We start from the raw sequence: 113,027 nt of genomic DNA, 5'->3' as shown, positions 1-113,027 counted from the left end.
CATCCACCAACGGCACGTTGCACCACAGACTCTGTAGGAGTTGGCGGATGCTTTAGTCCAGGTCTTGGTGGAGATGCCTCAGGAGATCATCCGCCACCTCAGGGCAGTGGTGGCCTAGTGGTTAAGGAAGCGGCCCCGTAATCAGAAGGTTGTCTGATTACGGGGCCGCAAATGGTCACAGAAATAACTTTAATCTGACAAAAGTAATAATAAATAAAAATTCTATGAAATTTAACCAATGAAAGTCAGACATTGATTTTCAACCATGCTTCAACAGAATTATTAAAAAAAATAAACTCATGAAACAGGCCTGGACAAAAATGATGGTACCCCTAACTTAATATTTTGTTGCACAACCTTTTGAGGCAATCACTGCAATCAAATGATTCCTGTAACGGTCAATGAGACTTCTGAACTTCTCAGCAGGTATTTTGTCCCACTCTTCATGAGCAAACTGCTCCAGTTGTCTCAGGTTTGAAGGGTGCCTTTTCCAGACGGCATGTTTCAGCTCTTTCCAAAGATGCTCAATAGGATTGAGGTCAGGGCTCATAGAAGACCACTTTAGAAGAGTCCAATGTTTTCCTCTTAGCCATTCTTGGGGGTTTTTAGCTCTGTGTTTTGGGTCATTGTCCTGTTGCAAGACCCATGACCTGCGACTGAGACCAAGCTTTCTGACACTGGCCAGCACATTTCTCTCTAGAATCCCTTGATAGTCTTGAGATTTCATTCCCTGCACAGATTCAAGACACCCTGTGCCAGATGCAGCAAAGCAGCCCAAGAACATAACAGAGCCTCCTCCATGTTTCACAGAAGGGACGGTGTTCTTTTCTTGATATGCTTCATTTTTCCGTCTGTGAACATAGAGCTGATGTTTCTTGGCAAAAAGTTCAGTTTTTGTCTCATCTGTCCATAGGACATTCTCCCAGAATCTTTGTGGCTTGTCCACATGTAGTTTTTTATGATTTGTTTTCAACAATGGTGTCCTCCTTGGTTGTCTCCCATGAAGTCCACATTGCTCAAACAACAACGAATGGTGCAATCTGACACTGATGTTCCTTGAGCTTGAAGTTCACCTTGGATCTCTTTAGAAGTTTTTCTGGGCTCTTTTGTTACCATTCGTATTATCCGTCTCTTTGATTTGTCATCAATTTTCCTCCTGCGGCCACGTCCAGGGAGGTGGGCTACAGTCCCATGGATCTTAAATTTCTGAATAATACGTGCAACTGTAGTCACAGGAACATCAAGCTGCTTCGAGATGGTCTTATAGCCTTTACCTTTGACATGCTTGTATATAATTGTCTTTCTAATCTCCTGAGACAACTCTTTCCTTCGCTTCCTCTGGTCCATGTTGAGTGTGGTACACACCATGTCACCAAACAACACAGTGACTACCTGGAGCCCTATATATAGGTCCACTGACTGATTACAAGATTGTAGACACCTGTGATGCGAATTAGTGGACACACCTTGGATTAACATGTCCCTTTGGTCACATTATTTTCAGTCTTTTCTAGGGGTACCATCATTTTTGTCCAGGCCTGTTTCATGAGTTTATTTTTTTAAATAATTCTGTTGAAGCATGATTGAAAAGCAATGTCTGACTTTTATTAGTTACATTTCATAGATTTTTTATTTATTATTACTTTTGTCAGATTCAAGTTATTTTTGTGACCATTTTGAGTTTTTCTTTCATTGACTGAAAGGGTACCAACAATTTCGTCCACGTGTGTATATGGCTAGACAATACATACATGCAATATGAATTTACCTCTTTCATGCTATAGTTTAAGTTTTGTTTCTTGTTGTGAAGTTCTTCACCATGCAAGAGGTAATTTCTTTCAGGATTCAATGATGCTTGCAGCTATTTGAGTTCTTGGGTGATAAGGTCACCATATTTTGTGCATTTATTGCCATTTAGGAGAGTTACACTACACTTTGTTCAGAGGTAGCATTAATACTTTCTATGAGGATGTGCATCACAAAGCTGAAGCCACCCAAAACCTTGTCAACATTTGGCAAAAAATACCAGATGCTTCCGGCTGCAGAGGCAAAATCAACATGAAATGAGATACTGATGTGCAGAGCAGTGAAAGCTGGTGAATGGCACTGCAATGTAATGCAAAATAGTAAAAGCTAGGTGGTGGTAGAGAGTTAACTGAAAGTTGATGGTCAATACATAAAAATATTTAGAAATATAGAAATAATTACAATAATTACACTGAGTCTGCATTATGGGTAGTTCTGAATGTTGATGAGCCCAACGCTATGTTCAGTCAGGAAATAGGAGGAATTCACTAAACAGGAATCAACAACAACAACAACAACAACAACAACATTTATTTCTTATATAGCCCAAAATCACATACAGTATGTCTCAATGGGCTTTGACAGGCCCTACAGTTGACACCCCCCACACTTGACCCTTCTGCACACAAGTTAAAACTCCACACAAAAAAACTCTAGGAGAGAGAAAAAAAGAAAGGAAGAAACCTTGGGAAGGAGTGATACAGAGAGGGACCCCCTTCCAGGGTAGAGTGAGCCTGCAAATGGTGTCAGTGCAGGGTTGGATATGATATAATGAGTCCTACAGTTGTAGGGTTGGAGAAGTCCAGGATGTTTTCAGTGTCATGGTCTAGATTACGTGTCCGTAATGATGTTACTGGTCCATTTGAAGATCCCTGAAGCTGTAGTTGTAGTGGTGGTGGTGGCTGTGGTTTGTTTTATGTTTTGTCCTTGTAAAGCAGTTGTCAGGAACCAGGATGTATCTGCTTGTCTCTTCACTGGGGTCTGCCAGTAGTCTGGGTGCTTGATTCCGTGTCTCGGAGAAAAACAAACAGAAGCAGCGGCAGACGGTTGCACTGTACGACCGATACTGAAATCTGTGGTTATAATGGTATATTGGTGCTACAGTGGCCCGGTACCCTAACTAGGACAGCCTAACTGGTGAATTTAACTTTGTCTGTGTCTAACAGGGGGACTCTGTGATAAACTGGACTTTATAATTGACACTGCGTCAAAATCAAGTGAAATGAGGGTCTAGGACTTTAGCAAAAAGCCAGAGAAAACAGATAGGTTTTGAGATTGGATTTAAACACTGAGACTGTGTCTGAATCCCGGACACTGACAGGCAAGCTGTTCCACAACTGCGGAGCTCTATAGGAGAAGAATGCTATTCTAGTGACATTATCTACGTGCGAACTGAATGCGAACTCAATGATGACACCTAGATCCTTCACTTCAATACTCGGTGAGATACAAAGGCTATCCAGGGTTATTGTGTAGTCAGCCAGTTTATGCCTGGCTGCTTGAGGCCCGATTATGAGCGCTTCTGTCTTGTCAGGGTTTAGCAGGAGAAAGTTGGTGAGCATCCACTGTCTAATGTCCTTCAGACAATTCTCTATTTTGTTCAGCTGCTGCCTCTGATCTGGCATTGCTGACAGATACAGCTGTGTGTCGTCAGCGTAGCAATGAAAGCTAATACCGTGTTTGCGGATGACGTTGCCTAAAGGTAACATGTATAGAGAAAAAAGTAACTGACCTAGGACAGAGCCTTGTGGAACACCAAACTCTACTTTACTATGTGAAGACGAAACACCATTGATGTCCACAAACTGATATCGGTTGGTCAAATATGATCGGAACCATTCAAGGGCTGTTCCCTTAATCCCGATAACATTCTCTAACCTGGCAAGGAGAATAGCGTGATCAATAGTGTCAAACGCTGCACTCAGATCAAGCAGGACAAGCAGCGAGATGCGTCCCTGATCAGAGGCTAACAGCAGGTCATTAACCACTTTAACCAGCGCTGTCTCAGTGCTATAATGAGGTCTAAATCCTGATTGATATACTTCGTGGATATTGTTACAGTCTAGATATGTGCTCAGCTGCTGGGCTACAACTTTTTCTAAGATTTTTGATATGAACGGAAGGTTGGATATCGGTCTATAATTTGAAAGCTGACTGCTAATGACTGCTACCTTGAACGAACTTGGTACGTGGCCGGTGCTAAGCGACGAGTTAACAATTTTGAGGATAGAATTTAAAACATTGGGTGCTATTTGCTTAAGGAGCCTTGTTGGAATCGGATCCACAGCGCAAGTACATTGATTTGATGATGAGATTAATTTGATTAATTCATGCTCTTTAATAGGGTTGAATCGTTCTAATCGGTGTTCTATTAGAAGATTATTTTCCATGGAAATATCGGCGGAGCTATTTGTTGTGCTTTTAATCTTCTCTCTATTTGCGACAATTTTCGTATTAAAGAAATTCATAAAATCATCGCTACTATGATTATATTGAGTGGTCGCATCCATTTCTGTCTTATTCCTGGTTAGTTTGGCTATAGTTTTAAACAGGAATCCGGGATTATTTTTGTTTTTGTCTATTAACGAGGACAGATACGTTGATCGAGTGCCTTCTTATAGTTAAGTAGACTCTCCTTCCAAGCTATTCGGAATATGTTTAATTTACTTTGACGCCATTTGCGTTCTAATTTCCGGGCGGTCTTCTTAAGCGAGCGCGTGTGATCATTATACCAAGGAATTAAGTTTTTATCTCTTACTAGCTTCCTTTTGAGGGGAGCGACTATATCTAACGTACTACGCAGTGTTAATTCTAGACATTTGGTCGCTTGGTCAAGTTCAGCGGGGTCTGACGGTGAGTTTATCAGCGTTGATAAATCTGGTAAGGTATTAATAAACCTCTGTGCCGTACTTGATGTAATTGTCCGTTTGTCTCTATAACGAGGGGGATTGAGTTTGTTGTGTCTGAGACATATTTTAAAAGCGATGAGGACATGATCCGAGACCATTTCAGATTGCGGAAGAGTAACTATATCTTCTATATTTAAACCGAAGGTCAACACAAGATCGAGCGTGTGACCACCTTCGTGAGTAGGTCCTGTTATATGTTGGTTAACTCCAACTGAGTCTAATAAAGACAGGAATGCGGTTCTTAGTGAGTCTTCTAATTTATCACAGTGGATGTTAAAGTCGCCAACAATTAGGGCTTTATCCACAGATACAACTAAGTTGGAGACAAAATCTGTAAATTCACTAAGAAACTCAGAATAAGGTCCAGGGGGTCTATAAATAATAATCAATGGAATGAATTTAGGATTTTTATTTTGTGAGACTACATGAGTTATATTGGTATATAGAATCTCAAAAGAGTTAAATCCTTGTCCGGGTTTATGAGTAATACCGAGGTTATCCTTATAAATTACTGCGACGCCACCTCCTCTTCCAGTTAAGCGAGGTTGGTGTACATACCTGTATCCAGGAGGACTAGACTCGTTTAATGCTACAAATTCATTTTGTTTTAACCAAGTTTCGGTCAGGCACAGTACATCAAACCCCTGATCTGTAATCATTTCATTGACAATGAGCGTTTTAGGTGTAAGGGATCTAACATTTAATAATCCTATTCTTATGTGATAGTAACGGGTAGTAAGTTGCTGAAACAGACACCCCGCCCAGTCCGTGGAACAGACACAGTGTCAGCATATTTATGAGTTTTATTATTAACGTTTCTTGTAGAATCTCTTGTTTTAATAGAGCGAGGTAAAGACACAGTGTCAATATAATACACGCTGGGTGGCTGCTCTACGCAAATGGCAGATGCTCGGTTTAGCCGGTCTGTCTGCTGCCTGGTCTCGGCTCTGGCGAGTCAGTTTTGTTTTTTGGTTCTAAGGAATCATATTGTCTTTTTTTTAGGCCCCACAGCCCAAACCTGAAGAAAGTGAAATGATTGTCATTGTGATACACTGCAGCACAGCAAACGTGCACACAGCAAAATGTATCCTCAGTTTTTAACCACCACCCTTGGTGAGCAGTGGGCACTTCCCCAGCAAGAATGGTAAAAAAAATTTAGTTGGATTTAGTTGGGTTAGATGTTTCTGCTTCTGTCCTTTTCTCCCTTTAGTTGACCCCTGGCCTTTCATTGGCTTGGTTGTATGTGTGATGTGTGATGTGTGTTTCGTGGTTGCTAGTATCTCTCACTGAAAATAAAGACAGTGTTCAAACTTAATTTAATTAACCCTTGCGTGTCTCAGCCCTTTCTTCTCTACAAAATATTGTCACGTTACGCACTTCCCCCAATCGAGGACGTGACTATTGGAAACATAAAGATACTTTTCAGAAGTCAAACATTTTTTATTCTAGGAGACTAGGGTGAATCCCGGACCATGCAGAAGAAGGCTGGATGGAAAGTCCGCCATATTCATTCAGGGTTTGCAGTTGGACAGGAATCTAAATTACAGTCAGAAACCACAAAATATAAAAAACTACTACAAATAACCATAGAATATACATTGAAAATACACATCATAAAGATTATTACAAATGATTAAATGTGCTGTTGGCATTTTCTAAAATTCAGACTTTGGTTTCAAAATTGTAAATAACAAAGAATTAAATAAAGAGAAAGAGACCTAAAAGAACATAGAATAATAAAGAATTTAATTAAGAAACTCTTTAATAAAGAAATCAATTCTTTATTAATTCTTTTTCTGCTCAGGGAAAGTTAAAAAAACGTCCATGCCGGACAGATTACACTTTTTTAAATAGCTAAGTCATATGGCCGGAGGAATCAAGTATTTTTGGATTGAAGTCTCATGCACATTTATTTAAACAACAACAAAAAAACTTAAATAAATAAATTATGAAATTTTATGAAGCTTTGAAAAACAAAGAGTCTGTTGAGAAAGTTCAACTTATATTACTAGAAAACCCTTTATTTTGTACTTCTGGACTTCTTCCAGCAATTATTTATGGGCACAATGAATTCTGTAAACATGTTATGAATATGCAAATATACGAACCCCTCATTGACATACTGGCAGTCATGAAAAAGGTAGAAGAGTTTTAGTTATTGACGCACAATGATAATGTTAAAGAAGCCATGATCTACACATATCAACTGAGCAAGTTGTATCGTTTTTTATACTTTGAGATTAAAGAGGACTTGGTTGATGTTATGTTTTATGGTTGTGACCGGTCCTGGTTTTAAAAATTTGTCCTGGGATATATGTGGCACTGTGGTTATATGTTTCATAATTACAGTGAGGAGGATCCATGCTGGCAGGCATTTCCCCAATTAGACATGTTGTTAATGTTCAGTGAACAGTCTGATTTATCATGTATCAAGCAGCTGGAAGAGCATCAGGACACCTGGATACAGATACTGGGAAAGGACAGATTCCTGTACCTCACTGGGAAAAGTACAGGGCCGCAGAAGCTCCGCACCATGCAGAAGCTCCTTTAGTGCCCTCATTACAGGGAATTTATCAATAGCATGAATAAACGCCCAATCATTTACGGATTCCAAGAAGAACTCATCATTTTCCAGGACAGTCTTTAGTTAGATTCCAATGAATTAAATTACACAGAGGAGGACGTACGGCACAAACGAGAATACTTAAAACATGTCTGTAATTACTGCGGTTGGTACAGGGCATATGTACAGACATTCTTGTAGCATTGAATGGAGCGGTGGATTTAAAGTCCGTGTCAATTTAGTGAAAGTGAAATGATTGTAATCAGCTTTGTGGCATTTACATCACAGGTAAGAACCTGTGATGTAAATGCCACAAATCTGATTACAATCACCTTACCTTACCTTACCCAAGTCACGTCATTAATATGTAATCTTACATATTAATGACGTGACTTGGGTATTTTTTGGCTGTGGTACAAAAATTCTTGTTAAAAAGTACATTTACATTTAAACCATTAGACGACGCCCTTATCCAGAGTGACTTACAACGTGCTTCAATGTTACCATTAATGAAGTGATCTATTCTGGTTCACTATGATCCCCAACTATGGATCTTTTATTCACTCTGTTGTAGCTTCTATACATAAATGAGACAATAAGAAGGTTACAAGTTAATCTAAATATTCCCTAAAGAGGAAAAACTTGAGCTGCCGTTTGAAAGTGCTCAGTGACTGCTGTTCTGACCTCAAGGAGAAGTTCATTCCAGGACCGAGGGGCAGAGAAGAGTCTAGATAGACCAGGCGAGCAGTACTGGAGGCTCGGAGTATATGAGGTGCAGTGCGATGTATAACTAGAAGCCAAAATTCCAGGGGAAATTTTGATGGGTCTGTCCGGGCATTGGTCACAGCTGCGGGCATGGGATTTGTAAAATGGGGCTTCTTTACTGTGGTACTGCAGTATCACTTCAAAGAAGTTTTGTTTTACAAATCCGTTGTTTCTTTACGTTTGACGGTCTTCGCGTGGCGGTCTTTAACGTAAGACATGTTCTTTTTTGCCATTCATAGCACAATAATAAATGGTCTGTCTTCCTGACAGACCCAATAAGGGCTGTGAGGTAGGATGGTGCTACCTTATGTTTGGCTTTGTAGACAGACCAGCATCAGTATTTTGAATTTGATGAGTGCAGCTACTGAGAGCCAGTGGAGGGAACGTAGCAGAAGGGTGGTGTAGGAAAATTTGGGAAGGTTGAAGATCAGTCGTGCTGATGCATTTTGTATTAGTTGTAGAGGTCGGATGGTACATAGTGGTAGACCAGCTAGAAGGGAGTTACAGTAATCCAGTCGTGAGATTACTAAGGACTGAAGCAGTATCTGGGTGGCCTGTGTTGACAGATAAGGATGGTTTTGTCTGATATTGTAGAGAAGGAATCTACATAAGCATGAAAGATTGCTGATTTGAGTCGAGAAGGAGAGTTGATTGTCTATTGTTACTCCAAGGTTGCGGGCTGTTGTAGAAGGAGAGAGCTGTGCGTTGTCCAGATAAATAGCAAGATCCTGATGTGGTGAAGAATCTGCTGGAATGAATATTAGATCAGTTTTGGTGGGATGGGTTTGAGGTGATGGGCTGCCATCCAAGAGATGTCAGTTAGACATGCAGAGATTTTAGAAGCAGCGATCTGTAGATCTGAGGGAGGAAAAGAGAAGATGAGTTGTGTATCGTCGACATAGCAGTGGTAGGATAATCCATGTGAGGAAATGACCTCACCAAGTGATCTCGAGTAGAGGGAGAAAAGGAGAGGACCTAGTACTGAGCCTTGAGGGACACCAGTGGAAAGTCTACGTGAGGCACAGGTGGATCCAAGTCACTTCATAAGTTCGCTCATCAAGGTAGAAAGTGAACCACTGCCATGCTGAGCCCTGAATTCCAAGCCTCTTTAGGATAGACAAGAGAGTCTTGTGGTTAACTGTGTCGAATGATGCAGAGAGGTCAAGGAGAATAAGTAGAGATGACAGTTTTGGCTACTTGGCCACATGTTGGTTCTCAGAAACATCCAGAAGGGCAGTCTCCGTAGGAGGAGCTGTTCTGAAGCCAGACTGGTTAGGATTCAAGAAGTTTTTCTGGTGAAGTGATAGCTGATTGTAGACACAGTGCTCAAGGATTTTAGAAAGAAATGATAGGAGAGAAATTGGTCTGTAATTGTTGATATCTGTAGGATCAGCGGTGGGTTTCCTTAGGATTGGAAGAACCCTGGCTGTTTTAAAGGCAGATGGTACATGGTCGGATGTGATTAAGCTGTTTATGATCTAAGAAACGAGAGGGATGAGGTCAGGAGAGATGGTTTGGAGCATTGCGGAAGGGATTGGATCTAAAGGGATTGGATTGGAGATAGAAATGAGCAATGTTAATAGAAAGGTATTAGACATTAAAATGATTGTTGTATAATTACATCAAATTGTTGAAAATTACAAATGTTATTTAATTTAATCTTGACAATAGAGGTCTTGAATGTAATCTTTGTGTTGTTCTCTTTCAAAGTGATTGCCTGTAACCTTTTTCAAAAGAAAACGTCATTTCCATGCTGTGACTGAATTTGTATTACAGTAGAACAATAATGTCAGTTCAATTTTCCTTTTGTCGCTGCAGTGAAATTAGACATTTTGTTTTGTAAAGTACCCAGTGGTTCCAGGCCACATTCTTGGAAGAGAACAATACCAACATTTTTCTGCTCATTGTACCAAATCAAAGCGACCTTGACTCTCGTATTTGAAAACATCATGTGACCATGTAGAAAATGTATACGATGCATCGTGATGATAATTGCAATCGAATTGAATCGTGAGACCAGTGAAGGCTCACACCATTATACAGAACTGGGATCCCCTGTGAGATTCGCAGCTCGGCTGGAGCATGGCGTATGGGACATTCAGTTCCCGCAATCGCTGCTGCTTCACTTCATCTCGGGCTCTCCGTTTTTTAATCGCGGTAGTATGAATGCGTTGGTCCCTTGTATGTTGGTCCCGCGTCTTGACTGCCAGATGCTGATTGAAACGAATCCCTTTTTTTCTTTCATAATAGCATGGGCTGCAGAGACTTGCGTACGGAGGTCATGTCCTGCTGTTGCTGTTAGAAAATAAAAGCCGGTTCACGGTGCCTGTCACGTCTACGGACTTACGGGGGAAGGAAGCGCAGAAGCAGGACATGCAGGGAAGGGGTTTTATTATAAAAAAGGGGAGAACTAAAACTAACCCGCAGGCGTGTGGCGATTGCCAGAACTCAAAAACACACATTCACATACGTGCGCTAGGCCCACTAAAATGTCGTCCCTTCCGAAGGGGTGGAAATGTCTGGCTTTTAAGCGCTGTCAGGATTGGCCACCGGTGATGAGCCCAGCTGCAGTCAATCCTGACAGGGCCATTCGCCTCTGTATTACATTTAGACTGGTAATTCTCATCTGGCACATTTCCTGAAAAGTTTTACACCAGGATTACGCAGTGTAATATTTAACAACAAGCACATACTGAATGCAATGCTAATCCTTGTCCTTACTCGCAGGGTCTGAAGCAGTTCCATCTCCTTCTTTATGGGGCAGTGGCGGCCTATTGGGTATGGAAGCAGACCCATAATCGGAAGGTTGCCAGTTCGAATCCATAACCGCCAAGGTGCCCCACACACTGCTCCCCGGGCGCCTGTCATGGCTGCCCACTGCTGGTCAATGACCTTTAAAAAACTTGCCGGGGATCTTAATCGGTTTGTTCAAACCTAACTCCTATTTATTTAGCCATATTTTTTCTCTCTTTGTTTCATCATGCTCATTTCAGATTTTTGTTATCTCTAAGTGAATAATTATTTGTGCTGTACAGATAACGGAACTTGCATGTGTAACAAACCCTCTGGTTTGCAGAGTCTGACTCCTTTCAAGCACGTACGGACGCAAGCGGTTTCCTTCACTGGTTTTATTAGGTCTCCAAAATCTTTAACTTGCTGGACCACCAAGAACTGTGAAAACTCGTTGGCTGCACACTACAAAAAAGAAATCTCTAAGGTCTTGTCTTCATCTTTGAACTTGAACTCGCCAACTTACTTAACGGCCAACTTACCAGCGTGTTATTACTTTGTCGCCTTTTGCTTATGTCACAAGCACCACATCTTAACATAGGTTTCAGAATAAAAGTACCTTGCCTGTACACTAAAATTGTACAAAATACAAACAGAATAAAACAGAACACATTCTTAACTTGAACAAAAAATTTGCAACAGTTACACCCCCAGCAAATCTCAACAACCTATATATGAGATTTCTTTAAACCATCTGAGCACAGTCAACTCAAACATTTCAAAGAGTATAACAATTAACATACAACATGAAATCACATTTGTTGCCTTAATTTGCTACAAGCAAAGTAACAAGTTTATGTACAAGTCTTCCCGGAAACACTGATTTAGCAGCTTTAACCTTTTCATCAAATGTGGTGTCACTGACTAACAGTCAGAAAACCTTTTCTGACCCGATTACCTGACTCCTGATACACTTCCACTTTCCTTCCCAGCCGACATTCATTGCGTGGAGCCTGATCATCTTGCAAAAGCTCACTGTTTCTATGTGCTCACACCGAAGCCACTCTTCAAAACTTGAGTCCATTGCAGAACTGTGTAACTATATGCAACTCTATGTGAACAGTAATGCCCCTGTTGTTCTCAAACCCATAGACTCCAAGAAGCTTGTTTGCTTGTCGTGATCTGAAATCAAGGCCTTGCTTAAAATAAGACTACAGTGGAATCTTTTTTTTGCATATTCAAATACCACAGTCAGTCAAAGTAAAGACCTATTATGTTTTTGTCTAACATTTTCACAAACATACAAAGTTTATTTTAAAAAGTGGAATTCATTTAAAGCTGCAAATTTCATAAACACATCAAACTTGTCTCTAAATTTCAAAAGCTATCAAAAGCTCAACACCAAAGCCACTGTGAGCATACAATTCCTCACAAACATATAAATTAATGTACATAATAACATATAAAAATTGTATAACATTATAGAGCAAAATAAAAAAAATATATATATTAAAATCTTCATTCTCTCCAACAATGACTTTTACATTAATGGAAATACATTCATGTTTGTATATGGTGAATGTAATACAACATATACAGTCATGTGAGAAAATTAGGACACCATATGAAAGCCTGTATATTTTAAAATATATTTGGACATATGGATATTTAATATCAATTTTAATGATATCGAGGGATCCAAATAATATAACTAAACAATGAAAAATTAAGAAAAGCCTTTTTAACACTTTCTGTGAAATGTAATTTAAAAATAAGGAATAAATTAGGGTGTCCTAAATGTTTACTCCATTAAAATACACATTTTTGTTCATATCTTTTTTTAATGTGTGATTTAATTGTAATTGTGTTGTTATTTAATTGTAATTAAGTCACTTTCTTTTCCAGACATACATAAAACATGATTGGACATTGAAATGTGAACATTTCCTAATAAAAGAGCTGATTATTTGATGGGGTGTCCTAATTTTCTCACATGACTGTATACACAAATATCCTTGGTCCCTGACCTGAGCACATTGCAGAGACAGCCAATAAAATGGAATTATTGGAACACTGCAGATCAAAATTTTGTATAAATGATACAAAATATATACAATACAGACAGTAATTGGAGACAGTAACTGCTGGTCCTGTGTAGCACCTTAATACTAAACAAACAATACATTATTCTCAATACATATTCTCATACGCTATTCTCAGCCATCCTTAAATCGTCTAATCACCTGCAGTCAAAGTAGACATCACTCATATACTTAAATATCACAACAGGATGGCTATTGTTTATGAATCAGATATACATAAATGTCAAATGTCTAAAATGGTTTTGTCAAAACTGTTGGAATAGTGCTAATTACAATGTTCTGTGGGAATTAAAGCTGTATTTTATGTGCTACTACAAGCAATTCTTCTAAAAAGAGATCAAGTATAAAATTAAAAAACATGTCAAATGTCCTAATATTTCTTTATTATAACAATAGCGCAAACCCCCTACACACCAATGGTATTGCACTTTATACATTCAAGAGTGCACATGACAGCAAAAAGCTGAACCACTCCTACAAACAGCATGTTTTATAAAAGTAAAGTACCTACCGTCTAGACATATAAATATAATTTTGACCTGAGGTCTCTATAATTCTACAGAGTACAGCACTGAAAACCATAAAATCTCTTGCAAATGTCAAATGAAATAACCTAGAATCTTTGGGATTAACAGTGAGGTCCTTTTCCAATATTCAATTTACAGTTCAGCACTGCAAAAACAAAACCTCAAACTCTGTAAGCCTCATCTTACATGTCTGTCTAAATAACAACACTTGGAAAGGTCAATCCAGAATGTTGTCTTCCTTCTGTTTCATTCAGACATTACACACCGACTGACCTTTAAAATCACCGTCTAACTCAGGTTATCATGCCACAATCAATTCATGTATCCAGCAGTCACTTTTCACCTTTAAGGTGTTTAGATACAGAAGGCACCCTTGCTTTTTTCCCAAGAAGGAAAAAAATTTAACATCCATCAAATGACAGTCGTTTCAATCAAGCCAGCAACCACGTGGCTTCACATTCACAAAGAGGATGTCAAGGCCGTGTGCATTTTGAAGTTGTCAATTTCAGGGCGCCTTTGTAATGCAAAGCTTTCAATGTTTTGAACTCCAGTGGCATCCTATGAGGAGCCGCATTGGAAAGGTATCGGTACTTGAGCATGTCATAGTAGTGGTACTTCACTGGATTCCCTTGTGTGTCTCTGGGAAACGGCCAAAATCCATAGAGGTGAATCTCATCACAGAAGCGTGTGGCCAAAGTATACATCAGTAATCCAGTGCTAGGCCGCTTGATGTTTACCTTGTTAGTCAGCCAGTATCTAGGAGAGAAAAAAATCAAGAAGACTATAAGCAGACAATTAAGACAAAGCCCTAATTAATCAAACAGTTTGTATTGGTTTATCATGATTAATTCTGTAGAGTAAAATGTACCGCACATAACTATAGTATTATGAATTCAGATGATCTGCCCACATGTCCAGATACAGGTGCATTGCAGACACATTTTGATACAGTCTGGTGAAAATACTACTATACTAGACTGTCATGCAGAAACCCCTCCTGGCCCACAAAACATTTCCTCACAAATATATTAAATTATGTCAAATGACATCAAACCTAAAAATCTACTGCAGAATTAGACTTGACTGTTGAAGTCACTCCTCTGAAATCTATATTTAGATTTTTAGAAGGACCTTACAACAAAACCAGAAACTGATAACACTGTTGATACCCTGGGTGCACCTACATTAAAAAAATTAATTAATCATATTCATAAATTAATATGTGGAATTGGAAAGAAATGGCTATATTATTTTGCAGATTTTCTATTTCTGAATTGAAGAATATTGTTCATTTAGTCGGTATACAGACACAGTGCATTATGCATTCAAAACAGGAGTGCTGCCATCTTGGTGAGCGCACAGCAGGAATCCCAGTTGGATGTGCCGAGACACACAGCAACCCAAGGGCTTCTTTCAGCCATGCTGTGAGCACACACTCGCACGGACTCGCCACAGGTGTTTCCCCCTCTGGCAGCTTTGATTTTAATGTGGTGACACAATGGGCCAGTGTGCCTTGGTCACTGTCTGGCAGGTCAGCCAGCCATGTGTGTAATGCATGGCGCTAGGAGAGTGAGTCTGTTAACAAGCCTTTGTGTCCCTACCGGCAAATTTGCCCACGATGCACTGATTTGAAACAAGATATGGGCAGGCAGAATGTCACCCAAGGACATTCTATGAATACATAAATAAATTAAGCAATATCATATGTACCATTACAGTAATATTAGACTTAGCATGTTATTGTGTTAATAGTTTTCATACATTACATTTACAAATCTATGATTTTTGCACAAAAAGCCCAGATTAAATGCAAAATGCAAATATTGCATATTGCAATTAACAATGCATCAGTTGACATTTTGCATGAATGCTGCACTTAGGTTGCAACCATTTTCTCTGTTGTGAGTAAATATTATTCTGTACTGGTGTTATTCTCCAATACTCAGGCCAGCACTCCGGGCTAAAAAACAACATTTGGCTCTACTTGTTTTGATCACTGCAAACATGGTGTTATGCATAATGCATGGCAATTTTATTCTGTCCTTGAATGCACAAAGGCGTGATACAAAGGCTGACTTGCCTGCACTTATCCCTTATTTCTTACACAGATTTGCCAAAATCCTTTGAAGGCAAATTTGAATATTTTTGTTGCATCATCATGTCGAAGTGAAGTCATGGCTGCTCCTGCCTCATTTCACACAAATGCATCACACTGTTTGCACAGATCCAAAGTGTGAGGAATTATTAAAAATTGTATGAAAGCTTAAATGGTCATAGACTGCATCAATCTGCTGTTGAGATTAACTCCTTTTGGAATGTGAGCAAAACTGAGATGACTTTTTGGTGGAAAAAGTTGAATATTTTCTTTTCATAATTTCGCATTTGTGTGGTCACATATTTCTGCAATGTCACCATATTTCACAATCAATCAGATTGCAAGTTTAGGTCTGTTAATAAAATTTGACATTAAATGAAAATTACGTTTAAAATTAAATCAAATAATGCTAAATTGAGTCATCTTTTACAGATTTTGATACCAGCTAATTTGATACCGGCAAACTGTCCCAAAGACTGGGAGCACACACACTAAATGCTGCCACCCTGCATTTAATTGTCTGTACCCTAGGAGTAATTAGGAGGCAGAAGAGTGACAGAGGAGAGACCTAGACTGTACATATTCTACAAGCATGTCTGCTTTTTAAAAACCATTAAAAAAACTATTCCTGAGCTAACTAGGAGAACGCGAATGGGCCTTCAGAAATATGATGATGATGAAAGCCCTTATTACTGTTGCAATACACCATATCACTAGTCACATGTACCAGTGAAAAAACTGGCTATCAACCCTACCATACAGGTCAAGATATGAGATATATGGGTCCTCATGGCCTTGACCAGTACATGTGTTGCAGCGTTTTTGAATGTATTTCAATTATTGCAGGAACCAACCTGACCTAGTTGCTCAAAATGAAGGTCTCTGCGGAAGAAAACAGGGTAGTGTTGTTCAGACTCACCCTCTGACGGCGTGGAAGAGCCGCAGTGAGGGATATGCCATTCGCAGATGCAGCCCTTGCTTCAGGATGAAATTGTTAACTACCTCCACGTGCTTCTCCCCCCCCTTCACCATGAAAGCTGGTATCCACAGCACGCTGTCGTTCAGCGCAATCAACCGATGCACAAACTTCTCGCGGTCTGACTCCTTCTGCAGGCCTCCATACACGCGGTGAATGACCGATGGGTTCATGGTGGTGAAGTCGGACCGGAGCCCCACGTCCTCAGCAAACTCCTTCAGTGGTGCCAGGTTGCACCTGTGTGTCAGTGCCGGAGGAAGCGCAGGAGCAGGGCGCAGACATAAAAGGAAAACAGTGCAAGGAAAAGAGCATCAGCCGCACAGCAGTATGCCACTGAACACACAGCTGCTGCTATGAGCAGAGATTCAGAAAAACACACACCAGCCTGTGCTTGGGGGCAGTAGGCACACATGTCTGCAATCACCGGATAACAAAAATCATATTTCCCTCTACCAGTTACAAAGAAGGGCGTGACGTAACGGAACTATGCCATTTTAAATTTGCTCAAATGAAAACTGCATTTCACACTAATTTAAAAAATGGAATACACAGAATCTGTACTCCAGAGTGAGAGGGGGAATGTGATCAGGTGGATAAGCTCCCAAATTGAATGAGAATTGTTGTCAAGAAGCATCTGATTGAATTCTGCCAACCATGAGATGCAGTTTGTCTAATTGTGACAGAGTGAAAATGAGCTTCATACTTCTATCAAAATCTCAATGAGGATTTTAATGGGATTTTAATTTGAACCACTTTTCTGAAGTGATTGGCAGTGTTCTGCATCAGCACCTCCTATGACTCTACTGATTAGGTACATTAGGCAGTGTAATTGATCATCGCTTACATATTAATTATTGCCAAAACATACTTTTTTTTTTTCAATTGAGCGTAGATGGCTCTTCAAAATTCAGAAACAATACTTGTTTGCATCTTCATGTAATTTAGTTTTTCAGTAATGGATTAGAGTTTATTACTAAATCATTTTCAATTATTTTACATCAGCGACGGGTATTTTTAATTCTCTCATCCTGACTGTGGTGACCTTGTGTGTTCATATAAATCAGATCGTTCAGATTAGTTTTTTTTCGAGAGAAACCATATATCTTCTCCATTTATCTGCTATAAGATTCATAGGCAGCAAAGAACAAGCCGAATGTATGACACCAAATGTCATATTCCAACTGGTCTGTCTTATGTGAGAAAATCATTCTACCATGGACAGCTCAAAGTGTAGTGCTGGGTATATATTTTTAGATTAGATTATTTATAAGATTAATATTTTAATCTTTTGCCAAGTGATAAAATAAAAGAGCTACGCTATGCATCAGTCACTGCAATCAACAAATTCTGGTTTTCTGCTTGAATTGAGTATTTCTTGTGTTGACTTCCATGACACCTGCTTCCTCTAACAAAGATCCTGGCAAACACGCGATATAATTATTGACAATTGCTGTCAGGACAAAAAGACTTATTTCCCTAATCTTGGGATAACATACACACCCCAGTTGGCCCTCACACTATAAATGAAGCCTTATTTCGCAAGAACCTTCTAGACTTGTCTGCCTGATTAAAGCCAGTGCTATGCAACTCTCTGCTTGCACAACAAAAGAGATGTGACGCCGGAAAAAGAGATTTGAGAAGAAGAAAAAAAAAAAAAAAGAAGACTGTGTGTACCGTATGATGAAGTCATGGCTGTCTATCTCTCGACCACATCCGCTGTTGAGCAGTATGCCTGAGTTGCCCACTACAGCACAGGTCTTGAACCTCCGATTCTTCAGCGGGGAGACTTCAGGAAGAAGGTTGTGCAGAGTGCGGGAGATATTGAGTGTCCGGTGCCGGTCCAGCACGTAGTGAATGGTGTCACCGGGTTTCAGGCTGCTTTTCACCACGGACACGTCTCTTTCAGCATCAAGGAACCGCAAAATGTCCTTCCTGTTAATGTCACGAGAGACTAGAGATTTAACTACGCACCATGAACCCAGTGGTTTTTGCTTGAATCACTGAAATGCTATTTAAAATGCTATAAAATGCATACGCTTAGGTTAGGTGACTCTCCCTCCTGGTTGCACAGCCTGGAGGTGCATTTTGGGTCAATGGATAAAAGCCAAATAATGACCCAGCAAAGTGCAACACAGATGGGATGGTGTGTCCCTCCCAACCAAACCATGCTGATTAAAGGAACACTCTGGAATAAATGAATACATTAGCCACGGCTTTGTCTGTCTATGTGACGCTCTGAGATGGACCTCTGTAGCTTTTCATCAGCTAGTATCAATGATGGGATCTGCACATTTTTGCCCAATGCATGCTGGGTGTTTTAACAAGTGTAGTCTGTTGACTAAACGCAAATAATACCCTATACTTTCTGCATGCCACGCCCTCATTTCACATATATTTATGCCATGTATTTACTTTGTACAGGTGAATACATGTGTAAACAAAGCAAATTCGTACATTTCTATAGCAGATCTCATATATTGCTACACCTGCAATTATTTCCCTGTGATTGGTGACATGACAACCGGTAATTTAATTTCTATTCTAACATCAAACTGTAATTCAGTTCCGATGTCCAAGCCTTAAGCCACAGTAACAGCGATTAATTGGACACTCAAAATAGAAAAATGTTAAGAGTGTGATAATGCTTTTATACAACTGTGGCGATTTCAGTATTGTTAAATACACTAATATGCTACGCGGTTCAAACAACAATTGTTAAGTAGTTTAATTGTTTATGGCCGCTTTATAGAATAAAGGGCCATATGGTGTCACAACAGTACACTTCAGTATTTTACTGAGCATCTTTTAATTTAGAAATGTTACTACTGATTTTATATCTTAAGTCATTCAGTCACATATACCCAAACATTTAACTGTATGTGCTGCACATTTCTCTCCTCTCAAGACACACACCAAGTATTAAAGGCAGCAAAGTGCTAAAAATACAGCCGAACACACCCCATTCCCCTTATAAAGAAAGGCTGAGGCAAAAAAAAAAGGAAAAGTAGGGCTCAGGGCTGCCAGCAACTGTCAAAACAGGCTTATGGGAATCTGCCTGTGTTACCAATTGGCAGCGAATGAGCCATCAACAAATCTGTCCCTTCCTTCACAATAACAACAAATTCGCCCTGCGCCGGCTCACGCCGTGCACGCTGCTCCTGCTCCTTCAAGTTATCATCATCAAGACCACTTAGTACTGCTGCTACTAAAAATAAGAACAATAGCGGAATAAAAAAATGCATCCCCGAGATTCAGATGAATTTGTGCCATGGAAATGGAGCATCTGCTCAAGTACAAAGTGCCACCTCAGAGGGATTGATTTGCCCATGTGCTGCACACGGTCCACTATGCTGCAAATTCTGTAAAAAAATATGAGTTTAGAACTGACCAGCGGCTTTTGCTATTGTTACTGCTCCATAATAAAGAGCGACGCCTTAAACAGGCTGCCAACAAACAAAGGCTGGCAACAGTTATGGTTGAACATCAGGACAGCCATGTCATTTTTTGGGACTGGTGTGGTCCATGAACACATGGATTTTTATGACTAATCAACAGATCACAGTCGAAAAGCAGCTTTTGGAAGAACGCAGCGCTACGCCAGGAACAGTGACCTTGATTTCTCTCCATGGCGCCACGGTGCTGCTTCACGCAGGGTCTAGAGAAGTGCTGGCAACGCTCAAAAATACCCGGGCCTCCACTCACCTTATCATGAGAACTAGTGCCGGGTTGACTCTCCATCCTTCTGTGGATGGCGGGGGGACGGAACTTTTCTCTGTGCCGTTGACTGACAGTCTGGAAGCCAGGACCTCTCTGTCACTGCAATGAAAATAAAGAGGCATGAAGTCAAGATGAGGTCAAACAGCAAACATATTTATCGCTGCCTCTACCGAACATTGACAGAAAGAAAAAAAAGCTTTATTTCTACCAGTCTGGCAACTAGTCACGCATCTGGTCCCATCTACTGATATTCTGCTTTAGTCTAGAACCCGAATGTAAGATGACAGGCTTTTCAGATATATTTCTGAGAAAGAAAAACGACTGTGTCTGGGCCTTTAAGGTCCATTTTAATAATAATAAAAGATGAGCAGAAATGCAGTAAAGTGAATTCAGATGTAAAAAGGTATTAGAACATGCTTAACAGTGGCAAGTGGGACACTACCTGACCACATGTCAAAATGCACTTTTCGCACTGTTGACATTTTACAGCTTTCTTTTCTGTTTTTTACTGCCAGAAAACAGGAAGGACATGACACGAACAGTCGAGAAGCATGTGTGAATTGTCCCCTAATGTACTGCACACACACACACACGCACACACACACACACAAAAGCACCTCCATGTCGAACACCAACGGTCAAGTGAAACAGCCAGGCTTCAACACGAACCAAAATCCTGTTCCAAGAAATAATTCAAACAAGTATGAGCACGACTCCATTTCACTTCCAGTAAAAATGTGCAAACACATGCCTCAAATATGCTGCAGACATTTACTCAACAAGGCAGGACCATGATGTCCACAACCTTTTTACCACGTGTGTGCTACTTTGTTCCATTGTCTTTTTTTTTTTTTTTGAGACATTGTTTCTTGTGACATTTGATTTGTTTCAAACCCACGGCGCGCTCTGCATTTCCCCTCCGGCATGTGCGACACGTTTAGAGCCGTCTGGCTAAGAGACCCGAGGCTGGTTCGCTGAAAATCTCCGTATCAGCCTCCCAAGGCGAGGTGGAAACAGGTTCCCCGGCACAGAACTGGGTCAGACTTCAGGAGCGTGGCCGGGGGCTCCGTGCGCCGCGGTCCCTCGCACTCCAGCCCAAACAAAGGGACGGTCGCGTCCGCGTCCGCGGCCACCCCAACTTCCAACTCCGAGCACAAACGCGTGACCTTTCCGCGTCTCACGGCGGGCGAGCGATTCCGGCCGGCGCGACCGACGGCGAGTGTGTGTCGTCGTGCGTGAGCTGCGTGAGCTGCGTGTCGTGCGTACCCCGCGAGTTTGGCTTCCTGGTGTTCGTCACTTCTTGTTATTTCTTTCGTCTTGTAGACAATCAGCAGGATGCTTATGGTACAGATGGTCCAGCGTTTTCGGGTTAGGCGCATTTCGCACAGAGACCCTCAGCCCGTTCCTTTGTTACACCGGCCCTGCCAACAGTCCTGAGATGACCTGGTCCTTCTCCTTCGGTACAGACTATCCTCTCTCCGTTACAAAAAAAAAAAATCACCTATTAGTTACTCTGCAGTTGCACACTCTGCTGCCGGCCGCCGCCCACTCGGAGATGGGCACGGGCGCCGTCCAATGGCGTTGCCGCGTTTCCCTGAATGCAAATGAGCTCTCCGCCAGGAGCCAATGGGCTTTGCGAAAGGCGTGGCCATCTTTTCGAAGTTGCGCTTGATGGAGGGCAGCACGCCAGGCGAGGGGTGAAAGCGAGATCGCGATTCACGCCTTCATCCGTGGCGGTGATTGAGACGGAGTCAGTACAATATGGCTCATATCAAGGAAGCATCTTAACCAAGGATATAAACGTAGATATTTTCCTTCTGACAATTAACCTTACTGTTGACAAACCGTTGCCTCATTATGTGATGCGTAAATAAGGTGTTATTAACTGTTGGCTGTAGACTGAAAGTGTGTGAATATTTCAGTGATTTGTCGCTGTTTTATTACAAACCACGTTGGCTGATATTTGACATTCTGGTGCATTGTGATCTCTGTAATACAAAGATGGACGTTGGTAAACTATGGCGACCCCTGACAGGAGTGGTTGAATAATAATAATAATAACAACAACAGCAATAATTATAACAAGAACACATTTCGTTGTTTCACTGTGTGCTGTGCTGCAGTGTATCACTTTCACTAAAATAAGAATATAAAACAAGGCTATAAATAATGTGGTGTCCTTGGATCATCTGGATCACCAGTGGTGTCATCTGCCTAACTAGGCATGTATTAAATAAGAACATATTGTTGTGAAACGCTAATTATATATCTATTTCTGAACAGCATGTAAAGTTCGGTTCTTCCCAAGCATCAAAGAAGCAAATCAGGGACTCTTCTCCAGGACCATGGGACCTGGTGCCACGTTCACCCTCTGCTGGTGTTATTTGATTTTAAACAGGTCTTTGAAGCTAATGCAGTTTTACTATAGTTTTACTATAGCTCTGAATAATCTGTCTTCATTCAAACAAAATTGTGAGATTAGATATGAACTTTCAAAGAATAAATCTGCTGGGTCGATATTTGGCACGCTCTTTCTAGTGACAGTTGGTGAAATAAACATTCCCCCTCGAAACCTCAGTGACAGATAGCAACCAGCGAGTGAGAAAATAAATCAACAAACTCAGAGGCACTTTGTATTAAGCATTATATAGGCAACATGTAGCCAGTCTAACAAGTTCTTTCAATGTCCTACTTATTCCAAACACATTTTCCCCAATTTCTGCCATCGACACATCCACCGTGCCTTCCTCAAGTTCAGCTTGGTGTGCACAATGACTCTCAGATAAAGAGGAGGCTCAGATTCCAGTGGTTTCTACAGTACATTGTAATCCATCAGTGTCTTTATCCAAAATGCATTTTTTTTTTGCTTGCAAGGGTGTGGAAAATACAAAAGCTACATTGTGAACAAACAGCTGTTCACCCACACTGAGCTCCTCTGCATGACAATCAAAGAGCATGTTGGACATCTGGTTGAATGTATGAAGACTTCAGCCAGTTGTCGCGTTGCTCAACAGTGCAGCTTGGGCCCGACGGGAGGAAGCACTGATGGAGACACCAGAGGTTCAGAATCTGCTGGTTACCATCCCACTGGGCTCTGGACGTGGAGTAATTCAAACGGAGACAGACAGATGTTCGAAAAAACAGACACAAGATAATAGCAATGATAAAAACAGTTGCTCAAAGAAACAGGAAAGGCAGGATATGAATAGACACAGTGATGAGCTGACAGTGAGAGACACATTGGAAAATATTAACACTGAAGACTGGGTCTATACTAGGAAAGAAACAGAGCACATGAGAAAAGGCTGGGGGGAAGGTGACCGCGGGGATATGGAGGGATATTGATACATTGATGTGGCCCAAGGAGTAGCACTGACATTTGACCCTGACCAAGGTTAAATGGCATTTTCAATAAATTAAGTTTCATCAGGCTCAGTTTTGAAGTTTGGATTTGAAAATTTTTCTTCTGATTGTGTGTCAAGATTATGTGTTTACAATACAGGATGTTGATTTAGTTTGAACGCATTTCCTTGTCTATCACCGCTGAGCTGTTGCTTACAACCACAAAGCTGTCTGTGTCTTTGTCTGTTAGACTTGCATACTTCTTACTTCCCTTTTCTTCCAGCTATGTATATTTCTGGCAGAAGAACCCTGATTAGACCGTAGGGATGTTGAAGAAATGCTGTTTGTGCATGCTTCCTAACTAAGCCAGTATATAACTGCAGCATCACAAATTGATAGCACAGACAAGAAATGGAATATTCCTCCCTTTCAGTGTTGTAGATGTTGACAGTAAATGATCTCTTTTTGAATATGCACACTAAAAGATGACTCATCAAATGTGAAAGGGGGGACTTGTCAGACAGAGCTGAAAACTGGGAAGAGTCAGATGGCACAGACAAAAATAACTAGAACTGAAAGTGACATAAATGAAAGTGAGATTTCAGGTGAAAAGTGTGGCAAAGAGTGCATGAATCATGTTTGTCTCTGAACGGAAAACCACAAAGATGTGCATGGGGGAACAGTTCCAAAAAGCATCAGCTGATGAGTGTAGGTCCATCAACAAAATGGAGATAGAAGAAGAGAGAGACTGTGTCTTGATCCGAACATTACCTGGCACTCTGGGACAGGTTTTCCTGAGTATCCTTGATTGCTATCACATGTTTTGTTAGTTATAAATGTTCCTGAGGGGCAGTGGTGGCCTAACAGTTGAGGAAGCGGCCCCGTAATCAGAAGGTTGCCGGTTCGAATCCCACTGAGGTGCCACTGAGCAAAGTACCGTCCCCACACACTGCTCCCCAGCCTCTCATGGCTGCCTACTGCTCACCAAGTGTGAGGGTTAAAAGCAGAGGACATATCTCGTTGTATCACCGCTTGCTATGACCCATCCTTCCTTCTTGCGCCATTGTAACAGACTGATAATAGATATTGATATTGACTTTCGTCACATTCTGGGAATTTGAACTAAAGACAGAACGAGAGGGGGAAATCTTCAGAAATCTTTAAAAGATAATAATCATTCCATAACAGTTAAACCCACATACACTATGACAATCATTTTACCAAGGCTATCTTAGACAGACCACTGGGGCCATTGTTGCATCAACATGTACCCATGTTACCATAACTCGGTCCCAACCACCCGAGTTTAATCTGTCTCTCTATGAGCAACTCTAGTTCCTGAAATTGAGCTGCTGCCGAGACGAACCAGCATGATATGTACTGCTGAGGGAACATAATTGGACTGGCTGATGTTGTGTGTGGAAAAAAAAGAATTTAATCCATTTTGAAACAAGGCTGTAACATAATAAAATGTGGAAAAAGTGATGTGCTGTGAATGTGAGTTTGGTCTAAATAAGAAATCAATGTTGTTGTTGTTGACTAATGTTTGAATAAGCCATGTAAGCCATTGTTTTTTTTTGTTTTTTTTTATCAAATTACTGAGACAAACCATAATCCATGTTCACAGTTTACTAGGACATGAACGACCCAGGTTGATCCAGCACTGACCAGAGGAGGATGGGTTACCCATTCTAAGCCCTCTGTTCCTCTCTAGGTTTTTGTCCTATTTCACTTGCCACAGTCGCCCACTATTCTACTGTGAGACGCTTTTGTGCCACTATGCGGTGCTTTAAAAATTGATTAATTGATTGGCATATCACTCAGCCACATAGACAGGTGAAGTGAAGAACACCTGCAGTGTGTTATTGAAGATTATGTATTGGAAGCATCTCAGAGAACCAATCAGAGAAATGACAGAAGTACAAAAAGCAGGTGTCACAAGCCATTGGACTACATAGCTCTAGACGCCTATCATCTGCACCCAAACTGGACCATCGATGGGTGGTAGTGGGTAACACTCGTAAATGAAACAGAAGACCCATTTTCAAACTTCACTTACTACCATCTCTGTCCCTGTAAATACTGATTAAGTTGCTCTGGATAAAGGTGTCTGATTGCCATAAATGTACCATAGAACAAAATATAAAAGGTGGTATAATCTGATTAATCATGTTTTTATTATCAAAAACACATCCTATTCAGATGTCTTGTGTAATTCTTATAATAAATGTGGAATAAATGTGCTATTTCCTATCATATCAGATAAGAGATTGAATATACCCATTTGTGATGGATATATGTGAATTTTATTTGAATTAAACATATATGAAATATGATAAGATAAAAAATTTTCAAGATCAATACCATGCATTTTTGGTCCATCTGTCTCAATATCATAAATGTCTCCTGTGGTACTCACTGGTGTTTTTCAAGTCCAAGCCTTATGTACGCTCAAATGTAAACCCCTCAGCATCTGTTCACTTCCTTGGATGGGAACTGATTATCTGCAGTAATCGTACACCATTGTACATTCAGGCCCCAGCTGTTGGATGACACTTAGTTTCATAAACACCACCTGCACGTACAGCATGAAAGCACTGTGAGCTGCAGCATCTCCTATCTGCTTTCTGAGGACTAAAGTAAAATGTTACTCCTTTTATGGATCCTCTATGAGGCACTAAATCGAAAGTGTACCGGGTGTAAAATTCTATACTGGTGCAATCAGCTGATTTTCATACTGAAAAACTAGAAGCGGTTCATGGATTTATTTTTTACATGCAGAGGCCTGCACGTTCATTAATATATAAATGGGACATTTAACACTTCACCTTGTTAACCTGACCTCTGCTACATTCTAGGCCTAGTGTGCTTAAATAGCTTGACAGAAAGCTGAGGTGAGAGCAGAGCAGCTGTCCTTGACATTTCATCCCCTCCAACTAATGTCATTGTGGTTGGAAAAGGATGAGTTAGACAATAGCGTGATTGAATACCTACTGTACTTCAGCAGAGCTCACGCAGTATTCAGGAGGCAATCGCCGCAAAAATGAAGCTTTTATCTCTGCAGATTACAGTACTGAAAGCATATAGATGTTTTTATTGTAAAAAGAGCCAAAATTCTGATGCAGCTTCCTGTTCTCAAATACCCTTCAAGGGCAAGAAGAATCTGCTGAACATTCAGTTTAAGGTATGGAATAATTAACTGGTTAAATAAAAAACAAGAGTGGAGTAATGCCCTTGGGCCATGGGGTCGTCACCGCAGGTGCCCATACACCTGACTATGGAGTTCTGATCCATCCCAGCTAACACCAATTAGGCTTGATGGATCAGGACTCCGTAAAGCCCTAGAAGCAGCACTCAGATGGGGACACTAGCACTTACCGTTGTGTTTTTGTTAGTTCCTGTGATCTCAGACACACACCTTTGGGTTTGAATTTGTTCTACGCTTGTTTTCCCTGCTTTTGGCCCTCATGTCATCCCTTCCTTGAAAGATGTCCAAAAGATGTCCATGTTTTCTTCACCCCTCAGCCCTCGGGTGTGACAAGTGCTTGCTGTTCTTTTAGTTGAATTGGGAACAAAACTAAAATCAACAGCGTCACGCCAGCAACATTTTCATATTATTGCATAGATTTATAGATTTCACTACACAATTTTTATTAACATTTTTATTAATCACCAGTCTCTTCAGGGACACAAAGGACAATTAATGAAATGGCATCTATCTTATGCATCAAAATTGTGCAATTTTTCCAGCATTGCTGCATTGGATCCCTCTATTCAGCTTAAGCAACTGTAATTTTATTCACTTCAAGCAAGGCCAACAAAATCTTTTGTCAGTATTTGCAAGGAAATGTATTTTCATTTGATCAACCTTTTCAGCAGAGCTAAAGGTTGAGGTACAATGGGTTAATATGTGTGTAGGCAACTGTAATGAATGGGTGGGACCTGACTGCTGATGACTCTTTGTATCAATTCGCTGCAGCCACCACTCATGTCTTTAAAGGCTTTTGCTCTTCTCACCGTCAGCCTCCCATGGTTGCTGTTAGAGTGCTGAAGTAAATGCCCCACACGGGCAAAAGCCATCTTACTTCCATTGCCGTCACCTTTTAAGTGTTTAATGATGTTTTGGTACGATACTCATTATCGTCTCCTCTTTCTCCTGACCTTAAAGGAAATCTGGTCAAATTAAATGCCTCTCATGCTTATTAAAGCAAAAATAGTTTTAAATGCGATCTTTAAATAGACACTGGCAGTAATGAATGGGCTTAAGTAGAGAAGGCAATTACATTTACGCCTGTTCTGGCTAGAAGCTTATACTACCAAGTAGACATGCGTCTTGGGAAAAATTTCTTCAGAATATCAATATCAGTATTAGTATCAACAGAATATTATGATTCAGAAACTGTGAGTCACTGACCACATAAGTTCAGTGCATGAAATATGTTAGAATGTTCTATACATGTTCTGATTTAAAACAATAACTACTTGTAATTACATGTCTACATTCGGATGAAGCTCAGCATTACGAGTGCATGCTTTGCATGTATGAGGTCCTTGGTTTAATCCCAGCATCTCCATGGTTACTACTATTTAGTATAATAGCCTGGTGGCCACCAGGTAAGGAAACAGTTGCGGTTTCAATGTGGGATCCATGCTACCAGAGGACAACAGCAACATAGCAACACATGTATAAACAATCCGGAAATCAGGAACACACATGGTCAACACCAAACTCTGGACCGGAACACAGATCCTGAGTACCCCGCAAAGTCAGCTCATGACATCTTCATATGATTTTAAAATGCTCAACTGCTCTCAATTGTTGTCCTGGCCAAATGAAGTCAATCTGTCAACCAGAACAGTTTGTCAGATTCTGTCTCAAAATGGCCTCCATGGCCGAATCAGTGCCCAGAAGCCAGCACTAAACCAAAGACAATTGAAAAACCGTGTGGCATTTGCCAAGGCCCACAGCCTTCTAAAAGGATGGATGCTGGAAAAGTGGCAGAAGTTGGATTTTTCAGATGCATCTTCTGTTGAATTACACCACAGTTGCCGCAAATATTGCAGGAGACCTATTGGAGCCCGCATGGATCAGAGATTCAACCAGAAAACAGAGGTGGCGGAAAAATCATGGTCCAGTATGGGAGTGTGCGAGAGATCTGCAGGGTGAAAGGCAAAATCAGAAGTCTGAAATGCCAAGAAATCTTAGCTACCTTTTATATTCCCAACCAAAAAAGAGGCCAAATTCTGCAGCAGGATGGTGCTCCATCACATAATTCCATCTCCACATAAAAATTCCTCAAGACAAAGAAGATCAAGATGCTCCAGGATTAGCCAGCCCAGTCACCAGACATGAACATCATTGAGCATGTGTGCATGGTAGCATGGGTAGAATGAAAGAGGAAGCATGGAAGACAAAACCAAAGAATATTGTTGAACTCTGGGAGGCCTGCAAGACTACTTTCTTTTCTATTCCTGATTACTTCATCAATAAATGGCATGAATCCTTGCCAAACCACATGATTGCAGTCCTTCAAGCTCATGAAAGTCATACAAGATATTAAATTTGGATCTCACAGCACCACAACTTAATTTGTTGACATATTTTTGTATTTGCAGTAAATTTGTTCCAATTTTTGTATAGGCGACAAAACTTATGTCTTGCCAAAATTTGACCTTTCAGTCTTGATTAAATTATCAATCTTTAATTTCAATGCATTAAACCATTTGCTTTAGCTTTTCATATGAGCTATTTCTAACACCAATCCATAAATTAAAAGTCAGGTTAATAGCAGGTGTTTCTACTAAATAGATAAGCAACAAGACTTTTGTCAGGGACTGTATACAAAAATCCATATTCATACTGACCATGTTCCTAACATGCTGTCACGCCTACGGATTTACGGGGAAGGAAGCGCAGAGGTGTGACATGCTGGGAACGGGTTTTTATTATAAGACAAACAATAAAAAAATAAACAATGGCTCGGTGGCCGAAAACAGTTTAACTTAAATAAAGAACATAAACGAACGATTGCCAGAACTCAAAACATAAATACATTCACTCACGGAGGTCAAGTTCATGCCGGAGATTCCGAAGGGGCAGAAATCTCTGGCTTTTAAGCATTGTCAGGATTGTGAACAGGTGATGAGCCCAGCTGCAGTCAATCCTGACACATGCATCATTTTAAATACACTCAGCATTCCTGGTCAATATAAGCCCCAAATTATTGGCTGAATTAGCCTGATTAAAAAGATGCAAAATATGCCAGGATCAGGGAACTGCAAGAATATATAAAGGAATTGATAACACACTTCATCCTATTTACTAAGAAAGCCTTTTATATAACAACAATAATATATTTATATAACGATGCATGCAAAAGACATGATTTTAAGAAAAGATTTTAATATAATGCACCATTCATAACAATAAATAACATTAGTTTACGTTTAGGCTGAATTATTTGGCAATATCCTGTTTATTCACAATATAGAAATTCTGCCATAATAAAATATTCAGTGAAAAATATAAAAGAGAATTTTTTTTTTGCTGTGTGACCATTTCCGACATAATATTAGACAAAGATATCCACTGAGTAAATAAAGCAGTGTAGTGCTCTAACTGCATTTGGTGCGTTCTTCCAGGACTTGGGCAGTACCAGAGCCGCCTGTGGCAACACAAAGCTCAGCGGTGTCTAGAGTTGAGTCTTGGGAGTAAGATCTGCCTCAGCTCCAAATTGGATCAGTTAGATGGTTTAGGCTCATGTCACGTCTGGAGGCAGAGAGCTTAATTTTGAATCAGTGGTGTTTAGACATTGTATGGACTAGAGACAGTTGGTGGCCGACAGCATTTCATCAATTTTCACCATAAACCTACTTGTTGCAGCCATATGGGGGACCTGGAATAATACTATCTGCAGGACTTATCACACACTGCATGCTGCATGCTGAATGGAACACATGACAGCCGCATTACTGGCTACAGGCAAGCTGAATTAATAAACTTGCAGACACCTTGCAGTTGTGCTGGGAGAACTGGAAGCTTTAATGGTGCAGTCACTTGGGTTGAGGGTCATTTAAGTACTTTGACTTTAAAAGTCAAAAATTTGAATTGTGACAATGCATGTAGCTGTACTTTATGGAAATCAGTCTTGCTACAAGTATTCAAATCTTATATGTGATACTTAAAATATGAAAATATTTTTAAAAATTAACAATTTATCAGACACACTACAAGTTCACACACCTTGACAGCTGAGCAATGATTAACATAATCATTTTAAAAACCCAATGAATTAATTTTAAAAAATAGTATCACATATCACACAAAACAAACCCAAGTCTGTTCAAAATGAAGGCGCAGCACCAGCTGGTTCCATGGCTGGTTGCAGCAAGGCTACAATAATGTCCTGAGTAACAAGTGGTCCAGAGGGCATCCTAGAACAGAGCTCGCCCTCCGGATCAGCCTGTTCAGTCTCTTCCTGTCCCCAGCAGAGATGCTACCTCCCAGGCAGACCACACCATAAAAGTCATAAAAGTGTGGGCCCTTCACCCCAGGGTCCATACCCTGGATGTTCACTGGTTGTGGTGGAGGATGTTTGTGCCTGCTGAAGTCTACCACCAGCTCCCTTTCCAGCGTTGATCTGGAGGAAGTTCTGCTGGCACCAGTCCACAACGTACTGAGTCAGTTCTCTGTACTCCTTGTCGTCCCAATTTGTGATGAGGCCAACTATTGCAGAGTCTTCAGAGAACCTCTGTAGGAAGCAGTTGGTGGATGGTGCTGTAGGAAGCAGTGTAGATGGTGAAGAGGAACAGTGCCAGAACTGTTCCCTGTGGGGGCCCTGTAATGCAGATCACCCTCTCCGACACACAGTCCTGAGTTCATATATACTGTGCTAGGTTGGTGAGGTAGTCCAGGATCCAAGATGTGAGGTGATGATTCAAAGTGAAGTGATTATCACATGTGATACACAGCATCACAGCACATGGTGCACACAGTGAAATTTGTCCTCTGCATTTAACCCATCACCCTGAGTGAGCAGTGGGCAGCCATGACAGGCACCCGGGGAGCAGTGTGTGGGGATGGTGCTTTGCTGAGTGGCACCTCAGTGTCACCTTGGCAGATCGGGATTTGAACCGGCAACCTTCTGATTATGTGGCCACTTCCTTAACTAAGCTAAGCCACCACTGCCCCCACTTCACTCCTGTGTGCACCAGCTTGTCCCTCAGGATTGTGGGGAGGATGGTGTAAGGATGATTCTCAGTCTCAGGTTCAGGTTGAAAATGTGCTCCATCAGCACACATTTGATTTGTGAAGGACCTGATGACCCTTGATCTGATTTAATCTCACAAAGACAGAAAAGTGAAATTAGTGCATTTTTTTTCAAGAAAATGTTGCTCGGTGTAAAGTGATTGCGACACAATGTTTCCTCTGCTTTTAACCATCACCCTTGGTGAGCAGTGGGCAGCCATGAACGGCACCCTGGGGGGGTGCTTTACTCAGTGGCACCTTGGCGGCACCTGATTACGGGTTTGTTTCCTTACCCGCTAGGCCGACCACTTCCCCGATGTGTAACCAGCTCAGTGTCACTCACTAAAATGTCCTTCACTTACTTGCCAATTTGGACCATGATGACATTTGGGCTTATAACAATATAGCACTTTTTTGTCTTGTCTGACCACAAAACCTAATTAGTCGCAACTGAATTCCTGCAGTCAAGCATGGTGGTGTGAACATTCTGTGTTTCAGCAGGAAACCTTGAATGAGAAGTGGATGGAGCAAAATTCAGAGCGGTGCTGCAAGAGAACCTGCTTCTGTCTGCTAAATGTTCTCTGTTCTCTTTCTCGTTTCAACAAGAAAATATGTTTGAATGGTGAAATAAGAAAACAGTTATCAAATGAACGTCATGGGAATATTCAAAACATTTTTACATTTATGGCATTTAGCAAAGGCCTTATCCAGAGCGACTTACAATAAGCAGTTACAGGGACAGTTTCCTGCTCAGGGACACGATGGAAGTAATTGAGGTTTGAACCTGTGACTTTGTGGTCTTCTGGCCAACAGGCGAGTATCTAACCCACTAGGATACAACCACTCTTTTCACCCTTTACTTTATTTAGGGGTGGTAGTAGCCTAGTGGGTAACACACTCGCCTATGAACCAGAAGACCCAGGTTCAAATCCCACTTACTACCATTGTGTCCCTGAGCAAGACACTTAACCCTAAGTTGCTCCAGGGAGACTGTCCCTGTGACTACTGATTGTAAGTCGCTCTGGATAAGGGCGTCTGATAAATGCTGTAAATATAAATGTTAATATTGAATACCAGAACAGTCCGGTCCTGCTAAAAACCGACCACAAGGTGGTGCTATTGTCCCATCACGCGTGTGCTTGGACCCTCGCCGTGCCTTGTGCCCAAACAATGCATTTGTTTGCACGGCTGAGGGTGCTTTGGAGGTCTGATATCTGGGTATTTGGCCGGCAAAGGTCCCGCTAATGTGCACGCAGGGCAAACGTGGTAGTAGCCTAGTGGGTAACACACTCGCCTATGAACCAGAAGACCCGGGTTCGAATCCCACTTACTACCATTGTGTCCCTGAGCAAGACACTTAACCCTAAATTGCTCCAGGGAGACTGTCCCTGTAACTACTGATTGTAAGTCGCTCTGGATAAGGGCGTCTGATAAATGCTGTAAATGTAAATGTCTCATCAGGCCGGTTCGACGAGCGCCGCCTGCGGCGGGATCGATTTCTCCGCAACGATTAGCTCGGTCTACAGAAACGAGCCCCGGGTCCGGGGTGGTGGGGGCCGAGAGGAGACGAAGGCGTCCGGGCGTACGAGCGAAAGTAAGCGCCGAGGCTCTCCCGAAACTTTGCCCGTTTAGCAAAAGAAAAAAAAAAACTTTATTATCACGGCGAGCGTCGAGCCGCGAGTCCAGAAAAGCAGCCGAACGGCCGCCGTCCCGTGTGAAATGTATCGCGGATGCGCGGAACTGTAATACTGTTTTAATAACAGTAATAACGCCGATATTAAACCCGCCAGCCGCGTTATTCCGCCTCTCCTGTAGATTCTCTGCGAGGTAAAGTCGTCGCGTCCTCTTGGGCATTTTTTTTTATGTCGTCCGGTTTCTGAGGTAAAGTCGTCACGATACGATACACGTCGCCATACGTCGCCATTCGACAGCTGTAAGTTTGATCTGAAATTAACTTTAACCTTATTTAATTCTCATTTTTTGGGGGTAAAAGCAACATTTCTGATTATAAGCACCAAGTTCTGGACGGCTCGTGACGTCAAGTGACGCTTAGAATGACAAATGCTGTCGACAGTGCTGTCGTCATATATTCAAGAAATTCGAGTAAAACTATATTAAATGTAGAGGCAAATGGGGCATTTGGGCATTGTACAGGTATGACGTGTAGTGTGTTATGTGGTGTTAATTTAATTCTGTTTATATTCTGTTGGAGTCTCATGCTGTGCAATCTATATAATGACACTCGGAAACTGTCACCTTTTCATGCCTTATCCAATGGATCTTACCACATCTGATTGTTTTCAAGTCGCATTTAGAAAATGTCATTACCTAGCTTGCATTTATTTACGTCATCCTTCTTTAAGATTTATACGTGTGTGTGTTTAAATACATGAGTTTTTTTTTGCATATCATCATTTATTGTTTTTTTATACAGATGGTTCATGGTCCATTGTTGCACGGGGACAATTAGAAGCCCTGTGCTGCAGTTGCGCACGTTGGTTACCATAGTTTCCTTTGCGTCAGGTCCTGAGAGCGATGATGTCAGTGAACACGCTGAGTTGACTCCGGGCGAACCTTCTGCCCTCCGCCCCCACGGTCCTTACTCGCTCTCAGCTCGTCCTTCCCGCACCTCTCCTTCACCCCTCCTTTTGCTCCGCGCTCATTCACGTTGTGTAGTGCAGGTAGGAAGCGCTTAACTTGGACGTTCACCTGTCTGTAGGCTGCGTACGGTTCGATTTCAGCCTGCTTGTTACCGAGGTTGGGGAAGTAGAAGTAGATGCTGTATGGGGGCACCCTGGGCAGACGCTGTGGCAGACCTGATAGATTTTCACGGTTACAAGGTGTGTGCGTGTGTGTGTGTGAGAGCATAGATCAATAGGAATCGCTATTATTATTCTCAGAATGGCCTACTGTGTGTTTTTGCCAGTTCTGTTAAAATGTCAAGTTGATGAGGGCCCACGGATGTACTCCTCCGTACTCCTTCCTCTCAATCCTCTACCATCTCTATTCTATTCTATTCTATTCTATTCATGAGAACGTAATGTGAATATGGAGTGGCTGTGGAATGCATATTTCTAACAACGCTGCCATAGTGTTGATATTTTCCTGTTTTTGTGTTTCTCTGACATTTGAGCTTTTCTTTAATATTTAAAACCTTTGTTGAACACCGGTCTCGGTTCTTAGCTGGAGGCTCTTTTTATCAATACAAAGGAAGTGTGTTGTGAAACTGTGGATTGGGCTGCCTGGGAAAATGAGATGGCCTCTGTGATTACATGTTGTTATGCAGTTATTGTATTAGCCAGATTCTAAGCATTTCTGTTGCTGCCATTAGTCTGATGGCTGACTTGATTCAAATTCCTTTTCCAGGTTGCTCTGTCTTTAGAAATCAGTAGGTTGAAATGGGGTAACAGCAGCTATGTTAAAGTGGCTTGTCCTGATTTATTTAGATGATAAAACTGCAGCCCTTACAGTGTCAGGACATTGGCTGGAAGGATGGAACTATGCATGCTTCTCCAGTAATAGCTGTAATGTTGTTAATACCATATAATCCTTTTAAAACATTGTAACGTGTAAAGTTTTAAGTGTACTGATTGTCACATGTGATACACAGCAGCACAGCACACGGTGCACACAGTGAAATTTGTCCTCTGCATTTATCCCATCACCCTGAGTGAGCAGTGGGCAGCCATGACAGGCTGCCCGGGGAGCAGTGTGTGGGGACGGTGCTTTGCTCAGTGGCACCTCAGTGGGACCTTGGCAGATCGGGATTTGAATCGGCAACCTTCTGATTACGGGGGCTCTTCCTTAACCGCTAGGCCACCACTGCCCCGGTGGCAGTGGGTATTGTGGGTATTTGTAGGGGTCCATTGTATTGTAATTGTGTAATTATTGTAATGTAATTATTTGTGAGATTCACAATCTTAGCACCGTAATATTGCTGGATGTCTATTGTTCAATGTCATGTAGGAGAATACTGCAGTATTATAACCTGTGGTTATGTATGTATAAAACAAAGTTGAATGGTGCCCTTTGTGGATGTCCTGTGTTGTGTTGATTTATTGGAGCATTGATCGCAGTTTACTCTATTACCTCCATCTTCTTCCCTACTCCCCATTCTAGGCATGGTCCATGGTCCAACATGTAAATGCAGCTGTACTTTTATGAGGATTTCAGAGACATTCCCAATAATAACCCATTTAAGATGCATGGTAAATATAACGAATAGCAATATATTTATTACTAAGTGGTATACAGTTTTGCTAGTGTATTCATCAATATTGGACCTCCATTTAATGGTGCATCAGGGAGCTTAGATTAGATTAGAATGTGAAGAATATATTGGTTGGTTTACATCATATGCAAATGAAATTAATATGCTAATTATTAAATTACTAGGATTTGGTACTGTAACTGCATATGATAGTGCAGTAATATTTGGAATATTATATATATTTTTATATATTATTATATACAATATTATATTTGATAGGAAAAAGAAAATTGTTACCAGTGCATTGGTACAAGTATGAGTATGCTTTGGCAGCTATGCTGATTCTGGATCAAAATTAGAGAAAGCTTCATGAGGAAAAAAGCGTGGTGTCAGTCTCCATTAGAGTCGTGCAGGAATGTTCTTGCAGTTTGTAAACTATGCCTTGTGACTGGGGTTTACTTAACTCCTTAACTCTGAACTTCCTGTTTCTAGTTATCACACTGTCAGAGTTATGAAATGTATGGAATTGTGTAACATGTCCAAGTGACCCTGCCTCTGCTTGAAGGGATGACTTTGTATTTTTATGGGGTCACGGTTTTTGTTTGGTCTGTTTAGCATTTCATGGTATTTTCACAGTATTTCTCTTTTAAGAATAGCAATGTCTGACATCTTGAGATTTTGTCCGTAAATAGCCAGCAAAGCTCCCTTTACTCCCTTATACATGAATTGTTGAACCTCTCAGTTCCTTCCAGTACATGACACATCATTGATGTGAAGAAAATTCATTGGTCACAAACAGGTTATATATGCTTGTGTATAAAATGGGTTTAAAAAATCCTATGATTTCCACAACGCAGAAAATGCGTCCGGAATCGCGGAATCAAACAAATATAACTGAATATGCTATAAAACGTGGAATTGTTTCTGCCGGCTGCAGCCCACTATCTCTTTGTCAGGCAAACAAATCAGCTGATTCAACATGGTTCCAGTTCATTTTGCAAGTTGGTTTATTTATTTGAAACTTTTTTTATGTTGAGGTCAAAAGTGAAGCACTTTTATTTTACAAAAGGAAGAATGTGTAATATCGTGAAATGGTTCTTTGCATGAAATGCACATATTATTTACATGTAAATGTAGCAAAGGGTAAATGCCCAAGCACTTTGTTGAACAGTGATTATATTGCAGCTTGTTTTTTCCCACCCACTTCATAATCAGTTTTTAGGAATAAATTTATAATGGAAAACATGCATTTAAGAAGTATTAAAATGGAAAAAAAATTGAATTTAGGAAAAAAAATGAGTTTGAGTTTGATTTTGGAGAATGCCAGGAGGATTACTTGTATGATCAGTGTTGTCAGAAGCAGGGTAATCCAGGGTGCACTGGCCCCTGAACTCCAGATTGCCTTCTCTGCTGATCTTACTTTTTGCGGGTGGTCCAATCTGGTCTCTGCTCATGCTTTTGCATACAGTGCATCTGGAAAGTATTGACAGCGCATCACTTTTTCTCAGAATTCTACACACAACACCCCATAATGACAACTTGTAAAAAAGTTAACTTTTACTAATTTATAAAAACAAAAAATCACATGTACAGTACTGGCCAGTACAGGCCTTCTCATTCTCATGTGTTTTCTTTATTTTCATGACCATTTACATTGGTAGGGTTCATTTTCAATGAAGGCATCAAAACTATGAATGAACACATGTGGATTTCATCCAGGATGCCTCTGTTCATTGCTGCAGTCATCTTTCTCTCTATCCTGATTAGTCTCCCAGTTCCTGCAGCTGAAAATGCTTCACCATGCTTCACTGTTGGGATGGTATTGGCCTGGTGATGAGCGGTTCCTCCCTGGTCACCTCCCTGAATAAGGCCCTTCTCCCCTGATCGCACAGTTTAGGTGGCTGGCCAACACTAGGAAGAGTCCTGGTGGTTTTGAACTTTATGGATCCACTTATGGATGATGGAAGCAACTGTGCTCATTGGGACCTTCAAAGCAGCAGCAGATTTGTGCTGCGAGACAATCCTGTCTCGGAGAACTACAGACAATTCCTTTGACTTCATGCTTGGTTTGTGCTCTGACATGGACTGTAAACTGTGGGACTGTATACAGACTGGTGTGTGTCTTTCCAAATCATGTCCAATACACAGTTTCTTCCACAGGGGCGATCAGGGGAAACAGGAGGCACCTGAACTCAATTTTGAGCTTCATAGCAAAAGCTGTGGATTTTTACAGTTTTTTTTTTTTTATTTTAAGTAAATTTGCGAAGTCATTAAGTACATTTTTTATGTGGTCATTAAGGAGTGTTCTATAGAATTGTGAGGAAAAAAATGAATTGAATCCATTTTGGAATAAGGCTGTAACATAACAATATTTTTAAAAAAGCGATGCCCTGTGAATACTTTCCAGATGCACTGTATATGACTGGTGAAATGAAGATAAATGGTGGGTGGTGGCAGGCGTGCTGAAAGCTAATTGTTTTAGGATTGGAGATTGACTGGACAAGTACAGGATTTCACAATGCAGCGAATCTTAGCGAACAGGTATTCTGCTATTCTCTCTCGGAATAATGAACAATACACATTCCTGGATGTGCTTTGGTTATTTATCAGGAATTTCCCCTTCCGGAAATAAATGTTTTTTAAATTTTGTGCAGTGATGTTAAAGCCGTTAAATTAGAACCTACAGCATTAAGATAAATGGCTGTTATCTGATTCTGGAAACAACCCAGTGATCCCGGCCTCTGGTTGAGGTCAATAACACAGCAGACCTGTGCTATTGACATAGAGTATACCTCGGCGTCGGCTAATTACTACACTGCAGCACTGATAGAGAAAATAAAGACCTTCCACAAACGAGCTGGGCAGCATCTAATAATGTAATGTGAATAATTGTATAGTTCTAAAAATTTTATAATTATATATAATTATTATAGGTTTTCAAAAAATGAAGAAAATCATTTGCATGTTTGCCAGGCTGATAAAAAAACATCATTATTATATTGATTTATTATGAATTAAAACATTTAATTAGTCATTATGTTTTCTTGTGTATGCTTACAAATTGGTCCTTAATTTGATCTGATCTGGATTAAAATGCGAGAACCTCCTCACAAAATAGGAAAAATATTCCTGCTAAACATGATTCACTAACTTTCTCTTTATTGACCTGTGTTGTTTGTTCTCGCATATTTTGCATAACCTTATTGTTTCCCAGAGGGCACACGCACACACACAGAGAAACACCATCTCGCTTCTGCGCTCTACCGGCTCTTCTGCGGAGCTGCTGCTCTCCCCTTTCCCTCTCGCTCTGCATGTGTACGTGTTGACTTTTACTTCCTGCCTGTTCCCGTTGGCGAACACCTGGAGTCCGTAGCGGCGGCAGCTGCGGCGGGAATCCTCTTTGCACATAGACACTCTGATTGGATTACCGCACGACGAGGTCACAGGCTACTATTCTCCATTTCTGCGTCCCTATCTTTCCTCTTTCTTCGTTCTCGGCTCCATCTCTCGTCCGCAGTGTGTGCTCGTTTAAGCTAATGAAAGTGGAACGAACAGAAAATACCTGGAGATGAATCATATCACGCACATGCTGTCATTGGCAGGGCCGGGCTCGCAGCCGCCGCCTGCGATAATGGGAGTGCATTAAGCAGGCTTTGCCCGTAAGGCGGGCGGAGGGTGTGCGTGTGTGAGGGCGTGTGTGCATGTTAGCTGTTACTCATCCCCAGCGTCTGTTTCTATTTTTACAGGTTGTGACTGAAGCCTCATGCCGCCACTCTGATATGTGGCGCCCAGCGCATCCGAAAGCCTGAGAAGCCGCGGCGGAACACCCCCCTCCCTCCCCTCTCCCGATCTGCTTCCTCTCGAGCCCTCAGCGGAGGGGGGGGGCGGAACAAGCTGTGGCCAGCGCTGTCAGTGTGCATCTGGACGGCCCCTCGCACGCCCGCCCGTATCAGGGAGACAGGAGCGGTAGGAAGGGAGGGAGGGAGGGAGGGAGGGAGGGGGGAAGGTCGCTGGCTTTCTCTCGCTCCCAGACACTTCTTTAGGGAATAGGCATAGGAGAAGAAAAGAAGAGCAGGAGGAGGAGGAGGTGTAAAAGGGGGTGGTGCCGCTTCTGTTAGCATCTGAAAGGGAAAAGAGAGAGAGAGAGAGAGAAACAAAGAAGAAAAAAAAAGAGAGGGAAGCATTGGCGAGTGTAGCAGCACCTGCATGGTGTGTCGGATGGAGCGCAGGAGGGATTAATGCGGTGAGCGCCGGCACCGCTGCTGCTGCCGCTGCTGGTAATTGTCAGACCCACAGCTGATCTCAGAGCTGCTCCGCTGCCCCGTCATCGCTCTTCATCGCTAATCAGCCACGGTGAAGCCACAGATCCGGAGACATGGGGCTCCTTGTTGCTGGGGTGCTGCTGCTCGCCCTCATCTGTCAAAGCCATAGCCACGGTGTCAGGAGCCCGCTGAGCAGGTTTAAGAGGTAAGTCCGTGGTGGGCAATTGTTGACGTGCATGTGAGAGGGGGGGCTCCTCGTCTGGGGTTCGGGACGTCACGTCGACAGTCTTCTATGCTTTCTGGTTTTTATTATGTCTTCATCTTCATTGAAGATCTATAATGAAAACACTTCGTAGCAAGTTAACTTTTGCGTGCAGTAATTACAAAATTCAGTTGTGAGATTTTATGCCTGGATAACCTGTTAAAAAATAAGGAACACGAGGAACAAGAAAGCTCCTAAAGCCCATTTGGTGATGTTGCTGGCTTATCGGCGATGCACTTTTGCTACTTCACGATCGTACAGAGAGCTTCCTCTTCGTTGTGTACCAGGTATCAGGAAACTGCTTGGTCCGACCCCAATGACTGTTCCCGACAGAGACAACCTGTTATCCAGACCAGCTCTCACAACCTGTCATTGGACATCCGAATGCCCGGGGTCATTCCTGCTGCAGTGAGTGTCACGTTTAATGTCACATCACACACCGTACATCACAATTGAATTTGGCCATAGAGTAGAAATGTACGTTTTATTTTTTTGTATGAAGCCCTGACAAGGATGTAGACGGGGTCGTGAGGTAGCGGCAGAGGGGGTGGATTTCCTGTTTGTGTGTGTATTGATCCTGCTGTAATGTAGTCATTAAAGCCTGGCTTGCTGTCGCAGACGTAGCTTAATTGGCCTTGCGCTCTCCTCAGCGCCGCAGAGATAAAAAGCTCAGCCTTCACGTCACGACTCTTCTAGAACGTTGCTGATGTTCGTGAAGGCCAGTGGTTCTGAGTGAAACCATTTTAAAAAGCATGCAGGAAAGGCTTCTCCGGGGAAGTTGAGCGAGCCCCTCTGGGAAGTATGGCGGGATGATGGAAAGGAGGAGCGACCGTGTTGGTGGTGAGGCGGGGAGGGCGGGTGAGGCTATTATTATTCTCAGTGCAGGTCTATGACTCATCAGCGAGTGATTCATCGCAGACTCTCGTTGATAACTCTGCCGGGAGGATTATATGGCGCGTAACATTCCTGGCAAAACAATAAAAAAGAAACGAGGCTGAAAATCGGTCGCCTTCAGCAATATCTTCTCTATTGATCGATAGCAGTTAACCTTTCCCGGGAAGATGTCACTGACCTGGCCCGCTGAGTGTTTAGCTCTCTCCGAGGATGTGGCTCTTGAAAGAAATGAAAAAAAAATAAAAAAAGATGGTTGGATTGGGGCAATACATTATTTACAAATTGGAGATCTCAGATCTGTCAAGTCCATTATTCATCGAATCAGCAGTCCCGTTGCTAATAATGCGCCAAACCAAAGCTGTTATGTAAACGAATAGAAAAGGCCCCGCTTTTTGTCTCCGTACTTTACATACGCTTGTGTTCATTTTTCCCCCCAAACTGAACCTGCCAGATCAAGTGGCGGCAGCACTGTCAGAATGCTCTCGATTTCGGGACGTGAGGGATATAAACGACAGCCAAAAGCCATCGGCCATAACTAAGCAATTACAACATTTGGCTGCCATCGACGTCCTGTCATGTATTACAGATGCGACACTTAATATTTTTTTCCTTTCTTGGGAAAGTACATTTTCAGCTGCCATTCCTCCCTGCTAGGGTTATCACGTTAAACAACAACATGAGACGTGCCTCGCTGCGTGCTGAGGGCCGGCTGCCTATTCTGAGTGACGGCGCGTACGTGTCAGGACTGACTGCGCACGGGTGCGCTGGTGAGGTGAAGGCACGGAGGCGGTGAAAACGAGCTTTTTATTCGAGTCTCGCCACAGAGACGCCGCGCGCAAGGCCTGATCTTGCGGGACGGCGTGTGATTTTAACACGGTGTTTAACTGGGAGGCTGGCGGATTTGCTGCCTACCTGAACTGCGTCAGGAGGTGCTGCATTGATACCCGCCGGTTAGCATGTGAGGAGCTGCCAGGGGGTGTTGCTGCGTTGCCTCAGAGCTGCATTAGCGGCCGGGTGGGAGCTGCAGTGAGTCATGATGTGAGATCCCGTCCAAGGCGCAGGCAGTGTTTTTGTTTGTGCAGCGCTAACCTGGGAAATAATAGCTGGTTGAGGTCAAAATTATTAACTGTGTGTCACGCTACTCTGTCATTATTTCTCACACAGCGCTGTCGTATTTTTAACAATATTGCAATTTTTTTATTGTCAGTGACAGTGACTGCTATATTTTTCCTACTATTTTTTCTGTTGCAGTCTGACTCCTACTTGTGTGTGGCTGTTCCCATGCCCGTTCAGAGAGAGGCCTACATAGGTGAGACAAAAAGTTTAAATGTACTTTCACAGATCATTTATCTCTCCTTTTTGCTTGAATCCCTTTATGCATTCATGACATCTCAGGCATAAATAAAAACGGCCCTGGTCAGCATGACTTCCCATGTGCTTTGTTTGTTTTCAAACTGAATAGTTATTTCCAGCCTTGAGCAGTCGCTGCTGATCAAAGCTGACCGATTGGACATTAGACCTCTGTTGCTATGGGCTACGGCTGTCATAAAAGCACACAACATATATTTGCGGTGGTGTTGAGATCACCAAAATCCCCATAACTTCATCCTGACCCTTTGCCCTCTATGGTCATTGATCAATGGCGCTCATCGTACACGAAGACAGGCTTCTCTAGATGCTGTTTGTTCAGCCCAAGTAGACTAGATTATTCTCCTGGCAACAGCACCTCTTTCCCACGGCTTCCATACGTCCGCTTCTGTCTGGCCCTGCTAAACCATTGTGCTCTGTGACTGCCGACAAATGGATAAAGACGACTTTTACTGTTTATCTGACCTTCAATTTTGGGTATTTAACTTGTTTGGCTGTTTAGTTCATTTTACTTCTTGCCTGAGTGACAAAATTGGTGGATCCTAGTAGGATAACTACATATAATGAGTACATCAATCTCAGTGTTGCTTGTAGTTAAACCATGTAGTAATTCAGTCTGCTTATCACTCTTGATGCCCCGTAATCCTTGTGCCATATTTTAGCATCTTATTGCATTATTCGCATTGTATGTATTTTGTTATTAAGCCTTTATGATTATTTACTTGCAAGTAAGTTAATTACTGGAAATGTACAGGGCAGGTTCCAACTTAGCCTAGTAATTTCATTGCCTCATCCAGGTGGTGCTGCTGTAATGCTTTCTTTTTTTTTTATCAACATAAAACCCTCTATTGCGTGGATAAGTGCATGATGTGGAATGTTGGGTAATGACAGCCTGTTGTTCTTCATGCTTAGCTTCCTAATCTTAAGTGCTGAATTGTATTTACACACGTAGCTGGGTTGGTCAGAAGATAATCAGAGCAGCTTTGTGTTTTTATGCTTAGCACTGATTGAGCTTCCGGCTCCGTCCGTTCAGTTGTGATTTGGGGTGTGAATTCTGCCATGAAGCCATGAAATGGGATTATGGGTATTTGCGGTTGGCTCTCCGGATTGCAGTTTTCAGCAGTGTAGTGGCACGTCCATCTTAATGACATTGTTTAACCATTATTTTTAATTTTTTTTTATCAAATGAATGCTTAGTGAAAGAGTGTGTTCAAGGCACTGGCTAATTTCTGCATACTACTTACAAGGTGAGGCCACTGGTCTCATGGATGTGCTGCAGAATGATTATGGATTAAGATCATTTATGTTCCATTGAAAATGCAGTAAGATGCTGGTACCCTGTCCCTTTTTGAGAGTGTTTAATAATACATGAATATGATTGCAAGATGTGGTCAAGTGGACTTACACAACACCCTGTATTGCTTTGTATTTTACAGATCAGCTCCTTGCAGTGTCTGTCTTTTATCATTCACGCTCAACCAGTTTGTGTTATTGATCTCCGGCTGCATTATCATTGAGTTGCAATTTCGATCACCGCACGGTGACAGTAGCCCAATTAGAATCCGAAGAACCATGCGGGGACATAAAGCGCGTGTAAAAGTGTTCAGTGAGGCGCATAAAGGAAGTATTGATGTTAGCTGATGGTAGAAGCCAGAGCCATTCTGATGTGCTGGGGTATTTACTTGGCTGTCGGCTCTATGGGTGATGTCTTCATCTGACTCCTTTGCTTGTCTTTGTGGGACCTGCTGTCAGAGCAAAGAAACGTCTGTGCTGCAGTGAACGCTTCCTTTTAAGATCTCAGTTTACGTTATTAGGAAAGGGTTTGATGCTCATTCACGGCCTGAAGATAATGGGTCAGAATTTGTATTCTTTTTAAACCCAAGCGCTCTGAAAGTGTAGAGATTTTATCTGGCCTGGTGGGCTCACACTTCGTAATCAGAGCAATGGAAACCGCCCACTTCCCCAGCAATTCCCCTTATTGATTATTCATCTCCGTCTCCCCTTTCAGGAACTGAGAGCCAGTCTAGTAAGTGTCAATCACATTCATATCACTGTCAATGATGATGGCCGCCCGGTGCTTAGCACACAGCCTGCTGACCAAGGGAACATACTGAATTATTTCATCAGACCCTCTTCACCCCCCTTTATAAGATTTGCATTAGTTGAGGATCTCATTTATCAAGCCGTATCTCTTTTTGAATTTTTTACAATGTGAGTCCCCTGTGGTGTAATTTGAAACAGATATCAACATAGAGAGTGCATTAGGCATTATTTTTAACTTCTGCAGAATGCTCCACTGATTGATGTGGATTGTGTATGTCCCGCCCCCCCCCCTCCTTTGTTTGTGCCGCTGCAGTGGACTTTGTGCCACATGCCAGTATGGACACAGCTCATCACATGCTTCTGTATGGATGCAGGACCCCAGTTTCCACCAAAGGTTATTGGTAAGTCACACTGCGGATGGAATTTTCATTAAATAGAAAAAATAATATTTTAAAGACCCCCTCTGTTCATTTATCCAAAATCTATTCCCTTAAACTGAGACAATTTCAGGGTTCAGTGGCTCCTGAGTAATAGAGGTGTCGTTTCAGGCAGTGTAAAATGGATTCACTCAAGTATGAGACCTCAGTTGTATTGAAACTGTGTTTTTGCTGTCGTTAACAAAGATGTAGTGTGTACTCTACAAACAAAGTGACCATTTGTCATTTTGTGGTTGGCCCGGTAAATGGCAATCATGCAGTGCAGCGAACCTTTAGTGTACTAATCACTGGTGGTGCTCCAGTGATGAAAGCAGCATGGATACTCCACCCTCACTCACAATCTATATCACCAAGGCGGTTTTTGCTCTGGATTTTCGCCCCTGAGCTCTGTAGAGACGCTCACAAATAAACTCTCCTGTTACCATAGCAACTACTGCCACCTTAACAAAGGGGATTCTCTAAACCAGCCCATAGGGAGAAACTCCCGTCTCCAGACTCGTTAGTCCTCTGCTCTACGTCGGTGTGACGGTAGCATAAATGGAACATTAGCGGGATTAAAATGGAAATCTACATCCAGTGTGCATCTAGTGTGCATCTGTGAGAATTACTGCAACAGGGTTAAAAATTCTCTCACACAATGTTACTGACACAGAAACAACAAAGCTGGGAAGAATGTTGTGTGTCAGGGTGTGTGTATGTGAGAAGGTCATTTGATACCATAATTAAGGTGCTCCATTTCATTTTTTTATAGAAGTCAAAGGCACCTTAAACCAGGTCATGGTAATGAAGATGGATATGATAATGAATTATACAAAGATGTTTTAATGAACACTATTATAATTTTAAAAACTTTTAGGATTTAAAAATTGCAACAATTATGTTTTATAGAATAACAGATACTTCTCACAGACATTTGTGAAAATTGGGTCTGGATGGGTTGAATTTATTTGGGATCAGTTTCTCCTCCAGATAATTTCCAGAAAATTTAAAGTTATAATAAAATTATTCATATACGCCACCATACCTCAGCTACTCTAGTTTGTTTTTTGCATGTTTTTTTTCTCATGTATACTACCAGCTGTGGCGAAACTATACTGACTCATATAGTGTGGGGGGTTGGGCCACAGTCTGATTATTCTTTAATTTTTTAATTTTTCATCAAAATTTAATCTCTATGGATCCTACAGGGATGGGGTTTCTTCAAGCCCCCAAAAAATGCATTATGCATTCTGACTATGAAAGTGGTTCAGAAATTCAGAAGTGCCTGTGAAGCTGTGGATATCAAAGAGACTCTGGAGACTCAGTGGGGGGTGTGAAAATAGGCCATGCCATGTGACTACCAATCAGACTCTAAAACCACAGAATTCACAGCAAGCTGAAAGGAGCTCAGAAATGTCATTTTTTCCAGCCCTCTAATAATCTGATGTAAAAAGTAAAAAATAAAGACCATTACAGTGTAAGAAATGGTCAAAGCTGAAATTTGAACAGTCAAGGAACAATACTAAGTATCACTGTGAGCTCATGAAATATATGATAATATCACTGTAGCACAATCAGAAGACATATTTCTTATAAATAGTCTTTGTGTTGCTTATTTTTATCACAATGTTTAAAATATCAGAAGAGTGCTAGATCTGCAGCAATTCTGCTTTTGTAATGGTGAAAGAGTGTGCAAAATTAGATATATATATATATATACACACACATATACCAGAATTGAAGAGATACTTTCTTCTTGCTTGCACAGTGCAGGATGTTATTTGTTCCTTGTTTGTATATCGATGGCCTGACTCAGTGGTGAATTAATAATGAGCTTGAGGAGTGGGCTGCTATATTGACTGGGTTGTTGTTTTTTCATTTTTTTCAGGGATTGCGGAGGTGAGCAGGGAACCTGTGCCGATGAGGCCAAAATCATGTATGCCTGGGCCAGAAATGCCCCTCCCACCAAATTACCCAGAGGTATCCTGCATCTATCCTTCCCACCGTCACTACCCTGAATTAAGGGGATCTCCCTTAATCCCCAGTATTATCCTGCTGCAGAGTAATTGCTCTCCAGCGAACTTCTCATCAGTGTGTCTAATAAAGTGTATCTTATAATGATATTAGCTCCTCACATCTTACTTTTCCCCCTTTGTGCTGTGCAGATGTTGGATTCAAAGTTGGAGGTGATACAGGAATTACCCACTTTGTGCTGCAAATTCACTATGGGGATGTTCATGCTTTCAGAGGTACGTCATGACATCCAATACCCCATCATTGGAACAGTGATTTTAGTGACAATGATATTTTCCTACTCGGCTTTGCCCCCATTGTGGAACTGTCCTGCATTGCTTGTTAGCTCGTTGAGGTGTGCTTGTCTTCATGACCAGACTGTATTACTGAATGAAATATCCATGACGCAATAGACTTGGCAGCCTGAACAGAGGCTCTTAATTTACCTTCTTGGAAATGTGTCTTCTCTACTGAAGTGCTTATTATGAGTTTCCTGTGATCTAACAGCCACTGGCATGTGCTATAAAGTGCTGCCACCGGATCTGACGTAAATTAGGCTGTCTTTTTGTGTGATTGTTTTGTCTGGACAGCATGCAAATGCATTCTAACTCGAATCGGAAGATTATAACCTTGCTTTTATTAGCAATTTGGAGAGTTGCATTACAGTTTTTATTGTCTGCTGTCAGCTTCTTACACGGTATGGTCGAGCAAGGTCCTGCGAGCCTTGTCCTTTCAGCATGCAGAAAGCCTCTGTTTACTATTCTAATGCATATATTGTATATATTTGTATATTAATATTCCCACCTGTTTGGGAATTGCATTGTTGTAGATAAAGAGGTTGTGCTTTCTTTTCAGATCACCATAGAGACTGCTCAGGACTTACTCTAAGAATGACTTCCATACCGTGAGTAGTTATAAGACTAAGATTTTCCCACAAAATATTTGGATTTTTCACAGCAGGAGATAATACAGGCATGAAAAGAGAACAATCTATGAAAAAATTATCCTAATTGATCTTGGACAGATGGACAAACGTTTTTGTATTTGGCCTCATTTTTTCTTATTCTTGTAATATTTGAGTTCATTGTATTTATATTTGTCTCTTATTGTACTCCCATTATAACATAGCGTAGGCCTTTTTAACAAATTTGCCTAATTTACACAGGAGGCCATTTTGTTCCTAATATGAATATTATTAATTAGTGGACTTATTGACTATCAGTATTGACATGTTATTACACTCCACATATGCTGTGAATGTTTACAAGTACCACAGTTTGCAAACAAAGGTTCTAGTTGCAAGTTGCTGAATTTGTGAATTTTGCCATTAGCCTTGATAAGATGAGTGTTAATTGTCAGGTTTTGTGTTTTGTATGCCAACGTTGCGCAAAGCCACATAATAATTTGACAAGGAGTTTGACAGTGAATGTCGATTAATTCAGTATGACGTATTATACAATCATGTAAGAACTTTGTGACTAAAGTCATGCTTTAGGGACTAAATGGTCACCCCATCTCATAATAAATTAATGGAATAAGTGAAAAGGCCTGCTCAGATGTAATGAGATTAAGCTTTAGGGGGTGAATAAAAAAATCTTCAAAATAAAGGCCAGACCATGAAAAGGTGCATTAAATAAGGGTGTGTTCCCAATGATAGATGTTGATGTGGCAAGAGGAATGACATTATTGAAACGCGCCATTGATCTGGAGTGCGTTGTCTCTGAGCTCTAGTTTCATTGTGTGTGTCAGTGATGTAGGGGGAGGCAGTTGATAGATGAGGCTTCCGCTGGGGGTGAATGCAGTACTAATTCACACACTGTATGAGTCTTACATACAGACCCAGCATAAAGATGGAGAGACTGCAAAGGCTAAAAAATACATAGAGTCATAGATCATAGATTAGCTATGATGCAAGTATTAAAAGTAGCTATATTGCTACTTATTTTTTAGTTCCGTTGCTGTAGTTCTTGCTGACGAAATTTCATTGCATTTTAGGTACATATTACATAATCTCTGTACCATATATGCTTTAATGCAGTCTCATAGCCAGTGTCTCACCTTTTTATGTTTGTCCTGTGCAGACAGCCCTTTATTGCTGGCATGTACCTGATGATGTCTGTGGATACAGTTATCCCACCAGGGAAAAGAGGTGAGTGTGCCACACCCAGAATCTTATTCTGTTTCAGAAATGCTCCTATTTGTCCACCATCATCTTCGAAAATTGACAATTTATGTTACTTGTTTATTGTAAGAAGGAATAAATGCTCACCTGAGGATTAGACATTTTTTACCTGTGGCCCTCAATATGTATGCATTTTATCTCACTGTCATAAACGGAATTTTGTTTATTTATATTCCACTAGTTAACAATTCCGTTTTACTGATTGGATTTTGTCTTGTCCACAGTTACCAATGCAGACATTGCCTGTTCTTATTCTTCATACCCAATGCACCCTTTTGCCTTCAGAACCCACACCCATCGCCTGGGTAAGATAAAAAAATGTCATTCAGAATGTTCTTATTTGGTCTTATTGTCTGGTGGGAGTCTGGTTTCTTCACTAGGTTTATGTTATGTAATTTTCACAGGTCAAGTTGTTAGTGGATACAGAGTTCGCAACGGGAAGTGGACTCTTATTGGACGACAGTCACCACAGTTACCTCAGGTACATGTTTATGCTTGATTTTACCTAATTACATAATAAAGAAAGGCTGTTTTTGTGTTTTGTCTAAAACCCACAAAAGCATTGTGACCTTATTCTAACTCGGTTTTTATTCAAATATTTTATTATAGTAGTAGTGGTCAGAATGTGTTTATCAGTATCTAATGCTACTGATGCTATGATACAATACAGCACAACAGTAGAGCATTAATTAACTTCATTGAGCATTAATTGTACATTATATGTAACAATAAACACTGAACATTTAAATGCCCAAAGATAATATAACATAAAGGATTTCTAAATGTATTTTGTTGTGGACAAAATTTGTACATTTGTAATTGCCATCTTTAGTGCATAATTTATTAGACTGATTAATCAGTAGACCAGTATTTGTAAGTGCTATGTAACTCAGTGGCATTTTTAAATGACAGCTGTTTTGCATAGTGTTCACCCAAAAGGTGTTTGCAAAGGATCCGGTGGTCACTGTCATTAATAGTTCCATTTTAGGTCGATCTGCAGAATCGATACAGACAGTAACGTGGGTGGGACTTGGTAATGACTTAAAGGTCATCAGTAAATCTTGAGTGTCTAGAAGGAGGGAGGGCTGGACATGTCTTTTTCAGTCATTTGCAGATTGAGATTCCATAGGACGTTTGTGGATAACAAACATGTTAAGTGGTGCATGTAGTCCTGTAAAAGCATCCGACAGATTATCAACGTGAACAGCCTGCCCCTTCCCCAACGTGGTTGTCCGAGCCACGAACAACACTGTCACTACCGCAGCAGCGGTGCTCCCAGCCCTGGCATCATCGTGCACGCGCATCTCTCTGCTCTGCTTGGCTTGGCACTTATCAGCATGTATCGGCGTCTCCGGAGAAATGGCACTATGACGGCATGAGCAAGTGCATCAGCCTGACGGGGTTCAGGGGACCTGAGAGACTCCTCTAAAATCAGACTGCATGAAGATTGGCACTGATATTTCGAATGACAGGCAACCCCAGTACATTGCCACAGATGAAATTCAGATGAAATGCATTAGATGAAATTCGATTGGCAATTTGTGTGCTTTATTGACCTTTTGGAGTTGATTGTTGAAGCTTGGTTTTCTTTTGCTCATCAGCTATGTGAAAATGTGTTGTAGCTTAGCATTGATGCAATTAAGCCACAACCAATGTCCAATGAACTGGAATTAAACGGAGCTCCGGAGATTTGTCTTTTTTTTTTTTTTTTCAATTATTTTTACACGTCCAGTTTCATAATCAGATTTTTACGAAGACCTGTTGGAGAGTAGAGATGAATGCGTCGGAATGAAAAAAACAAAACCGTGTCATTTCCATACGCTAGAGCAGATTCTCAGCCTCCAGTGACAGTTGCTCTGGCCTGTTCTGATCCTTCCTGTCAGGCCTCTGTGTTGGCCGCTGCTACTGTCTTATGTGTGCATCTCTGGGGCTTTTACTTCAACCCTTTCATCTCACAGTCACAATTCCTTTTGAATATGTGCTGAAAAGGCTGGTGTCCTGTAAAATACAAACGGATGCATTTGTGTATAATAGTACATTTTATAGTGAAAGTGAAGTGATTATCGTTGTGAAACACAGCACAGCACAACAACGAAATGTGTCCTCTGCTTTTAACCAATCACCCTTGGTGAGCAAGGTCCCATTACATCAGATGATGAAAATTTTGAAGAAAAAATCTCTATGACTGCTTTATATATAGTGTACTTTTACACTTAAATTGGTCTGATCTCAAGCATGACATTACTTATGATTTTGCAAGAATTTTCACTCTGATAATTGGATGTAAAAACTGTGATTTTTCTCATTTTTGTTTAAACTCCAATTCCAAACATGGCATCATAAGAACCACAGCTCTGGTTTGGTTGCCTGACATTACACACATTTGTGGTCTTTCAGGCATTTTACACAGCCAGCAACTTTGTCACGGTGGAGAACGGAGACATGCTGGCTGCCCGCTGTGTGTTCACCGGGGAAGGGAGGACAACAAAAACACGGATCGGGTGAGTTCTTCTCTCTGGTGATGATTTATTCATCTCGTTTCCTTCGGAGGAGCTGCGCTTCATAATTTAAGATTATGGCAACCCTTTTAAGCGCTCAGGAACTGTAATGTCAAGTTGTACATGGATTTGAGCCTAGCAGAGAGACTTTCTGCCGATTTGAAGTGCCATTTGAGGATTTGGAGCTTTTGTTTCCATGGTGGAGCAAGTGTTGAGCAGGATGCAAATAGTTTTTTTTTAAATAGGTCCCCTATTATGAAAATTTCACTTTGTGAGATTATTTAATATTAATACGAGTTTCCCTAGCCTGTCTATGGTCTTTCACTGGCAAGAAATGGCGATAAGAATAGGTGTTAAGAATGCTTAATAGGTGTTAAGAATGCTTTGGCCATTCTGCTTCACCGTTCAGGGAGCGGCAGCTCAGGAGGTCGGATCTGGAATTTGTCCCCTTATGTCGTCAGCCCAGAGAATTTCCCACTCCTCCCCTAAAAAAGTTACTCCACCGACCATCGTGGTTTGAGTACGTCTGAAGTATTGCAGTTTTTTTTTTTTAGTTCTGTCACACAATACTCTGAAGAACCAGGTTAATTGATTTTTTTTTCTGGAAAAATGGCAACACAACTTCCTCTTTGCACCAAACAGTGTTGATGTGTTGATGATGTCATTTCCATGAATGCCCACACACTTTCATAGGCCTCATTTGCATTTAAAGCTACACACACTGATACGGTGCGTCCTTGGGAAATTTCATTGTGGGACTGGCTAAAAGTGGCTGAAATTCTGCACCGCAGCTGAATTTCAGAAAGAGACTTTAGGTATAGTATTAGGGGACAAATAAGACCTATATAAAAGAAAAGAAAAAAATCATAATAGGGGACCTTTTAAGCTGAGGATTAGTAATGTGTACACATGCCTCTGAGCCCAGGGCCCATCAGGAGGTGTTCTGCTTGGTGTAGAATTCAGAGGTACAGAGAGTGTGAGAAGTGCAGAGCAGTGTATCAATCTGCTAGACTCACTTGGTTAGGGTGTGCGTATTTGTGCATGTGTGTGTGTGTGTGTGTGTGTGTATTAAGCACAATGGCACTCAGAGCTGTAAGAGCTGTCCAGCTCGGGGGGAAAAGGTCTTTTCTCCGTGGTGGGACTCTGCATTTTTCATGATTTTTCTGTTGGAGACTCTCCTGCAAGTAGTCTGTGTATGCGCATGGGTGTGTGTTTCTGCCCTGTCACTTCTGTTGCTATGGTGATGAAGAGAACCCATGATGGTGGCAGTGGAGGTGCATTGACGCATCTTCTCAGGATGCAGCCACCCCCGCACATTCGCTCACCCGCTCAGCCAACCCCCACCCTCCTTCACAGGCACACACACACACGTGCACACCCATATTGCCCTACGGTGATGTGATAGAAATAACAACCTTAGAGAGAGAAAGATACAATAGAATAACTAAGTAACTGATTTACATTTATTTGCAGGGTTTCTGCAGATCCTTAAAACATCTTAAACTATCATCATATAAACTATCATTATAAATATAATTATAAATGACTAGTAATCCTTAAATCCACAGTTTAAGGGTCTTAAAAATACTGCAGACCCAATAAATCAAATGAAACAAGCCTTCAATCTGTCAGTAATTTGCGGTCAGTGTACACTCTGCACTTCTAATTGCATCGTGCACATGGTAATGACCTAGCCTGTTTGGTGCCATGTGTGAGAATACCGTCCGTCTCGAGGCAGCATGTGAGCTATCTTGTTATACACAGCATCTTGCCAGAGTTTAAAAAAATGTCTGTCTGAGAAAATGAATTATTTACATTCTATTTTTTTTTATAAACTTTAGTGTCCTTTAGTCAATGGCTACTAATCAAGTCCTAGTTGCCCTTTACTGACCTTTCTTGGTGTGGCTGTAGTATCTTAGTCTCACAAACAAGCCAGCAAGTTATGTGTTTAAGGTGTGTGGCTGCTCACCTCCTGAGCATGGAAAAAAAAGTTCAGGTTCAGGATTTTTTCTTACTAACAGCCCTGAATTTTAAATTTTTTTTTCTTGCCCATGATGCCACCTGCCAGGCCCATGTCACCAGAAAACACCAGAAATTACTCACAAATAACAAACAGAAAATATTGTAGTCGCCCAGAGTGGCTTGCAGTGGCTTGCAGGTAATATGAGACTGTTAACATTGACAAGGCTAAAAAAAACAACAGAAATCTGGAAGGAAAGTTAATATCAGATAATTCTATATTAATATATATTAATTATATATAAAATTATTTTGTATTTTAGAAGAGCATCTGGGCCCTTTGTGTTTTGGTTTTTATTCCTACTGGAAACATTTTGTAAAAAAATTATACATTTCCTATACACCCACATCATCTTTTGCACAACATTGATTGTCTCACAAATCTATTCGTCTCCCGCAGAGGCACCTCTCAGGATGAGATGTGCAACTTCTACATCATGTACTACATGGACAGCAAGCATGCAGTTCCGTACATGGACTGCATGGAACACGGTTCAAGCAGGCTGTTCAAAGACATGCCAGAGGAGGCTAACGTTCCTGTCCCCGTGCCTCCTGAGTTTACAATGACGGGCATGAGGCATGGCGCTGGAGCAACAGGTAAAAACCTGTCATGGTTTTCTATCCTTCCGCTCTGGAACCATGAACACAATTAAAGTAGGAGAACTTAAACGTACTGATATTGTATTCTGCACAGTCCTGTTTATATTAATTGGAAGATGTTATTTTGCCCTGACTCCAGTATTTCTCAAAAATTTAAGATCACCAGGATGACTCTGCCTTGCTGGAGCCAAAGAGGGAGGAGGAGCAGCTTCTGGATCAGGGTGAGATGACTCTGTTCTAAACCTCTTTATTCGTTTTGTGAATTAAAAGTACAATTTTTTATTTCAATGAGTTAACACTCCTAAAGGGATGAGAATTAGTGGGAATTAAAGCAGGCAGTGACGTTGGTTGTTTCCATGGTTACCTTCCTCATCACCTTGCATCTCTCGCCTACATCTACAGCTATCGGCGTTATATCTCACTGCTTCTCTGCTGTTCCCAACACAGCCGCAGCCATCCCAGCTGCGTTTGAAACAGTAAAAACATGGTCAGCCACCTTCACCCATTTGCTTCTCTGGGCAATCTAATGGGAGATTAATATGGAAGAGGCAAAAGGACAATGCCTGGCCGGATCAAACGTATGTGTGGATGCCCTTTGATGCTGTGACACTTCAATCTTCATTTGTTCATTAGAGAGCGTTTGAGGACAAGGGCCTTTAATCTCACCACACCTGCTGAGAGATCACAGCAGGATCTGAGCGCATTGCCTTTACAGATTCACACATTAGCATAACCAGGCGCAGCGTACTGCCATGCTGGAGACTTGTCCTTTTTGCAGCAAAAACAAGAGTCACACAACTCGTCTGAGAAAAAATATGATTTCACAATCTCCCTATGTTATACATAATAATCTAATATGTATTCAGATTTATAAATCAAATCAACTAAATATACGAGGCATTCACGACCTGGGCAAAATGCCCAAACAAACACAATCTGAGTTATTGATGTACAATGAAATACGGTTTTAAACCTTTTTAGGAACCAATATAACATTTCCATTTTCATCGCAGTAACATTTATAGATCCAGGCTGCCTTACATAGGCGCTCTATTGCAGCATCATGCTATCATATGAACATATTTTAAAAATGCTTAGACCAGATGCTGCTCAGGCGCGGGCCAACTGGATCAAACGGTGCTGTTATTGTTAAAGGATCATGTGTTGTTCCATGGAGGATAGCGAACATGCTGGCAGATAAGGTTAATGAACTGAGCTGCAGCCGAGTGCAAATCCAAGACCTAGCGCCAGGCTGTCGTATATTCACCGGAACAGATTGCAGTCCTGTAGTCCTCGGTGATCCAGGCACTATTAGCCCGGCTTGTTATATCTGTCAGAATGCTCCATTTTCCGTCATAAGTTCTACCCGGAGTTCTAATGACATCATGATGTACGTGAGTGCACAAGGCTGACCTCCATGTTCCCATTGTTAAAACACAGAGTTTTATTCCAAGAGCATTATTTCATATTCAGATAAATAATGCAGCCCGTAAGCCACATATAGCCCACTTTTTTATCGTTAATAATGGAATAGAAATCCAAGAGCAGGTACAGCATGGATTTTTGGCATTTTAGGCAAAAAAAAACATTAATCTCAATGCTGCCATGAGATTGTGAAAACTATTTTAACATCAAAGCACCTACTGGCTGGTTGCATTATTTATACATTTGTTTTGTAACTACTTGGCACAGTCCATGTGGAGTTTGGGGGTATTGATGCTGGATTATAGCCTGCAGATACAAACAGCACCCTTGACCAGAAATGGGTTGTACAAAACAAAAACACCACTGGGTGTTTGGGCTCCAGAACAGCTTTGGTGCATCTTGACACTGATTCTCCAGTGTGTCTGTCTCCACTAGAGGGACAACATTTGGTGATGTTGGTGATGATGAAACAACAATCCAGAATGTGCTCAGTTGGTTATTTTTAGGTTTTCATACTCATCAACCAGTCAGTAAAGCTTGACTCCTGTGGACATGGGCGCAGTCATCATCCTGGGAGACACAAATCCAATCAGGTTGAAATTGTTTTACTATAGGATAAAGATGGATACTCAATCACTTTGCAGTTAATCTGCAGTGATGTCTAAATTCCCCTCTTCGTAGGAACCTAGATTGTCCACATATATTTTCAGGTTTTCTTTCATGTTATCTAATAGTGGTTGTTTACATTAATCTAATCAAGAAATCAATAAATAATTTAACTTTTCTCTTGAGGATGCTTTCCGTCTCTCTGCTTCAGACCCAATCCATATGTCTATGTTGCCCCTGCTTTTTATATCTGCACGTTCACCCAGTAGCTCAGCCTGAGTCATGCTGTGAAAAACAAGCTGGCCTGGGAATAAATTTGCTTCATCTCTGGATATGACCTTGCCAACACAGAGTCAGTCACACACACACCCCTTTATGCACATTTTTCTCAGTGTTACCGCTGAATGTCATAATGCTGATATTCTTTCATTGCGTGCCAGTCTGTTCAGTGTCTCTTCAGCTGTGCTGCATCTGGACTGTTTGTAGAGGCTACACTGTAAGCAAACAGACCGCACCATTCATGCTTGCAAACTCCATAAGTCAATCTAAAACCTAATCTCCTTCCCCTTCATTGCTGATATGGAGGATAATGTTGTTTTTCCCCCTTTTATTTTCCACTAAAGCACTTTCTGACGTATAAGGGTGTGTCATAAAGGAAGGCTTGCCTTCATCAGCACATTAACACAAAAAGTGAGATTGTTTTATCTCCTCCAGAACAATCGTTTGGATACTGAGATCTTCATCACCCTTAACATGAATTTTTTTCCTTTATCTCTTGCTGTCCTTACAGTACATCATCATAATAAAGGGCGAACAAGTCTTGCTTAGATAATGCACATTATCATGCTTGATGTGTTCTACTAAGCACCTCAGTGAATATCATATTGAAATATGTCTGTGTGACGTTTACATTAGCAGCTGTTGCTCCTCTGCTTGTCGCTCATCCAGTAAGTAGTTTTTAATGGCTTTGACTGTGAGAATTGGAACATCCGTGCCTCCTCTCCTCCATCAGCATTGCCCCATTCAGCAGCGGTGGAGACCCGGAACCATCATTATCTCCCAGGCTCTGCAGCCCACATCATGGCAGCTTGATAAATCACTTGCTATATTTGCCTTTGCTTTTATTGGGACACAAATTCTGGGTCTGTCACTCAGACCCCCTTGCCTTGTCTGCCTGTATGTGCTTGGTGCTTCGTGATAGATGGGCCCAATAAATAAGAAGGAGAGCTAAGCTCATACATCACTAAAACCCTCTCACACACAGAGAGAGAGAGAGAGAAAGGGAGAGAGAGAAATTTTTATCTTGAATCATTTCAGCAAAGGGGTCTCATCCTGGTCGTGATGCCCACCGTGTTTGAAACTGTATTCCTGTTCCTTTGATTCTGGTACATAAAGCCGAGTTAGATAAATGGCATTTGGGCAACCCATTAAAGGCGGAATGAAGGTTGATCTGAAATGCAATACAGAATCCTGTTAGAGCTGCAGTCTCCGGTGTTGTAAATGATACTTGTCTGAAGAAGAAAGCTGTACTTTGCACTCATTCCAAGACAGCTGTGGTGGGTCTTACAGACTGAAAGCAACATCATTAATATTTTTTTCTGTCATGACAGTAAGATATTCCTTTGTAATGCCAGAAATTACACACAGGAAAATAAGAATTCTCAGTTTTATGAATATAATGGAATAATATACCAAATATACCAAACTTTTTTAAATAAGTGCATTAAGAGAGCCATTCCTGTTCCTTACCAATCTGTCCGAGAATCTGAAAGATGGGCAGGAAAATAAAGACACCACTTACCAGATTTAATATATCTGCTTCTAGCGTCTTGGTGCCAGATACCATAGATCAGGTTTAGAGACCTTGTGGAATTCCTGCCTCAATGGGTCATAGTTGTTTTGGTAGCATGGTGAAACATACACAATATTAGGGGTTTAATTGGTGCAAATTGCTTCTGAAACGCTGAAATTATGAGATGAGTGTCTAGTTCTAGTAACAGTAGTCCATCCATAAAATTGGATTGCTTTGCTGTAGCCTAGTGCACCTAAATAGAAAAGAATGGAATAGAATAGAATGAGATAAGCACAACAATATTTAATGTTAGCACATGTTAAAAAAAATCCTCATTGTCATCATTGTCAGCACATACAGGACACTTATTCAATTTATCCTGTAATCTATGGAATAGAAAACTATCAAAATGGGTTCAAAAATGGGTTCATGTGGTCTGGTATGTATATTAACCACGTGTATTAGGATTTAACATAGCACATTTAGCACATTTGAGGCTTCAAAATCATTAGAGGATTATTTGTGTGTCAAATATGTGAAGAATGACTGTGGCACTAAGCCAGGCTCTGCCTCTCTGCCTTCTGCAGTTCGATTCATGTTGCCCCTTCTTGTTCTTCCTTTTCCCCTCTTCTGTTTTCCTCCCTCTTCTTCTGTCTGTGCAGGTGACTTCTATTCCCTTCTTTCCAAACTCCTTGGGGAGAGGGAGGATGTTGTCCACGTGCATAAGTATAATCCCGCAGAGGCCGAGAGGGCCAAGGTGGACCTGGTAGCCGAAATCGATAGCATAATGCAAAAGAAAGACTCCGCCTGGCCCAGTCCAAGGCTAGCCTACAATGTGAGAGACAAAGCTATTCTGGTGAGGGACAGAGTGCACAAGTTCCACCAGTTAGAGTCCACTGTCAGGCCTACTGGGACCAAGATAATGGCGGCCAAATGGCCTGACGCTGTTGTGGCAAAGGCTGAAAAACCAGGTGGGTTTTTCTCTTTCTGAGGGGCCTTCTGTTCTTGGTGAGAACTCACACGCACTCATTTGTGGAGGTGAAAGTGTTTTCTTTCGTCTTTATCTCCACCCCATATGAGTTTTTCTTTTTTTTTGAGTCTCTCCATCTCCATGCAGTGAATAAAGGTCAGATGCAGCTAGTGCTACATCATAAAATAAGCTTCAATAATGAGACCACAGGTAACTGATTTTTTTTGCAATTGGCCAACATATTTTTTAGTGTTATCTACCAAATCTGTAATTGAAGTTTAGAAACATAGGTCTATATGTTAATGTTCCCCTTATTTGCAGTTTGGAGTTTGGTATTGAAAGTGAAGCTTAGTGAAATAAGCCCTATAGTTTTGTCACTGTAGCAAATTATGTGAACACATTTCTTCTGACATCACAGTTGCTTTTTTCTCTGTGATACTAAACCAGGGACAAATATGACCGAACATGCTGAAAAAGGGAAATAGGAGAATACTGGTTTTCTCCTCCAGGCTTCATAGTGGCTGTTCCTCAGAAAGAGGTAGAAGACCTCTGTTGTTGTTGGTGAGAGCCTGTTCATGCAGGAAAAAAATGGCCTCGCACTCAGGAAATGGATTCTTGGAAATCAATTGCTTTTATTTGGTCCGTGTTTTATACCAGAAAATGTGTTTTACATGTGCCATTACAAGTTGGTCAGCTTTTTGCTCTGGGCATTTATAATGGGGCTCCCTCATCCATAGAGTAAATTGACGATGATGGACTGAGGGCTTTTTATTAAATGAAGTTCCTGAGGCTTATTCTTCATCAACAGTGTCAGTATGAGAGCTTTGCTTCCCAGACCAACATCTCAAACTGAAGCTAATTTTAAATACTCAAAGTTTTTGGCTCACATGTTCACCATAAACAGCTGTGGATGGGATGTGCAGACTCTCAGTTGTCTGAAGGCATTTCATGCCCCACTGCATGTAACCCTGCGATGCACGATAGGCCAATAAAAATGCCTTCAGGCTGATGTCCTCAGTTGAATAACTTTGATTACTTGTCTGGAATTCAGTATAAAGTACACAAACGTTTTTTTTTCTTATTTCGATTTATCACATTTTATTTACAACATGGAGCAGAGCTCTCACAATTTCCGCTACATTAAACCCATTTTAAGCCACTGGGCTGGTGTGTCGATGCTTTTGTAACATTAATGGAACACTGTTCTCTTAATGTAGGGGTTTTAACCAGCCTTGCGATTCCTTGGAGTTTTCAAATCTGACTGCACAGCTAAGCTAAGCAGTAAAAAATGATGAGTGGAGCAGTTCAAATGAACGACGGAGCATTTATAGATTTTATCTGGATGCCTCAGTGGGTTTTTAGTAATATGTAGCCAACAGAAATCTTCATTTGAGGGTGACGCCTCAGAGTTCCCAGCCCCCTACTCAGGCGTGAAAAGAGTGCAGATGTCAGCCATGAGCCTAACCCAGATGCACACAGCAAATAACGTCAAGACTTAGTGTCGAGTTAATTGGACAAATCAGATTGCCAACATCCCATTACAGCGAGAAATGAGGCAGACCACGGAAATCATGGCTGCTTCTCATGGATGGGTTGCCAGGGTTTTTTCATGTTACGCTTCAACATTGCTTGTTAATGACTCACCATATGCCATTTTCCCATAAGCTCTGCAACACTCACCTGTTTGAAGGCTCTCTGTGCTACGGGAGTCCAGCTAAAACCATCAGCTGTCTGTCTGTGTAGGAGTTCATCTGGGAGAGGTGGCTGATTGGCCCGAGGTGCCGCTACAGTTGGGTCAAGTGTCCGGCTTGGCGCTGGACTCTGATGGCAACCTGATTATCTTCCACCGGGGGGACCACAGATGGGGACTGAAGTAAGTACAGTATTACATGTTTTTTCCGTTTCAATTCTCGACCATTACCCTCTCTGTCTCGCAAGTCTGCTGGTTTTCAATCAAAAGATTGAGTCTGTTTCACCATAACTGAGGATTTTCATCACCGTCTGTCTGCTAATAGTCTGTGGCTCCGGATCCCAGATTCACAGATGGTGAAGAGAAATATATTCTCCTTGGCTCTGGCTCAAACATATTCCGAGGATTTGTACCATGTTATCTGCAAGGGATACATTTCTTGCTGATGGGCTTTTTAAAGTTGTTAGTACTTGGCCAGAACAGTATTTGCATCAACATCATTAAATGTGTTGGTGTTCCTGCAGCAACCTCTGTGTCAGTAGGCCAGAAATGTGCCCGACTGGCATGTAAATCATCTGGGCTCTCAAGGTGCTTGTATTAGTGTAAATTTGGCTGTATCTCAGGAATGTGTCTTCTCAGTGAAGATCCAGTAAAGCCAACCTCCCACCATCCACTACTACAGTGAAAAACTTAAAAACACCTAATATTAGCATTGACAAAATGTAAATTAATCTGCTGTTACCTGGGATATTTACAGTATGTCCATGCTAAAATATTCGGTGTGACAGGTTAAAAGATTTCTTTTTTTTATTTAGCCAGTGTTTTCTTTTTTCGGTATACTAATAGAAATCACTTTGTAAATAAGTAAGGAAGTTGTTGATTTGAATACTGGATTAAACTTGACCAATTCTCTCATTGCAACACTGTGTTTCTCCCAGGCGGAATGATAAAGCTCAAAGTGGCGTGGTGTAAAAATAAAAAATGTGCCTTCCCTCTCAAGGAAACTGCTTTTATCCGTCAAATCCTATGTTGCCTAAAGCAAGTACAATATAGCATCACCTTCACCCAGCTCTGAAAATTGTGCTGATCACAGCAAGTCATGCTTCCATGTGGAGAGCCACATTTATTACCGCAGGCGCGGCTCTCTGCTTCACTCAACCGGTCAGTATCTTGTATACCGAGGCAAAATATTAACACCTCCTGGTGCAGTCTGTTCATCCGAACATCCATTCTCACATCGCTGTGAGCGGAGATGCGTTTCCAGGATCACTTGCTCTTTTGATTAGCTTGCCATGCCCTTTGGGTTCCGTTCCTCTTATTTTTTCAGTGTGTTGGAAGGTTCAGTGGGTCCTAGTTTTTATTGTATTGTCTGGCAAGCTTTGAGGTAAACTCAGAATAAATTATTGTTTTATTTGTAAAAAAACTAAAATTGTGTCTTACCTCTGTTTAATCAGACTGTTCTTTGTTTTCTCATTTTTGGCCTTGTTCAGCTCCTTTGACATCCAGGGCAGATATCAACAGCGTTCCTTCGGTCCCATTCAGCAGTCAACCATCTTAGTGGTCGACCCAAACAAAGGCAGTGTGCTCAAGGCCTCAGGGAGAAACATGTATATTTTAGCACTTTTCTACATTCTATTTCTCTTCTTCTTGTAGAAATAAGAGTATAAACATCGTAATTGTTTTATTTACAGGTTTTACTTGCCTCATGGTATTTCAACAGACAAAGATGATAATTACTGGGTCACTGATGTAGCTCTTCATCAGGTAATCTTGTTCTTCATCTTGTTTGACATACATGTGGCATTCATTTTGTGGGTACACCCATCTAAAGTCCCCCTCCCCCGATCCAGGTTTTCAAATTAGGGAATAAGGACAGGCCAGTGGTGGTACTCGGTGAGGCATTTGAACCAGGAAATGACCGAAATCATTTCTGCAAGCCCACGGATGTTGCTGTGGATCCTGTCACTGGGAATGTCTTTGTGTCTGACGGTTACTGCAACTCTCGAATCATCGTGTTTTCACCTGAGGGAAAATTCATTACAGAGTGGGGAGCAGGTATAGCATGCAGTTTTCACTTGGCACCAACACCTGGAATGTTTCGTGCCTTTTTTTTGTAATCTTAAGGATAAAAGCAAGATCCTTTGTGTGCAGCTCTAATCAGCTGCTCTCAGTTACAGCATTAATAATTCACCTAATTAAATCTATCTTTATATAGCAGCAGGGCCTAAAATATAATGGAAAGCCAAAAATTATAATACTTGAAGCAAATTATTACAGTATTTTCTGTGTTTGAGAATTGTCTGTTGGGCCAGTCAAATAGTCATTTTTGATAGGGAATGGATGTAATGCACTGTTAGAGTACTTACCATTGTTCTAGTACCAGTTCTTATTGCCTTTTTGTCCAAATATTTAAAGAAAAGAATCCTTCAGCACTCATTCTAAGGCTTTTGTTATTTGAAAATGAAAATGGAAAAAAATTAAATTATTTGGAGGTAGGCATTATATGATTTTTTTGGTATTCTTTGTCGAAATATATCCATTGTTCCTTTTATGTTCCACTTTTTCCCCCCACTGAAGGAGGTTCAGACCGGAGAAAGCGAATCCCGTTCAGCGTCCCACACAGTCTGGTGTTCCTGCCAGACAAGCGCGAGCTGTGTGTGGCAGATCGGGAGAACGGCCGCATTCAGTGCTTTCTGGCTGAGTCGGGAGACTTCACAAAGGAGATCAAGAAGGACGAGTTTGGGGGGAAGGTGTTTGCCGTGTCCTATGCCCCTGTGCATGGTGAGTGCTGTGCAAAGCACACATTCATTGCTGAGCTTTGTGCTTCCTATCATGCATAAAGAATGGACAGTGAGGCGCCCTATTACATTTATGAAAGATTTTGGTCTTCAGGAAAGAGCTTCAGGACACTGATGCATACTTGTTGCAGGGTAGAGATTCTGTAGATGTTTCTTCAGAAAAACAGAAATTTTTACATTAATTAGCTCTAAAGCATAATGAGTGGACCTGTGGTTTATGTCTGAATCCATTTTAATGCCTCCGGACTGCCTCTTACCAATCTTATTGGATTCTCTCAGGCGGCCTGATGTACGCAGTGAATGGCCGATCGGGCCTGTCTGTACCACTCCAAGGCTTTGTGGTCAACTATTCAACCAAGGAGATATTGGATACGTTCAGCCCAGAAAGCCAGGTTGGTGGCTTTCTTCCCTTTATTATTTCTCTTATGAAGGTGCAGACATTCAGGTTCAACTTTTCCTGGTAAATTAATCAGCCAGACAGAAACTTTGAGACTGTATAGATGTATAGACGCAAATGGCATCGTCCTTGAGTTCCACTGTGACCCTCTTCTTCCACCAACCGATGCAGCATTCAGTGGTGTCATGCTGAGAGTTTTCAGACATAACATGCAGAAATTCAGCTGTTATTTAAGGGTTTTAATGTTGTTGACCATGAAATTACCATGTAACCATGAAATGGAGGCTACTTTATTCAGTATTACAACACAACATTCATAATAACACATGTCTGTCCTGCCTAGTTAATTAATCATGCCCATCCTAATGTTTTAATACAATTTACTCCAAGGCACTCAACTAATTTCTATCCATGATTATTTATTTTAACACTCACGAATGATACACTTGTTACATTCACATGTTATAGAATATATATTGGATATTGCATTTTGTTCCTTCCTCTTAAAACATCTCTAGCACGAAAACTTACCCCTGCAAACTTCTATGCCAAGTTTATAACAGTGATATAGATCAGACCTTTGAGGCCTGAGATTGATTTCTCTGCCAGCTAGAAGGCTTTGTTTCTTTGGCTGGCTTTACTGATGCTACTTAAAAGGATTGACTCATGCTGATTGAAGGACTCCTGAAGTTGTCTAAGATTTAGCAGCTAACCCCATAATCAGATGCCCCCTGGCCATTTCATTTTCATGGACATAAATGAATGATGTGACTGATTTATTTTAGTGTGTCCCAACTAGGCGTGAAGCTTCACTGGTCTCATGATTCGATTAGTTTCAATTCCGATTATCAATGCCTCGATATCGATGCATCACGATACATCCCATACATTTTCTACATGGTCACATCAAATACAAGAGTTAAGGTCTCATACACCTTTGTGGATGCTTTAATTTGCTACAATGAGCAGAAAAGCTGTCGGCATTCAGTCCGTGCTCACCTTGTAACAGCTGTATGCACTATGCTATATGCAGAGTTAGTTGTCTTCCCCGGGCCTGATGCAAAAAAAAAGCCTGGTTCAGATGTCTGTGGTGTCAGGTGAGCGCGAACTGACCAAGCATCGCAATGCATCGATTATACGATTAATTTCAACACCCCTAGTCTCAACTGAAAGTCTGTTATGGGATTCATGTTGAGAGACTAGTAATCTGCATGAGTGAAATGTACATTTATCTGAAAGCTTCGTGGTTGAAAGATCATGTAACCGGAACTGTTTTTTGAACCCAGTGAAAGTGCCTGAATGCCACTGATGATGGAGCTGAAATTAATAGCTCTTTTCTCTTTTCCTTTGTGAAGGAATTCAGAATGCCACACGACATTGTGGTCTCCAGAGATGGCACTGTCTTCGTTGGAGATGCCGACACAAACTCTGTGATAAAGTTTGTCCCCTCAGGAAGTGAGTTCCTAAAGAATTAAGTAACAAACACACTGTGATTACTGCATATTTCGCTACCATTAGACTACAAAGAATTTTACGAAATGACATGTTTATTCTTAAAATTGGACACATTTTGCACTTTTATAGGAATTTGATGAATCTGTGAGCGGTCATCCATTTAATTGATTCCTATTTCTGTTCTGCAGTCAGCGCATTTATACACATTGACCTCATATAGCATCATAAACCTCAGGTCCAGGGTTAAAAAAAACATCAAATGCCATAAATGGTGTGCTTAATCCTGTAACATGAGATACAGGTTCAGTTTTGCTGTGACTTATTTCAAACACTCTCTGTTTGACACTTCTTTTATGTGACATCCTTCATATGTCACATAAGATCTCAGAAAACCCCATGTAGGCTCTCAGTGTCTCTGCTGCATCAGTCCGTTTTTTTATGGCGGCCACCATTTCAATGTTTTCAGCATTCAGCAAGACAGAAGGTCTGCCAGACAATCAAGTGCTCCTTTTACAAAATCAGACCTCAGATAAGGCATCCTATGCATTTAAATTGGCTGTGGGTTGCATAAGTACTTTAGATGGTCAGTAAATCTAGTCTTTTCCTTTTGTTTTCATTCTAAAGAAGCTGAACACCGGTCTGTTAAGAAGGGTGGAATTGAAGTTCAAGAAATTCAAGGTAATTTATATGTAATGTTTTTATAAAACAACTAGTCGGACAGCCATTGCGTCTAAGATGCAGGTTTCAGTTCACTCTGTTGAAACTGCAAAATATTACTGTCACAATTTTTCTGTTTATGGTTCCTTCTTGTGTAATTTTATGCTGTATCTTACACATGCTATGGACTTCTAAAGAAAGCTGCAGATTTTATTAGTTCGTGCTTTTATTAAACGTTCACTGTTGTCCTTTCTCTTTTGCTGTGATGTTTACATTCCCCCTCTGTCCCTCACCTCAGAGACAGAGACATTTGTGCAGGCCCACCTGAAGCCCCTGATCAAGTTCCCAGCGCAGGGGGCTGTGGCGACAGCTCAGAAGACACCTGGACCTGCCCAGAAATCACCTGATCACCATGAGCAGCAGCAGGTTCAAACTGGGGAGAAGCCAAAGGAGAAGAGTGTAGTGAGACAGACTGGCCAGGGTGTGTCCCCTGCCATCATCACTACACTGCTGCTCATCCCGCTGGTGGTGGTTCTGGTTGTGGGAGTCTTCATTCGCTGGAGGAAGAGCCGTATGTATGGAGGTATGGGGTGTGGGCGCCCCCTGGTGGCGACTTTGAGATTATCATTTTTAATGTAATAATATTAATGGTAAAATCCTCAATTTAAAGGTTACAGATAACAAAAGTATAATAAACAATGTATTGACTATATATTATTAAAAATGTAGTGTAGTGCTTGTTCACATATGTTGCGTTTTTATTCTTCCATTAGATGGCTGTGAGGTAAAGCTGGAGCCAAACTCATCTGGTGGCATTTTGGGGAAGCTGAGAGGTATGTGCTGCTTTACCTGAAACTATATGCAAAACAAGAGCCTAGACTGAATGCATATCAGGCCTAAATTGATATGTTTTCTATTAATATTGCATTTCTCAAAATATTTTGCATTAAATGTGTATGTATCTTAGCCTTAAATTACAAGATGTTACTCTTGACCATAGTGTCACAATGATGTCTTGGTAGATGTCATCTGGACAGTTTGAATAGTCTAAATAGTAATGACAGGGTGGTCCATACCATTACTATTCAGACTATTCAAGACTGACACCCACCCTGCATTCCTTGGGGCCACCAATCCCTGACATCTGACCCCTTGTCTGTTAGTGTGACTTCAGTACTCATCAGTTTATTTGAGGGTTGTTTCAGAATGTTCCTTCACTATATGTTGCATTACCACCACGCATGTCTTCATCTAATCCTTCATCTCATTCTCACACGTAATTTAAAATCTTAATTCTTATTGGAAAGTATCAAAATTCAACTGGTGTATTTGTCACATTCAAAGTCATGTGCATATAACAATTCAGTTAAATATAACCATATACATACCAATACTGTGAAAATAAAAATATGAATAAAGAAGAGTAATAATAATAATAAGACAATGCTTCTCATTTGACTCAAATATAGGCAAAGCTGCTGGAAGCTTAAACTTGGGCAACTTCTTTGCCACCCACAAAGGCTACACCAGGCAAGGCTTTGACAGGCTGAGCACAGAGGGCAGTGATCAAGAGAAAGATGACGAAGATGCCACTGACTCAGAAAACGAGGAGTACTCTGCACCGCCACCTCCCGTATCTTCTACATCCTAGTGGCCGACTGCTGTCCCACCCGAAGACACCCGAATGACCCTCCTGTTCAGTGCCGTCAGGATGTACTTTAATCATATATGTACTTGTTCGTATTGGCTGCCAACACTTATTTATTTGTGTACATTTCTCCTCACTAGAAACATTTTAACTGCCACTTTAATTTATATGGGGACCATCTCTGGAATAAAAAAATATAGATTATTTTAAATGGGATAGAAAGGAAACATAAAGAGATTATTAGAGTTTATTTTAATTGTTTAAATAAAATGATTATGATTATAATAGTTATGATTACATAATGATTATTATTATTATTTACTACTTCCAAGTAACTGATTAACCAGATAGCATTTTTAAGTTATCCGGTAATTGCTCCTGAAATTTGACTTATATCTGTACATTTGTGCCTTTTTAATTGTGTAATTTTTGCCTTTTGCAGCACCTAGAGTGACTATGAAATGTGTTCTCCCATTTTGACATTTTATTATATTGTGGGGGAAATTAATTTATATTTACATGGGACTTAACAGGATTAGAGCTGTAAAGTCTGTTAAAGCGAAACCTTACTAATTCAGCAGTTCAAAGTGCTCGCTAAGGAGACCAATACAAATTGTGCCATATTTAGTGAACAGTACATCAAAAGGTTTTAATAGTATTGCTTCTCTCAATAATTGTCTAACTCCTAAAATCATGCATTTGTTTATTTATAACTACTTTAAATGGCCAAAATCAGTAATATATTAAAATGTGGAAAAATGTGCAAGATGGAGAAATGCTTTTAATAGCCACTATATTATTACATTTGTGCCACAGAAAAAGAAGCGCTGCTAATGTAACCTGTATTTTGATTATGTTGTATGCATTCAGTAAAAGGCTAAAATGGTTGATTACTATTATGTATCTAAAGCTGTATTTACAACATTTTCCAAGCAGATGTATAAGATGTGTCAGATGTTTGTTGTGAAATACTGAGGTTTTATCGCAAGAATAATATTTTCAGTAACAATGTTATTTGTGTAATAAAGTGTCTGCAAAGCATCACACTTTTGTGATATTTTTTGGCTTTCCTAGAAAGAACTGTGATTAAAAAACACCGTAAGACTGAAGAATAGATCAGAACCGCAGATTTTTGCATTTTTCAAATAGCTCATAATATAAGTACAAAAGCATATTCCAAGTAAAAAAATATTTGTGTGATGTGAAACAGGGATTTTATTCCATTTTTATACAGTTTTACTGAAACTATGCATTTCTACTGACGAAGCCTGGACGAAGACACCAACTTGCCCTGAAGGGGCAAGTTACCCAGTGGTAAATTAAGTGGAAATGACCACTTCAGAAAGGTCGGAATATATATACCCGTGGGTGCTACTTATTCTTGCACCAGCTATGCATTTTAAGGCAAGCGTTTTGGGGGCGTGTCAGTATTTGCTTAGCCAAATATGTCACTTTAATGCAAATTTTAATAGTGTGTTACATATAAATATGAACACATAAAGCACCATATTCAGCAATGGATATGAATCTTGCTAAAAAGTAATTTAAGACCCCTGAGTAACTTTAATATAACATTTTAAATTAATGCACTAATTTACAATAAATCAAACCACACGTGTGCATATCTTGTGAGTGCAGACAGAAATTGACCATGTTGTCATGGCGTCAGTGTGAACAGATGGACACATTTGGACGTCATTATTACAGATTATTACAGATAACAGGAGCAATACAAGACAGACATGTTAAGGGCCCAACGAGGAAAAAGCACAAAAGGCAAACATTTAAACAGGCTAGAATAGCCGCTTACAATGAGGATAATAGGGAACACAAGCACAAGTACCCCCTCCGGAGTCAGTCCGTGGCAGATGTCTATTATTAATCCCTCATTTGGACCTGAGCTGCAAATTCCATTCATTTATTTTTATATACATGTATATTTATGTTAAATATTTAATAAAAAATTGATTTATCTTATAAAATTTAGATTATATGGTATGTTCTGTTGTAATATTTATTGTAATTAAAAGGTGCCTCCTGTTTCACCCTGATCATCCTTGAGATGTTTCTGCAGCTTAATTGGAGTCGACCTGTGTATTGGACATGATTTGGAAAGACACACACCAGTCTGTGTACAGTCCCACAGTTTACAGTCCATGTCAGAGCATAAACCAAGCATGAAGTCAAAGGAATGGTCTATAGAATGGCCTCGCAGCACTAATCTGGGGAAGGAAAATTTTCTGCTGCTTTGAAGGTTCAATGAAGGTTCTGCTGCTTTGAAGGTTCAAATGAAGGTTAAAATGTCTGTGCACGAACGCTTCCTGTTCAACCTCATAGAGGTTAAGAGGTGCTGCAAAGAGGAATGGGTGAAACTGGCCAAGGTTAGGTGTGCCAAGCTTGTGGCATCATAATAAAAAATGACTTGAGGCTGCAATTGCTGCCAAAGGTGCATCAACATTGAGCAAAGGCTGTGAATACTTATGTACATGTGCTTTCTCGGTTTTTTATTATTAATAAATTTGCCAAAACCTCAAGTAAACTTTTTTTCACGTTGTCATTATGGGGTGTTGTGTGTAGAATTCGGAAAAAAAATCAATACATTTTGAAATAACACTGTAACATAAAAAAATTTGGAAAAAGTGATGGACTGTGAATACTATCTGGATGGCCTGTATATACTTATTAGTGGTGGGCCGTTATCGGCATTAACGTGCTGCGTTAACGTGAGACTCTTATCGGCGATAAAAAAAAATATTAATATATTCACAAAGTTGGGTTGGGAGCTGGGTCTATACTACGCAAGCTATTGTGCCGGAGTTAAATGGTTACACTAGATTTATAAGTATATTTCTTCTTTACTGTGTCTTTTATTTTCTTATTTTTTAAAGACTTTTATTTTGTTTTTGAGACCCGGTTCAGGTCTCTTGGACACATGGCGGGAGCTGTGAGGTGCGTGGGGTTTGTGCGCAAAAAGTTATTTCTTTCATTTTAATTTATGTACATATTTTGCATGTGTGTTATTTTGTGAATATTTTTTATGTTCTTTTAATACTGTATATTGTTGAGAGAGGTGCAGAAAGACGCGACCTTGCTTTTTGTAGAGAATACACTTTGCACAGAAAATCTCTTGGGTGTCAGCTCATCATTTGCGGTTCAAGAAACGAAATCAAAAAGTTACACAACGCAGAAGAAGAACCGCTACACTATGATGACTTTCACCTTGATATTTTAGCGCGGATGTATATTTGCACTGTAGGGGGCGAGAACGAGTCTTCAAACTGTGAAATTACCACATCAAACGTGACGTGGTAACATGGATGCAGCTATTTAACTGAATAAACAGTTGGTAAACACAAGTACATCTTATTGAACATAATTTATTTTCATCACCAATTATCATAGTAGAACAGCTTTCTCAAGCAGTTTGTGATGCATTTTGGAAACAGGAGATGCGCCACCTGGCTTGAGAAACCCGTTCTCAAAGACTTACTTTTAGTCATTATTTGGGTAGCACACATATTCTGATGCCTTCGGCAGAATTCAAATGAGCCATTTTAATCTAGATTAATCTAGATTCATCTAAAATATAGATTAATGTAGATTAATTTTGCTTACTCTAGATTAATCTAGATTAATTCCAAGATTACAGTGAGATTAATCTCGATTAAGAAAATTAATATATGCCCACCTCTAATACTTATATTTATACAATTAAAATGAATTGGCCAATAAACACAATTCTGATTACTTTTTATTATACATTCCCCATTATCTGAATCTTGGAAAAAACATTTATCGTTCAGCTCTTCTTTTCATCCTATATTGGCTGAGAGTTCGAGCTCTCTTTGAAGGGAGGAGAGGCCGTTAGCAGCTTTTTTGGTGGCAGTGATGGCCTAGCAGTTAAGACACGTAATCAGAAGGTTGCCGGTTCGAATACCAATCTGCCAAGGTGCCGCTGAGCAAAGCACCGTCCCCACACGCTGCTCCCCGGGCGCCTGTCATGGCTGCCCACTGCTCACCAAGGGTGATGGTTAAAAGCAGAGGACAAATTTCATTGCGTCACCTTAATAGATGCACCAACCTAGATGGAACAATACTTCCATTAGGACCTCTTCCGTCCATCTCCACATTCCACTAAGGATTTCTGACTGGGATCTGTTTATCCCGCTGTTGTGCAGACTGGATCACCTGGATGTCATTTCTCCAGATTACCAGTTGGTTTCTGCACTTGAAATGAATGGCAGTAAGTGACACCTTGGCAGATTCTGACAGGGAGCTTACCAGATGTCACAGAGCCGCTGAGCTGACGTTTCTTCGGTGGTGCATGAGGTGACCAAACCGCACAGGCCATTAGGAATTGTCTCGACAACAAAGCTGGTCGCTGCGTACACAGACGGGGCTGCTGTCAGTGTCTGAACGCACAACAACTCCGCCAACTGTGCACACACTGGAGACGTGTAAAACCAGCTGACCACAGCACTCCTTACTGCGAGACGTTTAATCGATCCGTGATCAAATGGCTACAGTTTTATTTGAAAAAAGGTCCAGATAAAAAAAAAAAGAAATGCTGCCCTTTGAAGGAGCTGTGTGAAGAGAATAGGAACTGGGTAGGTTTCGTAATAGCAGGTGGTCTGCAGGGAGGCTTGAAACACTGTTGAAAACATCAAGCCCTATTGCCGGCACAGAGCCTTCTGTCATATATGCTCGACACTGGCAACATTTTAAAGACCACATTCATTAGGTTTCAGAAGGAAAAGATCATCGCTGGAGAATGTTAGGATGAACTCACCCTTCTGCTCGATAGTGAACTACAGAGCGCACACTGATCCTAATGCTGAAACGTACTCAGAAGGTTAATTGAAGAGTTTGAAATGAGATATGACTCCCTCATGCCATGTGATCATTTCTTAGTATTTGATCCGATCCCGGGAAATGCAACACCTGGAAACACTCTAGAAATATGAGGCCACCTTGCAATTTGAAAAAAGACACCACTGTGACATGTGCTTAAAGCAGGCAGGGTATGACTTGGTCCACACGGTAAATACAAGTGACCCAGATGCTTACTCAACAAGGTGGTTAAGCTGTTTCTTACGCTGCCTTCAAGCAGTGCAGCTTGTGAGAGGGGTTTCTCACATCTCAGCGTGATACAAGTCACACGCTCTCCAAAACGGACCCAAGGCATCTGACCCAAAGCCAGCAGGAGGTGCATCTGCAGCATCTTCATCATCTACCATGCAGGAAGCTGAAGCAGAGGGACACGAGGAAGACTGCACTCAGTAAGGCCGCGCTTCATATGGGGTGAGTAACAAAAAATAATTTCCTTGTACTTAAAATAAGATAAACCTTTATTAATAAAGTAAAGTGATTGTCACATGTGATACACAGCAGCACAGCACACGGTGCACACAGTGAAATGTGTCCTCTGCATTTAACCCATCACGCTGAGTGAGCAGTGGGCAGCCATGACAGGCGCCCAGGGAGCAGTGTGTGGGGACGGTGCTTTGCTCAGTGGCACCTCAGTGGCACCTTGGCAGATCAGGATTCAAACCTGCAACCTTCTGATTACGGGGCCGCTTCCTTAACCGCTAGACCACTACCCCTCGCTAGGCCATCACTGCCCCTTATTAGTCCAACAAGTGGGAAATTTGCAACTGACTAGCTCACTAAATTTCAATATTGATTCAGAACTCAACCTCTTTTGGGCGCTTTGTGAATTATGCTTTGGGTCAGTCCTGATGTAAGACCCATGACCCTGCTTTCTGAAACTGGGCCCTACATTCCTGCGTAGTCTTCAGATTTCATAAGACCATGCAGTCAAGGCATCCAGAGTCCAGAGCAGCAAAGCAAACCCCAAATCGCCATCTTTGACTGAGAACCTCATATATTTTCACTACATAGTAGAACGAGTGCATGAAAGCGCGGTCCACGGGACATTCTCCCAGACAAAACGTTGCTGTTCGGTGGTTCGAATCCCCAGGTGCCACTGTACCCACACACTGCTCCTGGGGCAGTGGTGGCCTAGCGGTTAAGGAAGCGGCCCCGTAATCAGAAGGTTGCCAGTTCGAATCCCGATCTGCCAAGGTGCCACTGAGGTGTCACTGAGCAAAGCACCGTCCCCACACACTGCTCCCTGGGCACCTGTCATGGCTGCCCACTGCTCACTCAGGGTGATGGGTTAAATGCAGAGGACAAATTTCACCGTGTGCACCGTGTGCTGTGTATCACATGTGACAATCACTTCACTTTGTTTGTTGTTTTGTTGCTCACTAAGGGTGCCCGTTATCAGTAGGTTGCCGGTTCGAATCTTGAGCCGCCAAGGCGCCACTGAGCAAAGCACCGTCCCCACACGCTGCTCCCCGGGCGCCTTTCGTGGCTGCCCACTGCTCACCAAGGGTGATGGTTAAAGGCAGAGGACACATTTCACATTGTGCGCACCGCGTGCTGCGCTGCAGCGTTTCACAGCGACAATCGCGTCACTTCAAATGCAATCACATCGGAAACAAACACGTTCGACGTGCTGGTAAGAGTACCGCGTTTATTTTGACGTAAAGGCGCCGAGCGGCCTGCAGACGCGGTCCCCCCCACCCTGCTGATGACGACACGACACGCGCCGTTTCGGGACACTTTCACGCCCAAAAAAAGCGCGACTCAGCCGCACGGCAGCCGGGCCCGCCGTCCCCCACGCGTGTGCGGCGAATCCCCGGACCGGGCAGGAGGGCTCCGAGCGCGGAGGATGGCGCGTCGTGAGCGGGCGTCGTCGCGGCTCCAGGCTAGGCTAGCTGCGGCTAGCAGCGGCGCGCTTTAAACAAAAACACGAATAAAAACGCCTCAGCGGGAGACCCGGACGCGCCAGGTGAGGACGTGCGAGCTTTCGCGGGTTTTGACGTCTAAAACGAGTTTCGGAGCGTCGCGGCGGAGGGACCGAGTCGCTACCCCGGCTAAGTTCATCTTCTCCCCCGGTTCCCCGCCCCGGGTCCCCGCCGTACTTCGCAGAGCCGGTGAACACCGGCGGGGGTCCCGGGTCTCCCCCCCATCCGCCGAGCCGGTGCTCCCCGGCGGGCTCCTCACACCGGGCTTTACTGCTGCTGTCGGTGACAGATGTCCGGACTGCGGGGGGATGAAGGTCTCCACGCAGACCCTGTATTTTATTACACGCTGATGTATTTAAAGGCCAGGCTGCTTAACCGGTACATCTCGCTTAATAACTAGGAATGTGGGATTTGGCCCGTTCCCTTTTTATTTGTCTCTAGATTAATGCTGGTTCCGGATCGGATAGCTTGGTAAGGATTTACTGCAGTCAGCACTCGAGACGATTCTTCTTCGGTATTTCCCCTCTTGTTTTGTACACGTTTGACATGATCGATACAAATTGCATCGGAACCGATATCGCATTAAGGCTTGGTGTGTGTAGTTAAATGAAGTGCATTACCTAGAAAGTACACCATCGTTATCTATTGCTCGGGGAAAGTGGCACGGAAAAGGGAAAATGCAAAAAAAAATAAAAATGTCTCCTGCATGTCAAGTTTCAGGTTTCAGCGCCTCCTCCCCTTTTGGAGCCAATGGTGGATTCATTCTGCCGTGTCGCAAGTGCACACGGACTCGCCTGAAATCAAACTGGGCATGCCCTGCGTTATCCTAATCTGCGCCCGGTCCCGTAATCAGATAGAGGCATCAGGCCGCACACGGGCGGGATATTTGGCCGAGAGATCTTCATCCGAAGGTTGCGTGTGTGTGTGTTTCTTTTTTTTTTTTTTTCCGTAGGGCCGATCGTCATGCCGGAATCCGAGGAGCGGGAAGGGGGGTGCCGGGCCTGCGGCGGACCGCTGTGACTGCCTCTCCATGGACTCGAGGCCGAGGTCGAGCCATTTCCTCCCTGTGCGAGCTTAATCTGCGGCAGGCGGCTGAGCTGACGAGCCCGGGAAGAGGCTTTCTGGAGCTTAGTGCCGGGTGAGCAGGTGGCGCAGTGAGGCGGCGCCGCTGTCTGTCACTTTGGACTTGACTGCAGGCCGGATAGTGGCCTTGGGCCTGCGGTGCCATGTCCATGGGGGACGCGGACGCAAACCACCCGCGCTTCTTTGTGGGCGCTGATGATGGAGAGGGAGATGAGCTTCTGGATCCGGGCCGGGTGCTTGGGTACGACTGCCTGTATGAGAATGTGGAAGAAGAGGAGGAGGAGGAGGATGAAGGGGATGACGACGAAGAGTACGATTCTGTAAGTTTCAGGGGAGACGTGTTGATGATGAGACGTGTTTTTTTTAGTTACATTTACATTTACATTTAGATCATTTATCAGACGCATTTACCCAGAGCGACTTACAATCAGTAGTGACAGGGACAGTCCCCCCCTGGAGCAATTTAGGGTTAAGTGTCTTGCTCAGGGACACAATGGTAGTAAGCGGGACTTGAACCCGGGTCTTCTGGTTCATAGGCGAGTGTCTTACTTCATCAGAAACTGACTGAATTGTCCTTTGACCTTGCCCCTCCCAGCCTCCAGAAAGGCAAATTGTGGTGGGCATCTGTGCCATGTCCAAGAAGTCCAAATCGAAGCCGATGAAGGAGATCCTGGAGCGCCTGTGCCTCTTCAAATACATCACGGTCGTGACGTTCGAGGAGGAGGTCATCCTGAACGAGCCAGTGGAGAACTGGCCTCTGTGCGACTGTCTCATTTCCTTCCACTCCAAAGGTGAAACAGCCACATACACAAGCTCAGTAATGTTGCACGCAGTCTGTGTTGTTCAGCTGTTTTAGTCACAGAAAATGTTCGTAACTGTACAAGTACGTGTGGCACATTGACAGCAGGAAATACCACGTACGCAAATGAGGCGATTTGTTTCCTCGCTGTTATCTGGAACAGAATTGGCCGCCTCGCTTCCTCTGTGCTTCTTGGACCATAAACTCCAGAGAGGTTTTTATTTTACGAGTTCCGCGTAGTCGTTTGTGCAGTACATGCATTTTTGCTTTTGAAACAGCACTGTACCAATGTCAAAATGAAATGAATTAAATAATTTCTTGCCAGAGCGTATTTCAACAGAAGGTTGTTTATTTTGTGCCACCGGCCCGACTGCCGTCTGCTGCTGTTTGGCAGAGGTCGCATTTAGTCGTGAAAGCGCGGCAGAAAATACACACAGTATTACATTTTTTAAAAAAAGGTACGGACTGAATGGTCCCACTGTCCTTAGATTGTACCAAACAAGGCCTGGTGTGTTGTTCCTGGCAGCCCAACCGCGTTCTGCAGGATGTGCAGTTTTATTTATGTCCAGCCTGATGACACAGGTTTTCTGTGTTAATTCTGTTTCAGGATTCCCGCTCGATAAAGCGGTGGCTTATGAAAAACTCAGGAACCCTTTTGTAATCAACGACCTGGACCTTCAATACTGCATCCAGGACAGGTGAGCGGAGTGGCGTCATGCTGCATGTGTCCTGTGTTTTTTTTTTTTTTTTTTTTTTTTTTTTTAGGAAGGCCGGAAACAAAACTGTTTATTTGTTGGTGCAGAAACTGCATGAAGACATCAGTGTTTTTTTTTTTTTTTTTTTTTAAATAATATTGTTGTGTTCACAGGCGAGAAGTATATCACATTTTGAAGGCAGAAGGTATCCAGCTTCCACGCTACGCAGTGTTAAACCGGGATCCTGCTCGACCAGAAGGTATGTGCCTGCATAAATGTGTTTGTGTGTGTGTGTGTGTGTGTGTGTGTGTGTGTGTGTGTGTGTGTGTGGTGTGCATTCAGGTCGTGTTTGGATTTCCTTGTCCTTTGTGCTGTTTGCTCACTGTTAAACCAGGGGAAACTGGGTCACTGCTTATGGATTTTATTTCTTATTAATAATGGCATCTTTGGTGTGAAATTATATTTCTGCTATATATGTGTGTGTGTGTTTGTCAGTACTGAAGGTTGGAAAATGAATTTATTGTATTTACTAAACACAAATCCATGTTTACAATTGTTTGAGTAGAATGTAGGCTCCTAAATACTTTAATTGTTGCAAGTTATACTATTTCAAATTGGTCGTTTAGTCATATATGATTTAAAAAAACCCCATTGCATGCTCAGGGAAAACATGTCCCTGATTTGATGTGTGGAATCTTGTCACTGTCTCGCTGTGGTGTCCATGGCAGCCCCCCTTGGTGCCATGGCAACATGTGTCTCATTCTCTAGAACTCCATTCTCTGTGCAGAGTTCAGGTGAGGCTTTGCCAAATGTTATCCAATGAGATTGGAGCCTAGCCATAGCAACATGTTGCGTATGATGGTGGTCTCTTCCTAATGAAAATGCAGAATTGCGCGGTCGCCAGGTCAGCTCTCCTCCTGCTACCATCTGGTGTTATTATAGAAGTGTCCTCTGTTGGAATGGGCATGTTTTTAATATCACGCCGTTCATCAGTATGGTAGATCTCAATAAATTTTAATTTGAGGGAACATGGTTATGGTTTGAGAGATTCTATTCACGTTAAATTAAATTTAACTTTAGTCTCGTTTTTTCTTAAGAAGTACGCTAGTAGTCCAAAGAGAAGTAGCTACCTCTCCAAAATGGTGACTCCTCTAATGTTTCAGGATTTTCTTGTCTTGGCCAAGGTCAGTGTTGCAGTGTGCATAGCTTGTCAAAGGCAGATGGCAAAATAAAGATATCACAGCATGGGGAAAAAAAAAAAAAGACCGTATCTCCCTTAGAAATGTCAATGTCACTTTCTGTCAGTTTTCTGAGAACCAGGTACTGAAGTAACGCTACACAGCATGTTGCATAACCTAGTCAATGTTGTATATGTTTCTTGCCAAGTGTCAGATACGATTTATGAAATACGTTGTGCTGTGGTATATTATGTGAATTCGTAAACTAATAAAAGCAGACTGTTTTGGGGAAGACGTTTGGGGGAATGGACAGCAAGCCATGTCAGGCTGCCCTGCTCCCATTGTCACTCCTAAACTGAGGTTATTAATAGCTGGGTTTTAGGCAGCCCAGTTGCTATTTTGCTCATATTTTAAGCACATAATTAAAAAGATAGAATTGCAATATTCAAAAAAAGGTCTATGGCCAAAAGACATAATAAATATATAATTTCCAGTGAATCGTGGCAGTAAGTATTGTTGTGCTGTGGTCTGTAACCAGGTTGTATTCCCCCCTCCCCCATTGCAATAACGTGCATAAATCACAGCCTTGTTTGGAGCCTGCTGCTGTTGAGGCCGCAATGTTTCATCACCTTGACAGTGTCCACGTCTGGAATCTCTGAATGTCATGGCTGTGGGTGACACCCACTTACTGACACTAACCCACCGATCGCTGCTGGGGGGGGTGGATCACAAATGTCTAAACATATTATGGTCATTGATTTTATGGCTTTATGTTGTTTTTTTTTTTTGTTTTTTTTGTGCAGTGTTTTTGGTTACTGGTAACATGTCTTCATCTGGATCTTGCTCTTGGCTTGTCCTATACTGGTTTATGTCTATATGAAGCCTTGTGCAAACACTCCCTGACCATGCATGCCATTGTTTGCTTACATTGTGTCTGCTAACCGTTGTGGTGTTTGGTTAGTCGGCAGATACCGTAGACTGTAATGATGAGTGTCTTACGGAGCAGAAACACACTGGTCTGCAAACATATCAATACATTTGAGAAGGCCAATGTAATTAGTTGAATAAGCCCAACCTGTCTTGCACAATAAAAGAACATTTTGAATATTGTGAGATCGTACACAATTGTATTTGCAGCATGCATGTGTGTCTCTGTGTAGAGTGCAACCTTGTAGAAGGAGAGGACCATGTGGAAGTGAATGGGGAAGTGTTCCAGAAGCCATTTGTGGAGAAGCCAGTGAGTGCAGAGGACCACAATGTGTACATTTACTACCCCACATCTGCAGGAGGGGGCAGCCAGAGACTCTTTCGGAAGGTCTGTTGAATTAAAAGAAGTTAGTGGTACATTAGTCCCTCCATTATTACGTTTATCTGTAATGTGCTGGGTGTTCGATCGATGATCGTATGTCTTTGCTCTTGAGCACTCAACACACTGCCATCAAGACTGTTGAACTCAAACAACACTTCACTTTCACCCAACTTTTGATATTTCATTCTAAATCTGCCCATTTTGCACATGTTTGTCTCGTCTGTGTCTCTTGAATATAATTGAACCTGTGCATAATGCACTGCCACTTTGAAGCGTCTGATGATGTCCCTTGTTTAGAATTTTTATAGTTTTTATAGGTATTTAAGATTAGTTTAGATTTAGTGTCATTTTCTGTATCTTTCTATATGGTGGTTCTATGCACTATGGTGGTTCTGTGTGAAACAACATTTCAAGACTTTGTATACTGTGTTAAATGTTGTAGTGACAATAAACCTCTTGAATCTTTGCTACAGATTGGCAGCAGAAGCAGCGTCTATTCACCAGAGAGCAGCGTTAGGAAAACTGGGTCCTACATTTACGAGGAGTTCATGCCTACAGATGGGACCGATGTGAAGGTTTTTGTTTTAATACAAACTACATAACACAGCCTGAGTACACTGCTGAATACACAAATATTTCCATAAATGGAACATTAATGCAGCAGCGAGAGCTGCGCCAGTTTCCACTGCATCACGAAAACATAAATTTGACTTGCTCCTTTATATTAACTGTGTGGTTAACCTTTTACTCAGCTGTGTGTGTGTGTGTGTGTGTGTGTGTCAGGTATACACAGTTGGGCCAGACTATGCCCATGCTGAGGCTCGTAAATCCCCTGCCCTGGATGGGAAGGTGGAGCGAGACAGTGAAGGGAAGGAGGTCCGTTACCCTGTCATTCTTAATGCCAGAGAGAAACTCATTGCTTGGAAAGTCTGTCTAGCATTTAAGGTACAAAAAAAAAAATCATCATATCTTCTGCAACTTTTTACATTGACCCCATGATACTGACAACTACGTCAGGAATACGGGAGTGTGCTGTCTGTGTGTAATGTTACCTAGGTTGCCAAGAGACTCAGTACTGCCATCTAATTTCTATAGACATAAGCAATAGTGAAATCAACACAGTCTTTTGCTATCTCTTGTCAAGGCCATCACCTTTCCAGAAATAGTTATGACCTGTCTGCATATTTAATCTATAAACTTTTTTTTTTTTTTATGTTGGTAAGGTCTACATAAGCTGACTAGATGATATCAATGTTTGATATGACAAATTTCAATTATATTTACCTTGCAGCAAACTGTGTGTGGATTTGACTTGCTGCGTGCAAATGGACAGTCATACGTTTGTGATGTGAATGGCTTCAGTTTTGTGAAAAACTCCATGAAATACTATGATGATTGTGCAAAAATACTAGGGTAAGTAATTTGTTTGTTTCTTTGTGCTTTGACTATGTAGAAAGTTTAACATTTCCCAGTGATTCTAAACCCTATAAAAGCGAACACAATTTGTCTATGAACCATAAGACCACAAAGTCACAGGTTCAAACCCAACTTATTACCATTGTGTCCCTGAGTAAGACACTTAACCCTGAGTGTTTCCAGGGGGACTCTCCCTGTAACTACTGATTGTAAGTTGCTTTGTAAATGTATTTTATTAGGAACATCATAATGAGAGAGCTGGCTCCTCAGTTTCATATCCCCTGGTCGATACCATTAGAAGCAGAAGACATTCCCATTGTCCCCACAACCTCTGGAACCATGTATGCATATTCGTCTCTCTCACCTAATGTGAAAAATTCAATTCAATTTCTGTTCCTGTTGCTCTGTTAAACTTGTGATATAACATTTTTGCTTTTCTCAGGATGGAGCTCAGGTGTGTGATTGCTGTGATTCGCCATGGCGACAGAACTCCTAAGCAGAAAATGAAAATGGAAGTGAGGCACCAGAGGTACTAACCTCATTTTCACTTTTATTAATGTATCAAAGAGCTGCAGGTTGCATTGTAGCCAAATGTACAAAAATAAAACAAAAACATTTGCACATATTCTACCTACCTAAGCATTATGCCTGGACCTATGTTCCCAATCACTAAAAAAGTTTTCCATGTTCTGTGAATGCAGTGCAATAATAATAATAATAATTATTATTATTATTATTTTAGCATTTATTTAGTGTGTAGTGTCTGAAAGGTGTTAATTGATTCTTGCAGATTTTTTGACCTCTTTGAAAAATGTGAAGGATATAAAACTGGAAAGCTAAAATTGAAAAAGCCAAAGCAGCTACAGGTCAGTATGAAAGAATAATTAAATACATTAGTAAATGCAGAATAATTACTAATCTAACTGGTGCTTTTTGTTTACAGGAAGTGTTAGATATTGCTCGACAACTGTTGGTTGAATTAGGGCAAAACAATGATTCAGAAATTGAAGAAAGCAAAGCAAAGTTGGAGCAACTGAAAACGGTCCTTGAAATGTATGTTGCACATGTTTATGTATTTATGTAAATTTTTCTCTGAATAATTACTGTGGTATTTGTACTTTGTTGCTGATTGATTGATTGGTGCTCTGTAGTGATTATCACTAAAGGCCTTTTCTAATAGAAATAGCTGCCCTTTCACATGTGTGGCCAATTGAGCTGTCAATTTTACAACAAACCTGCATTTTGTTTTGATTCATTCGATTTCAATTTAACCCCCCTCTTTTCCTCCCCAAGGTACGGCCATTTCTCTGGCATAAATCGCAAGGTCCAGTTAACATATCTCCCACACGGTTGTCCAAAAACCTCAAGTGAAGAAGAAGGTACAGAACAAATAGTGATATAAGATAAGAACTTTTTTTGTCCATGTCTACCCATGTCTGACGATGATTATTGGTGTTCAGATGTGCGGCGGGATGACCCATCTCTGCTGCTGGTGCTGAAATGGGGAGGGGAGCTGACTCCTGCGGGCAGAGTACAGGCTGAGGAATTGGGCAGGGCCTTCAGGTGCATGTACCCTGGAGGTCAAGGTAATCCATGCCTCACTTTTCACATCGGCCAACTGGGCATTGGCATTTATTTGTCTTTCCAAGCACAAAGGTATTAGAGTGGAATCCGGTATGTGAAAACTGTGCCAGCTGGAACAATAGGAATCACGCTGCTATTATCTTTAACAGCGGACAGTTTTTAATCCTCACCAGTCTCCAAATATCTTATGATAACAGTCTATGCACCATTTCCCACATGATTATTGGATCATTACATTAACCTTGTGAAAGGAGAGGACTGCAACTACTTTACACTGTTGTGCTGCAGGTGACTATGCTGGATTTCCTGGGTGTGGTCTCTTGCGCCTACACAGCACTTATAGACATGACTTGAAAATATACGCCTCTGATGAAGGACGCGTACAGATGACTGCAGCAGCGTTTGCCAAGGTCTGTGTGGTGCCAATGCCAATTTTAGGGAATGTAATGCTGCAGTGAGCTGATTGTAGTGATGTAGTACACTGTGGAATGGAAACACTGTGACAGTTTTTCACCTTTTAAATCATAAGTCACATCCTTCAATGCAACAGGGATTGTTGGCACTGGAGGGTGAGCTGACGCCCATCCTGGTGCAGATGGTAAAGAGTGCCAACATGAACGGCCTGCTGGACAGTGACAGTGACTCTCTGAGCAGCTGCCAGCAGCGAGTCAAGGCCCGGCTGCATGAGATCCTGCAGAAGGACCGGGACTTTACATCTGAGGATTACGAGAAGGTCCGCTGTGCTCAGTAGACTTTAAAAGCAATTAATCAGAGATTATTTATGTTCTTAAATGAGGTGCTGCACCATTTGTACACATATTTTACATGCAATTTAATAATGAAGAATTCCTCATGTTTTCAGCTTGCTCCAACCACCAGCACATCCTTGGTAAAGTCTATGCAGCTCATTAAGAATCCGGTGAAGACGTGCGACAAAGTCTACTCTCTTATTCAGAACTTAACTCTGCAGATCAGGCAGAGGATGGAGGATCCCAAGTCAGCAGGTAGTGGACAAAGCAGAACACCACTTTATCCTCTTAAAATCCCTAATTAATTAATTAATTTGTCGACTGCACAGCCTTCTTACATTTACGGCATTTATCAGACGCTCTTATCCAGAGCGACTTACAATCAGTAGTTACAGGGACCCCCCCTGGAGCAATTTAGGGTTATGTGTCTTGCTCAGGAACACAATGGTAGTAAGTGGGATTTGAACCTGGGTCTTTTGGTTCATAGGCGAGTGTGGTGCCCCCTAGGCTACTACCACCTTCTTGATGAGACCTTGTGATATTGTGAAAGTTGCCAGCAGTTCCAATTCCACTGTCCTGATTGCATTACTAGTGTTAAAACTGTCATCATCTGTGAACATCTCTTTCTCTATGTGGCAAAGACATTCAGCTGTATCACAGTGAGACATTGGAGCTGATGTTGCGGCGCTGGGCCAAGTTGGAGAAGGACTTTAAAATGAAAAATGGCCGCTACAACATCAGCAAGATCCCGGACATCTACGACTGCATCAAGTACGATGTCCAGCACAACAGCTCCCTCAAGCTGGACAACACTATGGAGATCTACCGATTGTCAAAGGCTCTGGCTGACATTGTTATACCACAGGTATTTTTCACATGCTCTTATTTTTATTTGTTAACAAGTGAACTGGGCATAGAATTATTGAATTCTGCTCTTCTAGGAGTATGGGATATTGCAAGCTGAGAAGCTAGATATTGCCAAGGGATACTGTACCCCTCTCATTCGCAAGATCCGCTCTGACCTCCAAAGGACTCAAGATGATGACACTGTCAACAAGCTTCACCCAGTGTAATATAAACAGAAAATGTCTATCAGTGAAAAATAATTCTAACAGTTCTAAAGACAATTACAGATTATTGTGTTCTTTTTTTTTTTTTCCAAACCATGCAGGTATTCTAGAGGAGTGATGTCACCAGAGCGGCATGTACGGACCAGGCTGTACTTCACCAGTGAAAGTCATGTCCACTCGCTGCTGTCCATTCTGCGCTACGGTGCACTCTGCGATGTACAGGACTTATCAAATATAACATCAACTCCACAAAAAATTCTTATGATTTGCTCTAATTTCATGGTTTCTCTGTTCCTTTAAAAAAAAAAATAAAAATCTTCAGGAGACCAAAGATGACCAGTGGAAGAGAGCCATGGATTACCTCAAGGTCGTCAGTGAGCTCAATTACATGACTCAGATAGTAATCATGTTGTATGAGGATCCTAACAAGGTATAATTTATTTGTTTTGCAAAATCATCAAATTACTTTACCAATTACTGCTTGTAAAAGCCATTAGATACTGTAAATGTTTGAGTTCTGTTACTACGCTTATCTTATGCTCTCACCTATGTAGCCAATTTTACTCACTGCTTGAAGCTGCTTTTAATGTAATTTTGGCCATTAGCAACCTTGTATCATTTGTGGTATCAAAAAAAATCCCCAAACATTTTCCTTTATTATGATAATTAATGTGACCTTATTGAACTAACATTGCCACCAAAAGTTGTGGAATTAACAGAAAATTGCATTACAATGGTAATGTTTTTGCAGGACCCTTCCTCTGAGGAGCGCTTCCATGTGGAGCTTCACTTTAGCCCCGGAGCCAAGGGCTGTGAAGAGGATAAGAACCTCCCCTCTGGCTTTGGCTACAGACCAGCATCCAGAGAGGTTTGAGTTTGAATGCGTGCGCTGTTTATATGCTGGGATTTCATGTCCATTTTATTAGACCCATTGGCGTTTTTCATACAGTGACTTCTGAGCTGAAAATGTACTATACCAAGAATACAATAATATCCATTTCAGATAACCTCTTCACTATAAATACATCAATCTAAACCACTGGATTATTCTGTAATCAGAGTGAAGGCTCCAAGAAGAAGTCCCAGAATGACAGTGACGAGGAGTCTGGCACCTGCAAACGTGACGAGCCTGACCGAGCCCTTATGATGTTCCGCCCTCTGGTCTCTGATCCCATCTACATCCACAGAAAGTCTCCACTGCCCCGCTCCAAAAAGATTGGTTCAGTGGAAGTAAGTGCCCAGCTCAGATGTTAGCATGTGTATTTGTATGCGGTAGTATTGGATGGGGGTTATGAAGAGAATGATCACTGAGTGGTATAAATGTGACTGAGAATATGGCATTATGTATGTTATGATACAAAGCGGCTTTCATTTGAATAAGGCGTTCATTCTTTAATTGAAGTGTAAGTAAGTAAGAAATATATTTGTCTGTTTTATTGTGCAGATGTTTGTGTGTGAAAGGCTTTGATGCTATACTGCACACTTTATTCTTAATGGTTCTTTGTGTGACATGCCTAACTCCTTGCTTTCTTAATGGTGTTAATAGACAGCATCTAAAATGGCTGTTTGATCGATATGCAATAATTAATATAATTTGTAATATTGAAGTGTATTTGCCACCACCTGGCTGATGTTAACATCATGTGATTTGTCATCTTATATGTTTTAGATTCTAGTGAGCATTTATTGTTTTGCTTCTACGGCTGTTCTGCTTGTTTTTGAAGTTACTTACCCTACATGTCACATAAGATCAGTGTCCCGTTCAGGCCTAGATATAGAGTAAAAGTGTTATGGAATCTTCTATGGAAGTTCTCCTTTAGTGTAGGACTAGACTTAATCCATGAACGGAAAACTGATCCATTGTAAGAGTAAGAGCACACCAAGTATATCACCATGCACCAGCTGTAACTGACCAAATCACCTCACTTTTACACTAATGAAGTGAGCCTACCTTTTCTCTGCTAATGTCACCATCATTAGAATTGTACTAAGCAAACTATTTCATATTTACATCACACCTTGCATGCATGCTAGTTACAATTTTTAATTCCACTACTAAAACTGTACAAACCAGTATTATTTACAAATTTTTGCTCTCTTTGTTGCCTTCAGAAATGTTTCACAGATTTATTTTTTGGTTAAAACATGGCTGATGTGTAATAAGAGGTATAGGGATTTTTAAACATATTTACAACTCTTGCATATTTTTCCACATGATCTTGCCTTGACACATATTGCATATAATAGCAACAGCAACTCAGGTCAATGTGATACACTTTTCAGTCTGTCTGGTTTATGTGGGTTTACAATGTCCTTGTCCTTTGCTGCTTCTCCAGGCAAGCCAGGTTTACCAGTGGATGAAGGACATCCTGTAGTTATCCCTCCGATAACAGTGAAATCAGTCTTGAATGTCCCTGAATTATCATCCGAATGACAGGGCAATTTTTGCTCTTGTTTCACCTCTTACCTTCTCTCAACACCCTGATACTTGCATCTCCCTGGTGGCCTAGGAATACCACTAGTCATATATTTGTCTCTAGTCATGTAAATTAATTCACTATCATAAGATGTTTATTTACATAGTTTAATTGAGATTACAACATTTACCATACTGCTAATTCATTTTATTTTATTAGTAGTTTGAGCTCAGAATAAAGCATGCATCAAACCTGAAGGCAACATAATGTGGACACTATGCGAGGTGTTGAATAATTTCTGAAGACAACTGTATTTTGACTGTTCACAATTTATATTTTTGTAGTGAGCAAGCAACTTCTTTTGCTTTTCTTTTCTTAGTCCCCATTGCAGGCAGACTTTAACAAGACCACCACCGGCAAAGTATGACGCTTTAGCGACCTTGTGAATGTTAATGGGACACGTTAGTCATACTGTTCTTTTTAATGTTGCATGCTTGTGCTGTTTTGCCCCCTCTCTCACCTCTAGGAAGAGAGCCCCCTGAGTGTGTCTAGCCCTGACTCAATTGGTACCTGGATACATTACACCTGTGGTGTTGGTACTGGGCGTCGAAGACGCAGATCAGGGGACCAAATAACTTCCTCTCCTGTCTCCCCCAAATCACTGGCTTTCACATCCAGTATTTTTGGCTCATGGCAACAGGTTTTTACAAATTTTAATTCATTATTCACACAACAACGCGCTGATGCTAACTTATGTCATGCACACCAAGCAGAAATTGGCGGTGGTCTACAAGGACACCTAAAAATCAGCAGATCAGTGTAAAGAGACTTGCTTTCTTGAAATTTTCTATTGTCTGAGATGTAGATTGCTTTTTTTTCATTCTCGGGTTAGTGTTTAGAGCAGAGGTCACCAACCCTGGTCCTACACATTTTTGGGTTTACCTTCATTTATCATACCCGATTCAACTCAAGAACTGTACATATGTTGAATCGTGTGCTAAATAATGGTAAACCCAAAAATGTGGGACCAGGGTCTAGACCTGGTTTAGACCTTAATTTCTTCTTACTTATTTTTTCAACTTTGTGTTTATGCATGCTATAAAGATTTGTTGATTTACACAACTGATAGTTTCCAGTAAAAGGGGTTATCAGTAATGAACATGGATATTATGTTTGTCAAATTCATGTTGCCATAAAACAAAGAAATATTTCTAAAACCAATAGCCCCTTTTAAAACCCACCAGTTTCAAGCAACAGCATTTTCAGTATTTGTTGCTAAAGGTTTGTTTTCACTTGTTCTGTTACCTTTTTAAGTAGTTTGAATATTTCTGAAATATCTAGTTATTTGCCCCGAAACACCAATGCACATGGTGTTACAACAAGGTAAATTATGTGTTATGACCATATAATTCAATTAACAATTTTTTGAAGACTACATTTTAACCCTAGAATTCTTAGTAAAGATAGTTCTTTATATTTATCTGCTGTTACTTGTTAGATGTCCTTTGCATCCTGCTTAATTTCCTTACAAAGAATAACAATTGGGCCAATCTCTGGGCTTAAGTCAGACTGGTGCCATTGATCTGATTTGTACCAGTGTTTTTGGACGTGTGTCTTGGGTGGTTGTCTTTGTATTTACGATTGCCTGCCACCTACCTCCTCCGCAGAATTTGGGTTTTTATACCTGCTTCAGCTCTGTGTAACACAACCTCTTCCACAGCATCTGATTGAATTAATGAAAAACTTAGGCTAATTTCTGTGGTGCTTATTCAAACACCGACATTATGTAAAACTAATAATTAAGTGAAATGTTTTTTAATTTTATTTTCATACCTTAGGGACATTAATTTGATCCAGCAACAACATTCGTTTATGCATTGGCTAAAATCTCAAATGTCTCAATTGGCTTTAACTTTTAACAGGTTGTATCTAATGTGGGACCTTTTATATGCAGACCAGTAAATCTGATGTGTGTTGTCTTTAACTTACAGGTGCGCATGCATCATGGTCATAAAATTAATTGGATTTTGCAAATATGAATTCAGTTATTGGGCACTTTTAACAACACACATTTGTCCGTCTAACTCAGAACTGTCAACCTCCGCTCTGGCACCTAAGGGCACGAGGTTTAGCACTTTAGACATTTGCCCTGTGCATTAGGGGAGCAGGGCTTGTGTACCTGTCAGTAGGTATACTGTCTGTCAGATTTGAGAGTGGGTTCGTTGTCGTTGTTTGGTGTCCCATCTCCGCCGTGTCACCCATTTGAGCAGAGGTGGGAAGTAGGTGTTTTCAGAAAGTAGAAAATCCATGGATTTGTTCATTCATCCGCTGGCTGGCTGTGTGTGTGGCTGCAGCAGAAACATGGTTGCACTTCTACTTTCTGATGTTGATCTTCTTCCCCTCTGCGATTTGACTCATTGACACCTTTTGATTCCTCATCTGCACTAGGATGCATCTCCTCAGGTCTTCATGGCCTCTGCTCACCCTAACACTGTAGTGGTTCCCCTGATTCTAGAGGATTTTCTGAGATTCTGCACGAAATCAGAAAACTGCAATAGATTAACAGAAAAAGAAAACATCCTTTTTGTTTTTCCTCCTCCTCTTTCAACACAGGTGTGATGTGTATTTGGTTCCAATCTGTGTCATGATTTTTATTAACTTTAATTTTCTGCAGACTGTTGCCATGTCTGAAGTCTGTGCCCATTCACCTCGCCTGCATCCTCCGTTGTGTGTAAATGCCAAGCTGTTATGTGCAGTGGACTTGTGGCCATGGGGATGTTGGCATGATCCATTGTCGTCCCCCCTCTCCACCTTGTTAACATTTCCACCCTGCTTATTAACATGTCTGTTTAGGGAAAAATGTTTTTCCATGTTTTTTTCTCCTGCCTTCACGGGAAAGGTTTTAAATAAGCTTTAAATGTCTAATCTCTGCTCTTTCAGGTTTTGTCAGAGAACAACAGCCACACACGGCCAGGGGGAAGGCTCCACTCAGAGCACAAGCTGACTACTGGAATAGGTAAGAATGCAGTCATATAGTAGCCAGTAAATATTTACGTTCAATTTAGAAAGAGAAGTATTGTGAATTAAATTTAGCGAGTAAATAGAAATACATTTCTTTGTTTTGAGTCTATTACCATTTTTTCTAAAATTTGATTGACTTAACGTCCTTCCCCCTCTGGGCTTGACTGTTTCTTGCACTTTTAATAACTTTGCACAGGCTGTTCTTTGAATGTGGCCTTGTTTTGGTACTACTCGACCAGTTAATAAATGTGCACAGTTCAAAAGTTGACACTCTGATTTTTAAGATTTTTGCCACACAACTAACATTGAAGAGTGCTGACTCAGTTTTTCATACATGCTGGTAATGTCCTGTCTTCATGTTTCATTCTAAGAATATTTCAAATCTTCATGTCACTTTAGTATAGTGGCAAAGGCTTGGTTTAAGGTTTTGATTGAAATTAGGTTGCATGAAAATTTTCACTGTAAAAAAGAAAAAAAAACGCACTTTATGCATGCGTTAATTCTAGGAAATTTTATTTAAGTAAAAAATGTATATCTGTTTGGTAATTCTGTGAGGAACTGCTGAACATGACTTTTAGTCTCCCATGGAAGGGTTATGTAGCTAAAGGCTTTGCTGCTGTGTTTATTGTGTGCTTCAGTATGCAGTATGTATCATTATGTAATATGCTGGCCATTCAATACTTAATATGCATGCAGGAAGCTTAAATATTTTATGTTTCTAGTGCTATTTGTGCTTTGAAACAGGAAAATTTATGCAGTGCAGGAAATGTGAAATTATGACGTTAATTTTCGAATAGGCTATTTTTTACACCACATACTGTATGGTACGGTATTCACCAGGAATATATTTAGATATTTTTTTTGCATAGACTGCATTATTGAAAAAATAATGCACAGTGAACACCGTTGATGTCTTGTTCTGACCATCAGTTTTTTTTTTTTGTTTATGCCTAGCATCTGTTTTAAAATCTGGAATGGTCTTTTATCAAATGATATTTTTCTATATTACCAGTCAGAATGTGGATCTACTTTAAGCAATGTCCAGCTTTCTGTTTTTTGGACACTGCATTACAGTCAGTGGCTAATGAAATGTTTCTTGTCAAGTGACATTACTGTCATGATGTGAAGTTTATTTCTGAGGCTGCACAAAGGCTTTCTTCTGTGGCAACAATCTACTTGAAATGCATGCTGCATGCACTTGGTGGTGTGTGGCTCCTTGGAAACACCCTGTATGCTGTATGTATCTTCTCTAACTCCCCCATCAGGGTCTCATTGTGCTGGCCTGTTTAGCACCATGGTGCTCGGGGGTTCCTCCAGTGCACCTAACCTTCAAGATTATGCGCGTGCACACCGTAAAAAGCTGACCTCTTCCGGCTTCTTAGATGGTATGTGCAGTCTCGCACACACATCTTGTTTTGAGAACTACCCTCATTCTGATTTTATTTTTTATTACTACTACAGAAAAAGACAAAAAGGAATCCTGGATTTTTTTTTTCTCCTGCGTATTTCAGTGTGAACTATGGGTGTTTTATTTTCTCATATTTCTGCAAGACTGCAGTGACATTTTGTTCTGCTTTGGGCTGATGTTTGGTTTCTCTTTTGTTTTAGAACGTGTACAGTTTTAATAGTAGAATTGTGTTAACTTTGCAACACACCAAGTTGAAATAAAGTTCAGTAGACCTGTTACATTTTAGTGAAATCACACCTATTTCTTTTTTTTTTAACTTTTGTGGGTTTTTGTTTTAAATTGAAGAAAAAGTCACAGACTCTTATCTTAGTGAACAACAATAGTGAACAAGGCAACATTGGGCTGTTTCTAGATCTGGGTGACTTTCTTGACATTATTCTGTTCATTAAGTGTTTTTGTGCAAATCTTTCAATACTTAAACCACACTTCGTGAAATTGTCCTGAATGTCCAAAATTTACATAACTGTAAAAATCATTTTATTGATTAGAAACATGCCATATTTCACAAAATAATTTTTTTTTCAAATAAATAAAAATATTTGGGGCTTTAAAGGGGCTTGAAGTATTTTGGAACTTCCATTATTCTGGGTCACTTGCTTAATAATTGTTTGAAGATTCATTTGTGTAGAAACAGCACGCTATTTACTACATCTAAAAAAACGTTTGTGTGTTATGTGTCTCAAAGTTTATAGGCATTATATGAAGCTAAAGGGCTCTTGGGGTTTTTTTACCTCGATGAAATGACGTCAGCTTGAAGTCCAGGATTCCTTCAAATTAGACAGAGACTGATTTCTGTGAAGTTAGTATTGGAGAGTGCTATATGTCAGAGTAGACCTTGTCATCTTGTGGACTTGACCTGGATTTGAGCTGCAGATGTTGAAGGTGGATTGTATTGCTAGTCTGTCCTCATTTACAAGCATTTTGAGATGGGTGAGGCATATCGATATATATATATATATATATATGTATGTGAAAAGGGCGAACAATAATTTGTCCCGCCTACACTTTGCTCTGGCTGGCCAACATTCACTAATACGATACTCCTCTCCTCAATTCTTCTTCCTGCATGCCATCCTAACACTTGCTTTTTCTGTCCTGTTCTAACCCTCCCTTTTCTGTTAGCTGTTGTACGTGTTCAGGACTCTTTTTCTCTTTCTCAGAGGCCACGCGTGGTTCTGCTGTAAAAAGATTTTCTATCTCGTTTGCGCGACACCCGACCAATGGTATGTTTGCTTTTGTTAATACCAATACACCTTGGTTTCCCTACTTACTTCTTTTTATTTTGATCCTAAATAGCAGCACCCTCACCTCGAGTTCCTGATCCCTACCCTCCTGTCTCTACAGAGCATACAAACCGTGGCCATTGACCAGATCTTTCACCACTATAGGATTTAGACGTAGTTGGAATTTGCAGGATTTGCCTTTTTATTCCTGAAAACTGTAGGCGCGTTTTTCATCGTTATGGACCGGGCTTTGCACTTGTTTGCATTTTAGGTTTAGGTGATTATAACAATGCAGAGTAGTCACATCTTGGTTTAATTGTACATGTACCAAATATATGAACTTCAAGGGTATGACAAATACTCACATAGTCTTATTAATCAATGTGACATTCCAGAATTAAACTAAATAGTCTCTAAAACATCTGTAGTATATTGACAAGAAGCCAAAGTGATCATTTTGGTGTCATTCTGGGGATGTGAATCAGCAAGTGATGCGCTAAATGGACACAAGTCTTGGGACGTGGGAGCTCCCTTTATAAACCCAACAATATTGGTACCATTCATAGTTGGTACAATTCTAAATGCTGTAAATGTAAATGTAGTTAATTTACATTCTCGTACATTTCACCTCTTCATCCAGAACTCTGCATTCTGCATGGACCAAGTAAACGTATTCTGTGAAGATGAATAATCTGTTTCTGAGTTTGATGCTAGAGAAAGTTTGGAAATCTGAGCTCCACTGTGCAGTAAGAGCACTTATTAATTAGAAATGTACCAACACGCTTTTTTGCAAATGTTGCCTGCAGACAGCATGGCAGTGGTTTGCCTATTGAGTAAGGAAACAGACCCGTAATTGGAAGGTTGCCAGTTTGAATCCCGATCTGCCAAGGTGCCACTGAGCACAGCACCATCCCCACACACTGCTCCCTGGGCTGCCCAATGCTCACCAAGGGTGATGGTTAAATGCAGAGGACACATTTATTTGTGCTGTGCTGCAGTGTTTCACAATGACAATCACTTCATTTTTACATGCTGCTTCATTTTTATGCACCCGTAGGTTCTGAATATACAAGCTGAATTTATTTATTTACCATGGTGTGTCCCAATTCTTCTGTCCATTTATTGTTTCTGTTCCAAATCAGAAATTACTTATGTAACACTGTGCTTTTAAAGTACTCTAAAATGGTATAAGATGCCATTTGTATAATCAATTTGTGTGATTTATTTATTTTTGGTTCTGCTCTAGATATTTGGTTTTTAAGTGTGTATTGAGTTATGGGGGTTTTCTTGACTGTTTGCTGTCAAAAGACAATGCTACAGATGCATTAGAGATTACGCTTGAGCTCCAGAATATCCCTTTAAAGCTTTTAAAGTACTGTATAGTCCTCCTAAAAAATGGTATCCTGTTTTTGTTTTTTTGTTTTGTTTTTTTTTAATCTGCTTTTTCAGTGTTTCCCAGTATGTTCTGTGGTAAGTGTTTTAATTATGTTTAATTTATTCATTGATCTTGTCTAAATGTGTGTGTCCTGATGTTTTTTGTTTTTGGCTCAGTCTTCTCTCTTCTGTTGTGTAGAGTTTGGCTTCTTTCTCAGTTTTCAGCCTTAGACCTCAACCTCTCTTCCAAATGTCCTTCTTGTGCTGTGTGTGCCATAGATTTTGGAATCTTGTATCTTTGCCTATTGCCATGTGACTGAACCAGGATTTTGTGGATTACTTAGTTCTCTATCTGCCTTCCTCTACATTCCTTTTTTACATGCAGTCGAGCCTCTGTAGTTAAAGGTCCCCTGACATGAAAATTTCACTTTGTGAGATTATGTCTTTGATCCTGTAATGGCGAGAAATGGTGATGGATGTAAAGAGTGCTCTGGTCATTCTGCTCCACCATTCACAGACTGGCAGCTCAGACAGTCTGATCTGGAATATCTCCCCTTATGTCATCATAAGGGGAAGGTTACCTCCCATTTTAATGCTTTTTTCACCCAGAGAATTTCCTACCCTTCCCCTAAAAAAGGTTTTCTGAATGTGTGGCTTGCAAATGTGTGAAGCATTGCAGTTGCTTGGCGATTGGATGTAAAAATAAACACACATGTATTTTTTAGTTTCATCACGCGAGACTGAAGAACCAGTGGGTTAGAATTTTTCTGGAAAAATGGCAACTGTCTGCGCATTGTGGTTGGTGAATGGTGTTGATGACGTTCTTTCCGCGAATGCCCCCCTCAACTTCTATAATCTGCTCTCCTCCTTATCCCGCCTCTCTCCTCCTCCTCATTATCATTTAAAGCGACACACACCAAAACAGCGCACATCCTTGTGAAAAGTCATTGTGTGACTGGCCAAAAATGGCTGTAATTCTGCAACAATTCTTGGAAAGAGACTTCAGGTATAGTATGAGGGGACCTCTAAGACTGATATAAAAGCAAATAAATCATGTCAGGGGACCTTTAAATGCGGGAGAAAAAAAAACTTTTGAGTCAGATTAGAAGAACCCTGCAATTTATGAAAGCATCACTGATTTCAATCCTCAATGGTTTTAAATCTCCTTGTGTTCTTAAGTGGGTTTCATTTAGCCCATTACTCAGAATTTGATATATTTTTACACCAAACATTTATTTCCTTCTCTGCATTTTTAATTGTTATTAGACGTAAGCCTTGTCGTCAGCACCGCTTATCTGAGTTTTATTTTGTGTACATGGTAAGGAGTAACATTTTTGTTTGGATTAGAATTGAGAGGAATGGTAGAGTAATTCTGATGCTGCTGTTGTAGTTTCTTGACTTTTTGGGTCTAGTCTGCTCAGTTGGGTCAGTCTGCTCTGTCCCCATCTCATATTATATATATTAGTCTTGTCAATATATTAGTCTAGGTCTCCACCTCTGTTTGCTATGCATGGTCCCATTAGAGATATTAATTCGAACTGAAATGGTTCCAGACAGCCATCAGGAGGGATGGATGACAGAGGGACGGAGGACAGAGCCTTAAATGGTGTCTGTGCTATAATGATTGTCAGAAATTGCTGTTGTACTGGTTGGGGAGGGTTTTTCTGTAAACCCTGGCTGAAACAGCTTTCAGTGAGGTGTATGTACCTTTTGTGTGACCCATCCACCTCCATTCCTTCCACCTCAAACCTGGGTTTGCAGGTGATTGTTCTCCTTGTCCTTTTTCTAAGGTAATGGAGCCCCATGTTTTTGTGTGACCAGTTTCATGCAAACCAGATCTGTTGCTCATGTTCATAGAAATGTAAACCGAGAAATGTGCCTGTTCTATGACTATATATAAACATGCCCCCGGCTGCTGCCTCTCTTAGGATTCGAGCTGTACTCCATGGTTCCTTCCATTTGCCCACTGGAAACGCTACACAATTCACTTTCTCTGAAGCAAGTGGATGACTTCTTGGCATCCATCGCCCAATCACATGAATCAGTCTTGGACGTCTCTGCTTGTTCTCCAGGTACGATGAGTCCACCTGAGATGTCTACTGTTGTATATTTTCAATGCAATTGGGCACAGATGTGCATGTTGGATTACCTATTTGTTTTTATTGGTTTTAATACAGCTGTTCCAGTAAAGAAAGCTCCCCTTAACACGTACACACCAGCGAAGGTTTTGCCATGTCCGTTCACTCAGTCATTTGGAAAGAAGATGCCAGACAAGACTGCAGCAGGTAAAAAAATTCTGTATATTAAAGTAGTTTCTAGTGAAAGAGCAATAGAACAACCATATTTTTCATTGTTCTTGTATTCAACAGTAAGCAGTGGCTCACCAAAAAAAGCAGTACCTTCATTAGACCAGTCTGCTTCAGGAGAAAAGAACTGCTCGTCCCAGGAAACCACCAGTAAGACCAGACTAGACCTTCCCGACAACAGCAAAGCCCAGCAAACTCTCACTGCATCCACTGCAAACAGGTCACAGGTGTCCCTTACGGTCCATTGTGAGGACAAGGGCCTGAAACCGGCACAGCCTTTTGGCAACAATGGAGTTCAACAGATGTGTACAGGTGGAGAAAAATGTGTTGAAATGATAAGACCGAACTCAAACGATGAACAAGCCAGAGGCCAAGAGTGCATGTCTTCATGTGGCCAGACCCAGCCCAACACAGACGTGACCAGCGCTGACAAAGACCCAGGGCCATCTCAGACTGGTAACAAGGACCTGGGTCACTCAAATTAGCCGTCAAGGTATTTCATCAAAGCCAATTGACTGTGCCATACAGCTGAGATTTTTTGGCTTCTTCCAGATAACTGTTGGCATAAATATATTATTTTATCATATTTTTAAAAGACTTTCAAGCAGTCATGTTGCATTGCTTTTTATTAATTTGATGCTATTGTCAAGATACACATATCAAGAGCCATTGAGATTGCCTAGCTAAGGTGGGTTTCTTAATTTCTAGCCTCATGTGTATTTTTGAATGTGAAGTAGACTTTTTAAACATCTATTTTGAGCTGTCAAGGTGAGCTATGCTAAAGTTTCTTGAGAGAAAGCTCAATGATGGTTGGAATTCCAGGCCCTAAGTAGGATGGGTCTATTTAAAGGCCCCTGCCAATCATTTCTTACTATTATTTTATTTTTAAATGGCACTATTGAATTTGCACATCTCACAATTATCATCTAAACTGGAAACAAAGACGTCTGCCTTAGATGTATGGTGGTGATGTGTCTTCTTTAGAGCATTGTAAACCAAACATGATTTGTGTATGTAAAAAAAAATAAACTTCTTTTTCAGGAAAATGTCTGTTTTTATGAGTTTGAGCAACAGAACACGTTATGTATTATTATGGATCAATGCATACTATGTTTATACCAATGTTTGTTTTTGTTTTGTTTTTTTTTTCACAAATTTAATGCATTACCATTGGTGGCCTGACGATGGGGCTATAAAAGAGGATCAGGAATCGGATAGCAAGAAGGCTTTAAATTATCCAATAAATTAGACACACCATTTATACGTTTTTAGGAGTGGATTCAAAATAAAACCGTATGCATTAAGAACATCCCAGTACGAACCTTACTCTTGAAATATCCAGTCTTTTAATGGGGTGTAAACGGAGCACAACTGAGCCAAAACAGATCATATTTTAGTAGCCCTTGTTCGCGTGAACAGGGATTTGTACATGTTTGCACGGCTATTTTGGAGCGCACCGCCGCAGTAAACGCAGCCTGCGCCCTGTCACGTGACGCGCGTCGGGGGCGCGCCGGCGTCGGCGTCGGCGGCGCGCCTGTTACTACGCTGACAGGTTCCGCGGCACGGACGGGCAGCGGCGTGGGTGCGGGGTGGCTCAGTGAAACAGGTAGGGCTTCCCCCTGTCATCCGCGCACCGGTTCCTCCGCCCGTGGCCGCGTACGGGCTGGAAAATGGTCGAAATAGCGGACTGCGCGGGTTGCGAGCGTGTAATGGTGGACATCCCTGTATTTCCACGCAGAATGACCACCGAGCGCGTCGTGCACTCGATTCGTCACGAGATGGACGTGCAGTCAGTTATTTATTCTCAGCAGATTGTCTTTTTAAAGCTCGTTTTTTTTTTGTTGTTGTTGAAAATTTGCTCTCGGGGTGGGAGAAGCCAGGAGAAGGCGGCGAGGAACAGGATGGAACTGGTCTCTCCTCACAATGGGGCTCTAGCTGTTAGCATGCTAACCCGCACCACGGGAAACGCCGGCCTGGTCCACACAACCGAGAAGACGCCCGGTTAATGGCGCTCGTCTCTGCCGGTGCGTCCGGTCCTCCGGGCGGGACGCCGAGAGGGACGCGACGTGCTTCAGATTAAAACGTGTCGTGCGTCAGACTGGGGTTTTAAATCGCTGCTGAAGGAATACTTGGCGGTGGCAGCGATCACATGATGATGATGATGATGATGATGATGATTACACTGTAATTATGGCCATTCGCTCGAGGACAACGCTGTTTAATGCCGTTTTCTGTGCGCTTCCGCGGCGTTGTATACAGGGCAGGATGTCACCACAGCTGCACCCTTTTCCAGGCCTGCTTCTGTTGTCAACCCAAATCAGTGTCGCACGCAAGGCGACAGCTAAGCAGCGGCTGGATGGATGGGATTGTACGCGCATGGCTGTGTGTTTTTACGTTGTTCGCGTTGTAAAGTCGCTCTGGATGAGGGCGTCTGCGTTTTTACGCAGTGAACACGACGATTCCATCATAATACTGCGCATTTTAAAGGATTGTTGTCTACAGTGTGATATCTAGTAACTGTAAAAAAAAAAAAAAAAAAAAAAAAAAAAAATATATATATATATATATATATATATATATATATATATATATATATACACACACACACACAAATATAATAAAATAAAATTGCATATTTTGAAGTTACTGCTGTATGGGTAAAATTTGCCTGTCTCACACACACATTTTAGTGCTCAGCCTTGATGCATTATTATCATTATGTTGGTATCACATTAACATTTTCTTTTTCCAGCATTAACTGCAATGACGTACATTTTCCCTTCGAGTAGAAGGTCTTGGACGAGTCTCTACGTGATGCACGGGACATTTTTATAACACAAGTTACTTTATGCCCATAATTAGCTACTACCCAGTACTAGTGTCTTACTACTGGGTAGTTCAATATAACGTTATATGACAAAATCCATTCAAGCAGTTTGAAAACTAGTCTCACTTGTTAAAACCAACTTTCACAATAAAATTCTGTGACTTCTGTAAGAATTCAGACCAAATTTTGGCACCAAATATTTCACTGTATAGTGGGTGTCAAAACGGTGCAACACTTCAATAAAATAATGTTTTATAATAATAATTTGCTAATAAAAATATTGATACATTGTTTAATTTCAATTGTTATCAATGTTCTTAAACAGTAGATCAAGTAAAAGTGCAAATATCACAGACTTTCCAGAGAATTACCCTCTTGAATTTGCAGATCACACGTGCATATAACATTGTAATTACATGTTATGCCAGTGATTTCACAATGTATTATGGTGAGTGCATCTTTGACAGTGGCACAGTGAGAGCATTTTCTGGAATGTGCTGAATTGGGTAACCTGAAATAGTTTGGAATTAGCATTTGCTTTGTTCCATACATTAGCATAATTTTGAAATTGTCCTGACTACGAAAACTCTGAAGCTTCCATCTCCTGCTGAGTTTGCATGTGATGCATTACATACGTTATACAGAATACGCTCACAGGCCACGTTTTATAAATCCTGGTGCGTTTATTATAGTGCCTCTGGCACTTTATCAAATATTCAGTTAATAATTCATCCCGCACTATACACTTCATTAATAGCTGAAGAAATGACCTTGGCAGAAGTGCTCTTGTCCGGTTAGTGACAAGAACATGGACTCATCAGATCCATGTAATATCTTGTAGTCAAAACGACCCGATTGGTGCAAAATTCCTCTAAAGTATATACATCATTATGAATGTTTGTTTCACTTTTTCTTGCTTCCACTGCTTTTAAAGCGTTTCTGTTTGTCGTTATAGCCAGGTCATGTCTTTAAAGATGGAGATGGATGTCAGTGGAGCGTCCAGGGCACCCATATCCGTTCTACCTGCTGCAGAGGTCACGGTCACACTGACCCCAGAGGCCGACAAGCCACGCTGCTCCAGCACGCCCTGCTCGCCCGTCAAAAGTACTGTCTCAGGATACCAGATCCTGCACATGAACTCCAATTACTTAGTAGGCTTCACCACGGGCGAGGAGCTTCTGAAGCTGGCCCACAAGTGGTCCACCCCTGAGAAGCCCACCTCAGAGGCCTTGTCGAGCCCCGCGAAAAAGCCCCTTGATTTGGGCTTGCACCGGGCCTCGCGCGTCTTCAAAGCCAAGAGCCGCTACTACCAGCCATATGACATCCCAGCGGTCAACGGCAGGAGGCGGAGGCGCATGCCCAGCTCAGGGGACAGCTACCTCAGGTCGGCCGCAGGGGAGCCCAGCAAGGCCCTGCATGGGCCCCTGCCCCTGTGCCTGCTAACGGGTAAGAGGGCGCAGTCCAAGTCTCTGGACTACCTCAACCTGGACAAGATGAGCCTGAAAGAGCCGGCAGACACGGAGGTGCTGCAGTACCAGCTCCAGCACCTCACCCTGCGAGGGGAGCGCGTCTTCACCAGGAACAAGACATGAAGCTGCGCCCCACAGGCAGGGGAAGGCGGGCCTGGCCTCGCTACCCACGTCCACTATTTCCGCCATCACTTCTTCTTTTAATGAGACTCTCGTTGCCATCGTTCTTGGTTTATGAACTGTTTGACCCAGAAGGCTCGGATAAATACTAATCAACCTGTGAAACTAAAACGCTACATTAACATATTTAAAGAGGTTCTTTTAGGAGAAAAATAATGTCTGTTGATGTTTAGCAATAAACGGGATCCATAATTACAACTGGTGTGGGTGTGTGTGAGGCAGTCTTATACCTTTTAAAATAATTATTGGCTATGGGTGGATTTAAAATTGTTTTTCTTTCTGAGAACGTTGTGCACTGCGCTCAGTTGCACTGGCAGAGATTTTGAAGCTGAGTTAGCTTTTTTTTTTTTTTAATTCAGTTAAAAAAAACCCTACTACTTTTAGGTTTAGGATTTTGCATTAGCGCAGAAGTGAGTTTACTGTAATTTTAATGTGTGTTACGTGACAAGGTATTTCTTTTTGAAATGTGTAATGCTGACTGTTATGCAATGGAAGATTTGTTGAGGAGAGACTTATCTCTGGAGAGTCCCGAGGCGAGATCAGCTACCCTCACGCAGACGCAATCGCAATCCTGCACAGCGTTTCGTTTAGGAATGCCGAATATTTGTCTGGATGATGATGATATTATTTTACTCCAAGGTCTATATGAGCTCATCTTTACTGGTCGTTGTCCTTTTTTATTTGATAAATTAAGTCCTTACACATTACATACCTAATGATGCACACTGATGTGCATTGCTGTAGAAACCAAAGGATGAGCCCTATAGTTGCCCTGGGAAAACTTGATGTACTTTATGTAGTTCAGACTGCATATAACACCAGACAATCATTGCCAAGGGTCTGTGCCCAGCTGTTGATAGGAATATATCGAGATGTAAAGCCAAGTATAATCCAAGTTTACCAGGCTTGTTTAATACAACGGATAATCCCGGTTTTGTTGCATAGAATTTAATTTCAATCAAAATCTCACTTCATCGTTGTGTGAGAGGCTGCTGTGCTCTGTTTTATTGTGTTCTGTAATGCAGAGGTGGGGAATGAAACAGGATTTCTACCGTCACAATTGGTAAAATTTCCTCTGGTTTATAGTAATAGTTCCAAAACGCACACTTGTTCACAAACCTTGCACTGTGGACAGTAAAGTCTTTAAAGTCAAACTCCTCATTTAACTGAACTGAAATAGGACAAATTTTTAATCAAAAGTTAAATGTGTCTTCAGTACAGTATTGGAACCTGTATCGTATTTTGACCCTGTTTTTCTGAATGTCATGCCTACATGATGATATTGGTAGTGTGTCCTAAGCATAGAAGTTGTTCACTGGAGAAGTAGTGCACTGTCCTCAACACTGACTATGGCTTGTTTGCAGTGGGTGGTGTGTCATTGTATGCTATGTTGCAGCTTTCACACAATTCTGTCCCCAGTGTTGCTAATATAATAATCTACATGTATGTGTCTGGATTAATAAAAGGGAACTGACTCTCAGGACAAAGTCTGCTGGGGGGTGGGATGGGAGCAAATAGCACGACTTTACTGAGGGCCAATGGAGAACATGTTTACCGTTTTTACTGCAAGGAGACTAGGGGCGTTTATATTATGCTTGTATCACATTAACCGGTCTGTCATATTATAACCTGATGTTAGTTTAGCTTTATTACCAGTATGGGTGAGGCCGAGATGTGTCTGCATGGAGGTTATTAAGGCATTAGAAATTCACTGTGGATATCAAACTTCTACACATCCTGTATGAAATCTCAGAATTTAATAGCAGAAAGAATGAAATCAAAGAAATCAATCCCTGACATATGAATAATTGTCTTCAGCTTTGACTATGAAAATTGTCTTCAGCTTTGACAACAATGAAAGAGAAATGCAACAACGAAGCATTTTAGGTCCAAAAGCATCTGCCACTGATTAATGGTTATGCAAATATTTTTAAATACATATTTCATTTCATGTTATCCTTGAGATGATTTGTCAAGACTTTTGTCTTTTTATCCATAAATTCGAACACTTAGACCTTTGACGTCCACTGTATGCCCCAGGTTACAGTGCCTTCTGCGACACATAACATTTTTTTTTCTGTTTACCTGTTATTTGGCAATTTATGTAAAACTTGTCCTTTGTCTTTCTCTTTATGTCATGGAATTATTTATTTAGAGGTATAAGTGAAGTATACATTAATCTTAATTAATCTCTTGTAATTTAATGTTGTTTCAGTTTCTTTTTTTAACTTGTCGGAATGTCCTGCCATGCATTTTAATGTATTATGTTTTATGATAATACACTGGACATTGTTAATAAAACATGAAGCTAATGTTTGGTCGCTGGTGTAGACTGACAGTCTATCAAAGTTACAAATCAAATGCACAGTAAAAAAAATAAAAATACCGGTTAAGGAAGCGGCTCTGTAATCAGAAGGTTGCCGGTTCGAATCCTGACCTGCCAAGGTGCCACTGAGCAAAGCACCGTCCCCACACACGGCTCCCCGGGCGCCTGTCATGGCTGCCCACTGCTCACCAAGGGTGATGGTTAAAAGCAGAGGACACATTTCGTTGTGTCACCATGTGCTGTGCTGCATTTTTTCCACAATGACTTAATTTTCACTTTTTTCACTTTCATAGACTAAAATTAACAAATGACATATTTTAATATTATTAAAATTTATTTTAAAAGCTATCTTTTGTGGCAATTATAGCTGCAAGTTGCTGCAAGGAGCTCTATGAGCTTGCCACATCTCACCACTGCCCATTCTTCCTGGCATTACTGCTCCAGCTCCTTCATGTTAAGTTTGCCGAAGACCATGAAAATGAAATGAGTGGGTGGCTATTCTTTCTCTTTGCAGTTCTTATTACTGACCACCAGATGGTAATAAAACCATTTTTGTGCTCATACTGCACCTGGTGAGGTAAAATTGAAAAGTGAGAGTGAAGGGGTTGTTATTGTGAAACACTGCAAACACTACTTTTAACCCATCAATGTTAGTGAGCAGCCATAAAAGGCATCTGGGAAGCAGCTGCGTGAACCCACAACCTTCAAATTTCGGTCCGCTTCCTTACTTTCTAGGCCACCACTGCCCCTACAGGTCAACTGTGAGAAGTGGCATTCGAACCCATGCTTCCAGGGCCCGGTTTTTAAAAAGGTTTAATCCCGATAAAATTGATCCGGATTTAGTAATCCTTTTTTTGCGATCCGTGATCACGTAATCCATCTTACTTTTAAGCCAGTTTTTCAAAGCAACATCGAATTGGATCAATCTGATCCGGATAGGAACTGTTCGGGATCACCAAATCTGGATAACCAGTCCTCAAACAGGATAGGAAATCACAATGTAGAACTATAGATATGTAAAGAACAACAAGTACAATAGCCAGTGTGGGGTCAATATAAGTTTATTTTAAATGAAAACACACACATAAAAACAAGAAAAACCCCACCCCATCCTCTTCCAGCAGTCCGCTCATCTGAGACCTACAACACAAACACTGCACATTGAGGATATTTATAACAAGTTTCAAATATAGATGTATTGCATTTAAAAAAAGACCTAATGACAAATACTCCACAATAATTTCAGACCTCCCCATCTGATGTGGAGAGACCATCTTGTCTGAGCGTAGGCTTTAGGAGGCAGATCTCAAGTATGGCCTTGGTTTGCTGCAGTACGGTCAGAGACGAAGCTGTGCTTCTGCCCTTTCACTCTCTTTTTGCAGAAGTGCCTTGTAATCATCATCTTTGTTTGATGAAGGGCGCTTCAAGCCTTTTCCTCTGAGATCCTGTGGCAACTACCACTGGCTCAACCAAAGAGGATCCAACTTCTTCCTCAGGAACAGAGCTGAGATTCAATATAAATACGCTCTCTGGATCAGCCTCAGGAGGAACGGGGAGATTCTCCTCCTCCTCCTCAATCCAAGGCTCGCCATCCCCTACAACACCTTGAATACCATGGAGAGCTTGCGACTTCTCACCTCCAATGATGTTGAGGACCACATCTGTGTAAACTCCCCTCTTAAAGGGCTTGTTGCCTGTTTGTGGGTTTTTGGCTTCAGCATGGTCATTTGTTGCCCTGGCCTTAAGATTCTGCCACCAAAATGCCAGGTTTTGTCCACCGCCACCACCACCCAGGAGAGGATACCATCAAAGGGTGTATGTTGAACGTACCAAGCCACTGAAGCAATACACCACTGAGGAGCTGTATATACGGTTTCGCTTTGGGAAGGCTGATATAGAGTACCTTGTGAACCTTCCGGATGGTATGTGCGGACAATGATGTGCGGACAATGATGCACCTGAGCCCCTTGGAGCAAACAGGATGTGCAACAAGGGACACAAGAGTTAGACACTATTTCTGATTTGGATTTGTTTTGGATTTCAAAAATCAGTGATTGCCATTCTTTGCATTTTTTGGTTATTCTGTAATCATTGCATGTATCACTAATAAATATTCTAAAAACCATAATATTTTCGATTGTGATATATATATCACACACACACACACACACACACACACTTTCTACTTGGCTGTAGGCCTATACTGGAGGGCTGAATACGTTAAAGACTACCTTATCACTGTAGCCTGATGGATGAACAAATAAAATTAAAACCTTATGAATAAATAGGATATCTTGATATCTGCATGATCCAAATCTAGTATTATTTGATACATTTTTAAAGTTTTCATTACATTTTGGGCATGAAATCCACGCTGAATCCACCCTTCTGATGGGATGAGTTTAATCCAGATTTTTTTGGATCAAAGTGACTGTATTTTTGTAATGTTTCTCAGCCCTGTTAGAAGTTTGATAAGATTGTGTTGTATTATTGTAGACAAGAGACTTTAGAAAATGCAGTGAGTATATAAAGAATATAGAGGTTTGGCATGATCCGTGACGTTGGACGATAGAAAAAACACTCTTGAACTCTGGTTGCTCGACTCAATCATTCAGTATATGACATCTCGGAAAGAAGTAAATATGCTGCCACCTTATCAAACACGAAGGCTGAGATCTCACCTCAACTGACCCACAAAGCTCTGTTCAAGAATGTTTTTATGACATAAAATTATAAAAATAATCATTGATTTTTAAAATTAATTTAGCTAATTCTCTGCTTCATTTCATACCGTTTACCAAAGGGATGACTCTAGTAGTATTTGTAGTTTGTTAGAGCTGGAGAGTTACAAGAAAGCATTTGCAAGAAAGCATTCTTGTAACTGACATATTTGCACATAACATGCACATAGAATTTACATTTACATTTTTACGGCATTTGGCAGACGCCCTTATCCAGAGCGACTTACAACGTGCTTTCAAGTTACCATCGATGAAGAGATCAATTCCGGTTCACTAGGACCCCAACTATGAATACATCTATTTTATTCACTCTGTTGTAGATTCTGTACACAAAGTTCGACAACAAGAAAATTACAATTTAATCTAAATATTCTTTAAAGAGGAAGGTCTTGAGCTGTCGTTTGAAGGTGCTCAGTGACTGAGCTGTTCTGACCTCGAGGGGAAGTTCATTCCACCACCGAGGGGCCAAGACGGAGAAGAGTCTAGATGAGTGTCTTCCTTTTACCTTCAGAGATGGAGGGACCAGGCGAGCAGTACTGGAGGCTCGGAGTAGACGAGGTGCAGTGCGAGGTGTAATAAGGGCTGTGAGGTAGGATGGTGCTACTCCATGTTTGGCTTTGTAGGCCAGCATCAGTATTTTGAACCTGATGTGTGCAGCTACTGGGAGCCAGTGGAGGGAAGGTAGCAGAGGGGCGGTATGGGAGAATTTGGGAAGGTTGAAGATCAGTTGTACAGCTGTATTTTGTATTAGTTGTAGAGGTCGGATGGTACATAATGGTAGACCAGCTAGAAGGGAGTTACAGTAGTCCAGTCGTGAGATTACTAAGGACTGAACCAGTAGTTGGGTGGCCTGGGTTGACAGATAAGGGCGGATTCGTCTGATATTGTAGAGAAGGAATCTACATGAGCGGGAAAGATTGCTGATGTGAGTTGAGAAGGCGAGTTGGTTGTCTATTGTTACCGCAAGGTTGCGGGCTGTCACATTCCTTAATATTTACTTTTTCCAGACTCATCAGACGCCTTCATCCAGAGTGTCTTACAGTCAGTAGTTACAGGACAGTCCCCCTGTTGCTCAGAGACACAATGGTAGTACGTGGGGTTTGCTACTAGCAGCCTTCCCTCTGCGTGATGCAATGATGTAATGAAACCAAACGCAAGGCACAATATCTAAATCAGTGAAAAGATGATTTTGTTTCGTCCGGTGTGTCCATCATGGGTCTTGTGCATTGCATTTCCAGGTAGCGCTGGCCTCAGTGTACTGCACACTACAAAACAATGTAAATTGTTCCCTACATCAGGTTTATACTTCAAACCTGCACAAAACCCACTCCATATGTTTCAGTACTGAACATAAATATAACCTAAAGAAAACGGTGTTACTACAAATCAAAATAAAAATGAAATATCTGTCCTATTTTATTCTTATTGACTTTTTGTCAATTGACCTTTGTGAATAAGCCAAGCCTTTTGGCACACTATGAAAGTCAAATGAAGGGCACGCTAGTGTAACTAAAACGGAATGTGTGCAGACACAGGTCTCGGAACTGGTCCCAGTTAAACAGATGGTATTTGCAGTGAAAATAACAAATATCTGATAACTCTTATCTGATAACAGGTCAGGTGTGGTTACCTATAGGTAGCATTTTAGGATTTTGACAAAATTAATCAAATGCAAACCCACAAAAGGCAATCAGCTGGGTTTGTTGAATGGAAAAGTGCAGAAAAATGAATCTAATGCAAGATAAACCTGCTGCCAGTTTTCCATGGACATGCTGAGAATCTTACTGGATATGCATTGTGTAGTTTAAAGTCAGTCTGTGTATGACTTTACTTTTCAGAACATGAAATCTGAAATTTGTCCTGGTTAAGAATCCTCTTGATTCTCAATGTCAGAGATGTGGCAGAACATGTTGGATGGTGCTTGGCATGGCCATTGTTTTCACAGTAAATATTTTTGCCAGAACTGGATTATAACTGTACCCTTGACAGGGTAACCCAGATAAAATGAAACAGTGAGACCAATGCCCATTTCCTAAATGTGTACACATACTTGTGAAAGAGAAGCTAGGACCAACTCACCCCACCCCTCTTTCTTTCAGGCTGGATGTTTTTAGGTTTAGTTCTAATTAGCTGCTTGACTAGGATCAGTAAAAGTCTTCATTAGTGCATAGGTCAAAGAATGTAAAACAATGGAAGGTTCTTCAGTTCAAGACCCTTGTCAAAACAGGACATGACTCAAAATAACAGAGATGCCACACTCTATTCCAACAATACAGTCATTATTAAGCCTTAGGACGCCTGGTCCATCGCTCATTCCACCTCTGTCTGCTCCCCAAGCCCCCCTGAAAAAAAAATCCCTTGAGGGGAACCCTCACTTCAGGACAAGGATCAGCATCACCATCTGGTTCATGGGGGCACACAGTCTGAAAGACAGGATAGGTTAAGAGAAAGGAAAAAAAGACAGGTAAAGGATAAGAGAATCGGGATGCTGATGTCGTCCCTGGGAGCTGAGACTGGGTACATCACAAGCCAGGGCAACCGTCCCATTATCTCCCATTAATTACTTAATTTAAAATTTACTTGTAGTAAAAGTTACTTAGTTACTATCAACTACACTAGTCGTTTTTATTGAACATTTAGGTGGTATAATGTGCAAACTATGTTCACACCACCCCATGAAAATCTTTTAAGCACAGTTAAGTACCAAATTGTGAATTGTATGGTTCAACTCAAACATTTCAACTGACAAATGAGCACACTGACTGCTGATATAAAAATTGAAATAAAGCACCCTGCCCCACTGAATACTACAGCCTTAGGCTGCAAAGCTCTTGTTTAGTTTGAACAATGTAGTATACGGAATACACAGGCAAAAAACCTATACGTGCATCCGGAAAGTATTAACAGCACATCACTTTTTCCATGTTATGTTGCAACCTTATTCCAAAATGGATTAAATATTTTTTTCCTCATTGTTTTCTACACACAACGCCCCATAATGACAAAGTGAAAAAAGTTTAATTGAGGTTTTGGCAAATTTATTAAAAATAAAACACTGAGAATGCACATATACATAACTATTACCAGCCTTTGCATGAAACTCAGAATTGAGCTCAGGTGCATCCTGTGTCCCCTGATCATCCTTGAGATGTTTCTGTAGCTTAGATGAAGTCCACCTGTGGAGAAAAATTGGTTGATTTTACATGATTTGGAAAGGCCTTCTATATAAGGTCCCACCAGCATGAAGTCAAAGGAATTGTCTGTAGACCTCCGGGACAGGATTATCTTGAGGCACAAATCTGGAGCACAGTGGCCCGCATCATCCATAAGTGGAAGAAGTTCAAAACAACCAAGTCTCTACCTAGACCTGGCCTGCCACCTAAACTGGGCAACCAGGGGAGAAGGGCCTTAGTCGTGGAGGTGACCAAGAATTCAATGGTCACTCTGTCAGAGCTCCAGAGTGGACAGAGGACAAACTTCTAGAAGGACAACCATGTCTGCAGAAATCCACCAATCAGGCCTGTATGGTAGAGTGGCCAGATGGCAGCTACTCTATCGTAAAAGGCACATTACATTTTTACATTTATGGCATTTATCAGACGCCCTTATCCAGAGTGACTTACAATCAGTAGTTACAGGGACAGTCCCCCTGGAGCAACTTAGGGTTAAGCGTCTTGCTCAGGGACACAATGGTAGTAAGTGGGATTTGAACCTGGGTCTTCTGGTCCGTAGGCAAGTGTGTTACCCACTAGGCTACTGCCACCCTACTCATGGCACATGGAGTTTGCCAAAAGCCAACTGAAGGACTCTCAGACCATGAGAAACAAAACTCTCTGGTCTTTGGTATGTCAGGTGTCACGTTTGGAGGAAACCAGGAACCGCTCATCACCAGGCCAATATCAGCAATACCAGCAGTTAGCCTGTGTTAGCCTGTTAGCTGTATGAGCCTTTTGGTTGGTTGGTTATCTGTGCTGAGTCCGCTGTTTTATTGTACCTGTTAGCTCACTGTAAATAAAAGCACTGATTGTATGCTTTGTTTGGTTGTGTGTGTAACAGTGGACGTCCTCCTCTACACACCCCTGTCGCATTTCTTAGACCCCTAGACTTAGGAACGTGACATGAAGTAAAATACTTGTCTAAAATGTAATTGTGTAAAAGTAAAATTATCTATTTCAAAATCAACTTAAAATATGACAAATTACTCACAAAAACTACTGAATTACAGTAACGTGAGTAAATGTAATTCATTACTTTCCACCTCTGGGAATGACTGAAGGCTTCAGGGGATTCAGCCCTGCGGCCGCGTAACTTCTCCCAGATGCTGTTTACCAGCCAGGCATCCTCCTCCATGTCCGAGTGTGGCCAGCAACGCAGCGCAGATTCAAATTCCATGCTGCTGAGTGCTGCCAGCGGGACGAGGCATGAAACAACAGAGATGCCACACTAACATGGGCCGTGCTCTAGGACGTTACATCGAGACGATGACACTACTGTGCTAAGGGACTGCTGTGTCTAAACAGGGAAAACTGGAAACACAAGGCAGATGTGGACAATCACACAGACAAAGCAGGCGTGGGGACGCCCACTGGTCTGGACTGGTCTGCAAGAAACTGGTCTTTTATTTCTTATTTAGCTAACAGTCCCTCTGCAACTTTACGAACTCTGATAACATCTGAGGCACATTAATCTGAAAATTAAAGTCTTCTTTTTCCACAATTTAGTCATGTCTTACCAAGGAAATGAAATATTCAGGTTATGCATGCTTCATGTGGTTTTTTTGAGGTCATGGGTGTGTTGTTGCATGATCCTTGGGAGCTCGGGATTTGAACCCACAACCTTCTGATTGGGTGTTTGTTTCCTTACCCACAAAAAATGAGCAAAAAGAACAATTTGAATGCACAGTGGAAATGAACGCTGGAATTTCTCCAGCTCATCTGCCTGTAATCCCCTTTTCTAAACAGGGAAGTGTTGAGAGATTAGATTAGACCGCATAAAGCCATTTTTGCCAATGTCAGACGATAAGAAATTAACACAAAAAATCTTGGTGACAGACAAACATTTTGTGAAGGACAAAATCACATTGAGAGCACACAGAACAGCTAACATCCTGTTGTATCTTTATAACAAGAGTATTTAACTAAAATTGATACCAACATGATTACAATATTGATAATGTCATTGTCAGTAAAGATTAAACTGCACAATCAAGTTACAACAAGCTTATAAATTTGGATGGACCAGGTGAACAGTCAATTTTAATAAACAGTTGAGGGTCCAGATCCTTCAGAGGACTGCGGGTTAATTGAGAAGGTCTAGACTCTGGCCTATGGATATTTACTGCGTCTCCAACTGGTACCCTTCCATAAAAATCACCGTCAGATAGACTTCAACAGAAATGCATTACAAAGCACAAAACATTAATTTTCTTTTTTATTTTATTTATGCCGAAGGAGCTCGTCATTCAAAAGTTTTCCTTTGCCAAAATATCCATGATGGCAAGACCCACGATGTGAAAATAATGGGCCTTGTTGGACTGTGAGGGAACCATCAAATTCATCTTTCTTGTCTAGGAAAAACACAGGCTCAGCCTGTCAGACCGCTGTGACGGGTTCATTCTCAAATGCAGTCACAGAAAGATTTTAAAACCCAATAAACAATGATAATTTTTTTTATTTACCCAGTAAACGTTTTAACAACCTACAAAACATTTATAACTAAATACAGGGAGTGCAGAATTATTAGGCAAATTAGTATTTTGTCCACATCATCCTCTTCATGCATGTTGTCTTACTCCAAGCTGTATAGACTCGAAAGCCTACTACCAATTAAGCATATTAGGTGATGTGCATCTCTGTAATGAGAAGGGGTGTGGTCTAATGACATCAACACCCTATATCAGGTGTACATAATTATTAGGCAAAATAGGTCAAAAGAAGGACTTGACAGGCTCAGAAAAGTAAAAAATAGTGAGATATCTTGCAGAGGGATGCAGCACTCTTAAAATTGCAAAGCTTCTGAAGCGTGATCATCGAACAATCAAGCGTTTCATTCAAAATAGTCAACAGGGTCGCAAGAAGCAGGTGGAAAAACCAAGGCACAAAATAACTGCCCATGAACTGAGAAAAGTCATGCGTGCTGCTGCCAAGATGCCACTTGCCACCAATTTGGCCATATTTCAGAGCTGCAACATCACTGGAGTGCCCAAAAGCACAAGGTGTGCAATACTCAGAGACATGGCCAAGGTAAGAAAGGCTGAAAGACGACCACCACTGAACAAGACACACAAGCTGAAACGTCAAGACTGGGCCAAGAAATATCTCAAGACTGATTTTTCTAAGGTTTTATGGACTGATGAAATGAGAGTGAGTCTTGATGGGCCAGATGGATGGGCCCTTGGCTGGATTGGTAAAGGGCAGAGAGCTCCAGTCCGACTCAGACGCCAGCAAGGTGGAGGTGGAGTACTGGTTTGGGCTGGTATCATCAAAGATGAGGGTGTGGGGCCTTTTCAGGTTGAGGATGGAGTCAAGCTCAACTCCCAGTCCTACTGACAGTTTCTGGAAGACACCTTCTTCAAGCAGTGGTACAGGAAGAATGCTGCATCCTTCAAGAAAAACATGATTTTCATGCAGGACAATGCTCCATCACACGCGTCCAAGTACTCCACAGCGTGGCTGGCAAGAAAGGGTATAAAAGTAGAAAAACTAATGACATGGCCTCCTTGTTCACCTGATCTGAACCCCATTGAGAACCTGTGGTCCATCATCAAATGTGAGATTTACAAGGAGGGAAAACAGTACACCTCTCTGAACAGTGTCTGGGAGGCTGTGGTTGCTGCTGCACGCAATGTTGATGGTGAACAGATCAAAACACTGACAGAATCCATGGATGGCAGGCTTTTGAGTGTCCTTGCAAAGAAAGGTGGCTATATTGGTCGCTGATTTGTTTTTGTTTTGTTTCCATCTGGTAAAAATAAATAATTGAAATGGGTATATATT

At 41.3% G+C, this 113,027-nt stretch overlaps 4 protein-coding genes across 21 annotated transcripts; 3 read left to right on the top strand and 1 right to left on the bottom strand.

Moving 5' to 3' along the window:
- Positions 1-11,498: 11,498 nt before the first annotated feature.
- On the bottom strand, positions 11,499-21,688 carry st8sia4 (ST8 alpha-N-acetyl-neuraminide alpha-2,8-sialyltransferase 4). Its single transcript, XM_028972932.1, has 5 exons — positions 21,457-21,688; positions 20,176-20,289; positions 18,148-18,405; positions 16,417-16,710; positions 11,499-14,158 (listed from the first exon to the last, which is right to left on the bottom strand). The coding sequence occupies exons 1-5, from the start codon at positions 21,567-21,569 to the stop codon at positions 13,876-13,878; spliced, it is 1,062 nt and encodes a 353-aa protein (XP_028828765.1). The 5' UTR covers positions 21,570-21,688; the 3' UTR covers positions 11,499-13,875.
- An 11,590-nt stretch (positions 21,689-33,278) lies between these two features.
- Positions 33,279-68,351, top strand: pam (peptidylglycine alpha-amidating monooxygenase). Of its 2 annotated transcripts, XM_028971695.1 has the most exons (26): positions 33,279-33,374; positions 39,737-40,457; positions 40,802-40,922; positions 42,660-42,717; positions 45,133-45,220; positions 47,124-47,215; positions 47,401-47,484; positions 48,104-48,152; positions 49,330-49,397; positions 49,655-49,735; positions 49,835-49,911; positions 51,828-51,931; positions 54,348-54,544; positions 54,706-54,768; positions 59,033-59,341; positions 61,084-61,213; positions 62,521-62,637; positions 62,722-62,794; positions 62,881-63,085; positions 63,608-63,811; positions 64,108-64,220; positions 65,581-65,680; positions 66,305-66,358; positions 66,636-66,920; positions 67,111-67,170; positions 67,807-68,351. In XM_028971695.1, the coding sequence occupies exons 2-26, from the start codon at positions 40,366-40,368 to the stop codon at positions 67,986-67,988; spliced, it is 3,006 nt and encodes a 1,001-aa protein (XP_028827528.1). In that variant the 5' UTR covers positions 33,279-33,374; positions 39,737-40,365; the 3' UTR covers positions 67,989-68,351. The 2 variants fall into 2 exon arrangements, with proteins under 2 accessions (XP_028827528.1, XP_028827529.1); XM_028971696.1 differs by lacking the exon at positions 59,033-59,341.
- Positions 68,352-74,359: 6,008 nt separating this feature from the next.
- Positions 74,360-97,535, top strand: ppip5k2 (diphosphoinositol pentakisphosphate kinase 2). 17 transcript variants are annotated; one of them, XM_028971531.1, is made up of 33 exons: positions 74,360-74,508; positions 75,750-76,200; positions 76,476-76,671; positions 77,287-77,377; positions 77,548-77,633; positions 79,713-79,867; positions 80,335-80,436; positions 80,645-80,806; positions 81,153-81,274; positions 81,517-81,618; positions 81,720-81,806; positions 82,068-82,143; positions 82,221-82,330; positions 82,571-82,656; positions 82,738-82,863; positions 83,150-83,271; positions 83,412-83,594; positions 83,724-83,865; positions 84,252-84,475; positions 84,552-84,679; positions 84,782-84,896; positions 85,003-85,110; positions 85,432-85,548; positions 85,740-85,910; positions 87,477-87,518; positions 87,624-87,797; positions 90,038-90,113; positions 91,384-91,503; positions 92,747-92,809; positions 94,259-94,279; positions 96,112-96,255; positions 96,361-96,468; positions 96,553-97,535. In XM_028971531.1, exons 2-33 carry the CDS (start codon positions 76,024-76,026, stop codon positions 96,972-96,974), a joined length of 4,158 nt encoding a protein of 1,385 aa, XP_028827364.1. In that variant the 5' UTR covers positions 74,360-74,508; positions 75,750-76,023; the 3' UTR covers positions 96,975-97,535. The 17 variants fall into 17 exon arrangements, with proteins under 17 accessions (XP_028827364.1, XP_028827363.1, XP_028827366.1 ...); XM_028971530.1 differs by lacking the exon at positions 74,360-74,508 and adding an exon at positions 74,552-74,841; XM_028971533.1 differs by lacking the exons at positions 74,360-74,508; positions 87,477-87,518 and adding an exon at positions 74,552-74,841.
- A 443-nt stretch (positions 97,536-97,978) lies between these two features.
- macir (macrophage immunometabolism regulator) lies at positions 97,979-103,282 on the top strand. Its single transcript, XM_028973524.1, has 2 exons — positions 97,979-98,095; positions 100,272-103,282. Exon 2 carries the CDS (start codon positions 100,279-100,281, stop codon positions 100,906-100,908), a length of 630 nt encoding a protein of 209 aa, XP_028829357.1. The 5' UTR covers positions 97,979-98,095; positions 100,272-100,278; the 3' UTR covers positions 100,909-103,282.
- Positions 103,283-113,027: the final 9,745 nt, after the last annotated feature.

This window comes from Denticeps clupeoides, chromosome 3, assembly GCF_900700375.1.
Source record: "Denticeps clupeoides chromosome 3, fDenClu1.1, whole genome shotgun sequence".
Taxonomy (NCBI): Eukaryota; Metazoa; Chordata; class Actinopteri; order Clupeiformes; family Denticipitidae; genus Denticeps; species Denticeps clupeoides.
This window is presented reverse-complemented; position numbering and strand designations above follow the sequence as displayed.

Bases quoted from the DNA above. Each gene is read 5' to 3' on its own strand.
- st8sia4 (XM_028972932.1), bottom strand. From the start codon at position 21,569: ATGCGCCTAACCCGAAAACGCTGGACCATCTGTACCATAAGCATCCTG. The intron at 16,711-18,147 runs GTACACACAGTC...ACTGACACACAG, and splicing joins AGCCATGACTTCATCATACG to GTGCAACCTGGCACCACTGA. The intron at 14,159-16,416 runs GTGAGTCTGAAC...TTTCTCTCCTAG, and splicing joins CTCTTCCACGCCGTCAGAGG to ATACTGGCTGACTAACAAGG.
- pam (XM_028971695.1), top strand. From the start codon at position 40,366: ATGGGGCTCCTTGTTGCTGGGGTGCTGCTGCTCGCCCTCATCTGTCAA. The intron at 47,216-47,400 runs GTATCCTGCATC...TGTGCTGTGCAG, and splicing joins TCCCACCAAATTACCCAGAG to ATGTTGGATTCAAAGTTGGA. The intron at 54,769-59,032 runs GTGAGATGACTC...CTGTCTGTGCAG, and splicing joins GGAGCAGCTTCTGGATCAGG to GTGACTTCTATTCCCTTCTT.
- ppip5k2 (XM_028971531.1), top strand. From the start codon at position 76,024: ATGTCCATGGGGGACGCGGACGCAAACCACCCGCGCTTCTTTGTGGGC. The intron at 84,476-84,551 runs GTATTTTTCACA...CTGCTCTTCTAG, and splicing joins CTGACATTGTTATACCACAG to GAGTATGGGATATTGCAAGC. The intron at 85,549-85,739 runs GTTTGAGTTTGA...TTCTGTAATCAG, and splicing joins ACAGACCAGCATCCAGAGAG to AGTGAAGGCTCCAAGAAGAA.
- macir (XM_028973524.1), top strand. From the start codon at position 100,279: ATGTCTTTAAAGATGGAGATGGATGTCAGTGGAGCGTCCAGGGCACCC.